The following is a 109,685-nucleotide window of genomic DNA, read 5'->3' on the forward strand; positions in this document are numbered from 1 at the left end:
ACTTACAAAGTATAAACAGAGAGAACTCCAAGGACTATAGAAAGATAATTCAGGAGTCCATGCTACCTTAGGGCCATAATCTCCCCACCCCTGCCAGAAAACAGGAAATGAAGAATTATTGCTATATGCCTTGCAATAGATTAAGATGTATATAAAAAGGCACACATCTTTTTGCTTAAGAGAACACCATTTTAACATTTTTGTGTTTAGGATAGAACAACCAACAATTAATAACCATGGTTATTAATTGTCTCTAGGAGGATGAGGTCTGAGCATTCTTCTTCCCATTTACTAAACTATTATTTAGCACTTGGCTCCAGATAGTAGACTTCAAGATAACCATGGTCATTAATTGTTATTACTGGTGATAATGTATATATTCATGTTTGCATGTAGCACTAGTGTGGATATCTGGGCGGTAGAACTGGGATCTACTGGTAACTGACTTCTGCAAGATTCCCAGCAGATTACCACAGATCTTATTCCTAGCAGTTCAACAATCATAAAAAAAGTTGCATAATGTGAGATTTTCTCAATTTATTAAGCAGCTTTCCTTGGGAGTTATTTAGTAATTGTAGACTCAACAAATCTGTTTGGTGAATTCAGTCAGATGTATCATATCTGATTTGGTTTGGACTTGTGCAAGCAGGCCATTCTAGGATACAGTTCGCTGGATCCAGAAGAGAACTTGATCTATTCTCAGATCCACAGGTTGTGTTAGGTTTTATTCTGTGTGATACCAAGCTTCATCATTATTGGACTTCTGAGTTCTAAGAATAGATTTCATAAATTTGAAGTCTGCTCACATCCACTATATATCATCATCTAAAAAGTAATTAGAACAGTCTGGTAAAGAAATACAGTTTTTCTCAATTGCACCAGGTGAGAAAAGTTGGTCAGAAACTAGCAGATAAAGTAAATGAGTTTATTCTAAAATAGACACTTTAGGGTTCACAGTTCTAGGCACCTACAGTAAACCAGCTCTCAAAAATCATAAGAAATATTCCTAAAACTCATTGAATTTGCTGATGAATATTTTATGCTGCTTTTTCTATAGTACAAGTCTTTGGACTGTCCTATGTGGCATTTTTTAAATTAAAATCTGAAATATGAGATGTCTAAATCATTTAAACACACAAAATTGCACATTTCAAAACTGGGATTTTACAAAACCCCTTGTCACTATTCTAGGAGCCATAGTATGCAACAGTATATTGTAGAATCTACAAAATAAACAATTGGACCAGACAAAACTTAACGTGTATACACATGCATCCACATGTAATGACTCATCCAGACATAATGATATAGCTGTTGTTGGTTCCAGACATATCCCATTACATGTTTCATTCTCCCTGAGTGTTCATGTATCCAAACATATTGAATTACAAAAGATGACATTATATATGTATCTAATTACATTTACAGCAAATGCCAGCACTTCTGCTGCAGGGATGGGAAACTTGCAGTCCCATACTGCTGCTGAACTATAACTCCCAACATTTTTAGGCATTGGCCATTCTGGATATGCCTTTCTAAGCTGTACTTCAGCAATATTCGAAGGGTCAAACTTCTTTCTTTAGCCAGGTTGTTCCCTCTATTCCAGTGATGGCGAACCTTTTAGAGACTGAATGCCCCAAAACCATCTCCACNGGCCATTCACTGCCTCCACAGCCCACTGCAGATCGCCCAGGTGGCCCAGCAGCACCATGGCAGCCACACCTTCTGCCCACGCCCTGCAGCATCAACTGCACATGACAGGGCACAAAGGCGGAGTCTTGTCCCTGCTGCCCGGCTGCCATGTCCTTGGCTGCATGCTCTGCGCGGGCCACGCTTGGGGGCGACTCTCATCTGGGGGGCTGCTGGTGAGGAGGGGGCTGTGGGGGGAGGCGGAGCTGGGGCGACGGCACGCATGGCCACAGAGAGGGCTCTGAGTGCTGCCTCTGGCATGCGTGCCATAGGTTTGCCACCACTGTATTCAATCCCTTTCTTGGTATCTGTCCTATGAGAAGGAGCAGGAGAAAGAGGGAGCAGGCAAAGAATACTGGGGTGTACTCAGTGGTGGAATTCAGCCAGTTTGCACCAGTTTGGCAGAACCGGTAGCTAATTTTTTGTTGCCCAGGCCCAGGATGGACTTCCGGAAGCAGCATCCACACAGAGAACCGGTTGTTCACATATTTGAATCCCACCACTGGGTGTACTTCTTTTCTTCCTGAAAACATATGGTTTTCAATAAAGCCCTGTATTTTAAAAGGATTGTAAACTATACCAAGGATTTTTCTTAAAACTGGACATTTAATAGCTTTAATAAGCTATTATTAAATGCGTAGTATGAATAGTATATTTATACTATTTATAGTACACAATATGAATGAATCAAAATGCACCGTATAGTAATGCTACATATTCAATAGGATAGTAGTATAAATTGGCATGTTTTAAGTATCTAACTAGGAAAGAACTATTAGGTGGTAGTACCTAGGAGACCTTGGCTGAGCCCCCAAAAGAAATACAGGAAATATTAAACCTGAAGAAGTTGAAAAACAATTCAGTAGGTATCTATAGCTTATTTTCTGTTGAGAAAATTATATAGATGGGTCAATGAAGTGATCAGGAGTTAAGCTTTTTAAGATTGGGACACATACATATATACGAACTGACATTTTGGAAGTGTATAGTTGTCTCAATCTCTCATCAATAAAGACTATAACTACAGAGTTGCCATCTCCTTTTCATGAGCTCCTGGGGGCATAATGTCGATGTATTGGGATATAAAATTTGGTGGTTTTTTAAAGCAGCTTCAAATGGGGACTGACCCATGCTTTCCCCCCCCCATAGAGGTTTAATATACCTATTTTCATTTTTTGTTAAATTCTGAATGCTTAAAAATGAGGCTGGATCGCCCCTATGGGCTTATGAACCAGGTGTTCTCCATTTCTGATCTTACTTCAAATTATATCTATCTACCCAGTGCAAATACAAATTATGTATTTTCCGTTTTCTTAAAACAGTCCATCGTTGCCTATACTGTATATCTATTTCTATTTCCTGTTCATTGCTTTAACAATATCAGAATTAAAATCAAATCAGTTAAAATACATTAGAAGACTTACAATTTAGAAATGACTAATTCAATAAAAAAATATCTCTGTAAAGATATGTGTGTGGGAACGTCTGTATAAAACTATAGATCTCTTAAAATTTTCAAATATTAGGCAATAATGTCTTGCAGACAGACATGCATAGCAGTATTGGTTCATCAAAGGGCAATAGTGTAGTGTCACATATATTTAATTCTTCTTACTTGACTCACCCAGGTCATACTATTTTTCCAAATTTTTAGAGCAAATATTGAGCATTGTACGTGGACAAGCAACAATTTACTGCTGTTACAGCCTATTGTCAGTACATGAAGTTGGGTTACACAATGTGCCATATGGTGATGCGTTGAGTTGTACTGGGCAAGTCCACACATTTTGGCTTGTAACTGTGAATTATGGTTTAGGATAGAGGAATGATTTTGCATCCAGGAGCTGTGTTTCAATAGTTAGAGACACTGAATTTTACAAAATAAGCAGATTACTTAAAACTGAGCAGCTATTATTTCACTTTGTTGGCTTAATCTTGATGGAGTCTGTGTGTCACAAAAATATGACTGGACGCTACAGATCACAGATAGCCAAGCCGGCCTTAACATGCTATGTCAACCATGTGATTTATTCCAATGATTAAAACATGATTCCACGCAAGTAAAGCTGTTGTGTAATTCTACTCTAAATATTATTTCTGATAGTGAAATCAGGGACAAAGAATGAAGAGAAACGTATACAGATAGTCCTCGATTTACAACAGTTCATTTAATAACCGTTCATAGTTACAACGGCACTGAAAAAAGTGACTCATGATGATTATTCACACCTGCAACTGTTACAGCATCCCAGTCATGTGATCAAAATTCAGATACTTGGCAATTGACTCATATTTAATCACAGCTGCAGTGTCCCAAAGTCATGTGAACACCGTTTGCAACTTTCTGCCAAGCAAAATCAATGGAGAAACCAGATTCACTTAACAACTGCATTACTAATTAACTGCAGTGATTCGCTTAACAACTTTGGCAAAAAGAGTCGTAAAATGGGGCAAAGTTCACTTAACAACTGTCTCACTTAGCAACATAACTTTTGGGCTCAATTGTGGTTGTAAGTGAAGGACTGCTTCTAAAGTTGGTTTCTCATACAGATCTTTATCCCAGGTGCCAATTAAACCCGAAACCAGAAAGGCAGGACAGATATACAAGGCAGTGGTACCACCCAGGGGTACACAATTCAAGTAAGACTGAGCATTCAGTGTGAATACTGCAACCAAACATTTAAAGTATAAACATGAGTGAGTTTTTAAATGGGAGCAGAAAAATAGAATAGAAAAATGAAATAGAAAGATAAAATACAAGAGAAGAAAGCCAATCGTCTGGGCCCTTGGAAGCCTCCCCTATGAAAACCGCTGAAGTTGGATTGCTGCTGCTGGAGATAGAGAAGATTCCTTCGGGTTTTTTTGAACGCGGTGTCAGGAATCTGAAGACAGCGCAAAATGGACAGGGATGCAAATGAAGTTGATCGTTCTCGAGGAGGCAAAGGAAAGGGGGTGCTAAAGAAGGGCAATGGCCGGGCTTTAAAAGAAGGGGAGGGGAGAAACGAAGAGCTATGGTAGAGCAGGAAAGGGGTCGGTCGGTCGTAGCGCAGGACGAAATTGGGGGGGGGGGGGGGTCCGGGCGGGTGTCCGAAGAGTGAGTGGGCCTCTCCCCCCACCACCCTCCGATCCATGTGACGCTATGAATGAGTCTGGGGAGGGGGCTGGGCGAAGCGCTGCATTCCTGAACAGCAGAAAGCAAGCGAGCGAGCGAGCGAGCGGGAGGGGGCGGGGCGGGCGTGCGAGCGAGCGAGCGAGCGAGCGGAGAGGCTCCTTCCCGGGCTGAGAGAAGAGGCGGGCAGGGAGGGAGGGAGGGAGCGGCTGGCAGCAGCGCAGCCTTCGGAGACTGAGCTGCTCGTCCACGGCAAGGGGCGCCGCCATGGAAGCCTGACGCGCGCTCCCCCTCTTTTAGCGTGGCTGCGCCTCCGCCCCTTCCTTCCCAGAGGAAATCACTGGACCTCCGCTCCCTCCCCGCCCACCTGCCTCCGTACAGGACCGCAAGGACACCGCCGGGCGAAGAGAGAAGGGGGTGGATAAAGGGCGGGGGGGACCAGCCGGTGGGTCCCCCCCGAGAAGAACATGTGCTGAGCGGCTCCTATCGGTGGCAGGTAATGGGAGCGCTCAGGGCCAGGGAGGTGCGGGGCTTGCTCTGGGAGGTGCATGCGGGAGCGGGGTGAAGGAATAGGTTTTTCTGCGGGGGTACCAAAATGTCACCAAACCCCAGTGGTTGGAAGAGGAGCTCGGAATTCCCACGACGGAAATATGCCGCCTGATCGTGACTCCGGGCAGGGAAGGTGCGGTCGTGGCTGGAGGTGACACCGGAGCCACCGCCGTGGCCCCTGCCACGCCCCCTTCCTAACAAGGTGAGGGGTCCCGCGGTGAACTTTCAGAGCGGGAAAGCTTCTACGGGACCCCGGTAAAGGAGAAAGAGGGGTTGCCTGAATGACAGAGGCATTAAGGTTTTTTTCTTTTACAGCCTCGCTTTTGGCACGGGGTCGCCAAAAGCTAGTGTGTTGGAGCTTCCAACATATCGGGGTGTGTGGTGGACATGTGTTCCCCATATGTGTATGTTTGCACAGGCATGTGCAAATGCACAAGTGCACGTGCGCAGGCTGAGCTTAGGAGCTTCAGTGAGTATATGTGTGAGCATGCACACATTTTGGTGTGTCCGTAGTAATCTGCTTAAGACCGACACTGAGAAAGGACACCTAAAGAAGAGATTTTCTATTTGTTTTACAATGTGCATGTGTCCTGCTTTGTGTGTGTGTATATATTTCTGTATATCATTATGGGCATCATTATGTGAGCTCCCCTCCATATAAGCTTAATCAGTAAGTGTGACAGTGCCTGCCTCCTTTTTGCTTGATGTGTGCAAATGGCTTTTTCTGCACCACCCATGTATGTGTCCAGATGCCTTTTCTTTTAGCACTTATGCATGCATGTTTTGCACATTTGCAATGATCCAACATTTGTGGGACTATTTTTTTCCTCTCTGTCTTGGTGCATATGCACTTGAGGATGTGAATAGACCTAGAGGCAGTAAGAGTTTTGTAGGCTAAACTGATCTGCATGATGGGGTGACAGCAGTTGAAATGTATTTGGATCCCACCATAACGTGCATATGAATAAATGAGTTTATAAAACTGGGACTCTACACATTTATATCCATACAGATGAAGCTATACTTTTCTGTATCCCAATGTGTGCATTTCTAATTACACTTGTATCCTAGTAATCTCAGTTTTCATCAAAATAGGAAGGCAGGTTCCTAGTCCTCTCAGTGGTAAAACAGAATGTGTCAATACTCTCTTACCCATTCTGATATATATAGTTGGGGCTTCAGTGGATTCAGTACCCCTTATTTATTATTTTCTCTGATTTGTCCCCCTTCCTATTTATGCCCTTCTTTCACCTCCCTTAATTATCCTTGTAAAATACATAAATCAATCAGGTTTTTTAAAATAATTATTTCAGAAGCAGCAGATAGAGTAACAGAGAACAGTTGTGTCATATTTCTGTATTTCCATCCTGCCTGTGGCATTACAAATTGGAATTGCCTGTGTGTGTGCTGGCATAGCTTTCACACAAGCCCAAATTTGCAGTATGCCTGCCTATTGCTGAATGGGTGTAGTCATGAGGTCCGCCATCCCCTTCACCTATATATGAGCAGTGACTGTCATAAGCTCTTTGAGGGTAAGCATTCATTTGATTCTCAGAGCCACTTGCCCCTTCTGACTAGGCTGTCATTTGCGCAAAGCTCATGCAAGCTAGCATTTCCTCCCTCTGACTTCTTGGGAGCAAAAGCACATGTTGTGTGTGCACATGCCTGCATGCATACAGAATTTCCATAGTGTACTTGCTTGGCCTTTAATGAGTGCAAGGTTTTGTTGCTTTCATGCAATAGCATCCCATGATGGATCCTTGTACAAATATAGCATGTACTACATTTATTTGTAGAGTTTGTCTATGCATTGTGCATCACGGTTCCAGGCATAGTAGAAAACTCTTAACTGGATTTTTCTCATTCTGTTGCTTCAGATATGCTTCCTAGTTCCCAATTTCTATGAATCTAAGAATTTATGTCCCATAGAATTCCAGGCATTATTATATTTAATAGAGGTGCAGTGCAGAGTATTTGCCTAAAATACTCTGTATCAGAGAGAGAGTGAGGGAGAGAAAGATGCGTGTTATATACCTTTTGGGTTATGTCCATGCACTTGCATAGAGATAAAATTCTCTATCACATAATTTATCACAAAAGGCTATTTATCTTTTCACAATTTGTAACATTTAAGAACCCAGACCTTGGTTCATTGACTCAGGAATAAGTCCGGTGGTTTTTAATGGACTTTCGTCCTTATGGAAAGTGAATACAAAAGAAATGTTTGACTGCAATCCTGTGTCAACGTACTTTGGGATGTGGCTTCCAGAACAAAATGGGATTGAATAGGCTTGACCGTTGGTCTGCCTATTGTGAACAGGGTTGTACCTTAGGCTAGACCACTTACTTGGGTTGCCGATGGACCTTGGTTGGATTCCTGTCATCTGAAAGTGCACCTGGAAAACGTCCCCCTGCCGTTAACCTTGAAGGACTTGCTCCCAATTAATGAAAGCAACACTGGGAAAGATGGGTCAATGCTCTTAATCAGTAGAAGACAGCTCCCTTAAGCTTAGTAGGGCTTCAGGCTGATCAAACCAGCTTATAATTACGTTGACAAACTTCAAAGATCTTTTTCTCATAACAGCTCAGCTTCTTTGAATTTGGTTAAGGTCATTCTCCCTTGCTCTCTTGGGCCATTACAGAGCATATATCTGCTTTCATGTATAATCCCATGTGGTTCTTGAAGAGACATATATCTCAAAGATACTGCATATAAACATGCCCTGACATATATGGCATGTCTCTTTTGCAGATATCTCTGCAAATTACATCTCTTATTTAGGAATCAACTATCTGTAGTTTCCTCAGAAATACTTACACGAGGCTCATGTACGTATAACTCTTTGCTGGACTGGACCTGCTGCCACAGCACTGTGAGAGCTCTTTATATAGAGGTTCATGCCCAAATATTACAGCAACATTGAGATAATTTTACAATTTACTAATTGGCCATGTGGGTGTTTAACTTCATATGGTGCATGCCTCCTGGAGCAACTTCCTAAACTTATCCTTCTCCAGACGTGATCGCACTTCAGCTCTTATAATTCCCTGTCTCCCATAACCATGGTGATTGAGAACTGCAGGTTGTTGTACAGATAGTCATCGATTTACAACCACATTTGAGCCCAAAATTTCTGTTGCTAAGTGAGACAGTTCTTAAATGAGTTTTGCTCCACTTTACAACCTTTCTTGCCACCGTTGTTAAATGAACCACTGCAGTTGTTAAGTTAGTAACACGGTCGTTGAGTGAATCTGGCTTCCGCATTAACCTTGCTTGTTAGAAGGTCGCAAAAGGTCATCACATGATCCCAAGACATTGCAAGCATCATAAATCTGAGTCAGTTGCCAAGTGTTTGAATTTTGATCACATGACTATGATGATGCAATGGTTGTGTGAAAAAAAAACCAGTCATAAGTCACATTTTGCAGTGCCATTGTAACTTTGAATGGTCACTAAATGAACTGTTGTAAATCGAGGACTACCTATGTACCTAGAGTTTGCTGTGTGGGGATGGCTGTTCTAAAGGACCATCCCGTTGAAACAGCCTTTTGCAAGAGATTTCTTTATGCAGAAATGGTTTAGCCTCCAGGGAGCCTACAGGTGTCCAAGGATTTCTATCTGAAGTTACATACAAATTGCAGAGTTGTACTGGCAAGAGAATATGATTTGTTTCACTTGACAATTCTGCAAATACGCATGGATGGATATGTGGCAGGATTAGCTTTGGAATATCGAGCGTGGAAGGAGCATTATTGATGTTTCCTTATTTCCTATCCTAACAATCATGACAAAGTAGGTTAAATGATACAGATCAGCAAGCCTGTTTCCCAAAGCCACATACTCCAACAAAACCTTTAGTACAGCCTTTAGGGCAGAAAACATTTCAATAAAAGTATACACACCTATAATTATTATTAAAACTGAAAAGTAGGCATAAAATACAATAAAGTTACATACAAACAAATTAATTTAGTAACAGCGCTACAGATAACGGTTGAAATCACCCAAATTTGTACTAGCCTTCAGCCGTAGGTAAGTACAGATAGAACCAATAGTGACATCAAGTTGGGCAACCTGGAAAGATATATCAGTCAGGTAGAGGAAGTGACAGATAAGCATCTTGTTCTATTCCATGGTCGTTCTTTAAAATGGGATAATGGTGTTTCTTAGATTCCCTATGAAGCGAGCAACAAAAGAGTATTTGGCTTAGGGATTCCATAGAGCTATCTGCACATGGACACAAATGCTGCTGAAAAGGAATGTTTTTGAACCACCACTAGAAGACTGCAGAGAATAGTGCACTCAGCCGGGCCAAGGTGAAGGGCAGAAGTCCCATGCTTAGAAAGCACAACTAGAGAAGTATGTATTTGCCTATCTATTTTAAGAAAAAATATCACAGGTGGAAGGGATGCAAGCCTTCCTCTTCCCCCGTCCCATTTTCCCCATGTACTTATCTTCCAGGCCAGTTCTTATACACTGGGCATGCGGAAAGGTTGCAGCACCCCTATTTGTTTCGGATTTATCTTACATAATATTAATATTGCCTGAAAAATACAGGATTGCGAACCACATAGTTACCTTGTAACACATTGTTTTGTCCTATTTTTATTTAATTGATAAGGGAATTAGGACTTAGAAAAACAGGAAGAGTGACTCACCCGAGGATCACCCAAATAGACCTGACTAGTAGAAGCAGTCCAGGTTCTTGTAAGACCAGGTTCTTTCCAAGGACTAAACTTGGAAGATTTGTCTTGAAGCGGCCATACTGCTTCAAAGGATGATATCTCACGTGAACCAGTATGTGCCTAGATGATTGCATAAGAGAAAGGAGGAAAATAGGCAGGCAGACATAAGTAAAAGGATAAACCCACCATTACAACATAACAGAGAGGACAAAAGTATTTATCCTCAAAGGAGATGGATGTCCCCTGGGTTAGATATGTATCTTAGGTAGAATTGCCCTCACTTGCCTCTTTTCTCACATATTGCACGTGACACCAGGGGGATGAAAAAGCCTGAGAAAGCAACATACACATTGAAGCACGCATGAGGCTTAAAAAGAACCCCGGGCTTCTATTCCCAAAATAGCTGACTGCTGCAGTCTATATAGATAACATGCACCAGATTTCGTCTGTGTGTTTGCTATGCAATGGCATATACTGGTAGATGGATGCAACTCATATAGAGAGAGAGAGGATATCCCACAAGCAAGGTTTTTTGGGGGGTGGCGGGTGAGGGGGGAGAGGCAGCATTTGGATTAGTAAGCTGAAAGAAAAAGACAAGATTTTCTCTCTCCCTTTGTCCTTCGGTCATTTTTGGCTTCGTTTTCATGTTCTTTGTTTGCCAAATCTATTGATCTGTCATTCTCTTTTTAAATACTCCTTGGATGGAGCTCTTTGTTGAGCTGTGAATGTCCAGAGTGCACCTTCTTCTTTCCCAAATGCCCCAGTGCCAGTATAGATGGAGTCTATGTAGAAAAGGCCATCCTTTCTCTATCTCACCATTCTCAGGCTGGCTGTATTCCAAACAGCGCGTGCGCGGCCTCTCCCCCACCCAGCTGGGCTGGGCTATTCTTAGCTCCGGAGTCTTTGATTCATGCTTCTGAGAGTATTTCTTTTGGGTGTGCAGAGAGAACAGCTACTGCGGTGTGAGAGAGTGGAGTGGGGTGGGGTGGAGGAGAGGGCTGCACATGCCCAGCTCAGTGTATGCGGGAATGTCTGTCTGTGCAGGCTTGCAGACACAAAGCTCTAAATCTGTGAGGCTGTATATGAGCATACATGCAGGCATGCTTAAGATAAAACATACGTGGACATGCTTATGTGTAGGTGAAGTGTATTTCTGCTATTCTTCTTGTTTCTCTTGTATATTTGGTATGCAAACTTGCTTGGGTCTAATGCATGGCATGTATAACGACACAAATATACTTTTATGCCACACTACAGAATGAAAAGGTATAATTGTTGAAAAACTGTCTACGTATGCACATTTCTTTCGGGGGCAATGGGGAATATATGAGACTAGAGACACTTGAATTGTTGGCGCATTGCAACCAACAGATGCATAAGAATAATTAATTTAGAGCATGTCTGCACCTATCTTTCTATTTGGGGATATGCATAATGTATGAACACAGGAATAAAAAAAACCATACACTAATCTAAAGAGCTTTTGCATCTGCTCTTTCCAGCATGCCAAAATTCATGTGACTGCTATGAATAGAGAAAAATTAGTTCTATTTGCATTTAACACAGATTTATCCTATGATGTCAAATCAGTTATATGAATCACATTTTGCCTTCAAAACTCAGACTCCTCTGAATTTTGGAAAAGTTTTTTTATTGTAAAATATCTACTAACTACTTATTGTTTAGGACAAATACACATAGCTGTGAATAGTATAAGGAAGACAGTCAATTAGGGATGGTTACCTGAAAAAAACCCACAGACAGAAATTCAGAAAAAAATATGTATTGTTTTTGGGGAATTTTAAAAATCTACCTGTAATGTAGTATTAAGATTCATCAAATTTTAGAAAAAGAACAATTGATAGATTTTCCTATTCCTCAGTAATAGCACAGTTGGAACAGATTCTGAGCAAAAATACACAATCTTGTTTTGCAAGAGAATTAAATGATTAAGGAAGGGAGTTTACAGACACAAAAAGATAATGCCATCTTCTGTTCTGGGGAAATTGAAAAAGGGGGTTGCAATAGTAGGTCATGATAGGACCCTAATATTTGCCGCAATATGCAATATACTAGGCTTGCGTTGTGTATACATGTTTTAGTTGAATTTTTTTAAAAAAACCAAAGAATTTCACAAAGAATGTAGAATTGTATAAGAATGCATAAATCTTACTTGTGTGAATGTGTATGTGTTCAAAAATACATGGCCACACATCATTGAAAAGGAAGCCACCCAAATACAAATTGAGAAATAAGTCTCGGTGTAACTAAAAATACAGATATCACACTATTATTGGAAAGACCTTGATCAGGAAACCCATTGGTTCACTAACTCAGGCCAAGGGCAGTTTCGTCCTAATTTTTGTCATGATTCTTCTCTTTTTAAACTGGTGTTGAATTGGTAGCCCCTCAAATACTGAACTGTCTATGGCAGCCTATCAAATAGAACAGAAATGAATTGACTTATGACCACAAATGACCAAAATAAAGGTAGCCCTTGACTTTTGACTTTCTGCTGCTAAGTGAGACAGTGGTTAAGTGAACTTTGCCCCATTTTATGACCTTTCTTGACACGGTTGTTAAGTGAATCACTGCAGTTAAGTCAATAACGGTTGTTAAGTGAATCTGGCTTCCCCATTGACTTTCCTTGTCAAGAGGTCACCAAAGGTGATCACATGACCCCTGGGCGCTGCAACAGTCATAAATATGAATCAGTTGCTGAGCGTCTGAATTTTGACCACATGACTATGAGGATGCTGCAATGGTCGTAAGTATGAAAAATGGTCATAAGTCACTGTTTTCAGTGCTCTGAATGGTCACTAAATGAACTATTGTAAATCAAAGACAATCTACATCTTTCCGATCATCCTGTGAAAGATTACTGGGAGAGAGCAATATCTAAGAAGTTCTGTGCATTAACACCTTGAGGGCTACACTCTGAAATAGAAAACTATAAATTGAATACACGAGTAGTTTACAAAGACTGTGACTGCTACTTACTACATGTCTATATTTTACCTATGTATAGAACTATTAAAGTTCCTCTCCTCACCGTAATTCTAAGATACAATGACTGACTCAACATCACTCAGTACATGGCCTTGTGTGTTTGTTTGTTTTTTTTCTAAGGCTTGATATCCCAGTCTTGATCTGCACTCTCATTGTGAGAAAGTTTCCAGTATGAGTAAGTCACACACATGTGAAAAAACACCTCTATTCTTGAGGGTGGCCTGATGAACATAATATGCTAGCCCATAACGTATCTGTTTAATTTTGGCTTAGTCATTATGGTTCCTAAATCATAACTTATGACTCACTATGCTGTGAAATTCCAGCCTTCATTCAATAAACATGGAAAAAGAAACCCTACTTTGGAGGAATTTGTAAAACCATTGGAAAATAGGAGGTATTAGCTTTGGTCTGTCTGACAAGACAAAAAAAACCCTCAATAGCTAGTCTAAGAAATCTGTCTTTCTGAGTATTTTGTATTTCACATTTCTCCTCTGCCTTCCTATCACACTGTGTGTAAGGCTAGTAGAACTGAGCTGCAAAACTCAAAACGACCACTAGATGGCAGCAAAGAACTACAGTTATGTGTACTTTTTCCTGCCATCTAGCAATGGTATGGATTTTTGTAGACTAGGCATAATAGCCCAAGTTGTAGTACAGGGAAGAGATGGGAATGGGAGGCTGGGGCTGACCCTAATTGGAATACTGATTTTTTTTTTAACATATAAAAAGCAAAAAATGAAACACATTAGCATCTGATGGATGGATATCAGAATTGGCTGTTCTCCATTTGCTCAAGCATCTGCAGTCATACACTGCTGGAGGATGGGATTTAACAGTTATCCAAAGAAACCAGTAGTTGTCCAAAGTCAGACTATTGTCCAGATTCTAATCTGGAATGTGCTGTATAAATCCATTTGCAGAGAAGGGAACTCAGCTTCTTCCAGCCATTTCAACCATACTGTACTTTCTTAAGAAAGCTTCCCTGTGGTAGTTTGTGCCGTGTAGGAGTGTTGCATATGATGCACATGCCTTAACATTAAGTACAAATGTGTTGAAGGAGGAAGATGACTTGGGTTTAGTTATTGCCGGATGTACAGAATGTAATATCAATACATGTGACACTTTTCTGTGTCATGTACCACCCACCAGCCATTCTAGCCTGATTAAATCTGAATCTACCTCTCAAGCAAGTAGTTTAGACTAACTCTTTCACCATTTCAAATTTCAGTCATGGTTGGTGGCAGATCTCCAGACCTTGCCATTGAACAAGGAACAGATTAAACTCTTTGATGGGAATGTCCAATTTGTGTTTGCTTGTTACTGGAATACATTTACTATTAAGCTTCATCTTGATGAGGGGTTTACCATGTATTTATTGACTGTATCACTTGTCCACCAGTTCTGTTAGGAAGTGCCACTTCTGCCAATTAAGCACGTTTAGCACAGTGCTTTCATAAAACCCAAATTTGGGAATATCCCTTTTGAGAGATATTGTCATAGTGTATCACAGCTACGCAAAAGGTCAGACGGGCTTCCATTTAAAATATGTGTGATTTTTACCAAGCCATGGAATTGTAGGTTACCTTTGGGTTACGATGGAAATTGGATCTAGAATTTCTATTGCTAATCATTGCGGTTGTAAAACGCAACATCATGCGATGGCATTGTTTTGTGATGGCAGTCCTGGTTGCTGTTGTAATCCCAGGACTGTGTGAGTCATTAAGCACAGACCTTGCACAACCATGACTTAGGGAGAGGCAAGCAGGCTGGCACATGAGAGCAACAGGAGGACAGGTGTTGCAGGTATGGCAGGCAGGAGTATGGATGAGTGTTGCAGACAGGAACTACACAAGGTGAGTGGAAGGCCGGCACATGCTAGAGTCCGGGCAGATGCTGCGAGTAGGCATGGGTGGGCGAAAAAGCAGCAGCAGCAGCAGGAACAACTTACGACCACCTGCTGGCTTCCCCATTGACTTTGCTTGTGGAGAGTCAGCAGGAAGATTGCAAATGGCAATTGTGACCACGGGAAGCTGCAACTGTTGTATTTGAGAGCTGGTTGCCAAGCACCCGAATTATGATCTTGTGACCATGGGGATGCTGTGGTGGCTGCAACTTCTATGTCCAGTTGTATGTCCCCTCATTCAGCACCTTCATAAATTTGAAAAATCACTGAACAATGGTCATAACCTGAGGACTATTTGTAACTGATTTTAGAAATGATGAAATAAGTTACAGACTGGAAAACGTCTCATCTTGCCCTTGCATTGTTTGAGCAAACCATACATCCATACTAACTGAATCATGGTTTGCCTTCATATTAAACCTAATTACAATTATATCTCAAACAATAGCCATTATCTGTGGATTTGATTATCTTTTTGAGCACATCTACAATCCTAATCTGTTTCAGATTATATCATCTGGCAACTGTTCCCTGATTATATTAGCCACGAAGAGCTTAAACATGAATTTGGCATAATTAGGATAAAGAAGCTGTGGGAAACAGTTAACCCAAATGTCTGGGTTTTTTTTTCACCGAGCTGCTTGGAGTAAACATGAAGAAGCAAAGACATTCATAATATGTCCTATGGCTTAGCACTTGCTGAGATAGTGCTACCTTTGCTTTTGAAATACTGAGAAGAGACATTTTTTTAGATGTATACAAAGATTGTAATAGGTATCCTAAAACAGGCTTAACATAATGTAAGAGTAAACAAACTCTGTCTGTATGTAATATAGTCCAATGCATTTCACATCCTTGCTCCATCCATTGCAGATTTCAGCTTCCCCAAAATGCAGGGTTATCTAATTCCCCAAAAGTTAGTGTGAGAACATGAACAGAGACTGACCCACGGTCAGTGAACTTGACACATCCTGTTTTGCTTTGTTCAGATAAGGGATGGGGAATGTGCTCTGTCAAACAGGATGTGGAAGGTATGAACTAACCCAGTGGGGCACAGAATAGATATAATCTGGTTACTGAACTAACCCATTGCCTATGTTTGCAATAATTATTGAACCATAAGCTACAGTAATCAAAGGAGGTGGGCTTACCCAACATACTAAGCCATAGCCAATAAACCAAGCTTAAAACAACAGTGTTTTTCGAACTAGACAACTTTAAACTTCAGACAGGTTTAAGAATGCTACCTGTCTAAATTCTGGGAGTTGTAATCAATGCATCTTAAAGTTGCCCAGTTTGAAAAACAATTTTATGTGAACACAGCTGGTGGTTCTTCCCTTCACCTGGTTAACACATGTTTTTGTGAAGCCAACCACTGTATATTTACTTAAATACTGTGTCTCCCAGAGAGACAATTACAATAACATTATTGGCCTACTTCACAGGGTTGGTATATTTATTTCTGGTGTAGTCTAAAAGCTTCTGAGTAGTAAATGAAACACCACTCTTTAGGGGAGTATTCTGCTGTTGTAATTGCCCAATTTTTTTTTTGCAGTTTTCACACATATCTTTACAAAAACTTGCCTGCCCAACCTTCTTTTTCCCAACTATTTAATCATTTATATTACAAATCCAGATGGGTGGTGAGAAACTTTTGATGTCTGGTTTAGAAAACATAATGCAAACAGAGCAAATTTATGTCAGGAAAGCCAATAAATGTCTATTGGATTGTTTGGCATCACCTGCTCTGAAAGCAACATTTTAATTTTCTGAGTGAACAATACAAAGCTAATGCAATGTTTGAATTGCTTCAAGAGCTGGCATGAGACCATTTACTCAGTTTTCTTATATTCTAGAAAGCGGGAAAGAAAGTCCACAGCATGATTGAGGCTTCTGGGTACAGCATTCTGGTTGTGGGGACTTCATCATTTACTTTTAGGATAGGCTAGGACTACCACATTTGGCCTGCAAACCTGTGGGTGATCATTAGATGACAGCCAAAAGATATGGAAAACACTCTTTGCTGCTATCTGGTGGTTCTCCAGAGTTTTGCAGCCCAGATGTAGAAGCTCTGAGATGGGCTAATACTGGACTGAACACAACTTTAACTGAAGAGAATCCCACTTTTTGAGTCAATGTATGGTCACCTTTTATATTATATTACAATAACTATATTGTTTCTATAATGTAATTACTACCACTGAAGGTACGATTCTTAACTGAAATCCTATGGAGGTATAGCAGTAGCACTTAGACTTATATACTGCTTCACAGTGCTTTACAGCCCTCTCTAAGCCAGGGGTCCTCAACCTTGGCAGCTTTAAGACTTGTGGACTTCAACTCCCAGAATTCCTCAGCCAGCTGAGGAATTCTGGGAGTTGAAGTCCACAAGTCTTAAAGTTGTCAAGGTTGAGGACCCCTCCTCTAAGCGGTTTACAGAGTCAACATATTGCCTCCCCCCAACAATCTGGGTCCTCATTTTACTGAACTCAGAAGGTTGGAAGGCTGAGTCAACCTTGAGCCAGTGAAGATCGAACTGCCGAACTTAGGCAGCCAGCAGTCAGCAGAATTAGCCTTACAGTACTGCACTCTAAAAGGCAAGCCCATCTCACAAAAAAGCAAGTAATGAAAATAAAAGGCAAATAACGTGACCAAAAATCTGAAAATCAAAACAAATCCACAGCTTTGAATCCTTCTTTCAGGATTACATCTCTCAAGTGTGCATTGGGCTATTGGATATAACATTTATGAATTGTATTTATTTAATAAAACTCAAAACTTGCCTCATCCCCAAGATTCCAGGCAATTTCTCTAGTTAGAGGTAGACCTCGTTTAGCGACTGCTTGAAGTTACAGCAGAACTGAAAAAGATGACTCATGACCAGTACTTGTACTTAGAATTGCCACAGCATTTCCACAATCACATGATTAAAATTTGGGCAACTGGCATGTATTTACGATGGTTGCAGTATCCCAGGGTCAATTGGTCATCATTTGTGATCTTCCCAGCCAGTTTCTGACAAGCAAAGTCAGTGGGGGAAGTGCAATTGGTTTAACAACTGCAGTGATTCACTTAACAACTATGACAAAAAAGGTGGTAAAATCAGGTGTGATTCACTTAATAACTGCCTTGCTTAACAACAGGAATCCTGATCCCAGTGGAGGACCACAACAATACAACAAAGTATAACAATGTTAAAAACAGAATACAATGAAATTCTTTAAAGATAATCTGTGCTGCCATTTTATATTTCAAAAAATCCAAGTTTGTGTAACTTTATCAGATGATCAAATATTAATATGCATGCCATTGAAACATTGCCAAACTAGAGTGAATTAAAAAACATGCTAAGCCTCAACAAGGTAGTCATGGTTAAAAATTAACCAAAATTAACCAACTGCTGTACAAATGCAGTTTCTAGGTGTTTAGTCAACCTGGTTTAAACATTTTGTATGCCACCTCCCCAGTAATATAAATGTTCCAGTCACTTCAGTTGACTCACTTCTTTGTCTGTCAGGATCAGACACCTAACACCTACTTAAAATTGTCTTTCAATCTCTCTCACTTAACCAACACACACTAAATCAGAGACCAACTTTCCCTTCCTTACTGCTGTTTTTCAAATCCCTTTCCTTGCTTTTACCTGCCTCATTCATCCAAACCCCAGCTTCTCCATTTCTGCTTCTAGCTACCTACATCCAAACCAGCCCAGCTTGCTGTATTTGGAAGACCCACCTGTGCCTACAGATTCACAGGGCCTGCTGTTTTGCCCCCAAGCATACAGCTCTTCTGGCACCACGGGGGGGGGGGGGGGGGGGGGGGGGGGGGGAGATGTCGATGGATAGCTTGGATCATTTCTAGTCTTCCCAAGTTTTCAGAAAGATGCCACTTCTGATTTAAAGGGACAAGCAAACTTAAATGTTCTTTCTTATTGACTGAAATACCTGGGAATGGACATGGAGGTCCATGGGGCTTCTGCAGCTCCCTGATATTTAGAAATGAGATTAATGTCATGGAACTGCAGAAGTTTCCTCACCCTAGTGTCCACAAACAATTGGCTTCCCCTGTGCAGAAGGCAAGATGTGTCTTTCAGACGCTGTCCAGATAAGCAGTTGTGCCTACTGTTGAGGCTTTTAATGCCAAAGCCAGGGAGTCACCATGTAGTTTTATTTTCCAAACATTTATTCCCACTATTTCTTTCACATTAAATGCTTAAAATGATATATTGGCTATATATCCATAAGAGGCTAAACGTGTACATGTTAATTTTGGTTGGGTTTTTTTTCCTGGCTTAAAATCTGAGACCCAGAAAATGGGATAATTCATAATCAAGTTAAGCACTAAGCATCTGGATCTATCTAAAATTATAGGCAGCCTGGAATAATAATATATATGGTGGAAAGGGAGAATAATTTATGAAGATTGGAAAATTTTATCTGAAATAATCCAGTAAAACAATGACAGTTTGCATTCACACAGCGTCCCAAGTCATAGATTATGGTTTATTGCATAACTGAGTTCAGATAACATTACATCATAACCAAACAAAACACATTATGACTTAGAATAATATATAAAGCCACCTGGTTATGGCAGCTGCAGCATCCAGCTACAGCAACATTGTAAAACTAAAGTTTTAAAAGTGGTTTACTGAATAAACCATAGTGGTTAGTTTAAACAACACACATTGCCAGGGTTCATGTATTATGCAAAGCCAGAATCAGGTAACTTGCATAATGCAAAGGTAAATTCAGTCCCTATGGGTAGTTATTATTCTTATAATCTTCACAACAGTAGCTTTTCCTGCTTTTTTCTAAATATTTATAAAACTGTGCAATAGAAGAAAAACAAAATTATACTATAGCAATTGATCAATAAAAAATAGAGTTTTATGTATCTGAACATTGCTACTTATCTTTTTTCTAAAATGCCCCCTCTTTAATTTATGCCTTATTGCTGGATTTTATTTTAGTCTCTGCTTTTTCTGTGCAATTGTTGTTTGGTGAAAGTATGATCTGTCAAGTTTCTATATTTTGAGAAAAAATGAGTAATCATTGAATGGAAATTTTTCCTTCTGTCCTTCCTCTTGCAGCCATGGTACCCTCAAAATATGCATGAGAGGATCCCCCGAATTCACTTTCCAATGTGATTTTTGGAACTGATGTCTTAGTTTCTGCTCACAATTTGATCTTTGTCTCATTTTCTATTTGGATTCTATTTTAGTATCTCCTGACTTCCTTATCAGAACAGAAGAACAAAATTTGTTAGTTTCTGCAGGAGTATCACATTTAGAACATTTTCTTAAGAGACTGTCCTCATGAGATTCAGTTCCTAGCCAGCAATGTCAGAGTTTATAAATGTAATAAAATAAATGGACAGCAGTTACCTTTCCTTGAAGAAAAGCGTAAATCCCAAGTTGCCTCAATTCCTTTGTTCTTGGGGCCCTCTGGTGCTCAGAGAGCAGATAGCTGAGTAACCATAGAGGACACTCAAATATCAGCTGCAAACATTCAGATGGTTGCTAAATGGCAGTACATAAAATTCTTCATTATTTTTTAATGATTGGCTGGATTTTTCCCATCCAGATATGGTAGCCCTAGTCAAGAGTTTAGACATAATATGAAACCATGAAAGAGAAATGAGATGTTTCAATCTCCTTGAAGCCATGCTAGAGAAAGGTAGTGCAGTCTAGCCTAACAAAGAGAAGGACTACTGTAGGGACATATAACAACCGTCTACCAGTACTTGAGGGGCTGTCACAGAGAGGAAGAGGTTGACCTAGTCTCCAAAGCACCTGAGGGCAGGACAAGAAGTAACATGTGGATGATCATTAAAGAAAGATGTAACCTAGTTTTAAGAAAAACATTTCATAACAGTGAGAACAATTAATCAGTGGAGTTATCAATTCTGCAGGATGGAGACGGACAGGCATACAAAAGAGGCTGTGCTTGAATCTCAGCACCTGCACTTATCATCTTACAGGAATCTACTTAAAGATGCTGTTCTTAGCAAACCCAGGTGATTTAATTGATTGACTAAACTATGATCAAGTTAATTATGGGTAGGTGTATCACAGCCAGAGAGAACCATAGCGATGATGTTATCTGCTCAGTCAAGTCTGACTCATGGCGATTCTATGGGTTAGGTCTTTCCATATCTTCCTATCTTGCACTATTTCTTTGAGTTTTTCTATGCTGTGGCTGGTAGGGAAGCAAAGAGAAAACAAGAGAAAAAGAGAGGGAGAAGAGGGAGCTTAGTTGGCACAGAGAGAGAAAAGGCTGCAGATTCTGCCCAGCTCTAGCTTCACTCATCGTCAGATCAGTTTTAATGAACCATCTGTGATATACATAGGAGGGAGGCAATTCTACGGAGGAAGTAGGCCCATTTTGTTTATTCAAGAATATTACCATGTTTCCCCGAAAATAAACGCCACCCTGAAAAAAAGACCTACCCTGATTTGTCGGGGTGGGCCTAATATAAGCACTACTCCAAAAATAAGCCTTAGTTAGAACCCTGCCCATTCTGTCCCACCTGGCTGCTGCGGTGGGGTAGGAGGCTGCGTGGCATATTGCGCCGTTGCCACCACAATGAGATGAGGCAGGTGGGGGAGGGGATGGAGCTGCTCCACATGCCTTGCACCCGCTTCCTTCAGGGCCTCCTCAGCTAGGCCATTCCTTGCTCCCTTTCACTCCCCTCCTGAGCCAGACTGCCATGCTACCGTAGGAGGATAGGCAGGGTAGGTCTGGTCCCCCTCTGCCGTTTCGGAGCCAGGGGGGAGTGACGGTGAAAGCTCCCCTGTGCACCGCTGGAGGGGTTTTCTTTATGCTCCACCCCACAGATCCTCTGCCCGGTGGCAGCTGCTGCCTCTTTCTCCATCAACTCTCCCATGGCTTGCTCCGTGACTGGGCGACACAAGCCTCCCCCCGCTGCCTCCCTCCAGCAGCCATCCATCACCACCATTGGAGAATGGGAAGTAGAGCGGCTCTGTGCAGTGATGTAGAGCAGAGAAGAGCACTTGCTTGCCGCCTGCATCGCCCCGCGTCTCCCTTCGTTCTCGAAATGGTAGCCCCATTTCCTGCCACTTCTCCTCCCGAAAGCAAAAAAATTCAACACTAACCTGCTTTCCAGCTCTGGTGCATTTCTCTCCTCCTGCAGGGAAACGGAGTTCATGGGATTAAAAAAAGTTCAGTCAGACCTTCCAACTTCGCGAGATCTTTTTTTTTTTTTTCCACAGAAGTTGGAAGCTCTGACTGAACTTTTTTTAGTCCCATGAACTCCGTCTCCCTGCAGGAGGAGAGAAATGTGCCAGAACTGAAAAGCAGGTTAGTGAAGAAATTTTTTGCTTTCAGAAAGAGGGAGGAGCTGGGCGATGGTGTGCCAAGCTCTATAGCAGCGCCGGTAGGGCGTGTGGGACAGCTCCACCCCTTCCCCCACCTGCCTTACCTCATTGCGGCGGCGGCATGATGTGCCTCATGGCCTCCTGCCCCAAGCGGCCGCAGGAGAAGTGGCCAGCAACCATGTGAACATCTGCTGGATGGGGCTGTTGATGCTGCCGCCACGAGGCAAGGCAGGTGTGATGGAAAATATAAGACACCACCCAAAAATAAGACCTAATGCCTCTTTTGGAGGCAAAAATAATATAAGACCGGGTCTTACTTTCAGGGAAACATGGTATTATTCTTGTTAACCAGTTGGAGACAAGACAATATCTATAATCAATTTGGAATTGTATATTTTAGGATCATAGCATGTTTCTAAGCTGATAGCCACTGTTTTTCAGTTTAGACATAATGGAAAACTTAGAAGAACATCCTGACCTAGACAAATACAAGAATAAGGTGGCCATAACACTTGTTATGCTAGCCTGGTCTGATTTCTAGATTTAAGTAGAATTTTCAAAGGACCATTTCAAATTTTAGTAGAGAACCAAAAGAGTGTTACTAAGAAGCAACATTCAAAGCCCCAATGTTGGATATATGCATCTTTCTACCTCACCTCCGGTGTTCCAACACAGGAATATCATCCTCTTGTTATAATGTGCTATATCCTCTTGTTATAATGTGCTATATCCTCTTGTTATAATGTGCTATAATTTGTTTGGTTTAGCAAGAGTTTTCATATATTCATAATTGCCTAGATAGGTCTGATCTTAAGACTTTGAATGTCAGCCCTATTGAGACTCTCTAAAAGGCAGTAAAATGGCTAGATTTGCTTGCTTGTTTCTGAAAGAGGATGGAGCAAACTAAGCTTCAATCTTGTGCCTCTTTCTGTGTTCTCCTAACACTCTTTTCCTTCCCTATCTGGCTGTTCACCTCCTTCTCCCACATATCTGCTCTTCTCTATTATTTCCTGCTTATTCTCCATCTCTGTGTTCTTTCTTGTTTTTCTTGTCTATCCCTTCAGTCCGTCCCCTTTCCCTGCCTGTATGCAGGCTTCGCTCTTATCCCAAGTCCTGTTCCCTTTACTGCCTATCTACTCTCTTTCTCATCACTTTCCACATCTCGAGCTGGAATTCACCTCTATCTTTCCTGCCTCCTCAACCTCTATCCCAACCTTTCTGGGTCCAAGATGTAGTCCTCTTCCTTATTTTCCTACATCTACCCTTCCTCACTGATTGTTCTTACTACTACTTTAGGTCATAGACAGCAAAAAAGAAAATGTTTAGGACAAGCAAGAATATGCCTGTGTATATTTCTGTGATTAAATGTTGGATGATGTGTACAGCTGTGTTGAACCTGGACCTGGAAGATTGTGTCCTCCACTTGATTATGGAGTTTGCTGGGTAATATAGTCACTCAGCCCAGCCGATCTCAGATGATTTTTGTGAGAATAGCATTTCTGCGTTGGCTTCCCTTTACTCTCAGAAAAAAGGTAGGATATAAGTGCAAAAAATAAATCCCCTTCTCCAAATCCCTGAGCATTTGATAAAATAATCACCTTTCTAGGGCATTCTCTGTTTTGAAAGGTCAAATATGCTAACCTTAGAACAGGTAAGTATGTTCTATGATCACTGCTTTTATTTACTATATGTATTTAATAAATCATGGTTAAGGAAAACATAGCTTACTGCAATACACAAATCCATTACTTTGTGTGTGTGTTTTTTGTCTGCAGTTCCTGTTAATAACCCTGATTCCTATTAGCCTTGGGAATTAATATTATCTGATCTGGAAAGTTTCAATAAATGGCACTAGATTTAGTCAAGTAGAATCAGCATCTGTTAGTTTCACAACATGCCTGCCACTGAAAGGGACATCATACATCTGGGAGAAAAGAGCTTTAATAATGCAATTTTGTTATGATTAGAGTCACCCCATAAAATTAAGACCAAAACAAGACCTTGCACTTTTTGCTGCAATATCCAATCATGAGTATAAATATCACTAGCCTGCTGTTAAAAAAGAAAAAATCCTGGAAAAATACTGTTTTAGAGGACATGCTACTTTGGAGAACAGAGAATTTATCTCTCTCAAACAGCAAAACATGGTTTAAGGACACAAGGATGAAGTCTCTCCAGTTTTTGATTGGCTTCAATAAATCCTGCAAAAGATAAAAGGAAATAAATGCTTATTGAAATCATAATGCTTGGTTTTTTAGCCTAAGGATTTTCGCTTATGATAATGGAATTACAGATTAGGACAAGACATCCTCTAAATTTCTACAGATTGAGAGACGAGATTCAAGTGAACATTTGGTCTTGGGCATCTCATGTAATTCTATCAAATTCTCACAGAAGCCTACAGTTCTTCAGAGCAAAGTTGGAAAAACCTGCACTATATTAATGGCTTACATAGGTACTAACAATGGCTGCATTCTGACAACCGATTGGACCAAAGAATTTTTGCTTAGCCTTGCATGTTGAGTCATGAGTATTTTCCATTCACATGTGAACCTTGGTTTACAAGGGTTCTCTACATGTGAGGATTAGATACCATAGGGAGCGCTAAATTAACTAATATAGGAGAGCTGGGAGTAAGGTAATTTATGGGAATAAAGTAATTTATCATGTTGGTAGGATAGTACAGAGAGGTAGATGATGGAAGTGAATTACTTTCTTTGCACCTCCTGAAAATATTGCTTAAACCACTCATTGTCCTGCAATTTTTTAAAAAAATTGCACTCTTCTATAAGGCAATGGCACTTTTCATAAGGAAAATGGCATTCCAGAAGACTTAAACTTGTTTCTCTTTAATATCTTAGTACCAGTCTATTACTAACCTCAAACATGAAACAGAATTTGATTCAGAGTGCATTTTGGCAGGAACTTACTAAATTAGCTGTTCCCAAATAAATATGCAAAGAGGAGTGCAATTCTTCATCAGTAATTGCACTTCTCATTCACTGATTGCACTTCTGAGATTTTTGTGATGCAGTTCATTAAATAAGAGATATGCAAAAAGGAAAACAGTAAGAAAACATCTTCTTCCTACATTTTTTTTTTGCAGGTGCAGGATCTGCTTTGCAGTAAAACAGTAAGAAAAAGTGCACAAAAATATTTCCTAATAGAAAAGTATTTTGTTAAAAAAAGTAACTTACAGACATGTGTGTGTGTGTGTGTGTGTGTCTTTGATAATTTTGAATATTGGAATCCCAGATATGGACATTTAAAGTCAATCAGATAAAAACAAAGAGCTCTGGGATGTAAGGTAAAAGGCTTTTTTTATTAATTGCCGTGCTATCGTTAACAACCTGTTAACATCATCAGAGCAAAGGGCTAAATGAGAAGGGGGGAGTATGTGCATAAATTTACATATCATCAGAGCAAAGGGCTAAATGAGAAGGGGGGAGTATGTGCATAAATTTACATAACAGTTAAAAAAATGGTTGCAGTGCACATGCCTCACTGAACCGTTTTAACTGTTATGTAAATTTATGCACATACTCCCCCCTTCTCATTTAGCCCTTTGCTCTGATGATGTTAACAGGTTGTTAACGAAAGCTCAGCAATTAATAAAAAAGCCTTTTACCTTACATCTCAGAGCTCTTTGTTTTTTATCTGATTGACTTTAAATAAATATATACGTATATTAGGCAAAACTGAAACTAAAATTAGGGTTGCCAGGTCTGCTTACAAAAAATAGCGGACAAGCGGGGGGGGTTAAGTAGTAAAAAAAGTAGACTGTACAGCTTTAGATTACGTACCATTTCATCATAAAGCTTTTGAATAAAAAAATGTCCACTATTTTGTGAAAAAAAATAGTGAACATAATGTGAAAAAAGTGGACTGTCCACTCAAATAGTGGACACCTGGCAACCCTGACTAAAATTTAAAAATGCTGATATAGAAAAAAATATGTTGATTTTTATGAACTGACTTTTAAAAAATGTAGAAATGGAATACATTTAAGACTAAAAAATTCCATAGATAGTTGGGACCCAAGCTGTCTCCTAAGCTATTCTTTGTAAAGATAGAAGTATAACATATGCAGATGTAAATGATAGTCTTGGGATGTACTCATAAATCACTCTAAGTTGCAGCTTTTTATTCATGGTTTATTGACTAAACCATTGTTTCATAAATGCTAAGCCACAATGTACTGACAACACACCATGTGTTCTCAAACTGTGGGTTGCAACCTTCCATGTGATCATCAATAAATTTCAGGCGAGCACAAAATTGGGGAGAGGGTATGTTACACACACAAAACAAGAATATTATTAGAACTTCTGCTCTACCTGGATGTGCCAACAGCTGGGCAGTCCAAGCAAATGTAGGTTGAATTCTAACCCAACTGTGGCTTTGCCTGCTGCCTGGAACAGCTGACAACCAAGCCAGGATTTTCTGTAGATTGGTGGTGCTTTAAATAGCTGATATCCATCCAAATAAAATGTGAAACAAAAAGTGAAAAGGACCGTCTAAAAAATAAAACAAAACCAAGGTTTGTGGCATTGTGCCTAACAAAGTTCTGAGTTCTATAGATGTTTTGTTTTATAACCCAAACACAATGAAATCCGCTTTATTAATGAGTAACAGCTCCATGCAATTTGACAACTCTTGCACTAAACCAGAAATAAACCTCATAATGGCATAGTTTGTAAATCCATTTTGGAGTTTCTCTTTTTCTTCCTATTTATCTGTTAACATGTGACTGATATGAACTGATTAGTTAAGGGGAGTTGAGAGCCAGATATTTGGAGCGTTATCAGATTGAGCAAAATCTAACTAAACATGTTAAATGCTCCCTTCATAATGCATGACTCTTTTAAATACACATAGCGCTCTCTCTCTCTCTCTCTTGCTCTGTGTGTGTGTGTGTGTGTGTGTGTGTGTGTGTGTGTGAGAGAGAGAGAGAGAGAGAGAGAGAGAGAGAGAGATCACATGCTAAAGCTTACTATGGTTACTGCATGCAGAGAGAGAAGTACTTTAAGTCTTCTTTTTTGTTGTTGTTTTTTGTGTGATATGATATCTATTCGATTCTTTACTTGGATCTCTCTCTGCTATCATGCTGTGACAGTTCACAGCTAAAATGACAGCTTCTGCCAAAAAGTATCTTCTGCAATATGTCCCTTGTTCAGTGATAGTTGAAGGATTTTAAAAAAATAATTCTAAAACGTCTTCTGAAATATAAGTATTTATTTATACATCCATTCAATTTATATGAATGTGGAGGCCATGGATACATTTTACCTTTTCTTCAGCGGAAAAGCAACGAACAGTACAGTTCCTTATCTTGAACTAGATAATCGCTCAACTTCTTTCCAAGAGAGTCTGACATTCTTGTGTGCCTTTTTGTTCCATACCTATCAGCAGGGCTTTTTTTCTCATAGAACGCCCAGAATGGAGTTCCGGCACCTTTTTTGGATGGAACCTTGTAGGGTAGGCAAGGCGGGTTGAATGACGTGTGAGTTCCGGCACCTTTTTTTTTTTTTTTTTACAAAAAAACCCACTGCCTACCAGTAATGGAACAAATTTGAGACCTTCCCCAGATCAGAGTTTCTCAATCTCAGCATCTTTAAAATATGTGGACTTCAATTCTGAGAATTCTCCAACTAGTACTAGCTGGAGAATTCTGGATGTTAAAGTCCACACATCTGAAAGTTGTTGATATTGAGAAACACTGACCTAGATGCTATTAAAACACATTATTTACTGTTCTTACACTGATATCATGGGTCATCACTATTACTAATACTCCAAAACATCTTTGGTATTAAAGTTTTACACAGTGTATAAAGAATAGGAAACACTACACTTGTGCTGTTGAATCATCTGTCTTTGTCCACTTGGCTTTGTGGAGAGTTCTTTTTTCTCTGTCAGTGTATTTATTCTCTTTGTTCTTTCTTGATGTGTTCTGTTCAATCACAGCAATCACTGGTACCTCAGAAATAGCTAGTAATCTATGAGTCTCTGAGGTCATGGCCAAGAGGGCATGATCTGATGTGTGTTATCAAACAAGGAACTCTCTCTTGGGCAATAATTTATCAGATATCAAAACTGCCTTATTCTAACTCAGATTATTTGGCCATTTAGTCCCAAATTTTCTTTTTCCAATTGGCAACGCTTCTCCATCATTTTAAGCAAGTTCCTGGAAATGCTTAAAATTGGAACTTTCTCAAACTTCATGCTCATCCTTTGAGCTACGTTTCCCTCCACCTTGTAGTGTATTTGTCTGTCTGAAATTGGAGGAATGATAATGTCCTTTTGGGCTAATTAATAGCCTTTTGGGCTAGTGTCGAAAGTAGGGCAGTCATTCCAGGTCTTGTTACACTTTCTGGGACATTACGTGCTGCTTATTTCCAGATTACATAGGCCTTGGGGCCAGCTGGAACTGGGACACAGAGCATGAAAAGTCAGAGAAGGAGAATGAGATGAAGGTGGAAGAGATGAGAGGGAAACTGATTGGCATGTGACTGGGAAGAGCTTGGGATAGGGCTTTTATACCTGCCACTCTTATGGGGAGAGCACAGAAAAAGAAAAGTTGGTGGACATAGCACAAAACAGATGCACAATCAGAACAAAAGAAAGAAATCTGAAAGACAAAAGGGAATGGAGGGGCAGGACGACTTCTTTCTAAGCTATAAATCAAAATTAATAACTGAATCTGAGATGTGGTAGACTGATCAGGTGAGATTTTTGTATATGTTTTTCAGAATGATGTTTATAGCACTATGTGTCTGAACAAGTTTACTATAAACTGCTTGGGAAGCATACATGAATACATGCAAACTGCTTTTTATTTTCTCCTATATGCTTGTGTGAATCCATTATTATGAGACCAGGTGCTGATAGTCATACCTTGCACAGTGTGAAAAGCTCATTACATGCATTACATTATATGTTGACAGGTTGCTGTATTGAAGTAGCAATTGCTACCATTCCCTCGAAACTTTTCCAGTATTCAGCACATCACATTTGTCAGCCTTCTCCCAGTCATGTACTTCTTAGTTGGCTGAATTTGGTGGGCCTTGTAGTCTGTTACACCTGGTAAGCACCAGACTGTGAAAGGCTGATTTAGTTACTTGGCATTATCTCGATTAATGAAGAAATCAGGTTTACTGATCTCAGATCTTTTTTCTCTCATTGTTGCATAGTTGTAAAACTGGAAATTCCCATTTCCCGGTACTGAACAGAGAAAAGCGAGTCATAATCTGGGAAATTCCTTAAGGAGGAAACCAAATCTGCCTCCTACACAGAGTAAGATGTGGGTGGGTGGCACAATTAGCATTCACCCTAGGCCAGCAAAACAGCATGGATGACCTTGCTGTGCCTTTATTTTGTTTAATCAACATAACCTTTAGTATTTGTGCTTATTTATGACAGCATAAAGGATGACTTTGTATTAGACTTGCCCGAGGTTTTATTTGGATGTGCATGGGTGTTTTGCTCTGGGCCTGTTTGATTTAAATGCTTTATTAGCACTGCAGTCTGTGAAGATGTCACAAGTAAGTGTGCATACAGTGAGGGGAAAAATTATTTGATCCCCTGCTGATTTTGTACATTTACCCACTGACAAAGAAATAATCAGTCTATAATTGTAATGACAGGTTTATTTTAACAGTGAGAAACAGAATAACAACAAAAAATCCAGAAAAACGCATTTCAAAAAAGTTATAAATTGATTTGCATTTTAATGAGTGAAATAAGTATTTGACCCCTTCGCAAAACACGACTTAGTACTTGGTGGGAAAACTCTTGTTGGCAATCACAGAGGCCAGACGTTTCTTGTAGTTGGCCACCAGGTTTGCACACATCTCAGGAGGGATTTTGTCCCACTCCTCTTTGCAGATTCTCTCCAAGTCATTAAGGTTTCGAGGCTGACGTTTGGCAGCTCGAACCTTCAGCTCCCTCCACAGATTTTCTATGGGATTAAGGTCTGGAGACTGACTAGACCATTCCAGGACCTTAATGTGCTTCTTCTTGAGCCACTTCTTTGTTGCCTTGGTTGTATGTTTTGGGTCATTGTCATGCTGGAATACCCATCTACGACCCATTTTCAATGCCCTGGCTGAGCTTCTCATCCAAGGAGCTTCTCATCCAAGATTTGATGGTACTTGGCCCCATCTATCATCCCTTTGATGCATGAAGTTGTCCTGTCTCCTTAGCAGAAAAACACCCTCAAAGCATAATGTTTCCACCTCCATGTTTGACAGTGGGGACGGTGTTCTTGGGGTCACAGGCAGCATTCCTCCTCCTCCAAACATGGCTAGTTGAGTTGATGCCAAAGAGCTCGATTTTGGTCTCATCTGACCACAGCACTTTCACCCAGTTCTCCTCTGAATCATTCAGATGTTCATTAGCAAACTTCAGATGGGTCTGTGCTTTCTTGAGCAGGGGGACCTTGTGGGCGCTGCAGGATTTCAGTCCTTCACAGCGTAGTTACTAATTGTTTTCTTGGTAACTATGGTCCCAGCTGCCTTGAGATCATTGACAAGATCCTCCCGTGTAGTTCTGGGCTGATTCCTCACCATTCTCATGATCATTGAAACTCCACGAGGTGAGATCTTGCATGGAGCCCCAGATTGAGGGAGATTGACAGTTATTTTTGTTTGTATTTCTTTGTCAGTGGGCAAACGTACAAAATCAGTAGGGGATCAAATAATTTTTTCCCTCACTGCAGGTGTATTTTAGAACAATGCGTCTTGTAGCTCTGGGATGGGGAGGCTATCATTGTATATGTTCCTAGGTCCCACCTGCTGTTTGTAATATATCCCTTGTTGCTCTCCTCCATGGAAAAATCTTTGTATCTTTCTTCTCTCCTCATCCTTGCAGTGCAGCCAGTGATGGTGCCCAGCACCTCTGACGATGCCCCAGAGCCCCGAATCGAGCGCGGAGGAGGAGGAGCACTTCTCCCAGTGCCCCGAAGGGGAGTCGGGCTCAGAGAGCTCCCACGAGGGGCCCAGCCCCCCGGCCAGTCCTGCTAACCCTGCCCACAATTGCTCCATGTCAGTACCTGAGGACGCTCACTTCAGTATGATGGTCTTCCGAATTGGTATTCCTGATTTGCACCAGACGGTAAGGAACCATAGAGAAAGGAGGGAGGGCAAGGCGAAAGCTGAAACACTGTAGGAGACACCCTGAGCTTCGAAAGTACATTGGAAAAAAAGTATTTGCTGCTCTTTTCCAGCAGTTTATGATTTTTTTAACCATTTTTATCTGTCTCGGAATTAAATAGCACAGTAGATACTTGGATGGGGACTATGAAAGCAGGGAATATCAAGCTGTAGATTCAATTGCAGAATTAAAAAAAGGAAGAAGGCAACTGCAAGCCACTTGAATCAAACCTATTTCAAATGATATTTAGGTTTTTCTACTTCTTGAGCCACCTGAAATATTATTGCAACCATTTATGATCTTCATGTCATTTATAGGCACTCTTTGGAGTATAAAAGTAACAGGTCCCTAACCCAAGGGTTTTACTAATTCACAAGGGAGTAGAAGTGGAAGGAGGACTCTATTTTTATTTCAGATTACTGAAACTAATTTTTATTCCAGTAGATCACGATGTTATGCAATTGTGCCCAGTTTTACAGAATTATTTCTTGAATCAAATACATTCCTTTTGAATCAGGGCACCTTGCTCACAATATTTCTTCGCCTTTCGAAGCGCTGCTGCACAGTATGAACTTATTAAGGGTGGGTAAAATCTGCAGTGGGTTTTGGGGCAAGAATGTGTGTAGCATCAGGTGACCTTGTTCTTTAAATCATTGATTCTGCTATAGGGAAGCGTGGCACAAGAAATACGGATAGATAAAGGAAGATTAAACTTCCATTTTTAGTCCCTCACCAAGTCCAACCCTGTCCTTTGAGAAGTAATTAATGCAGGATTCAATTCACCCTGAGCTCAGCAATAAAAGAAACATATTACTTTTTTGCTTCATTAGCAATAAAACAAGGACACTGCCACAACTGCCTGTACTTTCATCCAGCAGTCCTTTGATATGGAGAGACAACTGCAGATCTAGGCAAAACATGCTTCCCTTCTCCTCCTCTCCCATTCCAGTTTCTTTGTACAGCTGCCCTCACCATCTCTGAGCATCTAAGAAATGCTTTTGCTTTCATTATGTGCAACTGCATGTGCTGATGTGAGCTGCTATGAAATTCTCCACATATTCCATATATACATTCTAGATTTTTCTAGTTTATTATCCCACCTTCTTACAGTGTTTCTCAACCTTGACAATTTTAAGGCATGTGGACTTCAACTCCCAGAATTCCACAGCCAGCAATGCTGGCTGTGGAATTCTGGGAGTTGAAGTCCACATGCCTTAAAATTGTCAAGGTTGAGAAATCTAGGAGATTGTGAGCTGATAGTGATGTTACAAGCCCCAAGAAAAGCTAGCTGAGTGAAATTAGGGTTAGAGTCAGAATCATGTGAAAAAGATTATAATAGGAGGAGACAATTAGATCCTGATGATCATTTCCTCTTTTTCAAGCACATTATGATTTTTTTTATTAAGAATTTAAAAATATAATTATACCCTAGAGGGTTTTTTTTCAATGTGGTGCTCTCTGCATATGTTTGATTTGAATTCCAGAAATTATAACTTGCTGTAGTCAGAATTAGGAGTTAAGCTGGAGAAGACTTGGTAAGAGCCTGTAATGTTCATTACTTTCAGAAGGAATTTATGGCAATGAGCTGATCACACAACCTTTAAAGAACCTTAAATCAGTCTCTATTATATTGCAGACCTTTTTTTCAGTCTGTCTCCTCTTCCAACCGAATTTACTATCAATTCTAATCTCCCTGAGTCTTCAATCTCAATGCAAAGGTCCATATGCATTGGGTCTTGAATCTAAACCAAGATTCAGTCCCAAAAGGTATAATATTAAAACTAAGATTATGAGAGATAAGAACTGCCTGAGCACACATGGATGCCTTTCTGTTATCATAGGGTAAACATAGCAAATTTCCTCTTCTATTTGGAATTGGGGAGGGGGAGGGTAGTATCATCTGGAGTTCTCTTTTGGAAAATAAAGAACAAGAAACACATGGTGGACAGTTATTTTGGACAGAGATCTTGGACAGCTATCAGGATGCTAATTATCTGGCAAACCTTAGCACATTAGCTTTTCTTCATAAACATGATTGAGTTTTAAGAGCTACTATTTTTATTTCCTGCAATGCCACTTTGAGATGTTTGGAGAAGTTACATGGTAGCTACCATCCCCAGTCATTCACAGCTGCTGCTGGCCACCATAGTTGGAGACCCAACATCAAAGAGGGTCCATCTAGTAGATACCACATAAAACCAGGGGAGAAAATTATATACCACTGCTATTTATCAAACATGCCATGTAAACTTAGTAATTAAAGATTGTCATTTTCCTCAGCATTGAAAACTAAGAACATGCAGGTTGGTTTTAGAAACTACAGGGTCAATCAACTGTTATACAAATGGAAGATTTGTGGCTTCTGTTTTGTAATTTATTAATAGCTGTGTAAAATAATCTATGTTCTCTTTCATTTAACCCAATTAATTTCTCTGTTCTTTAACACTGTGTTCTAAATAGACTTCACAGTGCATACATACAGGATGCCTGCCTACTCTAGTATATAGCAGTGTGTGTATTTGTAAAATATAAACATATCCACCAGGTTGTTGTCACAAAGAAATTCCAAGTATATTGATCAGTATCACTCTGGAGAAGACAGACCCACTAGTTATATTCTCTCTACCCATCCAGAAATTTTTAGTCTCTCTTTAAACCCATGCCCTGCCAATGTTCAGTTTGGGCCCCACTTCTATTCATGGGGCAACCATGGCAACCGTTGCTAGAGATCACAAATTGTTGTGACCATGGAAACCAGGATAGAGTTGCCAGCATGTGTCTTGCTGATTGTCCCTTCTTACCTTCCCCTGCTCCCCAGTTCTGACCCTGGATGTCTTAACACTGAGAGAAGGAGATGTTAATTGCAAGGAATGTTGGAAAGAGAAACCCCTTCTTGATACTATGGTGCATCAAGAGATCGACAGAATGAATAAAATGCATAGGGAGCAAAAGGCAGAAATGTCCAGTCCTGTTTGGTTTAAGTATACGTTTTTGCTAAAATCCTATAATTCATAATACATAACAGGTTTTCCCAATCAGGCACCTTATGGATATACAAAACCATCAAAAGATCAATCATCCATAGGCAGATCTTTGCTGGGAGTAAGATTTGTCATCCAAACATAAGGAAAATGCCATTTTGAGGAAGATTGTGTTAGAGCTGCAATATAGCAGTTAATTTTCTGTACCTGAAATAAAGGATACATTCACAGCATAAAATTTCCCTTATTTTTCCTGCTACAATCAGATCAGAAAGCATCCACAGAAGTGGAGGGAATTGCGTGGGGGGGAGGGGAAGGGGGGAATGATGAAAGCAGCAATGTGCCTCCATGGTGGAGCTCCAAGACACTGCATGTATGTACAAAAGATGTGGAGCTTGTGATGATGGCTCTCTGACGCTTCCATCATTTGACAGAAGGACTGAATTGTTCAGACTTTTCTGCTTTGTTCATTCATTTGTTTGATTTGTATGGCTGCCCATCTCAACTAAGTGACTCTGGGCAGCCCCCAACAGGTTAAAAACAGTCTAATAAGACCAAGTAAGAAACCAATACAGGTTGTCCTCATTTAACAACCACTCATTTAGTGACTGCTCAAAACTACATTCATACTTCTCACTGTTCTTCAAAGTTTCCAGCTGTCCCAGCAAAGCTGTGATCATGTGATTGTGATTTGGACACTTGGCAACTGACTCACACTTGCAATGGCTACTCTGTCCCACAGACACCATCGCCATTAGCAATCTTCCCTGCCAGGTTCTCATAAGCAAAGTCAGTGGGGAAGCTGGCAGGAAAGGTCACTCCTATAATTTGCCCAACAGCAATTACTTGGCTATACTCACACTGCAACATGGTGAACCTTCACCCACCCTCCCCTGCCTTCCAGCAATCATCTCCAAGAACACCATGTGCTGCGCCTCATACTGCACTTTAACTGACTGCTGGCCTGTTGCAAATAAGCCTGGGACTTGCTTAATGACCCACGATCCTTGCTTAATGACAGCAACTGGAAGTCTTGGGATGCCATTGCAAAGCAATGTAGTCATTTGACATTGCGCCTTGCGACTGCATTACTTAGCAGTGGAAATTCTGATTGCAATTTATTGTTAACCAAGGACTAGTCATATGCAAACATATAAAAACAATCCATAATCATTTTTTTTTTAAAAAAAATCATGATCAGTGGTAGAATGCATCCTACTTCAGTTCAACACCATTGCCATTGCAGGAGTTCCCCCACCATTGCTGGTCCTTCAAGCATGGCAGCAGAGCCATATCTTCAGGGTCTTCCTAAAAGCTAGAGAGCCAGGGCCAGTCCAAGATTCAGGGCAAAAGTTTGTTGTACACGTTGGGTGCCCCAATAGAGAAGGGGTTTTTTTCCCCTGCGTCCCACTACCGGTAGATGACACTCTTTCATAAATGGGACCCACAACATGCCTCTCTTGCTAGTCCTGATGGGATAGGTAGATCTAACATAGTTTCCCTTACATAACACCCTGCTACTATTGCATTTTCACATCTCCTATGAGCAATAAACAAATGATGGATCACATAGAAAACACTAACACGGAGAAGCTGATACAGTAGATCAGTGAGAGGAAATTATGGGAAAATATGAGCAGAATCCTGGTGCCCAAAATGAATGGAAATGCCTTGGAATTGCTCATGTTTTGATATAAGCAACATTAAAACAAATAACTATTTAAAAACAAACCCACTATTTTCATTATATCTAAAGTCTAAACTATCACTGTTTGCAGCAGCCTTTCTTTATATGTTGGCCTACAACATCCATCAAAATGGATGCATCGGAGGGAAACTCAGTAGATATATCACTACAGGGGTGATTGCAATTTTTCTGAATGAATGCTGGCACTTTTGATAGTACCGCCCATGGGCTACTGCTCAGTGTTAAAGACTATATTAAAAAAAATAAATGAAGGCTGGAGCTGCCCCAGGTCATCATTTTAGAAGGTCCGTAAGAGTTGGGCTCCCTGGGAAAGGCAGCAAGTCCCTTAATTGAACATTTTTTTCTGTTTTATTTATGGACATATGAGGAAAAGTTCATATTCTGCAAAATGACCGAACCAAAGGTTGAATGCAAACACAGTAGAATAATTGAGAAGTGGTGGTATTAAAATAACATCGTGTTAATACTTATTTAATACACCTAAATAAGTGCAGTATAAATGTAAACTACTTCTAAGCCACAGCTCCCATGGGCTGTTTTTATGTCACAATACAGTATTCCCAGACTCCTTATTGGAACATTTCTGGCTATGGACAGAGGCTTGCCAAGATTAAGTTCTCCCCTGCTTGGTGCCCTTCTCATTAAAAATGGCTTAATTGAATTCAGAAATTCTTTGTATCAGTGAGACTGTGTGGCCTGCTCAATCTATTAAAGTTATTAAAGTAAGTTTCCTCCAGGTTTGAGATGGATTCCTAATAATTTCATGAACGCATCCATAGCTTTCTTGGCAAGAATATAGAAGTGTTTTGCCACCACCTTCTTCCAAGAATCTAGCCTTTAATCTTGATATTGCCTAGAGGTCTCCCATCTAAGTACAGACCAGTAGGGCTGTTTGTGCTTTAGGATGAGTTTCAGAAAGGTGCTTCAAAGTGTTCAGGGACACAAGCTGTTTTAAGCAGCTGGGCCTTTTCCCTGGATTGTGTGCAGCAGATGGGTTCTATTTTTATGTTCCTGCGTGCTCCAAAATGCCTTTTTGAAATCATACCCAAAGCTCTCCATGGCCCTACCAACTAGACTGGGCCAGCTTAGCTTTTTCAGATCAACCAAGTTTAGCTAAGTGTATCCCGGAAGAAAAAAAAACAGATTTACATGCAAGGCTAAAAAGTATTATTATAGGACACACAGTGCTCCATTGGGGCAGAATCATCTATTATTTGGGGCCAATTTGATAGAATTGTTTTGCTTTCTATCCACACCCTTCTCCTGCATGGCCTGTTTCTGCTTTAGAAATGCCTACGTTTCAACCCTGATGCAGCCATTTGGGTGGCAAAACAACAAATTCTCTGCACCCTCAACGAAAGCCTCAAAGATGTTCTAAATTACGGACTCTTCCAGCCAGCCACCAATGGCCGGGATGCGAAATTCCTAGATGAAGAGCGACTCTTGCGCGAGTACCCACAGAGTTTTGAAAAGGGGGTACCCTATCTTGAGGTAAGGCTGCTGCTTATTTGACAGCACTCTTGTGTCAGAGAGGGATGAGCATTATGGGAGAGAACTGGTAGTTTAAAAAAAACACCAAATAGCAATATATGCATATAGTTGTCCACTATCTGCAAAATCCCAGATTAGGAAAGGCTGCTTACATCATCACCAACTTGAGAAGCATTTCTAATCTAAATAGTTCCTAGGCAAGATGATATTTTTGGCTCTGGTTTCCTTCCTCTCGAGGCTTCTATCACTTGATTCACCTTTGTTCCCTATTATTCCTACTACTACTAGGAGCGAAGCTATCATTTTCTCCTCTTCTCCTTGTTGGTTGCTGACAGCTAGTCAATAATTGCACATAAAATAAAAGCACTGTGCTGGCCAGCCAAGTTGATTTTAAAGTGCTGAGTATTTTGTTGCCTAGCCTTGTAGTGAACTGAACCAATGTGGCGGTGAAGTCAATGTGGGACAAGTCTCTGTGTTCCACTGCTCCTATTGGCTATGAATCCCCAAGATAATGGGTAGCTAGTTCAGCTTGCTTCTATGTAAGGGAATTGTATTAGGGCTTTTAAATGGAGCATATTAGTGACTTCTTCCAGCCATCTAACTCATATTTTTCTTTTATAGGGGGCCTGTCCTGAAGGCCCCACTGATTTTTTTGCTCTCCATCAGAGGTTTCCTTACTCACCAATGCATTCAAGTCTTGGGGAGAGTGATAAACTGGCCAGAACCCCAGACTGAGAACTTTCAAGCCTGGGGGAATTTTTTTAGTAGCTATGGCCACTATGCCAGTAAAATAAACGGTGGTAAGAATTGAGGCAACAGTATTTTACTATCATCAAAATGGGCAGGACTTGTATTTCCTGGGACCTATGTGTGTGTGTTTGGGGAGAAGGGGTATGTGGGAAGAATTGATCTGTAAAATCTAAATCAAGAACTATACTCCACTTTTTCCATTTTTACTGAAACTCGATGAGAAACGTTTCAGTAAAACTGAAGATTGCTGAAATTTGGTATAATTTGCAGAAGCCACAAATGTGCATTTTGGCTATATAGGTTATCCATTTTTCCCCTATAGATGTAAATCAGGGGTGTCAAACTGCCGGCCCATGGGCTGGTTGCATCATATGGAGGCCGCGGCCACCCCACCTCTGGCAATGCAAAAAAGTCGCAATACGTCGCAACATATCACGTGACGCGGCGAGTTTGACACCCGTGATGTATATACAGGTAGTCTTCATTTAGTGAATGCCTTGTTTAGCAACCGTTTCCAGTTACACAACGATAATGAAAAAGTCCTCACATTTATGACCTTCATAAGTCTGTTGCAAAGAAAAGCTGAAGCAAGATTGTAAAAAAAAATTGATGTTTTATTTACTTCATTTAATGACCGAGTTGCCAGTCCCAACTATGGTTACTAAATAAGGACTATCTATATCTGTAACCATCTGGCTTGACTTACAGAGGCATGGATTCTCAGGATGAGCTGATTTCCTTCCCGTTCCTCTATGATAATCTCTAAGTAGCATGCAGAAAAGGAAAGGCTTCACACAGGATTTTATATTATAATATGTCCATTAAGCCTTCATCAGGCTCTGCAATTTTTTAAAAAATATTTCATTGTATAGGTAGTCCTTGACTTAACTAGTGAGCCCAAAATTTTTGTTGCTAAGCAAGACAGTTAAATGAGTTTTGCCCCATTTTATGACCTTTCTTGATACAGTTGTTAAGTGAATCAGTGCAGTTATTAAGTTAACATGATTGTTAAGTGAATCTGGCTTCCCCATTGTCTTTGCTTGGCAGAAGGTCGCAAAAGAGGATCACATGGCCTTGGGACACTGCAACCATAATAAATATGAGTCAATTGGCAGATGTCCAAATTTTGATCACATGACCATGGGGATGCTGCAATGGTCATAAGTGTGAAAAACTGTCATAAGTTACTTTTTCCAGTACTGTTGTAACTTCAAACGGTCACTAAATGAACTGTTGTAAATTGAGGACAACCTGTATGTGCAAATTTTCTCTTGTTTGCCAGTTGCTTCACAAACCTAATGTCAGCAACTGTTTTTTATAATTACAATATCTAAAACACAATGCTGTTAAGCATTTATCTATTTCCTTTACATTCATAATAGGAATAGAGTTTTCTCAAGATTAAAGAACAATGCATCAAATATATCTAACCTTAGCTGGATATCCAAGATTATGTACAGTATCTATCATCCTGACAATCTTTGGATCCACAAAGAAACTGATCTACAGTGTGGAAGAGTTTTGAAAAATTATGAAATATAGGAGAATGATAAAAATTGGATGTGTTTTCCAGAACTGTAACTGCCTTTTATTAAGCTACAGTGAAATATAGCCCATAGCAGTTTGGATCTAGTCATGCATAAGTCCCGTTAAAACCTTCAATGAGATTGAAAGACTGGTCATAATCAGATTAACAGTAAGGAATCCTTGCCCGTAAACTTGCCATATGATTAATCAGATGCATGAAGTGCAGGAGAGTGGGAAGGACAAGGTAAAACAACAGAGGGAAAATGATAAATTAGGTGAGGTCTGGAACTATAGATTTGTCTTGAGTCATTTCTTGAAGGGTGGGAGGTACTGAATCATATGAATATTCAAAGATGATGTATTTCTTTCATATCTATGGAAATTAAAGCTGTAATGCTCAGAGGAACTGGAACTGGAGATTCTTTTTTCTAACATAGGCACTCACAGAAATGTGTGCATAAATGCTAAAAGCCCATATAGTGTTATGAATTCAGTATTTCTCACACATTTCATCCTGCAGAATTCATTTAGCAGCATGCAGTGGAACTTGCATCAGAATAGTATGATGCTCCTTTTATCATTTGCCTACTCTTGACCTTCCCTGCAGATGCCTCTTTCTAGTGGGTAAACCCCATACCTGAAAAAATACTCTAATTTATTGGACGGGAGGGTATCAGTGATAGTTAAAGGGATGGAATGGGTTGAAAAAGCTTAAGCTTAAGGCACCAATGAAAAATTTATTCAATTTCTCTCCCCCCCTCCCGGCCACTCCCAAAAGCAGGCCAAATTTTTGTTCTGGGATTGATGTGGTAGAGGTGCCTTAGGGGGCTGCAAAACATGTACCAGAGTTCATATGCAGCCTACAAGTTGTGTAACTCTGAACTAAAAGAACCAACAATGGCTTTAGATTTAGGTAAAGCTATGAATAAAGTGTCCTTTGCACCATGTCATATTGTCAAGAAATACTGGAGGGATCTACAGCCAATAGCCCAGACCTGCTGGATCCAGCTGTGCTTTTGATTTTCTGCCTTAGGGCAGAACTAATTGTTGGACATTATTGAAAATTAAAAATTGGACCTGATCATTTGATGACGATTAAAAGTGTCACTCCAAGAAAATTAATGTATGGAGGGAGAGCATCAGTACAGGGAAGAAAGGTGGCAACTGCCCGAATCAGACAGATGCTTATGAGGATTCTGGAAATGTTTAGACAACAACTGTGATTACACACCTGTAAGCAATCCATCAAGGTTTTTTGTGTCTGCTGTCTTGTGATGCCAGAAGGTGCCAGAGAAGGAATCCATGATTTGTTTTAAATTTGCAGAATTGTGTCATTCAGTTGAATTAGATACTAGCCTTCAAACAAGCCATGAATGGGTAGCATCTGTGTAGGAGAAAGAAATCATCAGGCGTATTTACATTAATTCATGTTTTACCTGAGGCTGCAAATGTATCCGTTCTGTGTTTAGCTGCAGTAAATGTCCCCCTCCCCCTCCTCTCTGGTCCCCTTATTGTCATCTTCTTTTCAGTTCCGCTACAAGACTCGAGTATACAAGCAAACTAACCTAGATGAGAAGCAGCTAGCAAAACTCCACACAAAGGTGAGAAAAGAGAGAGAGTTTTCTAAAATCCTATGGAAAGAATAAAAAAGTCAGGATCTGGAGAGAATCTAAATTGGCTGTAAAAATCCCAACTTTTTGAATTATCATCCAATGTGTAAAGTCGGCGTGTCCTTTTAGGTGTCTATTATGCAAATAAGACAAAGTATAAAGAGCTTACTTTTTTTTTAATCTTCCCTACTCCTTTTATGAGGTACTAGCCTCCTAGCAGATTAATAAGAAGAAAAGATCAGGCTGGTTATTTGGTCTCTGTATTGACATGGCTGCATAAATAAGACTTAATACAAAGAAGAATACCAGCTAGCAGATGTTTCTGCTTAGTAAGGGGCAAGCACCTATAACTCCTACACCGTCTTTGAACATCCCCAAAATATTGCCAGAATTTTGCAGCAGAGCCTGTTTTGGGCTCTGAAATGTTCTCATTTTTAACAAATTCCAAAATAAAGGAGTTAAACCTTTAGTAATTTTAAGGCAAGTTTTACTAAGCTTTTTAGTAAATGTTGGAGGCAAACAAACACATAGTTCATGTAAAAAGTAAAATGAAGCTTCTAATGGGAAGACAGTTGTTTGCTCTAACATGTGTGGATGAGAAGATTGCTGGGGACAGGTTGTTCTTTTTTAAACTAAAATTCATCCAACCTCAAGAAGTTATAAATGGTTTGAGCTTTTGGTCCAGCTCAGCCTTATTCCTCTTTTAAACCTACCTTGCCCTTTTCTGTCCCATCTCTCCCAATCCTCATTGGTTATCCCTGACAAATCTTTCCCCAGACGGGTTTGAAGAAGTTCCTGGAATACGTGCAACATGGAGCAGCTGAAAAAGTGGCACGGCTCCTGGACAAAGGGCTTGATCCAAACTATCATGATTCTGATACCGGTGGTAAGTGTTATCTGGGAGACACAAAGAGAGAGGAAAAGATAAGTTTGGATGCCAGCTACACAACATCCTTCTCCACAGTAGTAATGCAAGATTTTCTCTGCAGAAACACCTTTGACCTTGGCTGCCCAATTAGATGGAACCATTGATGTGATACGGCTACTGTGCCTTGGCGGTGCCCACATAGATTTCCGGGCAAGAGATGGAGCCACAGCAGTTCACAAAGCTGTCTGTTCTCACCACTATTCAGCCCTCATGGTAAAGTCAGATGCTAACTTGTGCTCGGAGATTATGGCAAATGTGAAAGGAGCACATAAAGATCCAAATCAACCTTTTTATTTCCTGTCTATTGGCATAGTCAGTTAATAATGCACATTGAGCCTCTTATCATATAAATATATATTTAAAAAAGACTGCTGCCCTGAGGATCTAGCATTTTTGCTCTAAGTACACAGCCCTAGTTGAGATACTTGCAATCTGTGTCAGGATTTGTGTGATATACCAAATTGCTGGGTGACTGTTTAAGGTGCAAGCATAATAAATTCTGCCTAGCTCAACAAGTGAATGGATAGCACACAAAATTAAGATAAAAAACAATTATAATAATCCAGTATAATGGGTAATTTATTTCATCAGCAGCTTGATAGAACATACTTGGTAAGAATTTCAGAATGCCTGAGATAATAATCAAGAGATCCTGGGTTTATTATACTTGGGGAAATGAAAGTTATTTATTGCAGTTTTGGAGAAATGATAGAGAAGTCTATGGCTGACATGATAAGTCATTTTCAGAAGACACCCTTGGAAGCAAACTTTTGATTTCATCCTGGGATCCTTTCACAAAAGGGAAAGAGTTAACAGAATAACAGAGTTGGAAGGGGTGTTGGAGGTCTTCTAGTTCAAATCTTATACCATTTCAGACAAACTGTTGTCCAACCTTTTCTTAAAAACCTCCAGTGTTGAAGTACCCACAACTTCTGGAGGCATTGTGAGTTGAAATAACAGATTTTAAAAATAAAAGTAAGAAAAACATGGTCTGGTCAATGTGTTACCACTAAACGCTGCTTGATGTCCCAAAATTGCCACAGAGCAAGTTTGACTTCAGTCAGGATAGGAAGTAAAGTAGGACTGATGCTGCCATTGCTCAGCTGTACTTTTTCCTTGGCTTACACAGGCGTTCTTGGACCTGGGTGGCTCCCCCAATTATAAGGACCGCCGGGGGCTGACCCCACTCTACCATACAGCTATGGTTGGAGGTGACCCACACTGCTGTGAACTTCTGCTGTACAATCGAGCCTACATTGGCACCACTGATGAGAATGGCTGGCAAGAAATACACCAGGTGAGGTCATACATACCACTCAAAATCCAGCCATCCCAAATTTCCATGCGTGGTAACTCAATTGTGTGGGCAAGACAGCTAGCAAGCCATCTTATGCCCTGTGTGTGTTTCCTGCTAGGGCTGGCTCGAAGTCTAAAGATTGAGGGGGGTGGCTGTGACTTGCACCTGTCCATCTGACCATCTAGCCCCACCTTCCATTCCTGACCTCTGCTTCTCCACGTACCAGGCCTGCCAACATGGAAACTCCCAGCATTTGGAACACCTGCTCTTTTACGGTGCTGAGCCAGGTGCACAGAACGCATCCGGGAATACAGCATTGCACATCTGTGCACTCTACAACAAGGTAAGAATGATTAATTTTTACACTCCCAACATTAATCAATAAAGTGATTTAAAGCATCTGAAAGTCTGGACTCCTGCTGAGGACTCCTGTTGTAGAGAGTAAGGATGATGATCATGACAGTGATATATGCAGGAACCATTATCTAGACAAAAGGGGCTGAAGCAATGTTCTGGAGATGATATTGGCAAGCAGATCTCCCTAATGTCAGTGTCTCCAAGGTCTCCCTAATTCAGTGGGTATAAGAAATAGGGAAGGAAAAATACAAGTAAACTTGCAAGATTCTGTATGGTAGCTAATCTCAATACAAGAATTTTTAGCCTTCACATTGAATTTATTTCCCAGTCTTTCCTAGCTAGTGGGGCTGATATCCACATTGGAAGATTCATTTATTTACTTTAATTTTTTTCTTCCATTTAGTTGTGTCCAATTCTTAAAGATTATTTGGACAAGTCCCTATAGTTTTCTTGGCAAGGAAATGGCCATTGCCTCTTTCCTAGGCTGAGAGAAAATGACTGATCTAAGGTCATCCAGCTGGCTTTGTGCCTAAGGAAGGATAGAACTCACGGCCTTCCAGTTTCTAGTCCAATGCCTTAACCACTATACCAAACGGTCTTTTAAATGTGTGCACCTCCAAATTTGCAAAACATCTTTTGAATATTAAAAAGACATGCCAGTAAAGCCAAGAATCTATTTCTGTAGAATTGATCATTTGCTCTGGAATTTGTTAACATGAGACATTTCCTTTAACTAAAAAGGAAACAATCATTTACAATTAAGTTTTAGAGCTGTTCTTTCTCAATTTGGCAACTTTAAAATGTGTGGACTTCAACTTCCAGAATTCCCCAGTCAGCATGCCTGCTGGGGGATGCTGGGAGTTGAAGTTCACACATGTTAAAGCTGCTAAGTTGAGAAGCACTGTTTAGAGGAACACAAAAGAGGATTCTGCCCTTCCTCATCCTCCACTTCCTATATTCCATATTTGTGAGGGTGAGGACACTGAAAGCAGCTTGAAGGCCAATTTGGAAGCATTCCAGTAATATCAGTATTGGTACTGCATTCCACCCAAATGCAGCTTTCCTTTCCAGGTTCAGCTTTGAAAAAATACTGATCTGTCCAGAATTGTAATCCGAGGAAGAGCTGTTCACAGGGATGAAGTCAAATAAGTTAACATGGCAGCCACAACCATAATGTGAAAACCATGCCTTTTTATGTGCACAGCCATCATTTTGATTGTTTAAATTTTATTTATTAATTCATTAAACAAATTTATATAGCTGCCCAGCTCACACATAGGTGATCATCAGTTTCTTACAAAAACTTACACACCTTGATCAAAGATCTTCTGCCAAATGCTCGTCCCACTTTGCCCTATCTATATAATGAGAAATTCTCATACGTTGCAGGGATTGTAGGTATGTAGTAGTGAAGAGGGAAAGGAAAAAAATAATTTGATCTGTTTGGATTTACCATTATTAAAAGGGACAAAATCATCAATCTACTTCATTTACGCTCTGCTTCTCATTTTGCCAGCTTCATTTTAAATTTTAATATCAGTTAATGGGGAGTAATTCATAGTGAAGCATTGGAATCCACTTCTCTGCTGAGTTTATTTCCTGAATGTCTTTGAACCCACATGGCCCTGAGATACATTTTTAGGAAGTAAAATATAGGGTATGACCAGAAATCAGTGCCTTCAATTGTCTTTAGCTTGCTAAGTGTGATTTTCTATGAAATGAATCTATCGTAATGGGCTATGCATCATTCCCCATGGCAACCATTTTGTGACAGATGACTCCTCTCCTTAGCAGCCTTTTATTTTTCTCAGAATACCAAATGTGGCCCCAAAATTTCAAATTTTTGGGGCCACATTTAGCATTCTGAGAAAAATGTAATATAATAATATAACATAATATACATATAATATGTATTAAGAAGTGTAGAGTTAATCTGCCCTGAAATGTAAAAAGAACCAAAGTCAGGCCATCTCTAATAAGTCCATTCCTAATACTCTCCCCTCTGTCCACTGAAATTGCTAAACGTGGAAGCTGTCTCTTATGTATTTCTCCTTGGGCTCTCTTCCTCTCTCTCTTCTCCCTTCTCTGTCTCCCAGGAAAGCTGTGCCCGAATCCTGTTATACCGAGGAGCTAACAAAGAGATCAAGAACAACCATGGTCAAACTGCCTTCCAGGTGTGCAGTGAGCTGGGTCCAAGAGAGAATGAGAGCAGAGCATGTTGGCAGTTTGATCCCAGGCATCGTAGGGCTGAGCCCCTGACCTTCCCTCTTTTCTAGTGCTTCTGCATTAGAGCCTATAAATGTGGGTGTTTGTAGATTTAATTTGATATTTTAGGAAAAGGAGTAATTGTGTCATGACTCCTGTGTCTCAATTTGCAGACATCACAGTACAATTTTTAGTTCATATTTTTCCTCAAGGAAATTGGTACATTTGTATTATATATCTTGCCAGTTTCTGTAAATTCTTGATTTTGGCACTAAGGTCCCCAAAGTTGTCACGAGTACTGCAGTCCCAGTGTGTCATCACCTGTATGACATAGGAGATAATTGGGAGGAGGGAGTAGAGCCCTATCCTCTCCTTGTCTCAAATCTCCAAAACTGAGAAAGACTCATGTCCCCCTAGCATTGGCTCAACATCGGACTCAGATGATATTGGAATAAAATAAGGTATTGAAGACATCAGAAGGTAGATTCTGCATATAGTCTTTCCTTGTAAGCATGGATGTTGCTTTTGCCAGCCTTTGCCAATCTGGTATTAGTCAGATGTGTTGAAGTAGAATGGTCATCTCCTCCAGCTTGAATTAAAGACCACTCTTGAGAAATACCCAGTTTCTTAGGGATTTCTCAGTATTTATTTCTCATACAGGTAGACACTGAGTTACTTTCCTTCAGCAACTATTTAAAATTACCACAGCACTGAACAAAGGGACTTACAGCTGGTCCCTGAAGTTACAGCTGTTGCAGAAGCCCCCTCAGTCACACTATCAAAATTCAGATACTTGATAGTCTGCTCACACTTGTGATTACAGTGGTGCTTCAATTCCCTTTACCCACCTATCTCCTCACCCCCATCTATGCCATTTGGACTCCCTGCACTCTAGAAGCCCTGCTCACCCTAGCTGACCTTTGCCATTTTCTTGCTCCAACTGCTGGGCCCAGCCTCGCCCTTCAGAAGGCAGCTGCTGGCTACATGAGGCTTTCTTCCCAAGATCATGTACAGCAATTTCTTCGTGAGACCTGGAAAAGATTGCCTCATTTGTCCAGCAGCTTCCAGGTGTACTGTCAGAACAGGCATACCTCATCTGCAGTGGGAATAAGAAGATAGAAAAGGTCAGCTGGCATCCCAAAATGCAGAGCAACAAGGGTCTCTAGGCTGGGGTGGTTGGGTCTTCCTGGCATAGCTATGGCTTTGCACCCCCGTGGCTGGAGCTGTCTGGGCTGCTTTGGTTTGCACCATGCTGCTGGCTTCCTAGGCCGCTGCTGTTGGGGCTTCCCAGGCTACTGCGGATTTGCACAGGGCTGTTAGAGCTTCTCAGAGCACGTGGCTTTGCATCTCATTGCTGGGGTAGCTGAGGCTTACAGAGGTGGATGTGGCTTTGCATTGTGCTCAGGCTTCTTGTAGTCCCAGAGCCATGACACACCAAGACAGAGTGCAGGGTGGCCAAAAGAGCAGAGATGAGGGGGAGATAGGATGATGGCGGGGGGGGGGAATTGAAGGCAGTCCCTTATCTTACCTTATCTTACCAAATCTTGGATTGGGGAGGATCCTTGGCTAATGGGCAATGGAATTTGTTTAATGACAGCAACGGAATGCTGGGGTTGCTGTCACTAAGCAATATGGTCATGTGACTTTACAACCACATTCTGGTCCCAATTATGGTTACAAGTCAAGGACTACCTGTATGTAGAGATAAGACAGCAGCATTTTCAGGCCACTTTTCATACCTGGGCAAGAATATTGAAATCTCACAAGATTTCAGGGGTTTTAAAATTGTACTGTTTTGGGAAGCTTGGTGCATCTCTTGGGAGGGGGAGGGGTCAGTAGGCATCTTGGCACTTCAACTTCCACATTATCCAATATATATAAAAAGAGGTAGAGCAAGAAAGTACTCTGTTTACATAGATACATTTTCTTTCTATCTTAGGTGGCAGTCATTGCAGGAAATTTTGAGTTGGGGGAGCTGATCAAAAGCCATCGGGATTCAGATGTAGGTAAGTTTGATTTGAGGAAAGGAGACTGATGTGGACGCTCTACAAAAATACAGGTAATCCTTTTTAGTGGGTTATTTAGCAACTATTTGGAGTTATGAGGGTAATGCAAAAGTAACTTTACAGTCAATCCTCACATTCAGTCTGTGAAAGTTGAAATGAGATCGTAAATGCAGTTGTGGTTTTACTTAGCAACTGGTTTGTTTAAGAGCTGAGATGCTGATTCCAACTGTGGTTGCTAAACAAGGACTACCTGTTTTTGTACATATCACAGCTATTGATCCACCACATCTCCAAACTTACATATACAAATAAAAACCTTGAGCATGTAGTTCTCCAGAGAAGCTAAGGATTATTAGCAAACATTTCTTAGACAAACTTAGACAAAACTAACAATTTCCAAGTTCTTTGCGGAGAGATATGGGGAAAGTCACCATGGGAACTGAAACAGTTTAAATGTAGCTTAAAGCCTTTTTATACCAGTGATTTTTACCTTGCTTTTAGTTTTGTTTTTTTCTATAAAAATTATTGTCTCATTCTAAATGTATATGGCAATGTTTGGATTATTTTTATTAGTAAAGTAGGCTAGAAATTATATAAACACAAATAAATAAAACACAATTAAAAACCCTTATGAGTATAATAGAATATGGATTCTACCGTTCCTCTTTTTTGCTGCCTCATCTCTAGGGAGACAAGAATAATAAGAACTGTGATGGCAGCAGCTAGGAATTTCACTTATTATTTTGAGGTTTTGTATTGCTGGGATTTTAGTATGTGACTTAGCTCTTCTTGCTGACAGGAATTTGACATTTTTTGGACTCTGTGACAGAGAATGTGCTTTTCATTTCAGAAAGTGCATTGTTTCAGTGCAAAGCTCTTTGTTCCTAGTTGCTGCACTGTTGTTCCTGACCTTTTTTCCCTCAAGCAAATAATTACCTTGCCTTCACCAAACTGTCTTCCAGGTTTTTCCCCCTACTCCTTGTAAAACCAAGGTTCAGCAACCTGGTGACCAAAACTTTCAACATGCAACACCAGAGCCAATTACCATTAATGCCTCTCTGCTTCGGGCCCATTTAAGAGGATTCTGCACTCTGTTCAGATCTATGTGCCATCTAACAGATTCATAACATCCAGTCAACTCCTTCTGCTGGAATATAACCAGCTTTGTGTCCTCCTCCTGCACCTGGCAATGCTATGCAGCCATACACCATTCATAGCTATACCCTTGCAAGCTAATTATAGTAGGGACCTGCTAAGGGAAAAGAGAGTCTGCAAAGGACATTTTGGCAAAAACCTGTTCAATCTCTTTCCCCTTGGGTTGTCTTCCTTTCATATTTCCCACTTTCAGGGCTTTCATATCAGGAGCTACTCCCATAATGTTGTATTCACTCTTCTCTAATGCCCCTTTCTCTCCTCTCTCAGCAAAGCCAAGAGCCAGAAGGATCTCAGGATCCACATTGAACAAATGGGTATCTTCATCAGTGGCTTAGGCAAGGGTCAGGGTAGACAGTTTAGCCTGAGCTATGAAAACAAAAATCTTTTCAAGCCCCTGCTTTGGCTCCTCAGATTCAAAGGAGAATTTTCTGCTTATTTTAAAGCACAGCATCATTATTACCCATCATCAGCTCTCCCTGTTTTTCCTTTTTAGCTTTTTACTAACATCACCATTCCTTTCAGTCCCTTTCCAGGAGACTCCACAATATGCCAGCCGACGCCGAGATGGCCCTCAGAACCTTACAGTGCCACATACTTTGTTGCGGGCCAACAGTGATACTAGCATGAACCTCCCAGACTGGATGCTTTATGCCCAGCCATCTATCCCACCTGCCACGGTAGCAGTCCAGGGCCAGAAGATCACCACAGGAACATTGCGCAGCTCCAGTAGTCCCCGTGGTGCTCGCAGCCGCTCGCCATCACGGGGACGCCATACAGATGAGGCCAAAAAACAGCGTGGTCGACCCAGGTAAGACTGGAGGTCCATATTGGAAACTTTAGAACTGGTTTGGATCAATAGATGTGATTTGATCGGTTTGGTAGAAGAAGGGAAGGATTTAGCACCCACTCACCATGGACTTAAGATCTTAAGTGGTGCATGTATATAAGAGAAAATGATTAGGGGTGGGAAATCCATGGAGCATAAACCATTGTTTCTCAGCCTCATATTTCGTTGCACCCCCAACCAAAAGAAAGTCCTCAAAAATCAAACCACATGTTCAGATTTAGAATGGACCTGGTTTTCTCCTCCTTGCCCTACTCTCAAATACCAATGATAAGCTTCCAGTACCTATTGTGCTGAATGAGGGACCCAAACAATAAAAAGAAAGTTAAATTCCAACCTAACTTCTTGTGACTTCATTGCCTTAAAAGCTCACACACACACCAAAAATCTAAAACAACAAAATATAAACCTCAAACTTTTAAATAGGATAGCTTTAAAAAAGTATGTTCTCCATCTGTAAAATATTTGCCTGCCCCCACTTCATGTAATTATTTACTTCAAAATGTGTTAAGCTGTTGAATTTCTTCCTGCTTATTTTGTTAAGGAAGGCCCAACGTTTTTCCTGAAGCCTTTCCCCAGTGGTAATACCTGCTCTTGGGTTTTTGTTTTTGGAAGGAAACTAGGTTTTAAGACCAAAATATTCCACCTGAACATCCTAGGAGGTCTAAATTGTTAATTCTGATGTAGCAAATGGAAGAAATTATTAAGTAAAAGGGAACCTGTATGTTCAACTTAAAGTTGCTTAATTGAATTGAAATGAAATGAAATTAGAATTATTTTTAGTTCTGGGTCCAGCTGCTTTTTTTAGGCTCTCTTCATCTAGTTTTTAGAGTGGTGGCCCAGCACATGACTTAAGGACTTGGTCTGAAGAAAGTTAGGCGCACAAGATGAGAATCTAAAGATTCTCTAAGGTGAAGTGTGATTTGCTGTTTTGGAAAAGTTGTGACGTAAAAAAAATTATCAGAGCTTGTGTGGCAAGAAAAAGATTAAAGAATTATCATGGAACCAAGATTCTAGATTCTTAATAAAGAAAGCATCTTGAGCTAAAATTTATTTATATTTGTTATTTATTTATTTGATTATTTGAGTTGCCTTTGCTAAGAGTACCTGAGGATTTACGATCATACATCAACTATTAAAATTTCACAGTAAACATAATAATGTAGGAGGATCGAAGGAGATGGGGGAATGGATTTATCACACATAACTGGGAACCATTTTTATCTGGATTGGGAAGATAAATCGATTTTGAAGATTGAATTTATTATATTTAATCAGACAACAATTGATAAGAGATGGAATTTAAAAAACAAACATGGATATTTGATCGAGAATGAATTAATGTTAACTTTTGGGATGATTTGGGAAGATAAGATGCCATGGAAAATTTCCCATGAGCTGATTACAATAATAGTTTGTTAAAAGAGGATTCTGAAACTTTTAAACGTCTTTTTTATCATTTTTAATGTCTTGTTTGCTGTGTATTTTGTTTATTTTTATTTATCTTTTGGAGTTTTATATTTTAACTTTTTTAATAAAATAAAAAAAAATACAAAAAAGAAAAATGAAATTCCAGGTTACATAACAGTCAAGGACTACCTGTATGTAGCTCACCAGATGTTGCTGAACTATATTTCTAACATCTTTCACCACTGCCTAAGTTGACTAAGTCTATTGGGAGTTGTAGTGCAGCAACATTTAAAGGAACCTAGGTGGCAGAACTCACCCTGGTGGCACAGTGATTAGAATACAGTATTGCAGGCAAACTCTGCCCATCGCCTGGAATTCGATCCTGGCAAAGCTCAAGGTTGACTCAGCGTTCCATCCTTCCAGGTCAGTAAAATGAGGACCCAGATTGTTGGGGGAAATATGCTGACGTTGTAAACTGCCCAGAGAGTGCTATAAAGCACTGGGGGCAGTATATAAGTCTAAGTAATATTGATATTGATATTGTTCATCAGGAGGAAAATGCACAGGCATCTGCAACGGCAGAACACCATCATCGTCATATACATATGCAAAAGGTTCATTGTGCTGCTGCCACCACTACCGTGCATTTTTAACTTCCCAGCAGATGTCATGGAAAGAGACTATAATCCCATTTCTGATACTCAGCATGCACTTATTTCAAACTAAGGCAAAGATGAAAATTGCATCTTTTTAATCTAATTTATAGTTAGATTAACCTATAACAGAACTACTAGAAAAATAATAGAATACAGTAAGTCAAAAAAATATAGTTTCTCATGTAAAAGTGAAGAGGAGTCCAAAGTAATTCATTGTATTGTACTTGCTTTTATCTTGGCCTCTTTTTCCCTCCGTCTCCTGGCAGTTCCAGTGGCTACCAGAAAGAATCTGCTGGAAGCAGCACACTGAGTAGTCGAGGTGTGAAGCGGAAACTTTATTCGGCTGTGCCTGGCCGCACATTCATGGCTGTGAAACCCTACCAGGCCCAGGGTGAGGGTGAGCTCTCCATCAGCAAGGGCGAGAAGATCAAGGGTATGTTGATCTTTGTGCACGCCCTTGGATTGCCCAGGGATTCTTCATGAGTCTACAGTATTGTTCAGCTTCTTTGGGATAAATCATTTGGCTTAGCACAGAGGTTCTCAAACTCTGTTGTAGTGAGCCTCCTTGAACTGAAGGAGTAAGAAACTTGGTCCTCTCCAAGACCCTTTTTTAAAAAAAATAGGAGACCTGATTCCTGAGAATCACCTGGTGGAAGATGTCTGGGCAAGATTCCTGTGTCCAGGACACTTTGACTTAACCTCTCAAAATCTCCTTCACTTTCTTTAAAGTGCGGAGAAGGGCAGCAGGAAAGAATCTTTAATCCATCCCTTTCAGTTCTTTTGAATCCTTCAAGCCTTATTGATTTTCACCATCTAGAAATGTTCTGCTAAGGGAAGTAGGTCAGGTGAAGACTTAATGGAGAGAAAAGTGGGAAAGGTTAGGACATTAAAAAAAGCAGAAGTTGCTCCACATGTTTTTTGATAAACATGCATACAATTCATCCCACCCAAGTAAGGAAAACCATATTAATTCTTAACAGAACATGGAAACAAAGAGTGATATATATACACATATAAATGGAGGTGGTAGGATGGACTTTAGACCTCTCTAAATTGGGGGGGGGGCTGCTTCCTACTTCATGCTTTGAGAACCTTGTGTTCGGCTCAGCTTAAAAGCCAGGCTATTTGTGAGGCTTGGCTTGTGTTTGTGTACATGGTTTCTTGTTGGTGTCTACAATGTCTTGGTGTGTAATCAGCCAGCTACATGTGAGTGGTTCATGGCCTTTTCCTTTGTGTGTATCTGTGCCTAGAGAATAGTAGCAGGATTAGAATTTTGTAAAATGAGCAAGTGTTTGATGTCGAAAAGATAATCTACATTATTCTAATGAAAGATGAGAAGTTGTGTTATCCAAATTCATATTATTTGTCCTCTTAACCCAGAACTTTCTAACCTAATTGGAAATAGATCTCTAGGGTCTTAGGCCAGAGGGTTTTTGCATAATCTTGATCACTTAGATGGAGATACAGAGATTGAATTTTGAGATTTTGGCTGGTAAAATAATGGCATGGTTCTTTCTATCCTTTAATGTTGGAGGTAAAAAAACTAAAAGCAGCCTTTTCACTCACAGAGACTGTGATGTTCAATGAAAGAGATTCTTAAATAATGCCTAATAGACCCCAATTCTGACTTAACTGATTCTTTGAAAGTATGTAGCACTCTGAGTACGTAGCACTCTGAGAGAAAAGCAAGTCATACCTTCAGTTTATATCTTTTCTTTTAAAAACCTATATATTGCTTATAGTATTTGTTGCATTTCTCGTGCATGGTGCTATCCCCGCCCCACCCCCGAAAAACCATGTTCCATTTTTATTTGTGTTCAGGTTGAATATCTACACTCAGAATTCTTTCATTTTAAGATTGTGTCTCTTGCAGTAAGGTTCACTAAATCTGAGGTTAAAATTTAAAAATACAGTAGATCTTACAAGCCAGAAATCTACTGCTGCTCTAAATAAGGAATGGAAGATATATATTTTTCTGTGAATGATTACATTGCTTCAGATATAAAAGCTGTCATGACAATAACAGTAGGGTCAAATCGCAGAATGGATATTACAGGAACCAAATTTATTTATCTTTCTCAGTCCCTTTCTTTTTCTTGCTCTCTGCTTAGTAGCTGCCAGATTGCCTTTACAAATATCCAAATTGATCTCTTGTTTAGCTAAGAGCTACTTGGTGCTCTTGGCTCTTCCCTAAATTGATGGTTATGCAGATAATCTATGAAATTACTGGAGCAGCGGGATACTACACATCCTAAGATAAGAGGCCTGATTTCAGGTTTTCATGTAGAGTAGAATAGAGTGGTGATCAGATGCAGAAGACCAAAGGCCTCCTGCAGCTTTAATATACAGAAGGGAGAATCTCAACAGGTATAGTTGGTGGGACTTTCATGCCATTAGATATTCCTTTCTTTGTTATCCGATTTATTTACAGTTGAGAGAAATATAAACAAAGATTTAGAAGCAGCACAACTATGGCACTGGCCATGAGGCTTCCATTGCAGTTAACCTTTCTTCCTCCTTCCCTCCCGTGGGTGCAAACTATTGCAAATCTCCTATGCTATTTTGTAGAACAAAATTAAAAATATAAGGGAAAGATGATGGATGTCTACAGTATCTAAAAAGGCAAATAGGAAAAAGAGCCAATTTCATTTAAAGCACTCTGTTTCAATACATTGGGGCTCAGGTGGCAGAATTTAAGAGCAGCAATGCTATCCTCTTCCCACCCCTCAGCCATATCTGCTGAGTTCATCAGTCATTTCCTTTCCTTGGAGAACAGAGCTAATGGGTCCTTGGCCCACTGAAAGTTTGGTTTTCTAAGATATGGTGGGGACTGTATTCTTATATCAACAGGTAAGTAAGATTCAACGGATAGTCAAATTGTTGTTCTACAGAAAGTGCTGGAATCTGGGAATCTCAAGGCAAGATTTTAGCGTAGGCTTCAAAAATAGTCCATGCTTAAAAAAATAAAAAAGCAGCAAATTAAACTCAGTTGGTTATTCTGCACATAACAATCTTCTTAGGGAAATCTAGGCCAAAAGACTGTGGATCACCTAAGGATGATAGATGTTGCTAGGTGTAGATTTGGGCTTGGCTCTTGCATCAAACTGGCTATAGGGAAATGACAAACCACTGGCCTACCCTCATACAATCCCTAGTTTCTTTATGCCCCTAACCATGCCTATCTCCTTTGCAGTGCTGAGTGTTGGGGAAGGCGGCTTCTGGGAGGGACAGGTAAAGGGTCGTGTAGGCTGGTTCCCCTCAGACTGCGTGGAGGAAGTGCCCAACAAGTTCCAGGAAGGGAAGCAAGGTAGGTATTCCAGATCATGCCTTTATTTATTTGTTACAAGTGCTTTTATGCCGCTTCAATCATCTGACTCTTAAGTTAGATTTAGAAGATAGAAATCTGTTGCAGTACCGTCCACATAATCAAAATTTATCAATATGTCAAAAATAAAAGCAATCAGCAATTAAAGTATTAACAGTCATAATGCAACATCTACTATGCAACATCAGACAACAAACATTCATCCCAAACTCAGATACCTCTATCTACTCTCACCTCACACCCTGTTGAAAAAAACCCTTTAAAAAAACCTTCCCGAATATTAAGAGAGGAGGTTTAGTTCTCATGTCTGATGGGAGGATGCCGTATAGGAAGGGACCTTCCACAGGGAATGCCTGCCTTTGAATCCACTACACCGTGCAAGAAATGAGGACTCTCCACGATCTTCTTGTACAGCCAGTGTTTTGAATGGGCAGATTCTGCTTGGAGTATGTGGCCTCAGCAAAGTCAAGATAGGTAGGAGTTTAGAGGTGATCACCAGCACCCTGAACTATTCCCTTGTTTGTGTACACACACACACACACACACACACACACACAAAACGATGACAAGTCACTTTCTGCTGTTTCTGAATACTTTAGTCAGTGAAAATATGTATCCCTTTTCATGAAATGGGGTAAAGTTTTGTCCCATTACTAATCAAAAAACATTATGATGCTAAATAGTTTCATATCATTTCAAGGGCACTTTCCTTGACATTTTTACTAGACATTAATAACAAGTTCAGTTTTTTTTTCCAAGAGTGAACCTTTGTATAGCCAGAACAATACACCACTCATGGACCAAGAGTAGGTAACAACAGGATAGGGGAAAATAGCTTGCAAGCATATAAGAAGTCTTTAAGAAAGAAAAATCTAAGAAGAAAAAAATTAAGCAAGTCTGGTGAGCGCTGACTATTGATTTTATTTAATTTTTTTTAAAGCTGTGCTTGGCAGGGAAAGGTAATAGAATGGAGTAACATAGAAAAGTACATAAATAGCTTATTGGAACTTTCACTATTTATTTGAGCAAAAGACCACTTTGCCACTACTTTCTTACCTATGACATTTCTTACCTATGACATGGACACACACTTCCATCATTTTGAGAAGGTAGATTAACAGAATTCTTAGAAATTTCTTGGATTATGATTACATTTAACACTCATGAAGAAGGAAGCCTTGTCTTTCTCTCTCCCCCCCCCCTTTTTTTTTTTTTTGCACTCATAGCCACTCTGGAGCTATTTTGCCACCCCTGTAAGCATTTTTGTGGATGGTTTCAAACTGTGTTCCACAGAACTCCAGGGTTCCATGAGAATTTGAGGGTTACTACAAAGATTTTTTTTTTTAAAGGTTTATTCAATTATGTTATTTTCTTTGGTTCTTGATCAGAGATTCTGGCCATTGTTTTCAGTAGTTTCCAAGTCCAGGAGAAGTTTGAAAACGCCTGACATAGTTTACTTCCATGGCAATGCTGGGGGAAAATGGGCAGCTATGATATAAAATAGGTTTATATCTCTGTAAATAAAGCACATCAAAATGGAGCTGCCTTTCACAGAGGTATTATGTGAGAAAAATGTTCCAGAATATTCCCATTAATGTCTATGGAGATTCTCAGTCATTCAGGTCATGGTTGCCTCATGAAAAAAAGCACCTTTGGGAATACTCCCATTACTTCATTGTAATCACAAAAAAAGAGAGGGGAGGGAGAAATGGCAAAACAGCCTTCATTGTAAGGTGCTAAATTAGTATTTTTCAACCACAGCAACTTTAGGATGTGTGAACCTCAGCTCCCAGAATTCTCTAGGTAGCATGCTGGTAGTGTTTTTTTTTTGTTAAGTTTTTTTTTTATTTCTCTCCTCCCCTCCCCTCGTCACTTTAACTTGGCATTAACTAATCCCCAATCAAAAATATTACACTGGTATTTAATTCCCTCCAAAGCCTTCAGGACTCATGATGTTACACATCTCACAGATATCTGAAAAACATATGGGTAGATTACAATATAGTGAAATACATATATGCAAAATGTAGTTTTGCTCAGATCTATTTATCTTTCAACTATAGATTCTCTTTCAAAATGCTGGGTTTTGCAAAAAAATAAATAAATAAATAAAAGGAGTTGTTTGACATGAGCGGTTCCTAATAGGACCAACATCAGTTCCTTTTTCCCACAATAGCAGCTTGATGAAAAGAAAGAAGACAGGAACAAAAATTGGTTTCAGTTGCAGTCCTTTGCAGTGATGCATTCTTCTTGAAGAATGCTGCCTTACTTGTTGTAGTACAACACAATATTGTTTCTGTCAGTCATATGCACAGGAACATTTTACAAACAAAAATAAGGACACATACAACCCATATGAGCTCCCAATGCATAATATTTCATACTACTGAAATATTTCTCAGTTTGTTGTTTCACATCTTCTCATATAAAAGTTTCCAGAAAAAATGTTTTATTATGTAGTTGTTGTGCCCCAGTCATGGGATTTCATTGAAATCCAGACAATGATATTTTTAGAATTTTCACAGCCTAGATCTGGTGAGAATACGTAAAATCATAAAAAGGTATTATACTAAATACACAGTATTTATCCAATATGTGATTACACTTAACACTTGAGCTGCACCAGCTGCAGTGTGTGAAGTGGCAATCTATACAAAGATTGTGCCTTAAGGTTCGTTATAGAAAGAACACAGTTTTATAGCTGGAGAATTTCAGACAGATACATGTTAAGCATTACTAATAGTAGGAGGGGAGAGTGATTTATATGAAGAAAACTCTCCTAAATTGAGAAATTGTGACCCTTCAAATGTCATGAATCATAATTTTCAGCAGACCATCTAGACTTTATTGGTGAAGGAACCTGCTGTATAGAAATATCTGGAAAGTTACAGGTTTCCCATTCCTGTCCTATTTTGAGATGTGCTCACTCAGAGACTAGTTAAAAGGTCAAGAAACTGAAGGCAAGACAAGAATTAGGGACTTTAAAGTTTTGCATGATTACTTTTTATAGATTGCTGTGGCCATGTATCCTCCAGATGTGTTGGATTTCAACTCCCAATATCCTTGGTCAATAGGAACAATGGTTATGCTAGGCAGGGGTAGTCAACCTTGGCTCTTTTATGACTCGTGGACTTCAACTCCCAGAATTCCTGAGCCAGCATGGCTGGCTCAAGAATTCTGGGAGTTGAAGTTCACGAGTCATAAAAGAGCCAAGGTTGACTACCCCTGTGCTAGAGTTTCTTGTCCCGCCTTAGAATGAAAGCCACTAGGTAACTTTGGCCCAATTATTCTCTCAGCCAACTGAGCTCACAGGGTTGTTGTGGGGAAAATAGTAGAAGAAAGAAAAATTAGGTATGTTCACCACCTTGAGTTATAAAAATAAAATAAAGGTGGGATTAAAAAAAAACTTAAAAAAGGACCAGGGAAGGCTAACTTAAAACTAGAACAGCGGTCTTCTGTATATAATTAAACATACTATATCTTGGGTAATTTAAAGTGATTTCTCTTTAAATGCATAGCCATTATCTCAAGATGTGCATAAATAGATCAGTGTCTCTTTTTGTCTTCCTTTTGGAGTATATCTTGCTGGTGATAGTTTATTTTCTTTGCTGGACTAAAGAGAGACACTGGGAATTTAATCTTCCATTTTTCAAGCCCGGACACACTTTCTTATCATAAATAATAGCTATTAGTGAGAACTTGGACAAGAATGGACAAGATTTTGTGGTCAAAGTCCACAGTTAATTGTTTGAGGAGTGACAACACCATAGCATGCACGCTTTTGATGTAAAGGGTATGAACTAATATCTGAGGGTCTGGAGGGATTAAATTATATTAAGTCTATTGGAAGTTATATACTGGTTTTCCCATGTTTTCTACTTTAGCAGGAAACTGAAAATTAGCAAAGCCCAAGAAAAGAACTGGCTCTAATGAGCCATCTTTGGCCTAAATTCAAGTATGCATTATCATTAATACTAATCATCCATAATGTCTTACAAAATATAGATGTATGCTGGTAACTAATACTGTATAACTATTAGGAGAAAAAAGTAGCGGTTTACAGGAAAGTTGGAAAGTATGCATTTGATTTCCTTTTATTCCTTTTCTTTAACATGACCTTTTTCCATGGACATCTTTTTTCACTCTGCCACCATTAGCTGCCCTAAATCTGTGCTGCCACTGAGCAGCTACTGGAGGAAAAGTGTCCTGAACCCAGAGAAAATGCTACCTTGGTTTCATATGCCCCTCTGCTCTAATCCCATCTTCTCTCCACTTTGCTTTGCAGAGAGCCGCAGCGATAAAGCCAAACGACTCTTCAGACACTACACAGTTGGTTCCTATGACAGCTTTGATGCCCCTAGGTGAGTGAATGATCCACAAAAGTTACTGTAGACCCTCTGGGAGGATATGCAGAGTACAATAGTGTAGATATGCAGCTATGCAAAAGAATATAAATGGTAATAGTGACAGCTCCCCTACCTTGACATTCTCTATATAACTCTCTCTATAACTTTCAGAAAGCTGCCTGATGAATTCTAGCTGTTGCAATACCAACATCTCTTAAGAGAGCCAGGTTGAAGAGGGCTGGTATGGCATATTGAGATCATAAGGGTTTATTTCCTTGTGATGCCATTGTACACATATCCAGATCTCATCAGTTCTTTTGTATTGAACTTCAGACTCCTTCTAATGTATTTTCCCTGCTCTGATGTCTTCTAAATATGTTGGACTTCAGTTCCCATTATCCAATGCATTTTTAAGGCTACCATGTGATTTTTATTCTGGAGAGTCTAGTACTGGGGTGTCAAACTGGTGGCTACGCCCACCCCAGCCCCCAAAGGCAAAAAAAAATCACAATACGTCACATGACATAATCAAGTTTGACACCCGTGGTCTAGTAGCTCAAGAATTACTGTTTGTTTGTATATTTAGTAATTCAGTAAATCTGAAACAACCACAGGTTGAATCAGGATATTCCATGGAGTTGATGCACTTTTATAAAATGTTCAAGGAAGTTTGCAAACCTACACCCATTTCTTGTCAGAATGCCCCACTGAGCAAAGCAGGAGTGTGCTTAATACATTTGCATAGGATTTCTCTGTCAGGAGGATTTGATTTATGCTTGAAAAAATGACCATATTTAGGGATTAAGAGAAACTGGTCTTATACTACTTACTTGTACTCCTGCAGAATATAGTCTGGTCATTGGCATGAGTCATCTCACATGATCTGTTCGCATGAGTAGTACTGTGATGTATCTAGTTTGCTCTGATGGTATAAATTGTGTGAACATGGGAAGGGGGGGGGTTGGACAGAGAAAATATATAGTGGTGAAATAGGACTGCACAGGATAGTTCAGGTCCTTTCTAATCTGATGATTATATTAAATCTTTGAAAGCATCATAAATTGAATTATGAGTAAGATTTAAAAAAGAGAAATGTGTATGATAACCAGTGACTGATTATCTCTTTCAAGCCTAAGTACTAGTGGGCTAGCTATTGCTGCAAAATGGCAGTCTTGTGTTAGAATCTTAAATATTATGAGTTTAAGGTTGGTATAATGTAGAACAACTCACCTTGTCATATGATACAGAGCCTATGGAAAAGTGAGGCTTTTTCTTTTGATTTCCTGAGAAGGGTTTTTTTTCTTTCAGCTCCCTTTCCTTAAAATATCTTAAGCTATAATGAAGAATGACTAAAAATAAATAACATTTCTGAACAATAATCAAGGTCCAGTTTCCCTTTCCCATTTCTCCTAAAGTGGTGAAAGCAACAGAGCTCTTCACACATAGATGCTCACTTTTTCACCCTTCCCAAAACTCTGTGAAATAAGTTAGAATGCAAGTAAATGCTGTCAGTTGTTCACATGCTAAAATTTATAGCTAAGCAGACATGGGCTTAAGTTTACTAAAGACTAGCTATTGCTAATAGTAGAAATCTTGTTGCTAACTGGACTAGTTTCCTCAGTAGCTTATCAAAGGAGCTAAATTAGCTGGCAGCTGATGTGATAGTTAAATGATTACTCAAAACATGGGAACCAGGGCGCAAGTTACACTGTATGTATTCATAATGTCACTGCAGAGCGATACAGTGTACATGTGATATATGTTTGAATTGCACATTCATAGTTACCATCTTGAGTTTTTCCTGTCTCTTCCGGTTTAAATGTGGCCTCCAGATCCCAAATTGCTATTCAGATGTGTTTTTAATGTGATGTGAGAGTTACAGGCATTATTTCAATTAGTAAATGCATATGAAGCAATTATAAATTCAGCTCTTATCTTAACCATTCCCATTTCTGTTTTTGGCCCATCTATTAGGATCACAGCTGATAACTCAGAAAAAGTTTTAGTAACTGCCATGGAAGAATGATCCTATTTCCCCCTGTGTATTTCTCAGAACACGCAAAAGGTCACTTTCTATGCTGCACAAGAAGACTAGCAAAATAATATCTGCTCTGTTTTCACTTACATGTGGAGGAGGCAGCCAGTTTTTTTATTTCTGTTATTAGACTAATTACAAGAGCACCCACTGCTTCCAGATTGAGTTATGTGAATCGTTGACACAGCACTTGTAATTTAGAAAGTGCTTTATTTGTGTCTTGATTAGTCTCACAAGAAGCTTCGGAATTAAAGAAGAATAGACTGGCTCAACACTTGAGTGTGGGCCTCCAATTCCATCTTCAGCATCCTGCTAGCCTGCATGTTGGGTTTGGTAGTTGTTCTGCCACTCTGACAAGATTTTGATATTTTTCAGGTCGACCTCTCACCTTAGAAACCAGTAGAAGGGCAAAAAGGAAAAAAAATTAAGAGGAAGGGAAAATATTCCTTTTAATAATTTTATATATTATAGACCATCACTACCCCATTCCAACCCCTGCTCACTTGCCTAAGCAAAGACAATGTCACTTTGTTTCCAGGCAGCTCAAAAATTCTGGCTTTAGATTCTTTCTCCTTTTCAAACTCCAAAGAACAACAACAACAATAAAAAAACAGACCTGGCATCAGTACTTCTGGGCTAATCCCTCCTGTCTAAGCTGCTGACTCAGCGGCTCCTTATTTCAAATGTCCCAGGAACAATGCTATATCAGGTGTTTTAGGGCGTCCAGGGATGCTTAAGATGTTGACTCAGTGAATCAGATGCTGTTACTAAGTTAAATCCATAGGTGGGATGTTAGCAGAAAGCATTTTGGGGGGGACCCTCTCTTGCTCATAAAAACTAGGCTCTTTCCCTCTGCCCTCTACCTTGACACCAGTCAACAAACTCAATTCAATTAATTGATTAAGAAAGAAAGAAATAGCTTTCCCCCATTTCATATCTTTACAGTGTGCTGGGATTATAACTCTCAGAATTCCCAACACATGTGGAAGGTACTAGATTTGAAACACAATACTCAGAAAAGTGATTCTGCATACCTGCAAGCTGGAATCATACAACTTGTTCCACCATGTTCGATAATGCTGTTTCTTAGTACATATAGCAGGGATGGGACCAGTGATGGGCATCCACAGATAACTGCAAGGGTTCGAGAATTCTGGAAAAGGACCCTTGATAACAATAATTGATTTTCTCCCTGTCTCCTATGCAGACAATCTAAATTCTTTACAGCACCACCTTACAGTGGTGCAGGTTGAAATGGCAGGGTTTCAAGTACCTGGTCCCACTTCATTAAGAGACATAGGAATGGCAGTTCTAAACACAAAAGGCTCCTTTAAGCTTGAAGCTAGTTCCACAGCATAGATCAGATGCTAATTATGCTGCCTGCTCTAGGGCAAACAATGCTAATTTTACTGTCCCTCCTACTTGAAAAGGTTGTTATAGGATTCAGTTACCCTAAAACTAAAAGTTCTGTAGAAACACTCCAATCTAAGTTTATAGACCTTATGCCAATGCACAAATAAAAAGAGCCAAGCAGCAGGGCCAGATTTCCAGAGAAGGTTGAAGTCGGATGCAGACTCTGATTACACAAGTTCCCTGTAGCCAAATCTTTATTTATCGGACAAACTGCATAAACTGCATAAACTGCATTTATCGGACAAATACTGCATCCAGTTTTGGTCACCAGGATGTAAAAAAGATGTTGAGACTCTAGAAAGAGTACAGAGAAGAGCAACAAAGATGATTAGGGGACTGGAGGCTAAAACATATAAGGAACGGTTGCTGGAATTGGGTATGTCTAGTTTAACGAAGAGAAGGACGAGGGGGGACATGATAGCAGTCTTCCAATATCTCACAGGCTGCCACAAAGAAGAGGGAGTCAAGCTATTTTCCAAAGCGCCTGAAGGCAGGACAAGGAGCAACGGATGGAAACTAATCAAGGAGAAAAGCAACCTAGAACTAAGGAGAAACTTCCTGACGGTTAGAACAATTAACCAGTGGAACAACCTGCCTCCAGAAGCGGTAAATGCTCCAACACTGGAAGTTTTTAAGAAGAAACTGGACAACCATTTGTCCGAAATGGTATAGGGTTTCCTGCCTGAGCAGGGGGTTGGACTAGATGACCTCCAAGGTCCCTTCCAACTTTATCATCATTATTATTATTATAAACTTTAACCGGTTTAAGTGGCCATATAGCTTTTTTTACAAGGCATCTTGTACTTACATGGACAAGCATGCATCTTACGCCTGTATGGGGGAACAAATTAAAAAAAGGCTTTATGCTATTCTCACTCAATAACAATCCTCCAAGGACTATTATAACTTTTTGTGTAAAGTGTAGTTTGTCTTCAAATACACGGAGGCATCTACCCAAGATTTAGTACTCTTTTTAAAAAGTTATGCAAACTACATTAGCAGCTTAGGTATCAAGACATTTTTTTACCTATTTCAATGAAATTAGTATCTTAGGGGAAATCGGCATTTTGTGTTCTTTCCCTTATTCTGGGCCCCTACGTGCTGACCAGAGGAAGGCAAATGATCTAATTATGTCTGTAATACAGCATAATTCTGCAGTGAATCAAGAAGGATTTGTGATTCCCAAACATTATAAAAGAGTAAAACAAGATGAGTAACAGTATGTGTTTGGGTGTAATGGGGCATATTTCTATATGCAAGTGTATGTATGGATAAACACTGGTCAGAAGCCACATTCCCACATGATAAATTAATATTAATTGGGGTTAATAACTACTGATTAAATTGTATATAAAACAGTCTCTCACACCATTAATAGACCTCCTACACACACAAATCATACAAACATACACATAAGTACTGATGTGATACGTGCTGTCTCCACCGTCCAAAACCATGGCCTTCATATGCATTCTCTAGTCTGCTCCCTTTAAGTGCCTCATTTCTCCAAATACAAAATGATTTTTCCCACTTCAGAGATAACTGAATGGGAGAAAGCCTGTCTTCCTTCTATTCATTTACTGTAATTTATTTCCTATGTAATTTATATGTCACTTTAACCCAAACAAGTTTTGAAACAGCCAAGTGACTAAATATTTTGGGTAAATACAGTAATTAAAACAAATGAACATTTTCTCCAATTCCCCACCATCCCCACATCTGTCTGTCTCAAGAAATCCTGCCCACTTTGCATCATCCATCACCCAATTCTCTTCCTAGCAGCCTTCAGCCTCCAAAAGGTTTCCGTCTCTACCCCATATTTCATACTTGACTATGAAACTCTGGTGCTAACGCCACCTACCCTATTGTCACTAGTATTCTCCTTTGTGACCACATGCTGTTAGAAACATGTTCTGGTGCCGTTTTCCATCACCAGCAGCTTCTTTTCCCTCTTAACAGCCTTTGATCCCCAACTGTGACTCTCAGTTTCAATTCACAGTCTTCCACAGTTCAGTTTGGACTCCACCACCACACTCCCGCCCTTCCTGTCCTGCTGGGTCCTTCTGTTCTGCTCTTGCTCCCTAGTGAACTCAGTTATTCCGAGCCACTAAGTGTCTGATGCTCCAATTTGGCTGTGCTGCATTCGATCCTTTTGGCAAATGTCCTTGAGCTCTGCAAGCAGGAAGTATGTCCCAGACTCAGCTGGCTTTCAATCTGAAAGCAGGATCACTTCAGCCAGAGCTCTCAGTTGCGATGCTTCGGGGTCTGCACATGCTACGCAAGCACATCCCTACAGCTTTTCAACACGGGGCTTGCATGATTGCTGCCTATGGGGTTACCTACCAGGGCCAAGTGATCCCAGAACTTTCCAAGGCAACAACCTTTGCCCTCAGCCAAACAGTGAAGATGGAACATACCAGGGGGCCAGCAGCCACTTGAGCCATTTGGGCAGCACCATGGGGCCAGAGGAGGCTGGGTGAGTGGGCAGGGTTTGAAGCCAGTGGGGAGGGAAAAATGCAAGGGGGGGGGAGAGGAATGCAGTAAGTGCTTTGGAGAAGGGGCGAAGTAGTGGGAGACATTTTCCCCTTCAACAGTACTGACTAGTTTTTCTTAAGTGTTCTTATCTTAGCCTGTAATCAGTGTGAACAAAATTGGAAGGAAGGGGAGGGGGTGTCTTGCATGTTAGGGGAGGATATTATAGTAATCTGGAAATGAGAAGAATTGAACTAAAAATGTAATAAGGGCAAATCAGGAACTCAAGAAAGTTGCTTGTGTGTGAGAAAGGGGATAAGAGGAGAATGAGCATTTTTGACAGCTTGTGCATCTTATATGATTAAGGACTGTGCATTAATTCTTCACAATACAAGATTACTGAGCATTATGTGAGTATGATGAATGCAAATACAATGCACTTTTTTTTGTCCCGTATATCAGTTCAGTTGCAAAATAGTATTGAAACACAGCAGTTGTTTCTCCACCTCTGTAGTATGTCAGATGAAGGTTTCAATTCACTTTTATGAGTTAGATTTATAGTCTGGCATATATTGTAGCAGCTGAAGGTGATATATATAGCTGGTCACACCTCCAGTTTTCACACAACAGTAGCCCTGTAAAGCAGACTAAGCTGAGAGACAGTGACTGGCCCAGGGTCATCTCAGGAGCATCTGAGGTTGACAGTAGACTTGAACCTTTGTCCCTTCCTACTCCAGCTTTTTAACCAATACACATATTTGCTTTCATTTGTTCTCTTCCTGGAATGTTTCTAGTTGGCTGCTACTGTTTAGAGATAAGCTCTGGCTTTGTGAGAATAAATACTTACCTGAAATGCTGCAGAGAAAAACAGTTGGGGTGGTGTGCATGTGTAGTTCGTAGTTCCTGCAGAAAATTGTCCAGAGAAGGAAGTATTAAGCCAATGCTGACTCTATTATTAGGCACAATAAGTCCCCTCTCTAAAGTTTTTTTTCTTTTTAATTGTTAGAGCTTCATTATCTACATTTGTATGAAATGTGCAGTTTATGTTTAACCTGAATGATAATCATCTTTGCTAATGAATATATCAGCTCTTTCTGTGACTTCACGATGTCTATATGTGTCCCCATATGAGATCCTGTACACATTACTGTGTGTATATATTACATACATTTCATGTGCTCATCCATAACAGCATGCAACATTTATGCTTTCAGTATTCTAGAAATGATAATGTATATTTCCTCACAGATTTATAAAAATGTACATTCTTCCAAAGAAATTGCACAAGACCTCTGGGAAATATCTCTAGTGCAGCTTTCTCCAAGCCAATGCATTTAGTTAGGTTCAGCTCTCAGAACCCAATTCTGGGGAAAGCTGTTTTAATTTATCAAATCTGCAGCATAGCTGCTTCTAAAACATCTGTATAAAGCATTTTAGAGAGGTTTGATTTGAAATGCTTGCATTTAGGACAAGGGTACCTGCACTATCTTTTCTGTTTCTCCGAGAATGTAGTATATTCTGAAGGTATCTTTTCTCATTTTGTTCTCTAACTGCAAATCAAGAACTTTGAATCAAAATGTATAGATTACTTTTTTGTAACCATACAAGGAAGTTTAAATTATCAGCTCACCAAGCATTTAATGTTTTCCTCATCCCAGCTCTTATGTACCTAGGTTAGCATTCTGTGACTTTGCCAAAAATGCTGCTCCTTTTAAAAAAACCAACAACCTTGCATGAAGGTTTCCAGAAGAAAATCCATTCAGATGAGCAAAAATTATTTTAGGAACCTGTCTGCTTATATGTATGAATAATGTACATATACATATCTTTCCAGGAGTAAGAATTACATATTTGTATGAATATGTAATTGTATATGAAGATTGTTCTTTGAGAATAGGAAAGTCATATATGATTAAGGAAAGTAAGGGTCCTACTAATAGGGGTGATTCATAAACCCCACTGATTTCAGAGTAACTTTCTCCCAAATATATCTCCATAGAACTGCAACTCAGGTTAACAATTTAATACACCTTTGTGCTTGGAGATACGTAAATCTCATTCCACAAACCTGCTATCAACTTCTGAAATCAAAGACGTAGAGCTAGGCTATAGCACCATGTAGGCAACATAATTATAAGCCAGTTGCTCAGAAGTTAGGGCAGTGTCAGTCCTGACCTATGTACCATGATGTTTGCAGAAAACATCTACCATAGAATCTGTCAAGGTATAAGTGTAACAAGATCCAATATTTCCAGATAATGCTAGGCAACTATCAGACCTTATTCTGAAAATAGTAAAGTGGAATAAGAACGTTCACAAGCTGGCTTTTATTGCATTCAGTGGAGATTTTGATACTAACTCTCTTAGCTCCAAGGAAGACTAGACTTTTATCACTCTGCCCCATTAACAAAATTTTATAAGGTGTCTGGATGACAGCACTTTCATTTATAACCCTCTTTGATTTTTCTCTTACCAGGAAAAAAAAACGATTAAGAAGGAAAAGATGAAATACATCCACAATGTCTTTCAGTCAGTAGTACAAGATGCTAGCTATCCATCTGGATAAATCTGCTGCCAGAATTGGCACAGTTGCTTCACAGGAAAGAGCCTTGACTGCTAGACTAGATTTAGGTCTCTCAACAGAAGTCAGACAACCACAGTTCCTGTTCATAAAAAGAGCCTTTATAAGAAACTTTCTTTCAGTGTGATGTAAGATTTCCAGAGTTGGGAGCAAGGTTTCTTTTCCCACAGAATTTAGGCAGAAGGACCTCAGCAGGTGGTTGCATTTGACTTTATTTGAACTCAGATGCTTGGCAAGGTCAAGGTTGGGGAGTGCTGGATGAAAGCTTACGAATGCAGGCTGGAAATGGAAGTTGTTACCCAGTTGACGGTGATCCAAAGGAGAATTTAGATACAGTAAAAGATTCTTAAATGCTTTCTTTGCCAGGAGCAGCTTTTTTGGAGACATATGATTGGTTGATCTCTGCTGAATTAGACTGAAAAAGGTAGATTAGCATTCTGGCTTCACAACTGCCCAGTAGATGCTTCTGAGAAATCCACAGCAGGGGAGGTAGTTGCAACCGTAGCTGAAGCAGTTTCCCCAACCAAATGTATTGAACCTGGGCAGCTCTTGCCCTCACTGGTTGAACAAACTAGGGACAGTATAGTTCAGCATGTTTAGAACCCAGAATAAATAATTTTATTGCACAAGGGATGCAGATACAGAAAATATATCTATCAATTCAATGTCACCTGAATTACTTCATCTGTCTGTCCTATTCCATCTTTGTAGTGAAATACCATCAAACTGACCAGGAAACAAAACTTCTTTTGTTCTAGGAACATCTACCTAGTTTAGTGCATACCTGAATGTAGAGAGGATGACTGCACTTGGGTTCTTTTTTTTTTAACCTCTCGCAAAAGTGGAAATTTATGGTGGAATCAATTCTTGCCTGCAAGTTAGTACTATGGAACAAGAGTTGGGCTGTGCACGTGCGACTACTCCGAACTAAGTGCTCTGCACGTGCTCCGAGGAAGTCATAGCCCCTTCTCACAGCCCAGAGTTTTGCTGGCTGGCCCAACCATCTGGCTGGCCTGCCCGCCCGCTTCCTGCAGTGCCGTGGCGTCGCCGGGTGCTCTTGTGCGCAAGGGGTTAAGCAAGCGTGCCGGCTAGTCGGCGTGCGCTCTCCCGCTCGCTCCAGCGGCGGCGTTGGACTAGGTTTCTGCTGCCAATGAACAAGGCCGGCCGGTTGGCCTGTCTGTCGCCTTTTCTTCTCCGTTGTTGTCTCATCTTCCTCTTTCCCGCGGTGCCATGATGTGAGTATGGTGCAGCCCTCCCGCCGCCGCTGCTACTGCTGCTACTGCCGCTGTTGCGCCCCCCGCCCGCCTCCCCATTCCACCGCGCGCCCCTAGAATGTGGCTGGGCCCCGCAGCAGCGGCTGGGAGCCTGATATCGGCGGCGGCACCAGAACCATGGCCCGCTACGACGGCGGCGGGAACCAGCAGCAACAGCCGGCCCTCTCGTCAAGCTGGCCGGCCTTGGGGCCCCGGCGCCGGAGCGTCTGGTACATCTACAGGTACGGTAGAAGGACACAGAGGAGCACGCCGATCGGCAAGTACCCGGCCGTGGGGCCCGGGCTCGCGCGACGGCCGCAGCGGCGAATGCTTCCTCTCCTCCCCCTTTCCTTCCCAAGACGATTGCCATTCACGCTTCGCGGGCCCCTCGCCTGCGCCCCATTCATTCCTTCGCCTCGCGCCCGCCCTCCGCAGCCCATTCACGCCCGCGCGCCCGCCCGCCATTCATGCAGCCTTTCAGTCAGCCATCCAGCGCAGCTGCCGGCTCGGCTCCCAGCTCGCGCCCTCCACGCAGAACGCTCCCCCTCCCCCAACCTACTCTATGCATCCGGCCATTCAACCTGCGCGTGCCCGCCCGGATGGATGGATAACGAGTGGGACCCGCGGGGTGGGGGTGCAGGAGAGATGCTGGCGGTGTGTGATGGGTTGAAGGTGCCTGCCAGAGATGTTAGGTATGTGAGCGCGCGTTCATACTGTGGGGGGTATTAATATGTCTCTTCTGGAAAGGAGTCCGTGTGTTCAGGGTGTGCGTCAGTAAGAATGCTTGCATGTACAGATGCAGCTCTGCATATGGATCAGGATTGTTGGGTGTTTTCAGTTGCTTAGAATTTTTGCTTCTGTAGGGGATGCTTAAAAATGTGTGGGAATGGCTGGCATGGTGTCTATATGGAGGTGTGCTTTGTGCATGAAGACTTAGGAAGCGGGAAAGCAATCCAATAATCGATTCTGGGTGTTTGCCGTGGTGTGGCCATGAATCCATATATTCCTGTGAAGGCTTTGTGTATGTGTATGTACCTCTGTGGGTGTGTATCTGCAACTGGGCATGCATGGGTACCATTCGCTGTATGCAGGTTTGCTGTTGATTTATGCTGTTGTCTAAACTAGTTAACATTCTGAGACTATTGTGGACAAGAAATGAAAATATGCATGTACTTATCTGATATTCATGCATTATATCTGTCTCTCTGCATACTCTCTATATTATAGCTTGTTTTAACCTTTGTAGTGGGACATAAAAGCTTGAACAGCAAACCTGTAAAGCATGATGTGCTAAATGCTATACATGCACTAAAATATCGTTTTTTTATTGTGTATATGTATACATTAAGGCAGCACATTTCCAACCAGTTTTAACATTATCCTGCAAGGTATCATGTTAATGTGTTCTTTTATACAGTTTTATGTGTATGTTGTCTTCTATGTGGGCACCTGAAGATGTGCTTAGTGATAATGGAAAAATATTTGAAATACACATATCTTATGTATATATACAACTGGATGATACCTTTTTGATGCTTTGTTGTATTTGGTCAGATGTTATGTGCCGATTCATGCATGTATATTTTAAATCTGATGTTTCTCTAACACCACATAACTTAATATGCAACTTAATGCAGGCCTGCATTGACATTTGAATATGACACAATCCATACCTGCTCAGATTTATAGTACATTCATGTTACTCTGTGAATACATAAACCAACTTTTTCACATTTTTCACCTAATGATGGAAGATAGCACTTTCCCATTTTAATTAGAAGGTTGAGATTCCAGATCCTTTTACATTTAGACTGCATTGTTGAAGACTGCAGCGGCGGGAAGCTCATCTGGTTGTATCTTAGATTGGACTCTTGAGAATGGAGAGTTTCTAAGGCCTTGTTCAACAAGGATTCACTGCATATGGAAAGCTAGTCTATCAGTTGCAGTTTGCTACATCAGGATACTGAAGTGGTGTGTCTAAATACATGCAGCCTGGAGGACTTTTTAATGAAAACTCACCAATCTATTTGCAAAAGTACTCTAGTTCCACGATACACCTCCTTCAAAACTGTGATTCTCCAGAAGTTGGTAAGCTTTAGATCTCAGCAACTATGAGCCAGTAGGCCTGCAGTGAGAATACAACGAATTATGGTTTAGAGACACCAGAAAGTCTCTAAAATTCCCCATTATAAAATTGATTATGGTGCAAAAGGAAAAAGCTTGCCTTGGTACTCATGTTCCATGCACATCACCAGAACTTCATAGTCACTTGCTTTTTCCTCCTGTTTTTATAGAAGCCCAAAGAATTGATCTTCACTGTAAGAAAGATCCTTTCTGACTCAAAGGATTTCCCAGAAAGATCTCATGGAAACCCATATAGAAGTAGAGGCTGGAGTTCTCGTTTGTTTCTTTTTAAATTCTGGAAATATTTGGGGAGCGTTAAGCATTAGTAAATATTGGATGAGTCTGGATTTGTGCAAGGTTTTAAGGCACTTGACAGATCATATGTTCATTTCTGAGCTATGCTGTTATGTATGTTGGTGTACATATCAACCTGGTACCGTTGAAAACTATGGGAGCTATAATGTAATATTTCTGGAGGTGCCAGATTGGGAGAGTTTCAATTAATGCTCTCTGTCCAGGAAATCTCATTTCTTTGCAACAGTTGTTGCCTATGTGAGGTAGTGTTAGACCCTTTCTAGAAATATTTCTGTAAGTGAAATATATTTGAGAAGGAGGACATACGAGCATATCTGCATAAATTAGGAAGTCTGCATCCTTCCATTTCATGTTCACCTCATATATATTAGCTTTTTTGATTTGTTGTTTGCCCCAATACTGTGTTTTGATGCAGATTCAAGAGAATATTCTATAAGCTGACTGCAAACTTGTGATCCACCAAAGCAAATACAGTCTGGCGGATATGGGTTTGTTACGCATAATGTTGAGAAATTCTGTTTAATTGACCTTACTTATTTATAGGCCAAAATAATCAGTCCTTCAGTGTAGGATCTTAGGGAGAGTTATTGACCAACCCAAGTCTTGAGACCAACATTTAAGTTTATACAATTTACTGATACACACAATCAAAGTGCATTAGTAGAGCAAAAGAAGCCTTCCATAAGAGTAATTTTTTTTTAGAAATCAGAGATTTGGTGATTTAATCTCCTGGTTTTGGTCATCTTACCACTCTTGAGATATAATTCAGTTGCTACTTAGCCTTAAGCCTTTTCTAACTTTCATCACATTTATTTAATTCACAGAGATTGCCCTGTTTCTTTAACTACTACTTGGCAGCTTGAAGTTCCTTTTTCTTACTTTTCCAGTTAATCCTATTTATCCACAATTTGGTTTTTACCTTTCTGACCTCTTTGTCTTATCCGTTCTTCTATAAAATTTCTTACCTTCCATGTTTTTGTTACATATTTTTGTATATAAAGAATTTAATAATTTGAAAAAATAATGCATTAATAATATAAATAAACATGAGCAGAAAAAAGTATAGCATGGGTAATTCACAAGCCTATCTATGGCCTATACGGTGCTTGATGTTATTCGTTTAGATAACATCAGGCAGGACAAAAAAAAAAGGGGGGGGAGAAGAAGAAGCAAAAACACTGATGAGTTATTTTACATGCTGATATAACATAGGGGATTTCAGTGGGTGATGTGCTGACAGGGGATGTCAGATATACCGTAGTTGTTATAAGAAAAATAGTATAGCATGTATAACATAACTAGCAGCTGGAGTTCATACTAGCAGAAGAAAACTTTATGGACTTGGAAGGAAATCTGATGTCTTGAAAAATTTAGCAGTGCGGATCATTACCATTCCAATTGTAGAATTGGCACTTAAACAACTTGTGCCCGTTGTCTGAATTCCTGTCAGTCTGTTCTGTGCTGAGAAGTATTTTTTTCTTGTTTGGGAGAATACCAGCTTTGACCACGCAATGAAACAACTAAGTACGATACTTTTGTTCCGTGCTGGGGAGTTCATCTGTGACTTTAAGCTTTTTTTTTTTTTTTTTTTTTGCTGTACTTAATGCTTTCACATGGAGCAATGCACATTTTGTTTGAAGGCTTGGAGCCCTGTAAAAGAGCAGGGGATGTGCAATGTTTGTAAAAGCTATATCTGCAGCCTGAACTGATTGCATTGCTTCTGCAGAATTGAGAATAAAGGGAGTGCAGTACCATGAATATACACAGTTATATTCAATGTTCTACAGTTGTTTCCTGGAACAGCAGACTAGGTTTCCTCTATAAGTGATGTCACATTATAAATGTATTATCTTGCCATTTTTATATTAGCCATCCTACTTCTTTTAGTGGTAAGGTCTCATGCAAAATATATTTGCAGTAGGAGATTGTGGTCATTTGTTATATATGTACAAGTAGTCTTCGACTTACAACAGTTCAATTCAAAGTTATAACGGCATTGAAAAAAGTGACTCATGATTGTTTTTCAAAGTTACCACCTTTGTAGCATCATGTGATCAAAATTCAAGTTCTTGGCAACTGATTCATATTTATGACTCTTGCTGTGTCCCAAGGTCATGTGATCACCTTTTGTGACCTGACAAGCAAAGTCAGTGGGGAAGCCAGATTCACTTAACAACTAGGTTGCTAACTTATCAACTGCAGTGATTCACTTAACAACTGTGACAAGAAAGGTTGCAAAATGCGGCAATATTCACTTAACAAGTGTCTCACTTAACAACAGAAATTATGGTCATAAGTTGAGGATTACCTGTATTGCTAAATCTTACATCTATAAATCTTGTACAGTATGTCTTAAGTAGGCAGTAACAGAGACACTCCTGTATGATGCTAGCTATTTTTGCAGTGAGGTATAATGTTTGCAACTTGTTTTGTGGAGACCCTTTGCGCCTTCTAGTGCTTCATCCCTGGGTAGTGAGCGAGTAGAGTATTTACATTTGCAGTGTGGGGCTTAGTGCAGCCAAAATTCTGTGCAGTGTCTTTGGAATTCTGGCCAAAGCAATGCTGTCTTCATTGGCTCTGGCTCACCGATGCTATTGTTTTACAGAGAGCAGGTGCCTGCTATGTTTGCACTGTCAGGGGTCAGTGTAGGGAAGAGGAAGAAGAGAGAATTAGAGCCTGCAAGTTTTGCAGACCTGGTACACTACAGATTACCTGCACAAATGATTCTATGTTGGTAACATATGAGTAACACCGGGCCCACAGGGCTCTTCTGATTCTTTATGCACTGGGCAAGTCTGAATTGGGAGTTCCCTTTAACATCTAGATGACTCCTAACCTGTCCTATCATCTTTTTCTTTCGCAGTGATTACATCATTAAAGAGAAGACAGTGCTGCTTCAGAAGAAGGACAACGAAGGATTTGGCTTTGTGCTAAGAGGGGCTAAGGGTGAGAGGGGGAGTTAAGGTCATCCTTGGAAACTAGGGTTGTCCCTGGCTGTTTTGACCGATTATGCAGATGGACATCCACAGTGATTCCCCACCAATCTACAAAGCTTACAGCAATTGTGGATGTCTCTAGGAAGAGCCAATAAAGAATAAATAGTTCCCATTGGAACCATGTCCTTTTCCCCTAGATGTTGTGGAGCTATCAGCAAATGCATCAGGATCAACAGAAATGGGTGGAAAATGTGACTGTATGGAACTTGGTTTTCTAACAAAGAAGTCCAAGTTGGTGGTTGGCTAGAACCTTTCCTTTTCTCCCAGATAACATGTGGAGTTCAATGTTGGATGCTCAAAATGAGGGACAAAGGAGTCGTGCCTATGCTCTGAGGCAGTAGAAACTGATTTGTATGCTTGAAACAAATTTGATTCCATTTCCTAGAAGGTTGGTATGACAGAATTCCAAAGCCAGGTTCCAAATCCATGCACTTTTATTGGCTGTAAGTCTTCCCCAGTTTCCTAAGGACTCATTTCCAGATGCATCCTTTCACACCTCTCTCTCTTTACAGCGCAGACCCCAATTGAGGAGTTCACTCCCACACCTGCTTTTCCTGCTCTTCAGTACCTGGAATCAGTGGATGAAGGAGGTGTGGCTTGGCGAGCTGGTCTCCGCATGGGTGATTTTCTCATAGAGGTAATGGTTTGGCACAATGCTGATACTCCTCTTTGGACTTCTTCATACAATATCTTAGCACTGTTAGAAAATGATCTACGAATTTTCAACAAGGTAATGTCAGAATATGGTTGCTAGCCAGTATAAAGTGTCATACAGTTTTATGCTGTGTATATGTTGGAATGGATGTGCATAAAAAATGCAGAAAGGTTTGTTCTGGTTAAGCTTACAAAGCATTTGGAATTGTCCCAGAATTTGGAAGAAACAACAAAATGTGGATCTCACAACAAAAGATAATTCCCCAAACAACAGATGGTTCTCATATAAAATGGATGAGGCAGTAGCACACTGGGAGAAAAGTGCCAGGATATTTGAAAAAAAAGATGAGATTGGCTAAGCTTTGATGGATTGGTCAAGTATTGTTGAAAGGTATAACTGATCAAGTGATATTTGAAGGTGTGGGAACTGTAATCATTTGGAGCATCACAGGGAAAGAGGTACCATATGGGAATCCTACTTGAACTTCTCTCAAATTCGCACCTGGCCACTCAGACTTTGCATGGCTGTGTGAATGTATAGAGAAATGAAGTTATACACCTGCATTTGTTTCTATGTGACTAAATATAGACATGCTGGCTGGGGAATTCTGGGAGCTGAAGTACATGTTTCTTAGAGTTCCTAAGGTTAAGAAATGCTGCTCTGTAGAAAAAAGAGCAATGTATAGCAGTACAGGTGCTTTCCAGCTCTCAGTACAGTAGTATTGTGACAAAGATACATGGACATCAGTCCTTATTTGATGGATCCCAAATTTAAAAAAAATCCTGTTATTCTTTGGTTGCTATTTCCCTGGTGTGGTTTCCGTTTACCTCCCTGAAAGTATACATTTGCATGGTAGCTACTATGAGGTGTGTTTTGGGGAGGGTTATAATGCTTCATGAGGGATATGAATTAATCAGTGCATTCTGAAAATTCATGATTTTCATTACATCCTTCCTACACGCTCATGCATGATCCTCCCACCAACAAGAATTGATCATAAAGAAGAATTCTGTTGGGTCAGACAATATAATTTCATTCTGTCTACTTCCAACCCTTTCTTTTCTCACAATATACAGCCATTTGTTCTTCTCCCCTTAGGAGATAGTACCAGTGGTAGACTGCTCTGTAACATGGAAGTTTCAAAAGACTTCCATGAATAGCATTCTTTGATGGATTTTTCTTCTGTGAATCAGCCTATAGCTTATTTAAGATAACCTCAACCAAAAGTAGCTGCTGGTGGTTTTTTTAAATTAATCCTATCAATTAATTGCACATCAGGGGAAAAGGTTGCATAGATTAATTCACTTTGTGCTGTGTAGTCATTTGAATACTTGCAAGAAGATAGTTGGAGCATGCTAGCAGTAAAGAGAAATAAGGTAACAAGGGCACATGATTCAAAAATGACAATATTGAGATATTCTCTGCTGTCCCCAAAACTCCACACCCACATGGATAATGTCAGTTTTTGTTTCAGGTAAATGGACAGAATGTGGTAAAAGTTGGTCATAGGCAAGTTGTCAATATGATTCGACAAGGGGGCAACAACTTGATGGTGAAGGTTGTCATGGTAACACGGAATCCTGAGATGGAGGAGGCCATGAGGAAGAAAGGTACCATTCTGAGATTATTCCGGTTGTCTTGAGTGGGGAAAGGAGTCTTAATGAGTGTGTATTATCCTGAGGGGGCTGGATATGGAAGCAGGGGAGAGATCTGCTTTGCATGCAGAAAGATTTAGGATTAACTATGGCATCTTCTGGATTGTAGTTGTTAGCAAGAAGTATCTGCATTCTTTGAGAGATGAATAGACTTCATTACCTTTAAGAAGAGTGCTGAGGTAAAAACATGAATTTATATTCACACAACATAGCAAACCAAATACATACATTTATACCGCGTGCCAAGCTTTGTGGCTTTTATGACTTAGCCATGAATTAAGGCCATTTGATGGTTTTGTACTTTAATATATTGTGTAAACTCCCCAAATAAATTTATTCAAGAATCAGGTTAAGCAAGCTTTGTGAACCGAACCAAGAATTCTTTTCAAAAGCAAGTAGACAAGTGGGTTGGGGAAAAAAGTTAGCGGTGAGAGTTGGAGCAAGTTTGGATCATCAGACAAAATCCCAGACCTACCGCTTTGTTTTTTACTTTAGCTGCACCACAGCAGACAAGACGATTACCCCCTCCAGCCATCTCCTTGCGTTCCAAATCTATGACATCGGAGTTGGAGGAAATGGGTAAGGATGCCAGTGAATTGCCATTTTCTGTACCAAAAGTATGGGGGGATTGTCTTCTAGTGCTTCCCATTCCAAACTGATGATACACACACATCCATTATAGGAGAAGAAGCTGCATTATATTGGAAATGCAATATAATCTGTGAACTTGTATTCATCTGTAACTTTTGTAAAAAATAATTATGCTTTGGTGTGAACGCTAAATATAATTTGCCAGAAAAGGCTTTTGAATCATTTTGTAGGTTTTCAGGTATGCCTTTGGTTAAACTAACCTGGACCAAATATACTGAATCTTTTACATTCAACATACCGTTACTATTTACTGGAATTAATGCATGCCAAGCTTATTTATAACAATAGATTTTCCATCCTTGTAACTGCAGAATTCAGTGCCACCTCCCCTGGGCAAATGCCCATATTTTTCTTGATTCACAAGCCCCTTCTCTACAGGTAAAGTTTACAAAGCTGTCCAAAAGAAGAGAGCAGGGGAATGGAAGCTGTTACTTTTCTCTCTCATATATTTACATCAGGAAAAAAGACTAGCAAGGTGGAGGATCTAGGGAAGATTCCCAGTGGACTTTTACTGAGTTTTGATGGGCATTCAGTCATGACATGCTATATTCAGGTTCTGGGAGAAATTTAGCATGGCTCAAAGTTCATGAGTGTTATTCCTATACATGCTGTCACCATCTAAACAGATTTTGAAATTCCTTTTCATAGAGAACATGCCTCAGAGCATTCAAGAGGACAGGTGCGGTAACCTGAAAATGCTCACAGGAATTCTGAATAGATGACAAAAACTACAGACTAGAAGTAATCTGGACAAATCAGTAAAAAAATCAGTCTAGGTCTAGGAGAACATTCTTTGTCATTTGGGGAATATATTATGTCATAATATCCTTTTGAGAAGATTCACACAGAAGATTCTTTCATACTATAGTTTTTTGATATCCCACTTAGAATCCCATAGGGATTGTTTGAAGGCTATCCTGTGTAGGTGCTTAGCCATCCTTTTCCCACATGGTACCTTCCAGATATGCCAGACAGGTATTCATCCATTATCTGTGTAATAGGAGTTTGTTTTGACACATTGTGGAAGGGTAATTGTGGTGGGGCAGAGTGAGAGAGAGACATACGGAGATTTCTTTCTTAAAAACATGGAGACTATTCTGGTAGATCTTCCACATGGAGAGGGTCATGCTGTGAGCTGGACAGGAGCAGTATTTTCTGCTTCTCTTTTGTCACCTTCCTCTTTATTTTTGTTCATCCACTGCTGCCTGGAACTTCCAAAATCTTGGTCTGTCACAGTGGAGAAAGGTGAGCTTCTGCCCCCTTGCCCTCCAGAATTTTGCTGCAGCCATAGCAGAAATATTAAGTGGATTATACGTGTACATATTACATACATACTCACACGCATCGGCCTGTCACTTTTGAAATGTTATTATCTCCAGTTTGATCACACCTTGGTTCCACCCATTGCTGTCATTAATGCTTTTTGCTTGGGAAAAGAAACAGTCGAAAGATAGCCCATAGGAAGTTATTTTGTAATGAGAAAATCTAAAGTGCTAGAGAAACATTGCAAACTAATCAGAACATATGTCTGTGTAGATAGTCTAATATATTTACAGTTATTTAAGAGTTTTACTTTTTATTTTTCTTTTGGCACACTGTGCAAGCTTTTCTTTTTTTCAACTCCCTCCGCTCAAGTGGCTAAGAATGCTTCTTTTTCTTCTTTTATTTTTAATTAAAACTGGGCTTCTGACTACAACCCTGAATAGCAGAAATCCTAACCTTCTTCCTCAGCGGCAGACCATTTAAAGCTTCAGTTCCATCTCTCCCCCTACATATTCTTCCTGCTGCCAGGAACTTTCTGTCAATACTATCAAAATGTAATGGAGCTTTCAGGCCTCCTTCCCAGTTATCTGGCCTGCCCAAGTAAAAGTGCTAATTTTTTTTCCCCTCTTGCTATCTCCCTCCCATCATTCAGTCTCCCCTTGGAAGAAGAAAGCAGGTAAGTGTCACACATTCCCCACCACTCCACACGCACCCTGACCCACCTGCTTCTCTCTCATTAACTCCTACACCCAACCCTGCTCTGTACACTTCCCTGCCCCATGCTCTTATCCATCGCTGCCACCCACTTCCATGCACACAGCTCCAGAAGCCGGTTTTCTGTGACACGTCAACACCAGTCTGCATCTCGCACTCCCACTATCCTTCCCTCCTGTCGTCTCTACAGATTATGAACCAGCGATGAGCACTGACAAGAAGCGGACTGTCTATCAGATGGCTTTGAGTGAGTCGCAAACATACCTCGCAACAGTAACCGGTACATGGAAAGGGTGGGGGAGGGGATATCTGTAGAGATTCCGGGGTGGATGGTCACAAAAAACTTCATATAAATCTGTTGACCTGTATAAGATGTACATGTCACTTTAGCATTTGGTGACCATTTATATTCAGTTATTATTGCAGGGCAAGGATCAGTAACTTTTTAAAGTATGAGACATCCCTGTGTAGTGTCATGCAGTGTCACAAGGGCCAAAATACTACCTAAATCTAATGAGATTTCGTATGAGATTTTTCAATATTAGGCTGCCTCATAAGGGTTTAGCAGTTTTTATTTTTTAAATAATTCATTTTGAAAGTCAGTGCCTTGTAGTGCTATCGTGGGCATTCTGTTGAGGTACAATAAATACACTTCAAGGTGTTATAGGTCAAATGATAGCTCGAAGGTGCCTGCATAGAAGAAACAGTTGGATGTCACAATTGCCCCTCTTGTGGTTAAAGAAGAAAATTTATAAGGGCTGAAATTTTTGTATGCCTTCTTCCCAACCACAGCTTTTATCCATATCCCTGGAGAAAAGGAAACAGTTAATTCCTCTCCCCTTCCTTCAGTGATCCTTATTACAGTCTTGCTGGGGGAGCTTTACTGTTCTCTTTGCAACTATCTCAGTGCAGTTGAAATTGTCATTAACATCTGTTTCAAGGAAAGAAAAGAGACACCAGTTCCTAGTGATACCAATTCCATGCATGTATGTATAATCCATAGTCAGTTCTCTGGCACTGCAAGTAGCCTTCTGGCTGAAAAAAAAAGAATAATAAGATGACACGGCTGGTTCATATGTTGTACTAAGCCACAGACTGTTAAATAAATCACAGCAACTAGATTTTTACTATTTACCTATTTGCTGTGAATTGAGGCTACATTTGGCTTTGGAGTAGATTGCCTAAGAGTTACATGCTGAAAAAGCACATCAATTCAGGACCTAAATTTGATTTATTACTGGCTTAGATGCTCATATGGAGTGTAATAATGCTACAGAGCAAGCAGCCTTTGGTTCAGTCCATGGAGTTAAGAACTGTTTGGGCCTCTGTTTCCCAGGGATTGCAGCATTACATTCTCTGTACAAAAATGCAGCCTAAAATATCTGAACCCCGATGGCAACACCTACGACACCACTGCAAGCAGTCCCCTGTATTGCTTGCCATTTACTCAAGAACAAATTTGAAAAATACAATAGGGACCAAGCAGGGAGCTTTCCTTGATATGGCAACACTACAAATGCATTTGAGAACTATAGGCAAAAATACACATTTTTTCAAAGATTCACAGAGAGGACTTGGGCTGGCAGGAAATGTGTTCATCATTGGTGCTTTCTAGAACACAGTAGTTTGTATAGCAAGCACAATTCTTGTATAAATACTTTCAGTATGGAAGTCTTATTGGGCAAGATGTTATAAGGGTTTAGCCATGTTTAGAGTTTTTTTAGTCAGATATGTCAATTGTGTCCATATAACATCTGTCATCCTGTACTAGGAATATTTATGGTCTATTTTATCTGTTCCTTTGGACTATAAACTAGATTTCTAATACTGTAATCCTTTTTATTTATACCAGGGATGGGTGGCATGTTGGAGGCCACACCATTTTCCCATTAACATTTCAGGAACCAAAAAGGTGAATGAGTCTGGGACACCTCTCCCCCCCACATCTTCTACCTTAAATGTCCTTGCGTGTTCTCTTTCATTATTTTATATCCATTCTGTTGTATGCTTTTGTACATACAATGTGGGATTGCTGAAGAGAACAGAGAGCTTTTAACCTGATCCTCCTGCTTCCTTCCTTCACTTCCCAGCTGTAGAATCACCATGTTCTCTACTGCTAATAGCTGTTAGTAAACAGCCATTTTTCCTGCAAGTATTCAGAGGTGAAGGCAAATAGTCTTCTTCCGTGAATCCATGAGGGCTCCAGGAAGCAGTTATTTGTTCCTCTGCTACCTACCTGACAGCTGATCATTTGGTTAGTAAAGGAAGGCAAGTAGGGCTCCATAGCTAGGAGCCACTCATAGCCCTAATTTTACTAAACAATGGTTGAGACAAACAGCATTGTTTGTTTAGCCCCTAATTTAAATTTAGCCAGATTTTTTTTAAAATTATCTTGAATATGTACTTTTTCCTTCAACATTTAAAATATATCAACAGGACTTGGGGATTCTAGTGAATAGTAATTATAAATAATAACAGATCACATGGGAGTGAAATCTGCTTACTTTAGCATAGACTTAAATTTTTAGACAGAGAAAAGGAACTAAAGTTGTATAGATTCTGTTAAGTAGCAGCTTATAAAAAGAGGAGTGATGGTTAGAACACGGACTATAATGTTGCCCTCTTTCATGATGGCTTCCCTCTTTTTTCCTCACTCTCTTTTGCAGATAAATTAGATGAGATTCTGGCAGCAGCTCAACAGACAATTAGTGTGGGGGATGGGTGTGGCAGTGCAGGACTTCCTTCCTTGGGGAAGACACGGGGCACTGCGAAAAATTATTTCTCCTCTGAGGTAAGATGGACACTCAGATGATACAACGGTGAGGATACCAGGTTTTCACTAGGCCATGAGGTGTTTATCATTGGAGGGGGGTGGTGGAAATGGTTACAGGCATTTTAAAAATGGTTCAGAGGGTTGCTTTGGATTTAAGCAGCACACCTTTAACATAACATTTAATGCAGCAGCATCCACATTTGTATAGAAGCTGGGAAAAACTGTGCATGCTTAAATAAATAGGAGAAAGATATTTGTTCATGTGAGATCCAAAGCATTCCTGAATCATATTTGAAGCATTTAATTATCTGCTGTCTCTCTTACTCAAGAACATGGACCTGAAGAAGATGAGATCTCATACTGTGTTGGGTTTTTTTTAATTGCTTTCAAATTCTGCTAAGATGAGTGAGAAAAATAGAATTAAAGCATATTACTTTTAATGCAGTTGCTAATATTTTTCTTTTCTTCAGAGCAAAGGTTTAAACTTCAAATTAAACATACTAAATATTTTTATTTTTATTATAACATAGACAACAGCCCTGTGAGATTTGAGGTGGCCATCAGTCTGCTCTTCTTTGGACATTTTTTCTCCAACCCTCATGCTTTTATTTGGTAGCACTGCCATCTATTACTTGCTGTTCTGTTGCTTCCACAGTTCCTTTTCTACCACGGCTTGCCCCCTCTTTCTTCTCCATTTGTCAATACCTTTATTAAAAATTAAGAGTGGAAGGTATGTTCAAATATATATCTTCAACTTACAAGCTCCAGGCACTGAACCATCAAGTAATATCTCTTGAGGGCACTCAACCAAAGGAGGTGTTGTGTGACAACAGATCAGGCCTGTGATTTCTCAAGTAGCCTTCTTGGGTATGTACTCATAAAGATTAGTTCAACTTGCTGACACTTTGTTTTGAGAAGTGTTCAAAGTCAGCAACAAAAGTTCTGCCCATTGCCATCACTGTCATTATTGGTTGAATTCCCCTGGAAACGGCATCTGATTAGTTGTTGCTACTTAGTGCTTAATGCAGCGACTTAAATTTTGAGGAATTCTGTATTTGCAAATGCTATGATGCAGTAATGGTTTTTAATGTCATTGGGTCTCTGAAAAGTTATTTGGGATCTACACTGGGTTGAAGAAACCTTGGCTAGATTCCATTGAACATAGAATTTGGTGGGATGTCAATGTTTGTTGCCTCATCTTAAAAGAACAGTTTGTATTTTTAACATGAATTACTTCAGATGTTAAATTCACTATCTATAGTTGGAAAGGTGTGTGAGAAATTGCTGTTAGAGAAAGCCAGAGGATTATGTGCATGTCAGTCCCAAGTTATGCAATATCTGCAAGAACAAAGGGGAAAAAGCATTGAAAGGGATAGGGCTCATTGCTTTTAATTGGTCAAGTCCAAAATCTTGTTCATCTGAAAGTATTTCAACTTGGGGTTTCGGTTCACCATCCAGATTATCCCAAAAAGGTAGCAAAATCCCCTTTAATTTTAGAAAGAGATTATTTGGTACTGCAGATAATACAGCTGTATTCATGAGGAAGTTGTGAGGTCTAGTTCAGTTCTCCAAATTAGAATCTCTTTTAGATGAAAGATTGACCATTTAACACAGAACTTGAATTTAGTAACTGTTAGCTTGTTGAACTATCTTCGTTATAGAGATTCTGATCTCTATTCAGTCACAAAATGTATTCATGACTATGGACCTCTATTACTCACATTCTCTTGGTCAAGTCTGCTTCAACAATCGGCTATGAAAATAAGATAGAGAAGAAGGAGAACCATATACAAGACTCTGACATCTTGGAAAGGATGTTATAAATATGTAAATTAGTTGTTAATATTAGTAAGCAATGCTAATGAAAGTAAGAATCGTTGACATATTATTTAAAAGCATTATTGCAATTATTTTATATTGGGGATGTTTAAGAAAGCATTGTGTTGTATTCATTCTCCTAATGATAGCACTCTTGTTTAAGAATTTAGGCATTGTTTCCAAACAAGCTATTAAACTTTACTACTTTTCTTGCTTTTTGAGACTGACATCCAGGGAGGGGGCAAGGATTACGTCTGCAACATTTGCCAACTGAATTCACTACTAATAAAAGAAATTATGACCATGGTGTTTCCTAATGCCTGTAAATATTTTATCATTTCATCTTACCAGTTCTTGGCTTTTTTTTCCCTCTTGTTTTTTCTTTTCTTTCAGCCCAGTTTTGAACAACACCGTCTTGGTCAGGCCAGTTATGAGCGCCCATCATACTTACCAAGTAGCCATCCCCCTGGCATGATGCTTCGCCAGAAATCTATTGGTGAGATTGGGTCTAGAAGGTGTGAAATAGGAACTGCATTTAAACCTGGAGAAGAAATTTAGGAAGATCTCTAAAGTCTTTTCGCTTGCCACAAACACCCCAGCCATTCTCCCTTTCGTATTTGTCTGATTTAACAATATTTCATCTGCTGCCAATTTCCTGGAACTTCCTTTTTGGGGAACTGGGGGGGGGGGGGGAGAAGAGGTTTAGTAGCCAGAGTCCTCTCAGTGTGGAGGACAGATTGTCTGACATTCTTCCCCTTGTAATGAGTGGGTTTATTTGTACTGAGTTGTGTGCTTATTAGGCCTTGCAGGAACCTAGAACTCAGGAAATTAGTCTCTTCCTAAAGGTTTGGTGTCCATGGAGCCCTCTCAGACAGAAGCTAGACCATATGACACTGGTTTTGGTAATGAAAGAATTCTGTAGTCACTGGCCTTGCAGAAACAGGGCTTTCTAGAAAATCAGCAGCTCCAGTCTCATTAATTAGTAGACATTTTCCTTAGAAACACTGACATCACTACAGAAGAGGGGAAAGGGGAATTTTTCTTTGTATGTGCTTATGGATTCATGTACAGGTGTACATAGATAGTATGTACATGTAAGCTGTGCATATGTTTGACGAAGACTCACCAACCAATTCCCATCTGTGGCCACAGTGAACCAAAAGATGTGCTGCTGCTGCTGCAGTCCAATGAAGCGTGGCCACTTATCCACGAAACAGTAATTTTCACAAAATAGTCTAACTACTTGAAGCATTTATCATGTGGTGGGTTGGTGTGAAAAAGCTTTTTATGGCTTGGGGACAATAACAGTCAGTAAAAAAAAAAGCATCCCTATGGGGTTAGGTTATAGTAAATGTGAAATATGCCAACGTCACATCTAAATACTGTAAATAAGGAAGAGCTGAGAAAGGAGGGAAGAAATAATCCCCGGTAGCTGGATGCAGTGATGGTAACATTCCTTCCCTCCACAGGAGCAGCTGAGGACGAAAAGCCCTATCTCGCTCCCCCTGTTATGAAATTCAGCCGCAGCCTTTCAGTCCCTGGTTCCGAAGACATCCCCCCACCTCCAACCACCTCCCCTCCTGATCCACCATACAGCAGTACATCACCTTCTGCATCTGGTCGAGTTACTCCCTCAGCCCGCTCAACCTTCAATCCCAGCACTGAGGCCAAGCTGTACTCCACTTCTCTTCATCAGGATCCATCATATGAGCCGCCTCCTCGTGTCCGTGACAAAATGTCTCTTTACCGCCAAGAGTCTGAGCAAGGAGCTGAAGGGTCCACAGCACGTGGATGGAGGGGCCACACCCCTGACCTGCGATATTATAATTTGCCCCCTCGGGCAACTAGCACCGCCATGTATGTTCCCACCAAGCCCATGCGCCGCAAAGGTCCACTGGTCAAGCAGACCAAAGTGGAGGATGAGCAGCGCCAGCAGCAGGGTACCCCCTCTTCCCAGATGCAAGCATCATCTTTACCATCTCAGTCATCCACACAGTCTGAAAAAAGCTCCATCCCAATACCCACCATTATAATTAAAGCTCCTTCAACCAGCAGCAGTGGGCGTAGTAGCCAGGGAAGCAGCATGGAGGCAGAGACCCAACCAGAGCCTGTAGTGCCTGTCCCATCACTCCAGCTTCATAACAGCATGGATTTCACTAGTCAGTTTGGGGCTGCCCTAGTTGGGGCAGCCCGACGAGACCGTGAATGGTACAGTGAGGCTCGCCGCAAGTCTGCCCTCTTCCTCTCCACTGAGCAACCAGATGATGAGTCTCAGCAGATGCCTGTTCCCCGTCTCCGCCATTCCAAATCCATTGATGAAGGTATGTTTTCCAGTGAGCCATACATTCAGCTAAACATGGCTTCTGGCTTTGGCAGTAGCAGTGGTGGTGGGAGCAGCCAAGGTTATCTTCAGTCTCGCAGTGCTAAAACGTATGGAGCCAGCACTACTAGTGCCTTCAGTTCAGTGTGTTCAAGTTTCTTGCCACAACTCCAGCCCCATTCAACTCCTCTCATTCACCCACTGACTGGCAAGATTTTAGATCCTGGATCCCCCTTGGGACTCGCATTAGTCGCACGTGAGCGGGCTTTAAAGGAGTCCCAGTCTCAACAAGAGAGCCGAGACGAGAGGCACTCACGCCCATCCTCTCCCCGGTTTGGGGAAGCTCTTAAAACTCCTGAGTCTCCCAGCAGTTCCATCTTGCGCCTCTGGGAGACATCAGAGCAGCAGACTCATCATCAGCGGCCTGCATCACCCCGGAAGGAGCAGGAGAGCCCCCAACCTGAACAACAGCCCCATCCAATCTCAGCTAGAGCAACTCCTTGGGAAAAAAGGCCTGAAGAAGGAGAGAAGCTGGAGCTACATGTGCGCTTTGTGGAGAACTGCCGCCCAGCAGAGGAGGAGGAGGAGGAGGAGGAAGAGGAGAGCAGCCAGGACAGTGGGAAAGTTGAGGTGATTGCTTCCCCAATGGAACGAGCAACAGAAGAGAATGGACTCCCGCTGTTGGTGCTGCCCCCACCTGCCCCTTCCATTGATGTAGATGATGAATTTGTCTTCACAGAACCACTTCCTCCACCCCTTGAGTTCTCCAATAGCTTTGATAAACCTGAATCTCCCCCCAAAGCTGCTGGTGAACTGCCCCCAGCAGTAGCCCCTTCAGCCACTCCATCTGCCCCTGCCACCTTAGATTCTACAGCATCCAGCCTGACCTCCTATGACAGCGAGGTAGCCACCTTGACCCAAGCTGGTACAGCAGAAACCAAGGAATCTCCTCATGTCAACTTTTCTTCTGTTGTCTCATCCATTGCCATTCCTGCAGCAGAAGCATCTGAAGCAGTAACCGACTCGGGAATTGAGGAGGTGGACAGTCGAAGTAGCAGTGATCATCACTTAGAGACTATCAGCAGTGTCTCAACGCTGTCCAGCATGTCTGGGGAGGGTACAGAACTCTTGGATACCTACATCACCTACTTGGATGGTCAGGCTTTTGGGGGGAGCAGCAGCAGTGGTAGTGGAGTAGGTGGTGGTGGTGGCAGCATAGACAAGAGTCCACTGCAGACCAAACTACGCTCCCGGCCATTTCCAGGCCGCTTGCCAGTGGCTACCCCTACTAGCTCCACCATCTCAGTTTCGGCATGTACTGAAAACATGTTTGCCCTCACACCTGCTCCTCCATACCACCAGCAACCAGCAGCTGTTGAGCCTGGCAAAGAGTTGCCGCAGAAATCTTCACTGCCGTGGGAAGAGCCTAAGGCATCGCCCATGTCCACCGTGAAAGCTAGCATCATTAGTGAGCTGAGCACCAAGCTGCAGCAGATGGGCGGGGTGTCGTGGTCACGACCACCTGATGCTGTGTCTCCCTTTGGTTCCGAGAGACCCAGCTCCCTGCAGAGGCAAAGGTATTAGTCGACTGGAACAGGAGGAGGAGGAACAGGAAGCAGGAAGCCAGCTCCGTGCATGCTGCATCTCGTGTTTCAGTTGGGTTTGTCTCCTTTTCTCATTCTCCCGTCAGTGCTTGCTTGGTTATGATTTCTGTTGTTTTCTGTTTGCTTTTTTTGACTACCATTACATCATTTGAAATGCTAGCAGCACAAGGCAAGGTTGTGCCACATACAAAGCAATTCATACTTCATATCCAAATAGCAATGCGTATTTATGGTACCTTGTACATATGTTTGCTGTACAATTCTGGCTTATAGTTATGTGCACATGCTGAACATTTTGTGCATTCCTCTGATTGCTCTTATGCACAGGCAGAATAGATTTTGAGTTCTTAGGCACACATGGCCATTATGTGCACAATCAAGCACAAAATGGCTTGATTACAGACGCATGTATGTATTTATAAAGTCCCCCTATATGTATGTGGTCGCAGCTTTTTTATTGTCTGCACGTAGACATATTTAGGCAAAATGCCTTCTGACTGGCAATAATCAAGGATTTCCCCCAAATGTTAAGTTTTAGAATTTGCCATGTGCTAACAATCTACAGATAATGAAGACACAAACTGTGGCATACCCTTAAAAACTCTAGATATGTGGTATACATAACTCTAGGTATAAACAAATATACCAGGTATCTTACAGTTAAGCAGAATTCATTTTTGTATGTGTATACCTTTAAAAAGATATAATTAATTCCATGGTTCAGTCATTTACATTAGTGAAAGGAGCAAGCTTATTATGCCTGATACTGGTAGTCCTTGATAATGTGCAAAGCTTTTTTCCAAATTTGTGGTTTCTTGAAAGACTGGTTAGGTATGCCAGAACCTGCAGCTTCTTGAGCATCAAAACTGAAAGTAATCCATTATCTCACAAATTACCTCTGTTTTCTGCATATATGTAATTTAGACAATATATTGCAATCCTAATCAGTTGTATACATAGCTGCATTAGCTGTAGTGAATCAGAAGATATGTGGGCTGTGTGCTACAAACAAATATTTGCATAAATGTGTCAGTAGCGGTGAGATTTCCCATTTGGAACTGAAAGTCTGTGTCAGAAGATGGTTTCCAGTGTAGTAGTTTTCACATTTGTTTGGGAGGAATATTATCTTGTAAAAGCAAAAATCCATTCAGCCCAGCTGGTGGAATGGAGTTCAGTTAAGGTGTGAAATTCAAGTTCAACTCCCAAAATTGCGGAAATCCACCTATTTTAAAATTGCCAAGATTGGGAAACGCTGTTAGATAGGATATGAGTATACTATCGCTCCCCACTTCTGTTTCCCAATAGTCAATAGTTAGTGCTGTTTAACCAGTGTGACTCCTAGCCTTTGCTAAACTTAGACTTCAGGGATTTGTCTAATGCACTTTAAGGCAGTCCAAATAGATATTAATTGCACTAGTGAATTTTACAAATTAACTGAACTCCATTCCACCACATGTGCCTGCTGAATTTTTTTTTTTTTTTTTGCTTGCCATGAAACTTGCATTGCAAAGAATTAGACCACATTCTAAAGCAGTGCTGGCGAACCTATGGCACAGGTGCCAGAGGCAGCACTCAGAGCCCTCTCTGTGGGCACGTGCACCATTGCCCCAGCCCTGCCTTCCCCCGCGGCCCCCTCCTCACCAGTAGCTCCCCGGAGAATAGCCCCCGGGCGTGGCCCACACAGAGCAGTGCGGCCAAGGACATAGCAGATGGGCAGCAGGGACAAGACTCCACCCTCGCACCTCATCGCAGATGATGCTGTGGGGTGCGGGCAGAGGACTTGGCTGCCATGGTGCTGCAGGGCCGCCTGGGCGATCTGCGGTGTGCCATGGAAGCTGTAGGTGGCCCTGCAGGCGGGCGGGGCAAGGGGCAGAGTGAGCGGGGGCAGGGCATTTTGGGAGCACTCGGTGTCTAAAAGGTTCGCCATCATTGTTCCAAAGTGTATTCCCATCAATTCCAGGTCTGAAGTGGGCCAAGTACTACCATCAGACCCAACTCCATGTTTCACGCAAGATATTTTATTTTCGTCTTCCTCTTTATTTGGACTGCTCAGTCAGCCCAATAGTCCAGGGGAAAGGGGGGGGGAGGAGAAGAGAGATATTTCTGTAATTTCACTCAACCTAACAGTTGGGGGAGCTGAAGGGGGGAATTGTATTGTGCATGAACACAAAAGAAAAAGTCCTTAATTACCCCAAATGGATTTTAGGAAAAATATTTTTTTTAAAAAAATTATCAACACTCTGTTTTGAACTGAAGCTAAAGCTTAGGGGAAGACTAATAAGGTGCAAGCCAGCTGTTTCAGTTGAAGGATTCCTAGGAAGAAAGGCGTGGCCCAACCTGGTGATATCTGATATATTGCCCCCAACTTCCAAGGAAGGATGATAACCGTTGCTGTCCTAGACTGATAGAAGATAACAGGCTTTGGTTTTTTCTGCACAGCCTCAGATTCATAAATCCTAGTGCATTTTGGATGGTCAGGTTCTTCATCTTTTTGGTTTTTTAAGAAAAGGAATGGGTAATGGAAGAGAACTAGTAAGCAGTTTTTCTATCACTTACATGCTGATTATGGACTTGTCCTGACATCTTTGCCCTTTTGTATCATGGAATTTCCTGCCCCTGGTTCATCTCTGTTGTTATTAAAGCTGCTTGTAACTTTTTCTGCTCATTTAAAGTAGATGCTGTTATGCTGTAGGTCAGTTTTTCTCAACTATGGCAGCTTTCAGATGTCTGGACTTCAACTCCCAGAATTCCCTGACTAACATTGCTGGCTTGAGAATTCTAAGAGTTGAAGTCCACATATCTGAAGGCTGTCAAGGTTGAAAAATACTGCTGTAGTTTCTGCATGCATGCATATACCAATCAACGCACATGATTGATGTGGGCACTGGGGATCTGTAGCATCTTTCCATTCAACACAATTATAACATTTCATTTGCTCCATTATTTCATTCATCCACAATCACATCAGTGCTGGGAAAATACAATGAAGTTCCTCCAATATCATATTATTTCCTGTACCACAATTGAGGCATGCTTCATATGAATTTCTTGCCTCAGTTGAATTCTTTTTCTATTGCAATGGTATTCCTTAATCCATCAAGGACTATAAAGCACTTATTCCAGTATTATATGATCATCTTACTTTTTTTTTCCAGCAGTGCTGTGTATCTGCCACTTATTCCTGATTTTCCCACAGATTTCTCCCAAGTTAGCAACAAGGAAAGGTTACCTTCATAATGGCATCCCTCGGGGTGTGTTGGAATTTGATTCCTAGTATTCCTAACCACTAACACTCAATTGAGATTTCTTCAGTAATAATTCCAACATTGGAACTGAGTGCCCCATCTTTGAGATAATATAAAGATGAATATTAATGGATCTATTACTGTTACTGAGTATTAATGCATTGAAACATTATGTCTACTATAACCTGAAGTCTGTACCTTGGAGAATTATGTTAGTAAAAGATCATCGAAATAAATTAATTGGAAGCATCTGCTAGACTAAGGATTCCTAGTTAATTCTCTTCCAACAGGGAACTTGGTAGTTGATAACTATCTCACCTTCCTCGTCTTCTTTCCCTGCAGGCTCTCAGATGACACATCCCCATCACTGATTTCCTCCAAGCCTGTAAGCAGCCTTTTCCACAACTGGCCTAAGTCCCCCCAGGGCAAGCATCCCAAAAGTGTGGACTTTGACATCCGTCCTGCCCTGCGACGGGCTCCGAGTCCAGCTGCCCTGCCCAGTGAGCACAAGATTAGCCCCACCCCAAGGCCATCCTCTCTTCCCATCCTGCCTTCTGTGCCCATCTATACTGGCGTCTTTGACCTCCGTGGTTCACCCACTTCTGGGGGTGAACATCCCTTCCCCAGCTTTCCTTCAGGCAGCCGTTCTCTGTCCCCAACCCACTTCCTGCCTCCAGTCACGGACAAGCCGTTTGGCTCCAAGCCGCTGCCTTTCTGGACTAAATATGATGTGGCTGACTGGCTGGAGTACCTGAAGCTGGGGGAACACCGTGATCGATTCCTGGACAACGAAATCGATGGATCTCACCTGCCTTCCCTCACTAAAGAAGATTTCATTGACCTGGGCGTGACGCGAGTTGGGCATCGCATGAACATCGCCCGTGCCCTCAAGTTCTTTCTGGAGAGGTGATGGGGGAAACTGCCCTGCCCCGGGGAGCCTCTTGCCTGAATGTACAATGGACCTCCACCATGGGGAGAACAAAGAGGTGGAGGGGTTGCAGCTGCGGGGCCGGGCACAGGGGAAGCGGTGAAGAGAGACCCTGTGGGGGTGAGGGTAGAGTGGGGGATCTTGGAGAAGCTCACCAAAGCCTGCCTGGGCACCCACGTGGGTGTGCACTTTTCTCTGTTGCATTGCCATGTAGCAATTTACTCATTTCATATATCCAGCCCAACAGCATCGACATGAGTGTATGAACACTTAACCCGTGTATCATCACTTCCCAGATGTGTGTATGTGTGTCTATAGTCGTACACATACACTTGCTCTTCATTCTCCATCAATATAGCCACCAGCTTTGCCAATCAGATGGTTGGTATTAGCCATCCATTAGTGCAACAGCTTCTACCTGCCCCCATCCCTCATCCTTTCTGTTGTTGCTGGTGGTCCTTATGTAGCAACTGCTATTTACACATCAATTCATTCAACCATGTAACAGCTTGCTCTGTACATCTCCACAATTACCAGGATTGTTAAGTACTCTGCCGTTGAAAAGAAAAAGACCTGCTACAAGAAACTGAAATTTGCATATATTTCCTTACTTTGCAAAACATTCTCTTGGGAGAATCTCAGATCATTCAAGTGCTATACTTTCCTGATAGGAATATTGGTTCCTCCTCCCTATAATTACCCTTGAATTGGAATAGACTCTTAATATTAGCTAAGCAGAATTTTTAGAAATAGCTACTGAAAACCATAGGTTCCTTAGAAGATAAGCCAACACTTGTGTTCATTGGGTGAGCTTCAACCTTATTTGTGATGCCAAAATTGGGCTTTTCTCTTTTTTCATCTCTGTTCAATTATCTCATTGCCTTATTTTCAATTGCTTTTGTTCCCACTTTTCTCTTTTCACCTTTTTCTGGTTCAGTTACCTCTTCCTCTTTTGCCTTCTCCTTCAAATTTATTCTTATCCTCTTCTGTGTTATTGTTATTTTCATTTTGATTGTTTCTGCTGGAAGAAGGAAAGGGAATCTGTGTTTCTGTGTGAAAATAGTTGGTTTATGCAGATTGAGTGTAAGTTAACAGTGTTGTGTCCTGTCCTGGCCATTTTGGGGATGTGGCTTCTGCAGATATTTATATAATCTCTACAGTCATACATGCATGTGCATATACCAATTTGTCATATGCAAGCATTTATTGGTGGATAGAGAGAACAGCCTAGATCAGGGGTAGGCAACCTTGGCTCTTTTATGACTCATGGACTTCAACTCCCAGAATTCCTGAGCCAGCATGGTTGGCTCAGGAATTCTGGGAGTTGAAGTCCACAAGACATAAAAGAGCCAAGGTTGCCTACCCCTGACCTAGATTGACAAGATGGAGAAGATGAGCATTGCACAGGGTTTTCTCTGTCTCTCCCTCTCCATCTATCTACCTACCTATCTTCCTTTTGTTCAAGAAGAATGTCTTAAATTTAATGTCTTCTTTTTTTGATAAATACTATAATTATTAACTGCTAGAAACTTGCTTTCTGAATTTTCAATGGAAATAGAGAATGGATGCGGGATTATGAGCCTTAATAACAACACTTGGCTGACTTTAGAGTAGGAAGATAAGGCACATTGGTACATAGATGGGGCTCCTTCAGGAGATACCAAGGTAGTAGGCTCACTGGGACATCACCCATCCAAGAAGAAACAAATGTCACAATGCTACTGTTTCCAAGAAAATGGCATAGACAATGTCCATGAAGTCGCCAAGAATTAAGCTTGACTTAAAATAAGATGATATACTTGTTCAAAGTAGGCACACTGCTGTATCTCTAATCTATGGCACGTCTTGTACTCCATGGTCGCACAGTTCTGACTCCCATTGCATATGACCTTTTTAGGAAGACAAAACATTTTTGATAGTACTAAACCTAAGCATAAGAGTATAGCTCTTGTATGCTGGGCATGCACTGTCTATAAATCAAGGCTATCACTACGTTGACAAAAGAAAGTGGGTTTGTCCTTTTTGAGAGGCACTAATGAAATTCAGTAGCTAGGGTTGCTTAGAATTGACAGCATTGTAGGGACTAATGCCAGCATTATCTTGAAAGATGGATCTGAGCAATACTAGCATAGGCTATTCCCTATGATCCACCTGTCCCAAGTTATTTCAGTAGGATAAAAAGAGCAGTCAGGAAACAGCACATGTTAATATTCCATAAACAGGGCCATTTGCAAGACACTTCAAATGGGTGGGGTGGTCCTTTGGGTTCTGATCTTGTTGGGAAGAGATTGAATGTGTTGAGCCTACGAAAAAGTTTGTGGGTATAAGCTACATAAAAGGAAATGGCACATTCCTCTGCTAATGTGGCCAAAACCTTGTGAAATTATTTTCATTGTAATAATTGATTCTGATTAGACAACCAACTTAAGCAATGGATTGTGTGTGGCTTAATTCTATAGTGGGGCCGAAGTGGGTGGGCTGGTTCCCATAAAATGTGCATTTAAATGACCTGCATGTAGACCTAGCTATGTTTCAGCTGAAGGACAGCATCCTAGATCTTCACTACAGTATAAAGATAGAATGTAGTCTGCATTTCAAGCTGTTCTTGATACTTGGTGTGGTGATCACTAATCAAAGGTGTTGATTTGTCTATAATAATCTCAGACACTACCAATCACTTTCTGTTAATATGATTAGTACTTTTCATAGAGACCACTTGAATCTCAAGTCTATATCCTTAGGAAACTTGATTGTATTTGATGCTTGTGTGTTGTAGGGCTCATTAATGAACAAACCTAGGACACTTAGAGTGCATAATATTGAGCTGAATAAATGGCTCTTCCTTGCCCCCTCTCTTTCTACCACAGAGTACACACAATCCTGACCATAGCAGTATGCAAATACTGTTCCTTCATATATCTTGTGGTTTGGTCCATGCATGTTGTACTTCCATGCTCTTGTGCTCTTGCTCCACTCCTTGCATTCTCAGGTTCAGCAACAGGCTTCATATTTTCATTTCAGAATCGCTTTTATTTGCACATGACTCATATTTCTGTACTTCCAAATACGGAGATGTGCATTTGAGTATTTCCCCAACAAAGTTTGAAGCGGGACATCTCTTATGTTCTTCTACCTATGGAGTATCTGTGGCAACATTCTAGCTCCAGATTGTAGCAAAGACAAAAGAAGCCGGAACGGGGCAGAATGTAGGATAGGGATAAATTCTCCCATTCTGGTCTCCTTCTGTATTATCATGTTTTCCTACTACCAGCCCAAACTTGGAGTGGGAGTGGGGCGGGAATCTTAGATATTGACCACATCTGTGCTGTGGTTGGAGTATTCCTTCCCCCTCCCATATGCTGAGCTGCCAAAGAAAAAGACTCCAATGTATGGGGGGGGAGGGTGTTCCATAAATTGTCTCCCCCCCCATACACAGAGAGACAGTGCCAGACCCCAGCAATGGGCAGCTTTTTTGCAAGATACGATTCAGATAAAGGGAGTTCTTGCTCCTGCTCTTTGCTGGGATCCTCAGTAGGTTGCTGAGTGGGAGCAGGTGTACCTCTTCACTTGCTTATCCTCCCAATCTTTATGCCGGAGATTGTGAGCTATGGAGAAGTCTGTAGGACTCATTCCATGGCTGTAGGCCTTGTGGCAGCCCCATTTCAGCACCTCACCAATGCTGTGACTCTACCACTAGCTGCCACTACCACCACCCTGGCACATTTGGGCCATGTAGCTGGCCTATTCTTGCTCCTTGAAAACATTTTGTGTCAGATAGCAAAGTCCTCTTTCCACCATCATTAAGAACATGGCGTAGCCACGCCATATTTGTGTAACGTGGATCTTGGCACATACCCATTTCCATGATGTTGGGTAACTTGCACATCTGACACCTATTGAGACCAGCAATGTACCCTTTTCTGTTCATGATCACACAATTAACCCAGGCATGCAAAAAAATAAAATAAATCCAACTTGTGGTAGGCCCCCTCTGCAAATAAACTTTTACATGGGCAGCCAGGATATTCACCAAACCTTAAAAGTTTCAGCTTTGCTTTTATTAAACAAGGGGAACTTGTGGCCCTTGTTGGAAAATGCAGGGCAAGGATGATGCTCAAAAAGTGCAGCCAAGGTTGCAAGTGCTTGTATCTCCAGGAGGAAGCGCCTGTTTTCAGCAAGCACTCTTGTCCTGGTGCCTAGCTTGGGAAAATACAGGATCACGAAGTCTACATGAGCAATTTTTCTGAGATACTGTGTGGCTCCCTGCAGCCTAAAAAAGGAGAAGGAGGCTGGGTCTGGACTCTGAAGGCCTCAAATGTATGTAAAGGGGTGGCAGAAATCCCTAGAAAGACTAGAAACCACCAATAGGAATAGCTAATCATAGAATGAGGTGAGAAGGAGTCAGCCACCATGTTGATATGAGAGAGAAGATGAAAGGGGTGAAACTCATACCGATAAAATAATGGCCTTGTCTATTTAGGCAGATATACCAACAATACTGAGTGATGTTGGACTGGTCTGCAGGTTATTTTGAGTGGAGGCATCAACCAATTTGCATGGCTGGGTTAACCCTTCTGATGCCAGGGTACTGCCCTGTAACTCTTTGTGCCTCCTTCTCAGGATGCCTCTTGCCACATCACTGTCCCACCCACATGCACCTCCTGTGGGTCACCCTTTTGCTGCCACATTTTGAACATGCCATGTGGCTATTTCTATTGTGCCTCCAAAAGCCACAGCTCCATATCGTGGCCTCATCGCTTGGGTTCAGGCATGTGGTTGCCTGCCCCTCCACAGTCCAGCAGCCACTGATGCCACACTTTAGTGCCATGTGGTGATAGCTCCCTCTCTTCCCCCCCCTGCCCCCACTGTGTGGCTAATGACGTGCTGCCGGCATTGCACCTTTATGCGGCCATCTTTTCTTACTCTTCTCAAAAGTAAAGGGCTCTTGTCTTGTCGGACTGGTCGCACCGGCCCTTCTCATTCACAGGCCCCACTGAGGGAGCAAAACGAAACAAATTTTAGAATGTCTTCCATAAATGATGTTACTGAGAGACAGGAAAGCACTGGTCTCTTCAGCTTCAGGCAAGGAGTCTATGCTGCTGTTCTCAGCTTCTTGCATGGGCAGCCATCATGGGCTCACAGTTCAGCTCTGGGAAAGAGAGTTATACTTTGAAAAGCATGGAATTATGGGGTGATGGTTTGGGGGCAAGGTTCTTGGGTTTGCTAAGAGTGGGGAAGGGATGAAGAATCTGAGGACGGGTCAGACTCAGATCTGTGGAAAAGAGAGCTGGTGGCTGGAAATATGGAGTGTGTGGTTTTGTAGGAAAATTAATGCTGGGTAATGTAGGGGAATAGATGTGAAGAATTTTAAAGATGGGGAGAAGCTAGAAAAAGGCATCTACCCTGGAGTATGTGAATGGGGGTTGAATGGGCTAAACCTGGGATCAGAGGACTCCTGTTTTAGAAGGATGAAGTAGCCATTCTTCTCTTGGGGAAATGAGGAATTTTCTGCACTGCCTAAAAAGAAGGGCAGAAAGAATTACAGGCCCGGCTTATTTGCGGCTTCCATACGAGCATCTTTGGGCAAAGACTAAGAACATTGCTCCCTTCATTCCAAGTTCACCACAGTTTCCAGGGTTTTTTTCTCTAGAATCAGTGGAACTTCATAAAAGATGTCTCTCATCTCCCATACTGTGGGATGTGTTCTTATGGAGGCAGTAGCTTAAAACATGAGGTATTCTTGAAAGTGGGAGATGGGACTTCTTTAGGGGGACAGGACAAGCTTCCCCAAATTTTGAAAAGTCTGACTATTGCATTAAGACAAAATAGAGGATGTCATTACTAGTCAGGATTCTAATCCTCCTATGAATACCAAATGAGGCCTCCCACATTGAAAAAGTTGGTTAAGGAACTGCCTAGGAATTTTTTATTTCCTCCAAATGTTATTTGGGTTTTGCTGTGGGCGGAGCGGGGCGGCAGGACTTCTGGTTCTCTGAGATGGGGTGAAGAAGGGGCTGTTGGACTGGTCCTAGAAGCATTGAGAACTACAGCATTGAGTCCTTTTGCCTTAATGTATTGAAATGAAGTATGTGATGTTGACTTTGTGGTTCAGGGATCCATTCCCTGGGATGATTATTGGGAATGGGGGTGGGGGTGGGAATGGTGGTAATGCCTGCATTTGACAGGGTTGTGTTTTGAATGTTATTGTGATTGCTGGGTGGAGACAGAGGCTGAGGAGAAGAGAGTTGGTTCGTTCCCCTCTATCTTTCTTAATCTTCTCCTGTAAATGTCCAAGGTGATCATTCTCTCCTTCCCACAAGTCCGCACCTGGCCCTGTAGCATCCAGGTGTAATGTATAATAGATTTCTCCAACATACAATCCATTCCCACACACATGCAAATATATATATATGTGTGTGTTTGTGTTATGTATGTGTGTGTGTACACACACATATATACATACACATCTTCATTTTTTGTTATTACTGGAGAGAGGCCACATAATCCAGAGTCAATGATTCAACTTCAACCTACAAGAACACTGGGGTAAGAACCTGTTTTGGCTCTGAGTGCAGAGGGGTGTCTTCCAATTCTACCAGAATTCCACCGCATGCTTGAGATTCCTGCTGGGCTCTACTTTGCAAGGTTCAGCTTGATTCCCAAGTCTGGAAGCTACAAAAATGGTTCTGAGGGGGCATCCATGGCCAACACCTATTCTAAAGTTTCCTCATCTCCATTGATTCTATTCACCCTTCCTGTGCTTGGAAGGTGGGTTCCTGTCCTGTTAGATGCTTCTCTTGGCTCCTCCAATCACCTAGAGCACGGAGGTACTAGATTCATACTTTAGAATCTAGCTTGGGTTGGCACTTGATGTTTGTTTTGACTTAATTCCACCTACCCTGGGAAAACTGGCATTTTGTGCCACCTTCATCTATCTCTTTTGAACCTAGGATTCCTAGACCTTCTTCCTCTTCAGTATCCCCCACCCCCAAAGGAACTGTACCTCATGCTGTGGGCAGAATCTTTTGAAATGAATGTATTTAATCCTGTGCTGCCTAAGATTACCTTATGGCATTCAGGCAGATCTGCCTCACATGTTCTTCTCTTTCTCTCTCTCCCTCTCCCTCCCTCTCTCCCCCCCCCTCTCTCTCTCTCTCACACACACGCACACACACACACACACACACAGAACTTCCTTTAAACCTTCCTCTACCAAATCCGTTATCCTGGGCTGGAGGTCCTGTCTCTGCCTTCAATGCCTGTGCAGAGCAATTAATGTAATTTACTGGTTTTATTTGCAAATATAAACTCTATGGGATACAGAGGTTCTCTGTAGGTGTCTTTGCATCCATTAATGTGTGTTTTGAGACAAGAGGAAGACCCTTGGCTATAACCAACTACTATTTGCAATGTTCTTCACTACTGATACTTGGAACAGTAACTCAGAAAACCAGGCAGAGATAAAAAGTAATGCCCTGAATTGGAATTTGGGGAGACAATGGCAGAGTTTTGCTAACTGGTTCTCCTAGTAGTTTGGTTATAGCTTCTGAATGCTCTAGTGAAGAAGAGGAGCAGTGGGGTTAGTTTTGCCCACCCTTTGCACTGTATTCCACTTCTTTTAGTGCTGGCAACTCATTCACCAGCTTAGTTCAGTAGCAGCACTAATACTGGACTTAAAAGCAAAACTCACCTTATTTAACAAAGCCATATTGTAAACTTTCTCAAAAGCTAGGTATCTTGATAGAATTCCTCTTGTTCAAAGATGGGTTTTCTCTCACTATGAAAAAATAGGTAGAGTTATTCTCTCTCACTCTCTTCAACCTTGCAGGCCTGTTTGCAGGGGAGTAAAAAGCAAAGTCAAAATGATAGCCATATGTGATCAATGCCCTGACCTTTTTACACATCTGTAAAAAGGGGGGGAAGGGTTCTGATTGCATGGATATGGCCATTATTTTGACTTTTTTGAAATAGCACCACCCGACCCACTGCCCATAGACAACCCTGCCTAAAAACACAACTTAAAATTTAGTGCTAACCAAGTGGGGAACACAAATTATTGTGCAATTTGGGGGGAAATGAGAAAATCATTAAAATCCAGGATCCCCAAATTCTGGCTGGAGAATATAATTCTGTCTTTGAGTGGAGGGGAAGGGGATAGAGGGTGCAGACCAGGTCCCTGGTGGTGGGGATAAGAAGCAAATTATTTGCAGTATGCTGAGCTTTATACTATCCCGCATTCTCTTCAGTGACTCCCAGGGTTCACTTGTCCTGATGTTTTTGGCTCTGCTTCCTGGCTTGCAGCCATAACTTTCCATTTCCCACCATGCTCCAACTTTTCTGAGTTGGAATCACTACAGGCCATTGCAGAAAATTGGAAAAAGCACTTTATGTTTTTTGCCACTGATAGGTCAGTGTAAGGGAAAAGCAACCAGTGGCCAATTTGTCCAAGCTATTCTTAAATACGAGCCCATCCCTAAACTGGCAGAAGATAAATCTTCGATGTCCTAGATTATTTGCAACAGATTGACGGGAACATTCAGCTTAGAATTGTTGAATCAGAACAAGCAAAGGGTGGGGTGGACTTTCTTTTCCTTCAGTTAAGTAGTTCTGCACAATTGAGATGAATTTCAATACAAATCATAGTACAAATCATTCTAGCTTGTTTAGTGAAGTTGGTAATTAGTTCTGTTGCCATGCCAGTATTTTACACCAAATTACTGGACCTCTGGGTTCTACTAGGAACAAATAAGCTCCTTTGTGCCAGAAACTTGCCAATGCCTGACTTAGGGGGCTCGAAAGATCTCCCAATGGCCTGTTTAGGCACCAGACAGTATGTATGATCAGACCATTACTCAAAGAACACTTGTTAAGGAACCCAGTGATTAGATTGCAGAGCTTAGTTCCTTCCCCAAATGCTTTGACTAGGATGAGAGCATCTGGTAGGCCAGTTCTATCAAAGGCTTTATCAACCCTTGGCAGATTTCCTTGTTCAAAGTCTCCACCGCACCCATTAGTAATGTCCTTTCTCAACATTGGAAATCATTAGATATGCAGGTAGTCCTTGACTTACAACTACAACTGAGCCCAAAATTTCCATTGCTAAGCAAGACAGTTATTAAGTGACTTTTGCCCCATTTTATGACCTTTCTTGCCACAGTTAAGAAAACCACTGCAGTTGGTAAGTTAATAACACGATTGTTAAGTGAATCTGGCTTCCCCATTGACTTTGCTTTCAGAAGGTTGCAAAAAGTGATCTAATGATTCTGGGATACTGCAATTGTCATAAATACATGCCTGGTCTCAAATGTCTAATTTTGATCATATGACTTTGGGGGATACTGCAACAGTTGTATTTGTGAAAAACAGTCATAAGTCACTTTTTTTCAGGGCCATTGCAACTTTGGTCACTAAACAAATGGTTGTAAGTCAAGACTACCTGTAGTAACCTGTTCACATTAAGCATTGGGAATTGTCTAGTGTTCTGAATGAGAAATACTGAAGTATAATATAGACTGAATTTGAATACAGAAGAAAAGATTGGGTGGAACAGTGAATGAAATATCTTTTATAGCAAATCCCATGCAGATAATTTCACTACAGAAGAGTTCATGGCTGGAGATTACTGTTCTTCAGACTCTCGGAAATTTAGCCCAGGAGCAAGAAGACAAGCAACAAGAATCACCTAGCTTGGTAAGATGGACAACATGCCTATAGTAGGTAAGCTAGTAGTTCGGAGCAGTGCGGCCCTGTGGTGATTTTGGTATGATCCTTGGACTATTTTTGCTTAATACAAAGCTAGTAAAATAGAGCATTTGGAAGAATCCCAAGAGCAGTAGAAGTGTCCTGCTGCCCTGGTGCATTAATTATTTGTCTACTTTTGGGTGCTATTTCCCAAGTAGGCTTGGAGGAGAGGACATTCTATTTCCATTGTCCAGTTCTTCCAGGTTAGAGGCTGCCATTCCCTACAACTTACCCCTTTCAGTTAACCAGTGCATAGCTTTTAAGATATAGAGGGAACATGCAATCATGACTCCAGTGGGAAAGCATTATTTTTAATAACATTTTGGAAGAGAATCAGCAGAACACAGCGCCAAGCATTTCAGCTCACTCTGATTTCCCCAGTTACAACTCTGTAAAAGGTATAAATGGGTTGAACCATAGCTCCCATAGACATTAATTATATCATGCTGAATGTAACTCTGGGCACTCCAAAGCAGGTGGACATCAAGGTTGAAGTTTTTGGCTCCATTGCTAATGGAGGGGGGGATTCAGAATATGGCAGATTACCAGGATGGCAAAGGCCAATACAACATCCATATCATTATTGACTATAGTTTATTATAATATTTCAAATTTATTATACATAGTAAGCAGTTGTACAGTTAAGACACTTGTGTTGTAATTTTTACTTTAAAATGTAATTTATTGTCTAAAACCAAATGGTGCTTATTCACAAATAAGAAAATGATTGCCTAAAGCAATCTATTATTAACATTATGATTACATTTGTGTATAAAATTATTTAGCTGCCTGTCTTGCAGCCATGAACTTCTTGCCCAGTAACAGCTGAACCATACAACTGGATAAGGAGAGTTTGGGGGTGGGGGGCACACACTACTTGGGGAAGCTATATGTAAATTGTAAAGTAGAACATTCAGTAATCTAACTTTCTATGAAGATTCTAAAATTAAGGGGTTATGAAATTAACCAGATGAGGGTCCTCTGATAAATTTCAGATGTTAACATTTACTCAGAATAGGTCAGGCACCAGGCGTGGATGGAAGGGAGAAAACATAACCTGTTTCAATTTTTCCAGCAGTTTGCATGCATGAAAGGATTCAGTGGTTTTTAAAAATTAAAAATAAATAAAAACTATATCAAACAGAAATGAAGGAATGATGGTTTCAATCTATACAATTTTTTCATAACAGAAAAGAAAGTGGACTAACACAAACTTGACAGCAATTGGAAATTTAAGCTGCAAGAAATCAATTGCCACAAATGCATGGCCTTTCTAGAGCAGTGTTTTCTCAACCCTGATAACTCTTGGGATACATGGACTTCATCTCCCAGAATTCTGAGAGCTGAAGTCCGCACATCTTAAGCTGACATGGTTGAGAAACATTGACTTAGACTTTTCTGCTTTTCTCACAATTAGAAGGACTGTCTTGCTCCTCAGTTTCATTGGGAAAGTAGTAACAGCGTTTTGGAAAATAAATCTTCCCACAGACTTCACCCACAAAAGTGACAGTTCTTCCCAAGGTTGCTTACTTCAAAGCAGAAAAGATGTACTTCAGAGGTCCTCTAGGGGGCACCCTCTTTCCAAATGTGTGATTAGAAGGACAAAATAAAAACCAGGAATGTAAGTTCAGAGGAAGCATTAGGGCAGGGGTAGTCAAACCTTGGCTCTTTTATGACTACCCCTGCATTAGGGTAACTTAAAGAAAGAAAGATGAGATAGACCCACAAGCAGGACATCATCATCATCATGTTTTGCTTGGTTTTGGATTCATATCCTTCCTGGAGTTCAGATGCCATCCAAATGGCTGGCCTCCCAGGAGTCACTGAGCGTGTCCAGCAGACGCTGACGGGCTAAGGATCTTCGAAGGTGCATGCGGTAGTCCTCCATTACCAGGTTATCCCAGCGTCGCAGCACAAAATGGTTTTCATCCAAGGTTAATCCAGAACCCAAGAGCTGATTCCGAGTTCGGAAATCTGATACTGTGATCAGCCACCTACGTGGGAAGACAAGAAAAGAGAGACGGCTGACTGACATGGTTTCATCAAGCTTCATTATGATGGGGGAAGTTTTCACTGCTTCTTCCCCAGGACCCTATGGCTCAACAAGTTCAGAATGATCCCTTTCATGGGGCCCAGTGCAGTAGGCAAAAATGGCAGGAGCCAATAGCGTAAATGGCAGAGCCAAACAAATTGTTGAAGGCTAACTTCCCCAGTTAAGCAAAAGCACTCAGGTCTCTGGTTTTTCAGAAGAACTGCCTGTTTCTAGTTTGAATATTCAGCTTTTATAGCATACAATTTTACATCCCCTCCCAAGGATTACCTGCTGGAGACAGAGACTGTATGTCCCGGAGACCTCCTGTGCCTTTTGCCTGGATCAGAAGTTGTCTTTATGACGGGGATGCACAATTTATACCAACCATCCAAAAGTTGCCATTCAACTGGCATGATTAATGCAACAGAAAAGAGAAACTGATAAATACACTGAGAAAAATGGTAATTGGCCTGGCCTGGCTCAGATTATGCATTATTCATCTGATAGATCAGTGTTTTTGAAACTTAGTAACATTAAGAAGTGTGGACTTCAACTCTCAGAAATTTCCAGCGCTATCCAGGGAATTCTGGGAGTTGAAATCCACACCTCTTAAAAGTTGTCAAGTTTGTAGAACATTGAGCTAGATTGTGTCCTGAATTCTCAATGTCTTCAATTGAATCGCATAATTGTAAGGAGCAAAAATGAACACATGCCAAGACTTATTTTACTAAAATAACTCTGCTCGAGTACACAAGGCTGGATTAGTATACCATATTTAGTTTTGTTACTGAATTAACTTGTTTTTCCAATTTGGTTATAGATTAACCAAACAGCATGGTTTCATACAATGCAATATTTTTTTAAAAAAAGAAACGGCTAAAATTAAGCAAGCTTACTATGTTTTGTGAATGTATTCACCCAAGCTTTTGCTAGTCTGCACAGACATTTGTGCAAACAGCTAAAATGGGACCCTAAATGTTAGTGTGTTCCATAAGAGTCAGAATTAAAGAAGTAGGGAATCAAATGATAGCTCCCAGATTTTATCCACTGTTAGCTGTCTAGAGTCACTAGACTGAGATGGATGACATATAATAGACAGACAGACGGGGAGGGAGGGAGAGAGACCAGGCGGGCAAGCAGGCAGATTTCCTTGATTAGCTGGCAGCTTTAAGAAGTATGGACTTCAACTCTCAGAATTCTCCAGCCAGGATGTTGGTTGGAGAATTCGGGGAGCTGAAGTCCATACATCTTAAAGTTATCAAAGATGATAAACACTGATTAGACTGCTGGCCAGTAAAGGAAACTACACATTGTCTCAGCTAAGTTATTGGTTGTTGTTTTTTTTTAATGATGCCATGGGCCAAGCTAGCCAAGTAAAGCTGAGTGGTCAAATAGACTTCCCTTAGTCCAGAGGAATGGGGAATAGAGTAGTTGAATATCTATCTATACCAACCTGTTCTTCCGCCCAGCAGTTCCACAAATTACATTGATGTTTTCAAATTGGATGCTGCGTAGGAGGCCTGCTTCAAAGGCATTGGGAATGACAGCTTCTATGGCCGCTAGGATTTCAGCATGCTTCATCTCCTTTTCAGGCTAAAAGTCAGAAGGGATGCTCAACCATTGGAGTCCATCTCCTCCCTCCTTCAGACACACCTGCTAAGAGCCTTTTAAGTTGTTATGGCTTGTGTATTATTGTTCTAACCTTTCTTGGTTCTCTGAGTTCTGTTTTTCTGCTATTCCCTCATTTTTCCTTCACAACATCCTGTAGAGTAGATTAAACTGGGCAATTGGGATCACTCAAGATTGCTAAGTCAGAATCATGGCTAGTGTTTTTCAATCATGAAACTATAATACTGCTCTCAGGATTTCTAGAAAACATGGCAAACCGCTTTACCATCCTTTGTATTTCATACTACAGGTAGTCCTTGACTTACATCCATTCATTTAACAATGGTTAGAAGTTACAACAGCCTCAAAAAAAATAACTTACAACCTATCCTCAAAGTTATGACTGTCACACAACTTCCACTGTCAAGTGATCACAATTGGATGATTGGCAACTGGCTCACATTCATGACTGTGTCAGCATCTTGTGATCATATAATCATGATTTATGGATCTTTCTAGCTAGCTTCTGACAAGCAAAATCAGCTGAGGAAGTCAGATTTACTTAACAACCATAATAAAACATTATAAAATTGGGTCCAGTCACATGATGACATGTTTTACAACTGCACTGATTTATGATTCAGTTGTGGGACAGAAACAGTATTGGTCACACTTGTTGATGATCTCTTGGCAAGAGCGGGATGTAGGGATAATGTAACCATCCTTGCACTTCTTTATCTCTCAGCAGCCTTTGATACCACCAACCATGGTATCATTTTGTACCAGCTGCGGGGTTTGAGGCTGGGTGGCACAGACTCTTTTCTCCAAGATTGGTCCCAATCAGTATTGATAGGGACTGAGAGGTTCAGCCCACAGCCACTCTTCTGTGGCATGTCATAGGGCTCAGCATTGTCTCTACTCCTTTTTAATGTTTATATGAAGTCACTGGGTGAGATCATTTGCCACTGGGGCTTGAGGTATCATCAATATATATATCCACCCCTGATGATCCAAGTGATGATATTGCCATCCTGTCACTGTGCTTGGAGGCTGTGAGGGCCAGGATGGGGGAACCCTGGCAAGACCAAATGGCTTTGGATGTACGGAGTTTCACGTTTCAGGTTGCACTAATCCAGACAGACCCGGTTCACAACTTGGGGGTTTTCCTGGACTCGCGAATCCTGCTCAAAGAGCAGTTGGCAGTCGTGGCTAGGACAGCCTTTCCACAACTTTGGTTTGTGCACCAGTTGTGGCCTTTCCTGGATCAGGAGTCCCTGTGCTAAATCATTCAAGCCCTGGTCATCTCATGTCTAGACTACGGCAATATGCTCTATATGAGACTACCATTGAAGAATATTTGGAAGCTTCAACTAGTGCAGTCAGCAGCATAAGCCGTTCTTGGGGTCCCTAGGATGACATATTACACCACTTGCTCTGAAAATTGCACTGGCTGCCAGTCTGCTTCCGGATGCAATTTAAGGTATTGATTATTATATTTAAAGCCCTGCATGGCATGGGTCCAGGCTACTTGAGGAACTGTCTAACCCCACTGGGGCTAGCCAACTCCCCCGCATCATCAGAGGAAGCATGCTGCAGGCCCCATTGCTCAAAGAATTCCACCTGGTGGGCTGCAGGGAAGGGCCTTCTTTGCCGTGGCTCCTGCCCTATGGAACATCTTATCTCCTGATGTGAGATTGACTCTCCCCCGCTTCTGTACATCTGGTTCTGCCAGATGACCTGGGGCCCTAATGGGGGAATATTACATTGGAGATGGTTGTTAAATTAAGAGCCAATCCCACCTCTCCCCCCGCCCCCAGTTCACCATGCATCCTATTTTTTCCTCCCTATCTTTTAACTATACCTTGATTGGGATTTCTATTTTTATTCTTTTAAAGATATTTATTTGTTAGATTTTTAATATTTGAATGCTGGAAGCCACCCAGAGTTGTTTGCTACGAGATGGGCAACAAATAAATTTGATAAATAAAAATGATGAAAAATGTGGTTGTAAATGGAGGACTACCTGTATGTTTGAATATGTAAGCTTCACTGATTTCTCCACTTGGGTTGTTCAGGCTTCTTCCCACAAATAAGTCTACTTCCTCCTTTCCCACCCCATTTATTTTTTTCTTTTCTAAACCAGCCAAGCTCTCAACTAATATCATAGTGAATATCTGAATATGAGCCATCGTGGCACAGTGGTTAAAATATAGCATTGCAGGCTAACTTGCCCAAAGCCAGGAGTTCAATAGAATATCTTTATTGTCACTGTGTATCTCACAACGAAATTAAGTGATGTCCACAGTGCACACTACACACAAGTAAAAACCACAAATAAAAACATTACATATATGCAACCTTAACATTCTATTCACCATTGCGCTGCCCCTAATATTGCACTTCAATGTTGCACTATATAATAGTATTTAATATGGTTACAGCTCTGGGATAAAAACTATTTTTCAGCCTACTTGTCTTTGCTTTTATTATCCAGTAACATCTGCCAGATGGTAATAGTTCAAAAAAAGAATGGGATGAGATGAGCCTTTAAGAATGTTTTGAGCTTTCCTAAGATAGCGGGAACTCTACAGTTCATCCAGGGGGGAGGAGAGGGCAGCAAATAATCCTCTGGGCAATAGTAATGACTCTCTGGAGTGCTTTCCTATCTGCTACAGTACAGTTGGCAAACCACATACAAATGCAATAGGTTAGAATGCTCTCTATGGAGTAACGGTAGAAGGTCACCAGCAGTTTTTCATTCAATTGTTGTTTCCTGAGAAGTCTCAAGAAATGTAATCTCTGTTGGGCCTTCTTCTTAACCAATGCTATACCATGAGCAATCCAGGTCAAGTCTTTCTTTATGGTAACACCCAGAAACCTAAAGCTGGCCACCCACTCCACACATCTCCACTGATGATCAGAGGCTGAATGTCTGATCTATCTGTTATAAGCTCCTTGGTCTTAGTGGTGTTGAGAACCAAATTAATGTCTCCACACTACAAGAGCAATGGCTTCACCTCATCCCAGTAGGCTGCCTCGTGGTTGACTCAGCCTTCCATCCTGGCTCATGATTTACTCAGCCTTCCATCCTTCCAAGGTCGGTAAAATTAAACTGATTGTTGGGGCAATATGCTGACATTTTTAAACCACTCAGAGAGTGCTGTACCACTATGGAGAAGTATATGTGTAAATGCTACTGCTATTGCTATATTATTATATTATTGCATTGAAAAATATCCAAAGTTAAGCCTAAATTGCCCATAAGTGAATTATAAATAGCTAACAAACTTCTCTATTCACTCTGAGGAATTAAATTCGCTGGGTATACAAAATTTTTGTTGTCCTTTGTAAAATCTCTATTAGTTGGTATAGCTGAGCCCTAATATAGTCTTGTCTAGATAGGTTGTCACTGAAACTGCCAGAGTTCCTAATGTACCCTCAGACAGTATTGAA

General features: G+C 40.8%; 2 protein-coding genes across 2 annotated transcripts in view; one reads left to right on the plus strand and one right to left on the minus strand.

Annotated features, from left to right (window-relative positions):
- Positions 1-31,191: 31,191 nt before the first annotated feature.
- On the plus strand, positions 31,192-92,833 carry SHANK1 (SH3 and multiple ankyrin repeat domains 1). Its single transcript, XM_029282987.1, has 25 exons — positions 31,192-31,401; positions 37,417-37,620; positions 41,427-41,498; positions 42,285-42,393; positions 42,497-42,648; positions 43,565-43,732; positions 43,959-44,075; positions 46,186-46,263; positions 48,234-48,300; positions 49,978-50,263; positions 52,632-52,798; positions 55,559-55,672; positions 59,976-60,051; positions 75,093-75,175; positions 75,738-75,862; positions 77,355-77,490; positions 78,031-78,114; positions 79,423-79,431; positions 80,102-80,125; positions 80,279-80,281; positions 80,354-80,410; positions 82,830-82,954; positions 85,148-85,250; positions 86,224-88,651; positions 92,266-92,833. The coding sequence occupies exons 1-25, from the start codon at positions 31,192-31,194 to the stop codon at positions 92,831-92,833; spliced, it is 5,565 nt and encodes a 1,854-aa protein (XP_029138820.1).
- An 11,545-nt stretch (positions 92,834-104,378) lies between these two features.
- The window catches only part of CUNH19orf81 (chromosome unknown C19orf81 homolog), a 17,786-nt gene continuing 12,479 nt past the window's right edge, over positions 104,379-109,685 (minus strand). The window contains exons 3-4 of the mRNA XM_015810141.1: positions 106,078-106,217; positions 104,379-104,586 (exon numbers count right to left, since the gene is read on the minus strand). Of these exons, the coding sequence (XP_015665627.1) occupies positions 104,379-104,586; positions 106,078-106,217 (348 nt within the window). The remainder of the gene's footprint in view (positions 104,587-106,077; positions 106,218-109,685) is intronic.

The sequence above is a fragment of the Protobothrops mucrosquamatus genome, unplaced genomic scaffold, assembly GCF_001527695.2.
Source record: "Protobothrops mucrosquamatus isolate PMUCROS unplaced genomic scaffold, P.Mucros_1.0 scaffold7, whole genome shotgun sequence".
In the NCBI taxonomy this organism is placed as follows: Eukaryota; Metazoa; Chordata; class Lepidosauria; order Squamata; family Viperidae; genus Protobothrops; species Protobothrops mucrosquamatus.

What these genes read in the sequence shown, in the direction of transcription:
- SHANK1 (XM_029282987.1), top strand. Translation starts at nt 31,192, where the DNA reads ATGCCCCAGAGCCCCGAATCGAGCGCGGAGGAGGAGGAGCACTTCTCC. An exon ending in AGGGGGTACCCTATCTTGAG is followed by an intron (nt 37,621 to 41,426) that starts GTAAGGCTGCTG and finishes TCTTCTTTTCAG; the next exon opens with TTCCGCTACAAGACTCGAGT. An exon ending in ACCACTATTCAGCCCTCATG is followed by an intron (nt 42,649 to 43,564) that starts GTAAAGTCAGAT and finishes TGGCTTACACAG; the next exon opens with GCGTTCTTGGACCTGGGTGG.